Raw genomic sequence first — 132936 nt, 5'->3', positions numbered from 1 at the left:
CTCTTTCAACTGAGTTCCTGTCAGAACATCGCTGAAAACACAGTCATCCTGAGTTTACTGTTCAAGGTCTAGAAAATACTATTTGGTGTCTTCAGAAATACAAATATGCAACAATAAAAACACACTGTGATTTAAAGTGATTATTAAGTGTCTCTGGCTGTTTCTGTAGCTCTGGTACCTTTAATAATCCTGTAGGCATTAAGAAGATGTGTTTAACATCAGAGAATTTCCCTTTTTATGATGAAGTCAGCAACCTTTTTAGTGTGAAGCTAATCATGAAATTCTTTATGTCCAATCCAAAGTGTTTGTGCCTTTTCTATTATTTCAGAAAGCTCTCCCTGAGTCCAGGGCTTCAAAAGGACATGTGGCCCTACCAATGAGACAGCTTTTTACATTAGCACTAGTTCCTGCTGTCAATTGCAGCAGCGTTTTCAACAGATGGCTTTCAGTGCAAAGTGGTTTCAGGTACGGGCCCGAAAATTGTCTCCTAATATCTGAAACCATTAAAGCAGCGCTGAAGCTTGTTTTTCGGTCTTTTTTGGAACTTTTAATTAACAGGGCAGCTGCGAGTTTTTACACTTTTATTGTTACTTTCTCTGAGCACAAAGCTGCGTCTCACTGTTGATTTTTTGGAAAGAATCCTAGAATATTTTACTCTATAAATAATAGTACAACTAGCAGTGTTCAATTGCACTCAGATCAAAGCAAGAACCGTCAAATTGAATTGTACTCTGTGTTATAATTTAAAAGGGAAGAGACAATTTATCATAATCATCTTAGACGATAAAATTAAAGAACACATTCCACTGCAAAAATAAAATCCATGCTCTTATCAATGTACACAAGAATAAAACAACACACCTCAGACCCATGACATCCAAACAACAAAACTAACAGCAATATATTATTTTCTTTAGTCTAACATTTGCACCTGTGCATACAAGTGATTTATTATCTATAAATAAACACATTTTCTCAGTAAAGCCTCAGAACCATGAACCAGAAAAAGAGGCCAAAACTCAGACAATTATACAAAAATATAAGAAGTAAAGTCAAACTTCTGACTACTTTTTATTTAATAGATTACAATTAAAGGGCATTTCATATACTTCTGTGGAAATTCGAGAAAAAAAATGTGTTGAATCTATCACGTAATTTCCATTGTATTTCAAATGCAATTGTGATTAAAATATAATACAATGAAATCCAATGTTGTGCTGCTGTAATAAACTCTGTAAAATGCATTACTTATTTTAAAAACCGTTACAGCTCGAGTACATGAGCCCTTAATTCAAATATTTTGCCCAATGAACCTCTTTTGTTCTCTTTACAATAACTGTGATACTTTAATATAATCTCCCTTCAGTGCATCAGATATGAGGAACTTTGAGTCAAATCACGAGCCAGCTCGTAACTGTATGACAGTTGTGAACGTCAATTTGGGATGACACCTTTGGGTCCCCACCCATTGTCTGTTACCACCAGTCAATCTGGCTACACCCTGTCTTTGTCCTTACAGTTTAACCCTGCGCTCCCCTACACTCCTACACACACACACACACACACACACACGCACAGTAAACACACACTAATATGGCACTCTGGTCCAGTTTATGGGGTCGTGCAGCAGCCTCAGTCAGCCAGGTCTTCTTTCACAGCATCAGTGCATGTCACCCTCACGGTCACACACCCTGAGCCTTTCGCTCGACTGATGAGTGTAAATAGACACAGCCCTTGTTTTGTTTGACATTCTGCAAGTTAAATAAGTCTACAAACACTTGCGCCAACCACAAGGTACAGTGGCAGCCATTGTCATGTGTGTACAGGTGGATACTATGAATATAGGGCGTCTCCTTTTAAAGGCTGTGTATGAAACGATGCCAACTATCTTTTAAGGTCGCTCTGCTGCTGTGTAAACATTTAACTAGAAGTAAAGCGCCCTCTAGTGGTGGAAAATGTCCTGCGCTCAGTGTGTGTGTCGAATATTTACATGCCTTTTTACATTTTGGACCCTTTTTTATAGATATATTCACAATATATGATAGGGAGGAGTAAAAGAAAAAAAAGGGGATAATTGATTCATAACAGTTAGGATTTTGAAAAAGAACGTAATACACTGGACCTTAAATATTTATATGTACAGGCAACTCACTGTTTGAAACATAAAGTCTTTCAGGCCCTCTTCCTCTTGGTTGCAGCAGATCACTGAGCAGGGGCTGTTATTCACTTTAAATACCAATAAAATATAAGGAAACAAAAAATAAAGAACTTAAGTAAGAGGTTATAATGTATTTTTGTGTGTTAAGAAAAAAAAGTTTGTTCAGCAATTTCGAAACTGTTTATTTTTTATATTTTATTTGAGAAGAAAAAAACATGACTCAATTAAAGCATAAAAAAGGTCGAGGGGGGCGGTCACTTCACAAAAAAAAAGAGTTTGCTCGAGTCCAAAAATGAGTCATCACTGCAGTTGTATCAAAAGAAAAACAAGTCTGATTTCAGTCCATCTTGCCTTGTTCCACTGCTAAATATAAAAAATACCCAGATGTGTCCACCCTTTGTGTTTCTTCAGGGTGGCAACATATAGTCCATTATTTGATGAACAGATACTTTCAATCAATATTTTGACAGAAAATGTATCTGCAAGTTGTTGTTTTTTTTAAATTGATGAATCATTTATAAGTTGTTATTAACAATTCCAACATTACAAAATATTTGCTGATTTTCTTCGTCCCATTTGATTGTAAATTAAATACATTTGGAATTCAGACCGTTGACGAGCAATTTCATGACATCGCTTTGCACCCTGGGAAAATTGTGTTGGGCATGTTCCACTATGTTCTAACATTTTATGTCGATCATACTAAAACTCTCGACATAGCTGCAACTAATTGTTAAATATTATTTTCTCGATTAATTGTTTCGTCTATTTTAGTCAGAAAATAACTATGCAATTGTTATTATGCAAACTGCTTGTTTTGTACGACAAAGAGTCATATGCCCAAAGATATGAATGTTACAATCATAAACTATAAAGAAAACCAGCAAATCTTGAATGCAGCAGAACCAGAGATAATGTAGTTTGTCATTGTCCCTTGTTAAAACCTGGCTTCAAGATAAGCCACGATACAGCTTGGCTGCAGACAGTGTGATCAGAGCATCATGTGGTATGCTAGTAGCACCTTATAGACACCACTTGCAGCGCAGAAGCCTTGATACAACTTATCAAAGCATCAAAATTGTTGCAACATCGTTTTCTGTCCATTGACTAATAGTTTCAGGTTTAAAACTGTGAGAAAAAGAAAGCCCTCTTGTGTAGTGTTTCCTCAAACACTGTGTCAGCGAGATGGAAAGAAAAAAAGAACTGAAAACCACAACACTCGTGGTCACAGTGCACGTGGAAAATCCATGTCCAAGCAAACAAAAACACACTGACTCCGTGAACAAACACACACACACACACACCTCTCTCCCAGGTAATGTACGTAATAGTGCATCAGACACAACCACACACACATGCACACACACACACACACACACACACACACACACACAAACACTGTAGATCTGAGGAGAAGGGGGGGCAAGACAAGCAATCCAGTAAAAAGCATTCCTCAGACCCTCTCCTGGTGGGTGGCCTGCTTGGACGCTGCCCCACAGAGAGACAGCAGCTCGTCTTCACAGCCATTGTGTCTGCGCCCTTCATCCAACGTGAGAGCCACTGACTCACTTACGTAGCCGCTGAACATTTCTAACAACAGCCAAATGATCCTTGACCACCACTGAGACAGATATTTTTTTTCAAGACGTGGCGACTGAATGGTTGTTCGTCAGTTGCTTATATGGACTATAAAATAAAGATAATCATAAAGGTGTTTTCAGCTATTTTGATCTATGTTGAAAAAGTCCTTCCTTTCCAAAATGTCTTAAAGCTGGCCCGTCTGCAGGAGTCGGCTTTAACAATTAATTTAGTGTGCGTGTAAAGGGGAGTGACGCGACCCACTCAGTCTGACGCCCAGCTAACCAACCATGGCGAGCTTAAACTGGCAGTGTAGTCAGACACTCCATCATATTTGACACTTGAATCAGCCGCAGCCCTTAATGCTTGAATGGCAGGCTGCATGTGTTTCATGGCCAACCCCAAACCGCAACCGACCGCAAGACTCCCACACCAGTTACAGACATGTTCAACATATTCACGGCGGCAGAGAGAACAATAAGTATCGAACTCAGGTGACTCCCACAACGTGAAAAGTGGTTCTACGAGTTACTCGCAGGTGCAATATGATGTGTGAATTCTTTATAAGTATAAGAAGGAACACAAAACTCTCTCGTCAAACTCTAAAAAATACTCCAAAACTCACATTGGACAAAAATCCATTTCACCGCTGTAAATCTATTGCCGAGCTTTTCATTCTTTTAAAATCTACGCAACATATCAAGATTTCCACATGTACCAAATAGTCTCAGTTGCCAGTTCACCATGTACACAAACAACGTAGACAGTCTAATTAGTTAGTAGAATTAGTTATTGTTTTATAGAGGTATTGATTGATCTTCATAGTAATCTTTGAGGCTGTAGTTTATATTTGAGGCTGTTGAACATCATTGTGTTCTACTTTGTGTTGTTTCCAGTATGTAATTAACCCTTGTTTGATACAGATGGGACCGTTTTCTTTTCCATGGCAGCCTGTGAGCTGTCGTCTCCATTCTCAGCTGCAACGTTTTAAAATAGTGATATATTTTGATACATATGAAAATAAAAAGTTGTTAAAAATGTAGAAAATTGACAAAGTTGTATATTTCTCTCCCTCCGAGGTCATCTATGCTACTAACTGTAATAAAGCAACAATTCACCAGAAATACTTGTTTAAAAAATGTACAGTAAATAAAATTACCATATAACAATATCTTAGTAAAGGCACCAAACTGTGGGTTACACAGTCTTAGACTGTCATCGTTTTGGTTAGGTGTACCTAATAAACTGGCAGCTGAGACTGTAAACCGCACAATTCATTCAGGAAATGTTGACGTGATGATAATCCTCCGATGAAATGGTGTAGCCATAAAAAAAAGATCGTCATAGGTTTGCACATTAAGCAGTATACAGTGGTGGTAGAAAGACATTTAAAGGTACACAAGTATAAATAGCAAAATACACTTACAGTAATAAACTTAGAAGCACTGGAGCTAGCTTTACCTGCTTTGTGGGACAGTTTGATTTAAACATGGCATCATTATTTACAAAATCATTTAAATGTTTTGTATCTAAAAGTAATGGATACAGTCACGTAAAGTACAAGTACCTCAAAATAGTAGTACAGTTCTTGAGTATTTGACCCTTCGCTAACCTCCGTCAACCGCCGTTCATCACGTTACCATGAAGCCACTCTAACCGCCCTCCCTGAATAAATACTGTTTCATTCCCGGAGAACCAAAAAAAGGGATTTCAGAGAGAAGCAGACAGAAGGGTCTGCAATGTGCATTTAAATGGAAATCGGCCTCATGGGATAAACTATCTGGACAATGTGTAATAATAATTGCATATGTTTACTTGTAATGGAGCGTTTCTATGAAGCGTTCATGCTACTTTGACAGAAGTAAAGTATCTGAGTACGTCCTCCTCTTACACACACACCATAGAAGAGTATGCAGAAATTAGTATAAGGAAAATAAATGAAAGAAAATAAACCAAGATTGAAGTTAAGACTGCTGAGACACACACCTCACACACACACACACACACACACTCAGAGCAGCTGTTGGTGGGAGTGTGCCAGTGTGTGTCATTACATGTTTTCCTGTGGCGTTCATACATAGTTTCTCTATTCAGCAGGAAAGCCCAGCTCTCAACACCACACAGAGGCAGCTAATACCCCTGTCTGTCAGGGCCGCTCAAAGAGCAAGTGATTGGCGATGACAAATGAGGCAGTAAGACGGGTCCGGCAGCTACATGGCAGCGGAGACAGGGAGCAAAAAGAGAGGAGGCGGGGACTGGAAGGAGCATGAGTGCCAACAGGAGGAGGTATTTCAGGTGTGTGTGTGTGTTCTTGCATATTTGTTCGTAATACTGCGAGGGTCTCTGGGGGTTTGACGCCACGCTTGTCCGTCTGTCTGAAAGAGGTTGAAGTTTGTTTCCGGCTTGGCATTCACTTCCAACACCAGCTCTGCCCCCATGAGGGCCTCTGTCACTCAAGCTTACACACTGGAATTTAAAAGAGGGCGAAAAAGTGTGGGTGTGGGTGTGGGTCTCTCTACAAACGCATCCATTTGTAATAATGAGAGGAAGATGTGACAAGCTTATGTGCCAGACTTGACCTCTTCGCTTCATCTTGGTAGCGTTCTTTAAAGGTTGGATGCTGAATCAAAAATGGTGAGAGGTTTCTTTAGGACAGGACACGCCCTGATAACGACATCACACAGGTGTGAAAGAACACTTTTACTCACTTTATTCACAGTGTTTCCATCCTCAGATAAGACAAACCAGCACACATTGTAGGCCTCGTTAACACGTCATTCCTTTATCCATTATCAATAAGATAAAATGCAAATTATCTTCATTCCACTGAGGGAGCTTGTATTCTTCTGCTCGGGAGGATCATATTGATGATGTGAACTTGTGACCTAGTTACGTGTGGGTGGTTTGAGGAGGTTAATTGTAAAAAATGTAATTAAAAAACATCAACAATGGTACACGATGCAATGCACCCACATAAATAAGGCTTTTGAAGATCATTAATATACATTTGAACATGTCTAATATTCAATGCATTGTGATTATGATCAATTCCTTCCATTAAAAGCCCAAATGATGTTTTTTAGGCAAGTTAGACATTGTTCAATAATGATGTACTTAATAAATGAGATCAATTTAAAGTCACAACATGTAATGTAGCGTTCTAAACTATTCATCCAAACATAAACTTTCTATGACCTTCTTTTCCTTTTTGAAAGTTTCACTTTTTTCACAGTTGCATTATGATTTTCTGATGACAAAAGTAACACTGATAAAAGCTGATAAAACACCTGCAGACAGGATGCTACTGCTGTTCAGTGATATCTTATGTACACTACACAATTTGTCTACTCCAGCAGGCTAAACAACTGGGGTTTGAATCATTTAGGCATTTGGCAGAACTGACCTAATTAACTTTAGTGTAGCTTATTCCTGGCCATAAAGTGATCACAATGGTTTAGCTTGTATAATATTTTAAAGTGTGAGCCAACAGTGAATCATCGTGACAAATGGAGCCAGGCCGAGGGCCGGCCGCACAGCATGCAAAACAGGACAATGGAACAACATTTGGTGTGCAAATCCACCAGTCCATTCAAATAGTGTCCAAAACATAAAGTTGATACACAAACAAATCAATTAACCTGAGGGAGGTGAAGAGGAGGGGAGGTGGAGGGCCGCACATGACACCTTGCAAAGAATAATTTAACATTTAACGACTCTGACTGAAACAAACGAAACGTAACTCCCGCTGCTGTGGCTACTGTGTCATTGAAGAGTGTCAGGATTTCTGTGAACGGTGTTAAGGAGGAGTCTCAAGGCCGTGGAACCTGTCCGTTTATAGATCTATTCTCCTGCTTTAATCCCGGAGACAGTCACACCCATCACACTGCCATTGTGCAGCTGAAACCGCTCTATGCACGACAGAAAGTGGGTGCTCGAGTTGATCACCCTACAAGCACAGTTCAAATCATACAGATAAATGTGCATGCACATAGGCGTGTAAACTCAACGCCACACACGCAATTATACCGCTTGGCTTTCAGTACTTTGTGCATTAATAATCTGCTTAATCTTAACGGTATTCCTGCAGAAGTCAGAACACACAACATGTTTGTAATATTCTTGTCTTGCATAACACTGTGGATGCAAAACTACAGTAAGCAGAGGAGGTCAAATTTAAACCAAGAGCTCAATCTGTAAACGGTGATGGCTTTTGATCACAGACAGTTTGTGAGATCATTTAATTTAATAAGTGTTCTCCTCTGAATAAATTAGACTAAGATGGAAGTGTATCATCTGTTGGCTTCTTTCCTTCCCAGACGGACTTTAGTAATAAGATCTCAACAAATAACTAAAACTTAAATAGTAAATGGACGTCTTTGTATTTCTATAGCGCCTTTCTTGTATTTCTCATGTAAGCTGTCAATCAACAATTTAGGTTTCAATATCTTGCCCAAGGACATTGTTACATGGCATGGAGGAGCCAGCGATCGATCGTCATACATACGACCTATAGGAGCTTTAAATGTATTTAATTGGGTGATATTTGGATTGATGAGCGATGTTGACTCACAGCAAAAAGGTTGTGGCTTCGAGCCTCCTGCCAGGCAGATGTGGCTTTACTGTTCCCCTGCTGCCTGCGTGGGTGATGTGGTTTCCTCCCACAGTCTAAAGACATCCAGCAGGTTTGGTTAATTGGAGACTCTGTGCTGCCTGTAGGTGTGAATGTGGGCTTGAATATTTTTTCTCTATTGTTTGTGTCAAGCCCTGTGACCCTCAAGGATAAGCGGGTATAGCTAATGGATGGATCTAGGCTCAGGCATTAAATCTTTGTAAAAACAAAGTTTCCCACAGACACACTATTAGTATGAACCTTTCCGATGACCTCCGTACCTCTGCCCTACTTATTCCTTTCACAGCATGGATAATAATAGACAGTTGATTATGTCAGTTAATATAACCCCCCCTGTGACAGCATAGATGATGAACAGACCATGACAACACCTGTGAAAGCTAAACAAAGAAAAGGAAAGTGTCTGCTTTGGGACAGACTTCCCACCTGCAGCTGCACAGAGAGAAATCCAGGTGAGTAGGTTTCTGATGAGGGAGATTATCAGCATTGTTCAACAGTATTTCCTCTCATCTCTCTCTCTGGCTTACTCACTCGTTTGTAATGTTACCTGAACAGTTGACCCACCTTTAACCTGTATTTGCACCTGAATTTGTCTATCTTTGCCAAGCACAATCCCGGGGCAGCTCATGACAAAACCACAAAGACCATTTATTATCCGATGCGTTAAACACAAGGAGAATAAATCCTTATTATGTCACATATGACAACAATCTGAAACTGTTTTAGGACTAAATTGCTTCAGTGTTTGTTTTTTTTGTGGTTTTCTTAATTTGTTAGATTTACAATTAGGAAGAGTTACATGTAAATAACATTCTTTTAAATGTATAATTACAGCAATTATACTGGTAGGAGATCTTTGAAAGACTCTGCCCACAAAGGGAAAGATATGTTGTGCTCGAGTACCTGATTGCTGCACACAAGATGTGGCTTGTATTGGCTTTTACCTCTAAGTACAGATAAGCCACATATGTCAGTGATTGAGGAGGTACAAATCCCACTGTAACAGACACACAGGTGGCACTCGAAAGAAAGAGCATACCAGTCTAGATTTCTCTCTTTCTCTTTGGCCAATTGCCATGCAAGGCTGAGTCAGAGGGACAACCTCCCTCCGCACAACCTAGATACAGGAATGCATGAGATCTACAACACCCAAAACACTGCTACCTCTCTTTTCTCTTGTAGACACACACACGCACACTGATACAAGTGGGCCGCTCTGCACCGCATCCTGTTTGAGTGGTCATGCTCAAGTCTCTCAGTCAACTCATGCACAAAAGTGTGGTGCCACCGATACCATGCATGTGTGTTGTCTTTCGCGGTTGAAAAGAGGTTTAATTATATGGTCATAAATTGTTACAAGACAATTACCAGACAACTAACCCATAATTATTAATAACAACAATGGACTTATTGATCGTACCCGTCAAAGAACCAAAGCAGTCATCCAGCGTATCTTATTAAACATAACTGAGGTCTAAACAAACTCACACAGAAGTGTAAAGTATAGTAGCATACACTTTGCAAGTAACTCTCCATTTTTTTGGGCTGCAAGATAATCAAGAAGTTCGAAAAGAAGAAAGCGTTTCAAGGTGTTATTCAGCTTGCGATACAGAATCGCAAGCTGCCTTTGTTTGGCAGCTACGCTGAACATGACGCACTGAAAGTAACATGTAACACATTGGTGGTCCCCAGAGGATGAATCATTATGACTGGCAATACCCGAACATTGAAAGGCTGCTGCCAGTGTACTGTGACCCACTGGGCCTTAGCATGGAGGATTTTATTTCATGATGTACTTTTGTGTGTGTTTTGAGGATGTTTTTTAAAATGGGTTACAGTCCAGCGGCGGCACAGTTGCAAACGTAGATATAAAGGTTTGGAGAGCCCACCAGCCATCAGTTGGATTAATTGTGAATGCACGATAGGAAACAGCAGGTCTGAGATTTGTGTTCTTTTCCCTCATGCTGTCGTTATCTAGCAACCTTAGCTAGACCTCCGACCTGAATGACGCCTTCAGGCTGACGCTGGCCCCATAATTTTTCTTACAGAGAAAATATTTCTCAAGGGTTCTCCCCCTTGAAGATCTAGCAACACAAGCGATAAGCGCACAAGGCCTTGCAGTGCAGAACTGCTTTAGGAAAGGTTTAGGAAAAGATTTGAGTTCAAATAAGTGTGTTTGCTACGAAACTTAAAGATGTGGTGCTATTTAAGTACCTCAATTAACAAAGCTAAGTCTCCTGGAGGACAGTTTGTATCTCAACCTCCTCTCTATGTGAGAGCACGTCCTGGCTCACCACGACATGCGTTTTATACGAGTGAGTTTTATATGACTAAGTATAATACAAATAGGGAATGAGAACAGCTCACATCATTTGTGGAGGTATCACCAATTCTTTTACAAAATCTACTTACAGTGTATCATTCATTTATATACAAATCCATCATCTCTCCGTATTAAAAAAAATCAACAGGTTTAATATCATACAATAACAAACATGCATTTCCAGAGCCAAGGCCCTTTCTACAAATGCTTCATCTGCCAGGCTTAAGAAGACATGTCAGGAGTTTGACAGCTGAGAAAACACAACACTGTGCTCAAGGACATGGGAGGAAGCTGGATGAATACCTGTATCTTCCTGCTTAGGAATCAGAGGATTTAGGCGGCGGTGAAAGCCTGTCAGCAACGACACACACTAAAACCTTGTTGTGCATCAATGAAAAATTGCAATGCCTGTGACAAAAGCAGCGATCATGATGGAGGTAAGATAAAAGATGTTGAAAAAAAACAAACTGTCCATTATTGCTGCAGGGTGGAGATACATGATATTTGGGCAGGGTGCCCTTCTCACACAGAAAAGACCGACAAGGGAGACGATGTAATGAATCAAGTTTAACCATATTCCTCCTGGTCATGGGTGTTTCCAAGTCGTCACTCTATCTTTTTTTTCTCTCTCCACAGTTTTTAGTTGAGAATTTGATGTGTGACATTTGGGGAAATGCACGTGAGAGTTGCTGTTAGTAGATCAATTACACTATCATGTCTGTGTGGTTAAAAAAAACCTAGCTGAGATAGCTGTTTCCCCCTTTTCCAGTCTTTGTGCTAAGCTACGCTAAGTGTCTGTTGGCAGTAGCTATATTTTAAAGAGAGTGGTATTAATCTCTTATCTAACTGTCAGCACGAGAGGAAATAGGTAGAATAACCTGCTTTTGAAGCTCGGGTAGAAATTAGGACACAACGCATCTAAACTTGAAATCAAACCTTGAAAACAGGACGCTGGATCCTTAATCCCAGACTACTGAAGAAAGCCATCTCGCCCAAAACATCCGTGTGGCAAACAACAGAATTGCATTGGTGTGCTGTCCGAGTCTTTTCTTTTAAATCTTAGGTTGGCAAATTATCTAAGAAGCATGGGAAGTTGTCCACCCCAGCTTTTGCGTGCCATTACGTGCCCACACACAGACGGCGATGCATCGCACGACTCAAGGGAAAAGACAGCAAAAGCTTTACTTCACGGGAAATACTTTGCCAAAAGCCACAAGAGCTCTGTGTGGTAACAACTCATCTTCTCTGACTTTTCCCCTTTCCTTTCTACCTCGCTGTCAGACAACAGATATACACACGCACACGCACACACACACACAGAAATGAATCTGTGTAAATGAAGTAGAACGAAATAAGGAGGATAGTGCTCGACTTCTATGTCCATCCTAATGTGCGATCCTGTTGTGCAACTGAGGTTCCTTTCAGGTGCAGGCACGGGTAGAAATGCCCGTGTGCAGCCGACCTGGACTCTGTGCAGGCTGAGACGTCTGTGAGGCGTTGCCACGCGGATCCTAACAGAGCCCAACTGACATACATGCACTGACATTTGCAACCAGGCATGACTATAATTGTATGCTCTGTTACAGTGCAGGAAAGAGATACTGTCTCTATCGGGTAAGCGGTGAGTCATTCTGTGTGTGAATCATACAACGTAAACCTGATCCACAACTCTTTATGAATCAAGATTTAAACGGTATATCATTTCATCTACTGTTAAATGAACAGACCAAATCTATAAATAAATACATATGATTCATCTGCAAGATATTTTTTTCTCAGCTTTAGAATCGCACCTCTCAACTTCCAGCATGAATATGTGTTGATTTTTTCAGTGATAATTATTTGACAAGTGCTAATTAAAGTATGACTGACTGACTCATGGAGCTGGTCTTGCTCTCATGCAGCAGTACAAATGAATCTAACCATGTTTAAATGTGCTCGTTGCATTGTTTTTTAAGCTGTTTGGTGTTGACATATGTTCGTAGATTTCTTTTCACTTTTTCGGTAACTGATAATCTATACACACATATATATATATATATATATATATATATATATATATATATATATATATATATATATATATATATATATATATATATATATATATATATATATACATACATATAGTTATAAAGGAGCTGTGTTTACAAGCTGCTGTAACTTCACTGCCTCTGAATTTCTCCAGAAAAACCACAGGCTGATCCTTCAAAGAATAACAAACGGTTAGTTCCTCTTCCTCCTCTCAGTTTTGCCATCCGGGATGTTCAGGCAACATGACGCACAAACTATTTCTAAATTGGCATTCAGGCTAAAAGTGCCTGACGACGCTTTTGCCATCCTGACACCTTAACACCTGACACCACCTTAAACCTGCAACTTTTACGCCACTTGGAGGGAATACCTGCTACTCCAGCGGAAACAAATTGAGAACAGATAAAATATATCACTTTTTACGATGCAATGGCAAACTTCCAGGAAAGTCTCATTGAGATTCAAAATATCCTTTTTCAAAAGTGTCCTAGCCAAGACAGCAGCAACACATAGTTTTAATAAAGTTTCAGACATACAGCTAAAACAGATGAAACAGTTACAGAATATTAGGTCACAGCATGACACTCAAGACATCATATAGTTCACACAGGTGCACATTCCTCATTTAAAATCATCTACAACCAGATGAAGCTTTCTCCAACTCTTTGAATCTGTTTTTAAACACACATAAAGAGCAGTATGAGGCAGATTCAAAGCCACGAGAGCAGCAAACCCAAGAAAAGAAAATGACTGTAGAGCCAGTATCCCCTCTTCCGTTTGTTCTGTTTTTGGTCCCTACCAATATATATCAGTCTGTTTAGCTTCTACATTTTCTACAATGTTCACCAGCCAGTTGCTAAATGTCTTCTTTTTTCGTTGAGAGCTTTAAAAGTAAAACATTGAGCCATTAGAGTGAATGAAAACTGTGGTCAGAAAAATAAACAACAAGATGAAACTCTCTATATTCAGGTCATATTTCACACTCTTTACATTTGAATCTGATAGAGTTATTAGAACAGTATTATATTGTGTAGATTAAACGCAAAGACCGAAATACAGTCCTATAAATATTCATTGTATAAGCAGAGGATATCATACTGCAAGACGGAGCTTTTTATATGTTTGAATTTGAGTCTCCTGCTGTCGTGTGCTGCTGTTGCATGTGTGCGTACAGGTGTATGCGTGTGTGTGCATGTGTGTATATGCTGATCGAGTCAGGCCACTGTGAAGCAAGTGAGAGTTTCTTGTTTGCATTAGCAGCTGCAGGGGCTTGGTGAAGATGCAAAATCCTGACGGTTGACTTGATCCAAACCCGGGCCAGTTTACATAACTGAAGCACTGCACTGCCCGGGAGCCTGCCGTTAAATCAGTGTGTGTGTGTGTGTGTGTGTGTGTGTGTGTGTGTGTGTGTGTCTCCAAAGAGCAATGAACATGTGTGTACAGTATGAGAAATAAAATACATCTTTCTCTATGCTCGTAGTGAGAAACCTACAGAGGATAATCCCCTCAATCTCCCCTCAGATTTCAACGATACTCACCATATTAATTTATATGCAATATGTTTCTTAAGACCTTCCACTATCTGCTCTTTTCACCTCCTTGTGCCCCTTTTTTTATCTAGTATCAGCCTTAAAGTCATCCACGGCTTGTATACGTGCAACCATCAAATGGTTAAAGTCAAAAGTGTTCAAATTCAAATGTCTAATTTGTTTGTCTTTGTTTGGAGAGAGCCGTTTCTCTCCGGCACAGCCAGAAGTATATGTGGGACACAAAGTGAAGGGCTCTTCATTTGCCTTGGCTGCAGCCATGCTCTCCTGTGCAGCTGTCCCAGCCTGCAGCAGTCATTTGCGTCTCCACGCCGGGCTGTGATGGACAGGTGGAGGCCTCTCATGGCGGCATCAATGCATGGCTCCAGGGCCCTTAGCTGCGGAGGCCCCAGCGTATACTCAGTGATGCCAAACTCAAAGTATTTTATGCCAAAGTACACTTCAACAGGAAGACTCCGTTTGTGTGCACGCCGAGTCGCAGTGTGAGAGTGGAAAGGGTACACAAAACTTCTGAACATTGTATTAAAAATATTAAGGTCATTAAACATCCATTTCAAGTACGACAACAAAAGTGAGTTATTAATTAATAACCATGCATCCAATTTGTCCACTTTCATACAGACTGACACACTGTAATATTGGTCTCTTATATATGTCTGTTTAGTTGCTAAATGTTCTAGCAGGTTGCTAAAGTTGTCTTTCTGGTGTTTGGTGCAAAGCAAGTCTAGTGTACAGGTGGTTTACCTGAGTTCATGTGTTGAAAACTAAAAAGAGGGTTGAGCGGGAAGAGTAAAGTTCCAAAACAATGTGCTGAAAAAGATCACAAATGCTCCAGAAAGTTGAAGGCAACTTTTGAATGAAATGCCTAATGTCCTGTTGGTTTGACATTAGAAGTGTCACTTCCTTCATTGCAAATATAAAAATAACGATTAGAGCTGTTTAAGAGTAAAAGAAACAAGCAATTAAAAAAATAATTGTAAGATTTGTATTCATTGTTAGCCAGTATAAATATTGGCTTTAAGTGGAAGTTTGTTTTCTTTCTCACTTAGAACTATCCTTCCAAGGTACACAGCACAAACCAGTTGGCAAGAACAGAGACTCATTAAAGTCTCAGAAGCACATCAACTGGTTTTAAAACGTTCTTGATCACAACTGTTGACAGTAGAGTCGCCTCTCTGCAGCATAACTCATATTTTTGATCTACTTGCACGAACACTAAGATAAAAGGCCCCATGAACAAATATTAATAAGTGCGGTGCGAGTGCCAAATTGTGATGTATAATCAAACTATGGCAACTATGAGCCTGAGCTCCCATAACAACGACGGGCTGAGAAATTACTCACCACTAATTGTTCATTGCCATGAAGCATAAGAAGCTGTCTTAAGTAAAGGGTGAGGTCCATCACATCTGTCACAAGTTGAAGTGAAGAAACCGCACAAACACACACATTATTACAGTCATTTGGATTAGAGTGCGTTCCTTTCATATAATATTCCCAGTGTTTTCATTATGTCTTAAACCCACAAATGTACTGTTCAACCTGTGTTTCAACCAGTTTGTCCTTTAAACTTGTTTCTCGTTTGTCTTGTTCTATTTATGTCTTTGCACATGTATCTCTTCTTCATCCGTACTCCTACTCTATATCATACTTTTTGTACTGTGTTTCATATGTTTGCACTTTCTACTGTCTTTTATTATTCATAAACTCTCTAAATTATAAACGTGTATTGTTCTTAAGCTTGGTACATCTAAGAGTGGCTTCATCAACTTGGTCTTTCATCTCTAATACAAGTATTTTATTTATTTTTTTAAAATTAGAATCTAGTCAAATTTGGAAATGAGAACCAAATTGAAACTCACACACCATTTTCTTCTTTCAAGTTTTAAGATTCCAGCCTATAATTGTATTGACATTAGGGTTGTAACTAACCATTATCAAGCAGTAACAAAAGACTCAGAAAATAAGTTGTCTCTGTGTCTATAAAGAAAGGTACATGCTATAAATAAAATAAAGGAATAAATACGCACAAATTTTAAAGACAATTAAGATATAAGATATTCTTAAATACCTGGATATCGCAGTGTTAAGTTACTGTAAATATTATTATATATATATATATATATATATATATATATATATATATATATATATATATATATATATATATATTATAAACTAAATTATATATATATAGGACTTTCTTTATTTGTTTCCCTGTTTTTAGGAACATGCACATCTTGGAATGACAAGACTTAGTTTTGTTGTTGACATGTATAATTACAGTTGAATTCAAACTAACATGTGAGTTTGTGCACTCTCATGTTCACCCATCATACAACCCACGCCGTCTCACCCCAGCGTGCTGCAGGTCCAGCCCCAAAAGGCCCAGCAGAGCCCAGGTCCAGAGCTTTCATCAGGCTGTGTGTCTGAGTGAAACCACGCTCCCGCTCTGACACATGGCCGCTGAGCTAACCCAGCCTGGTGATGAGTGGTGGGAGAGCGCTGCCATGTTTTTGTCTCTGTTTGTTTAAAAGATTAAGGTGGTGAACCCGAGCGTTGTGGAGTCGCCGGACTTCATACCACCTGAGCTGCTCAGAGGGTCAGCATTGTCTTTCCCACTGGGGAAATTGAATAGTGTTTAAAGTCAGCCTAAAAGCAGATCTTTTACAGATTAGACTTTCTAAGAATGGGCTGGGTCATTTAAAATCGCATGAATCAGCACTTAGAAATATGACCAATGTAGAGAAAACAATCCTCTAAAGCATGTGCAGCACTTATTACAACTAATTCCTTGAAGACACTCATGATCAAAATCAATTTCAACGAGGAATGTTTTTGTTGAAGGTTTGTTATTCTTCTCTCTCAGGTTGCGTCCAGGAATTGTGATGATAGGCTATATTTTGCATGCTAAAATCACAGGTCGGCCTTTGTCTGGAAAACATTTACATCTCTTAACACAGCTGGCTCGTCCAACCACTGGCGCAAAACCAACAAGGAAGCAAAGTAGAAAAACAACACGTAGGTTTAGTTACCACTAAAGAGGTCTTTTAGTGTTAAACGTCAAAACAACATGGACCATTTTGGACTTTTTAAAGTAAACTGAGGTTGACTTTAAAGGGACATTTGAATATCAAAAGGAAACAATGTTTGTTTGGACTGTTTTGGTATATGAAACTAAAATAGGACTTGCATAGAGTACATATGAAGTGAATACATACTATGTAATTAAAAGTGAACACCAAATATGTGTTTAGTTTATAATAAACAAGAATTAAAAGCTCATTTAAAAAAAAAAGATCCAGATTTGGATGCAAGGTATTTTTCGCCATTCAAGGACATCAGAAATGTATTTCAGCGATTTAAAATAAAATAAAAATCCTTGAAATAAAAATTTCCACCACAAAGTATGCAGACTTTGTCCAACGTGAACAATAGACCCTTATTGAGCTGAGGTATGTCAAGAGCATGTGATGCCCAGGGAGGTGTGGCCCCTCAGGTGCTCCGTAGAGGTAATACACTCCAACTCTGAGTGACTCATTCTCACACACACCTTAAACATCACGCATGGCACTCTCACACTTTAACTCGTCAACTTCACTTGCCAGCAAACTGTGGAAATACGCTAAAAGAGCACAGCGCTCATTGCAAAAGGATCTCTTTTGAAAAAGCTAATTACTTCAACTGCATTTGAAGAGCTGCTGGATTTTGGACTTTAAAGACAGTGAGTTGTTGTATACAATTGTGTTCTTTCTCCCAGGATTGTGTGCCGGGCTGATCTCTTGTTTTGATTTCCACCACCTGGGATTTAATCAGAGGGAACTTCTTCTAAACTGTGGAAGTACTTACACAGTGCAACAGTCACAGTTCTCTAATATTTTATATTCAGTCTTTTAAGGGACATTTCTGAACCGTTCATGACAATGCCGGTGGTCAAAGTGGAGAAAGACTCTCCAGCAGACAACACCTTCTCTGCCTCCAACCTTCCACTGCAGTCGGAGGAGCAGCCCAGAGGTCGGAGAAGGAAGAGACCTCTGCAGCGAGGGAAACCCCCCTACAGCTACATCGCACTCATTTCCATGGCCATAGCCAACTCCCCGGACCGCAAGCTGACTTTGGGGGGAATCTACAAGTTCATTACAGAGCGTTTCCCCTTCTACAGAGACAATTCCAAGAAATGGCAGAACTCCATCCGTCATAATTTGACTCTCAACGATTGCTTTATCAAGATCCCCAGAGAGCCGGGGCGGCCGGGGAAGGGCAACTACTGGGCCTTGGACCCGAACGCAGAGGACATGTTTGAGAGCGGCAGCTTCCTGAGGCGCAGGAAGAGGTTCAAGCGCTGTGACTTGAGCACTTACACCTCATATGTCCACGAGACACCAGTTTTCTCTCCGGTCCAGATTGCCAGGTCAGCGGCGTACACCAACTCAGTCTACAACAACATGACAGTCAGTCCGGCCTACGGGCAGCAGCTGAGCTCTGCTTACTACCCCTCTTCCTCTCCACCCGGGTTCGGACCTGGTCAGAACCGCATGTTCAGCATCAATAACCTCATAGGACACCAAACTCCAGCCAGCATGCTGGGAGGTCAAGGACCAGAGGTGATGCAGCAGCCCGGCAGGAACTTCAGTACCGAGGGGCTCCCAAACGGATCCAGCGCCTGCAGCCTGGGAGTCCCATCTTTCCAGAGCCAACCATGTGGAGGGTCTGTGTCTTCCCGCTCCTCTACGCACCCCGGGTTCTCCTACTCCGGGCCAAACGGCCACCCGCACCACCACACACACCAGAGCTCGTATGCACAGGGCCACACCCAGGGGTACGCGGCGACGGGCCGCCTCCATTCCTCAGGCCACGGGTCAGTGGAGGCCATGGACCATTACGGCAGGGTGTCCCCAGTCCAGTTGGGCTCTTTCTCCCAGTATAACAGTGCTGCAGGTCCTATCGCCAACACTGGGGGCTATCTGAGACACCCAACGTACCCAGGGAATATGGACAGGTTTGTGTCCGCTATCTGAGCTCCTGAGACTCCAGAGCTGAGCATCTCACGACATCCGAGACTTGAGCAGCACCCAGTGAGCCAGACATTTCTGAACGCAAATGTGATTGTATTTCTTTGTACATGACATTTGTTACAAAGACAAAGCTTTCCACCCTGACACAACTGTGATTCACCACATTAACCCTACAACCCATTTTCTATATTGTTGATGGTAATTTACTTTGAGATACACGCTATGAATTTGGATTTTAAAGTCAAGGCCTCCTCTCAGCATGTGAGTGTAAAGATTGTTGAATATTGTGTGTGTGGTTGCAAGCTTCTTTTTGTGTCATAAATTGAATGTGCAAGTTTAATATTTACATCACAAGTGAGTTTAATGACTTTGAAATATTAGTATAAATTATGCTTCATGGTCGTAGGCTTTGCAATAAGTGGCTTGTATGAAGAACGTCAGATTTAGTACATTTGCATGTAATGTAATGCTTATTCGATTGCCGTTTTTGGAAATAAACAGAATTATTTAGCACTTTGGTTCTTCAAGAATAAAATATTTAAAATATTGATGTATAATTGCTGTTCCAATTTAAGCAAGTGTGCCAAAATATTACACTACAATTGCATTTTTTTATAATGTGGTTTGCCAAAGATTTAATTTATATCAGTTTTATTTGCAATAGTTATAAAAAAAAAACAACACATTTTAAGGGACGAACAGATCAAGACATTTGCCTCCAGGAACCAAAAGAAAGCCCTCACACATCTTTTTCTTTTGTGCCCACGTTGTTTTCTTCAGTGTTTCAGCTCAGCTGGTTTGAAGTGTCGTCTGGAGCCACAGTATTGTCAGTCACCGTGACCGGCCTCAATTATCATGTCCAGACATCAACAACACACTTAGACAGACGCGCAGTTAATCTACCACACAGATCCACTAATCAAGAAAATGAATTGACTTGTAACTCAATATTTCAGCCTATAAAGTGAAGGAGCGGGGGTCCTTCATCTCAACACGAGAGACCACCCTTACAAAAAGTCTGCATATCTGACAAGATGAGACTCGTAAGGAACCGCTTGGTTATCGTGAAAACACTTGATTTTCCTATCAGAAAAGAAGCTTTGCTGATAGATGCGTTGGGGGGTTTCCGAAGTTGAGAGGGTTTTGTCTTGAGTGCCACCAAATCAAATGTGGATCTCTGTGGATTAAATGAGGATTGCAGTAATCAGCAAGTGTCAAATTAAAATTTCAGAAGGACAAGGACATTTGTTAAGACCTGCACTCAAGATAAAAGCGACAAAGCTGATAAGCAACGAAGATTCTTTTGATAAACACCGGCCCGTTATGGTCCAAATGGTAGACTAGAAAGCATTAGGTTGCTATTCACAGCGCCTTTATTAAATACTATTAGCGTTACACGAGCAACATCTAAAACAAAGAGCACAGTCTATTTAGCATACCTGATATATAATAGCAACAGAAAACTACTGTGTATGGTCACATAAAGATATCAACCTATCCACATTGTGAAGATGAACTCATTAGTACATTGAAAACACCTGTGTGAAAAAGCTACTGGTGATTGCTGGACTTTTGTGGGAAAGGTGTTTTTCTTTGCAAATTAAATATAGATACATTTTTGATGACAGACACTGCAGCAACGCAACAGACGGAGGGGACAAATCTTTTGCATTAAGTGGTGGTTTTTTTGCATATTGCTATCACGACCAAGAACCAAGCCCAATCTGAAGGGTGTGTGTGTGTGTGTGTGTGTGGTGTTCCAGGCATTATTACTACTTTAAAACAAACATCTGATGGATCAAATTCAATACTGGGCCAAGGTATTGAACTCAACTGCTTTGGTATACCAATATATTAAATTAAAACCAAACCAGGTGTAGAATGCACAATTTTAACACTCGACAGAAAAAAAGTTATCAGCAAAACTGTGCTTTTTTAAATTATTATTATTTTAATATGTCTTTGAAATAAAAACATAAAAAATAAGGAGCAACAACAATGCATAAGATCATTTTCATTTATTTAATTTATACTAAAAATAGAAACGCATGCAGCGAGGACAAGCTCAAACATTAGACATAAATACAATGAACACAGATGACCATAACAAACAAGTCAGCCTATGTATTCAATAAGCTGTTGGAGTTGGACACTATTCTTCACGACCTCCGGCAAAGACAGCAAAGTCTGCGTGGAGGAAACAAAAACAATCAGTAACTGAAATATTCCTAAATACGTTCAGTATTTATACTATCGTCTGAACAGAAAAAGAAAAGCAAAAGCAATGTATAAAGCATCTCTCACCTCTCGGACTTTGATGAGGATTTTGTTGAGCATCTGAAGCTCATTCTCACTCTTCTGCTGGTTGGTCAGGTGGATCATTTGCTGCGAGACATTACAACATCATGAACACACTGGATTACGTCTCACTTGACACTTCTTCAGCTCTTTAATAACATTAATATATTCCTAATGTATTCTAAGACATTAAACAACGATGCGGGTATGTAGTGAGCAATATCAGTACATCAAGCTGATACTTACGTGTCGTTTTGCTCGGTCAAGGAGTTTAACTCTGGCCTGCTCCGCCTCTTGAAGACTCAGCTTCTGTCGTTCCACCTACAGATGAAACAATCAAAGAAGAGTCCACTCAATCATTTTGAAAAAAAATATTATAACTACACAGCATCTGGCAACTTGCACACTATAAGTGACAGGAACATACCTCTCTCAATAACTGAATCTTCTCTTCCATGAAAAGTGCCGGGTTAGCTGATTGGCTACCAGCTTTTCTCAACTCCTCATGCAGGAATTGAGTCTCCACCTTTGACTCATGGAGAGAACGACGAAGCTCAACCAGCTCCTTTCGCGATGCCTGCGGACATGCAACCAGTAAAAAAACTGTTACATTTGGTCAAGTGGATTGTTTAAAAAAAAAAGGATAGATATGGATTGTGTGGCTTACGTTGCTGTCAATCTTGTGTTTATTTAGAATTTCCTGGGTCTCTTGTATTTCTGCCATCAGCCTTGTCACAGTTTTCTCATCCTATGTAAAGAAACATTTTTAAAAAGGCCCTTATCAGTGCTTCTTCAGCTCAAGATAGTTCCCGTCACTCGGCCCTCTTTTGTAACTCATTTTGAATGTACAGTAGTACCTGAGCTCTCTGCTGCAGCGCCTGATTTCCTTTCTCAAACAGGCTGCTCAGACTGCTGAGTTGGTGCTTCAGCTCAAACACCTCCGCCTCGTGTCTGTTGATTGCGGCCTGCTGCTCCACCTGCAGGCCAGAGCTGGAACAATGCATTAGATCACATTGGATGAGAAGAACTTAGTGTACATGCACCGCCTTATATTTTACATTAAACATTCGCAAAAAAGTTTAAGAAAACCAAAATATTATGAATAATAATATGATAAACTGACAAAAACATGGCAGCGTAATTATTATTATTACATTCATCTCAGAAAGAAACTTTATTAGGAAATAAATCCAGAAATCTTCTTTATATGAACCAACAAGAATTGTATCACTCCATCTGTTACAGATTGTCCATTTCTGTATCAAACCTCTGCCAACGGCACTATAGTATATAGTAAAACAGTCATGTGAAATCAGTTGACGTTGACATGTCATTAATATTTTACATTTCACAAGCAACTAAAAAGATCAATTAATAAATATTAGTCAGAATCTATAAATAGATTCCTGTATATATATAAAAAAAAAGGTTATTCCATTTTACAACACTTACACGGTGTTGCGCAGCTCCTCCACCTGGGCGTCTTTACGCTGCTGCAGCAGCTTAACAGTGCTGGTGAGCTCTGAGACGGTGCTGCCCAAGTCAGCTAACAGCTCCGCCACGCTGCTCTGCTCGTCCTCCCCTGGATTAAACTCCACAGAGTTCAAATTCTTTTTCGGGGTGACGGTTGCAATGCGTGTGAAGGCGCTCGTCGCACTGAACACATTTTCACCCTGTGGCCCCGGTGAGTCTGAGGGGACAGTGAACGACGACTTACATGTTTGATTACCACAGAGTGGACATTTAAGCCACATTTGTAACTTTTAAAGATGTGTATTTAGATGAAGATGCCCAATTTTGGATTTTTCATTAACTAAGATGTTTTCTCTGCAAATCAATAACCATTTCAAAATTACTAAGACATGTTAATTAAAAATACAGCAGGCAATTTTAGCATTATATTATCTGTGGCAATGCTTATTATGCCGGGTAGAAATCTGATCACTTCACCAATAAACAATATAAATAAGTATCATATAATATTGAAGAAAAGGTCATTCACAGCATGAGAATACTGAACACTCTTATCTTTTTTAGGGGGGGGGGGGGCGATCACTTATAATCCTCCGTCACAAAATATTTAAAGCTGTTGAACACACATTCAACCCATGTTCAAGCCATTCAAATCAAACAGCTGCCACAAGAGAATATCTGGGTGTTACTGTCCAAAGACAATTTGCACCATAATAAATACAATATTTATATCAGCTAGACAAACAGAAGTCCACTAAAGACGTACAAGTCGGCGATCAGAGTTTGAACCAGGTTGGGAGGAGGATCATTGAGCATAGTGAGGAGATGCCTATCGAACCTTCAGACTGACCCCCAGTTTACGTTGGCATCAATGTGTCAGAAAGTTGCTAATTGTGTTCAAGGTTAAAAACAAACACAAGCTAATTGACTGGCTGTTTTATAAGCATTAATAAACTGTAAAGTTTCATCCTCGTCTTTGAAAGATCCGAGACAGCCCTTTTCAAAGACATGCTTCTCTTGAAGTCGCATGCAGGGTGAGCTACCGTACCTGATCCAGGAGCTATGTCTGTTGCTGTGTCTGTTACCGCGTCTTCCGCCTTCTCAGCAGTTAATGCAACCATGATACTGTCAACAAAGGAGCTGGAGGGGTGACGACGTTGAGACTCCTTCAGTGGTTCCGACTTCTGAAAACATATAAGCCTCTATGAAAAAAAAAAAAATTCTCCACACTGCATGCTGTATCGATACATGTGTTGAATATCGGCATAGACGCGTATGAAAGGGAGACAAAAGGCAGTGAAATCCGGCAGTCCTTCTGTGTTACCTGGTCATTGAGAGCTTCTTGTAGTCCATTGGTCAGTCCTCGCAGTGTATGATGCAGCAAAGTAATTTCAGTGACCGCCTGCGTCAGTTTCTGGCCGAGCTCAAGCTGGGTTGCATCGGCTCTGGACCTTGTAGTTTCCAACTCCTCCTGCAAACTCCTGTTCTCAAGCCTACATCACACATACGCAGACAGACAAGTTATCATTTAACATACACATAAACACTTTAATTTGTTCAAAACCTAGCACCAGCGTTGTTTAAGTTTAATTATAGATGTATGCACACATAGACACTGAGTGTACCATTTATTTAAATCTATAATTTACTTTTGTTTCATATTTGCTGATACCTACATTATGTATTAAAAAAAAATAAACAAATAAACAAACAATTAAATGAAAAGGTTTTTGACTCAACAGATGCAACCTGCCTCATCTAATCAATATTTATCACTAGCACATTTATATAATAGCAGCATTACATGGGTGTTAACTTAAACCTACTGAAGTTGTCCACATTCTCCTTTTAGGTCCTCACACTGGATGTTCCTCTCCCTGAGGCCCTGCAGGTTGACCCCTACCATACGCTCACTCTCAGCCATCTGCTCCCTCGCTAACTCATTCTCCGCCTGTAAGAACTGACAAACACACACAAAAAAAGAAGTCACATAATAGGATGACAACATCTTAATTGGAAGTCAGTTTCATGTTGGCTCATAGCACAGGTGTAGGAGTAAGAACCACCCCGGGTATATAAACTTGAATCATGTTATGCTTCAGTCTTCTCAGACAATAAAGGTAGTGCGACAGTCCTAATCACAGAAACAGCTCAAGTACTGCGAAGGTAAAAAATATGAATCCCAAAGCTTACCTCGTTCGTCTCTCGCACACCTTTGAGCTGTGTGCAAACGTCCTGCAGCTGCTGGATCTGCGTCTGCTGGAATTGTGAGAGGAGCTGCAGCTGACTGAGCTGCTCCTCCCTTTGAGCCAGGGCCTGACTGACCTCAGACACACACTGCTCCGACTGACCCAGTGACCTCTCCAGGCTGGAAACAAGCAGACAACACATAGGCAGGTGCCACTAGCTGCAGTATGTTATGGATGTGTGGCAGTGAGCAACTTTTCCTCTCTGAGAACAATGTTGGACCATTCTTCTGTCAAAACTAAAGTAATTTTAAATACTATACATGTCTCTTAATATACAGCATACGGACGACCTTTTCACAGCAGGTTTGCTACTTATAAAACTACTTTGACTATTATTTCTATTTAATAGAAAATATTTGAAAAACAGAAGGAAATGTAAATACCCCAAAACATTAATTTGGATGTATTTAGAAACAATTAAGTTAAGAAGAGGTATGGAGACGTCTGTGAAAAGTTTGTTAACAGGAATAAACTGTTCTTAAATTATGTTTGTCATTAATGTGATTTTACTCAATATTTCATATTAAACCATTACAACCTGAAAGTTATTGCATCATCTCTAATGTGTAGATACAAATGAGTCACCACTTACTCATTTGCTCTGTCCTTGGTTATCTGGATGTCCTTCCATGACTGCTGCAACCTGAAATAACATTTTTAAATATTATGATGTATTTCACTGAGTTTTTTTGTATTATTTGTGTATATATAAAAAATGTTCTGTTGCATTTCAGTCGGAGTTTTCTTTTACAGATCATACTTTGTACTCTGATCAGCAAGAGCCTGCTCTAGGAAGGTGGAGGATGCCAAAGTGGAGGAAACTGTGGCAGACAGCTGCGTCACCTTCCTCTCCAGCTGACCCCGCTCTTCCTCTCTTTCTGTTAGCTTCTGACGAAGCACCCCCATTTCTGAAATTCAATGAAAACAAAGATAAGTAAGCAATTGGATAGGCTGATAAAGAAGAAAAGATTGTGTTTTTTTTACAGTTTACCAAGAGGAGAAATTAAACAAAGTAGGTTTTTACCTGATGTCAGAATTGTCACCTGCAGATTTAAATCACTAATCTGTTCTGTGGCAGTTTGCAGATTCATATTAGCTTCTTTAAATTCCTCTTCAATCTGTTGGGTACAAATTCATTTAAAAGCATTAGAAATCATCTAAATGAGCTGCAGAAAATCTTAGTTTAAAGATATAGTGCCTTTGAGACAAGTAGAGTTGCAAGGCAGTGAGTGTCCACGTTAACATGAAGACATTATCGTCATGGACCTGCTCTCTCTCGTCCTCAGCTTGGTCTTTTGCAGCAAGATGTTCGTCCCTCTCCCTCAAAGCAGAAGCTGCCTTTTCATTCAGCTGCAGAAGCATGGGAGCGGTTTTCAGTAGAAGGGCTCTGACTGTGCGGAGCTGTGATAAGAGCACACAAAAGCATCAGACATCGAAAAGAAATGGTGCAAAAATGTAAACGTCACATAAAAGCGCAAAATGATATGAAGGTACAATTGTGTCATTAATACAATTTAGATAAAATTTCAATTCAAACTAAATAGTTCGAAATACTGTTGATGCTGTTATTAATACTTCGTCATATTGTTTGCCCATTTCTGCTCACTTAGAGGAATTGCTACATACTGTGTGTGTGATTGCATTGTTATTTTCCAACAGTATATTATTATCTTAAAAGACATATTAAAACATACTTCTTTCATCAAAGTACTTTGTTCATCCATGGTTGTGGACAGAACATCAGAAGCAGAGTTCAGAATTTCAGTGTAGGCCTGGTTTAATGCAACCTGCACGAGTAAGAGAAAGAATATGAATTAAAAACTCAGATGAATGTTAGGCTGAATGTTTGCCGGTTTTCTGTACCTGTTCCGGATAGGTCTGGTTTAGGGCAGCTGACAGTTCTTGCTGAGACCCCAACATCCTCTCCAGCTCAATGATTTCGGTGGTACAGTGCGTCCTCAGCTGTTCCATCACACTGAAGGCCTGGAAGCAGACAACCAGACAGACAGACAGACAGACATCAAGCCCCTAGAATAACAAATGCTACAAAAGAATTGTAAAAAATCCAACAGCATATTGCTGGAAATAAAGATTTTTAAAAAAAAAGGAAATTAAATGAGTTCAAATAGTCCCTAGAACTATTTCTGTACATGTTTTTAGGTCCACCAGAGACAACCAAGACCTCTGATGCATGAAGTGTTACATTTGAAGAGGCCTGTGATGTATTTTATATTTGTTTATAACCCATTTGTGCTGAAAGACTATATTTAGTACGATATGGAAAATGTTACTTGTTCCAAAGATTTAAAATCTGGTAAAGACATACCGTGGGCATGTAACATTGTGTTTATAAATTATTTTTTTACACTGCATATGTGTGCATATCTTCAATATTTATAGATACCAAATATTTGATCGTGCACCTTGTAGTTCCTGAGATGCAGCAATTTATTCAAAATTTGCTCCAAACGCAACAGAACACCATAATTATTTCAACTTATCTTTTTCACAACAAAAATCATGAGAAAGTATAAACTTTCTTTTATGGCATTATCAAAACAGGAGATATAAATTGCCTAAAATGGAGCCACTTGAACCAGGATTGGAATAATCATGAAGCAAGAGACAAAACACATTAAACTACTTAAGTCACATTGATGAATTATGAATGAAAGGGATTTGGCCCTGTGCTTACCGCCTCCTTGGCTGTGAAGGCGTCCTTCATCTGTATCCTCATGTCATCTCTTTGGTGAAAAGCATCTTTTACCTTCTGCATCAATGTTGTGTGGGTCTCCTTTGTTTTCTCCAATACAGACTTCATCTGACCGTACTAAACAGAAAGAAAATACACTTAAATTATTTTTTTCCCACTGGATATTTACACAGAAGCATGAACGACATGTTTACATACATGTAAAACAAGGCTTTGATGGTCCTCTCTGACAACGGCTCCTACTTGCTTCATGGTAGAGAGAGCAGCATCCGTGTCGTAACTCAAAGAAGTCTATTGGGACAAATGTAAACTGGTATTAAAGTGCAAAACCAGCAGTGTCAATTCCTTATTTTCTTATACAATAATGTAAATTGTTACAAAAGCGTGAGTCATAGCCTGTAATGTAAAACTATTTTGCACATAGATGAACACATGTTTTGCAACATTTTTTAAGTCTCACCATGGTGCCCCTCGTGTCCTGCATACGCTGGATGAGGTTCTGCAGAGAACTTCCATTCAACTCCAAATCACCAATCCTGCTCAGAGCCTCCAAATATAGGTCTCTGTACATTGTGGTCTATGCAAAATAAATAATCAATTAAAAACAAAGATTCTGCATGAACTAAATGATATCAGATATCTTCATAGCAAAATTTAAAAAAACCCTACAAAGTACAAACTTTTAATGGTTTACATCTCCATTGTCAGCCACTTAAAAGATGTATGAATGTTTTCTCACCTGACTGAGTTCAGAGTGGTCTGTCTGCACTAGTTTCTCCCTGAGGTCTGAAGGTGCAGAGCCTGCAGAAGGACATCCTTTAACCCTGGATGCATCTAATTGCTGAACAAGAGCCTCCACCATGATCATGCTAGACCTTAACCTCTGCTCCAGCTCTTGTCTGGGAAGACACTCTAGGCTGCCTGGTGGTAGGCTGAGAGCACATCAACAGAAGGAACCCGTGAGAGGTGGACACAAAAACAGATATCTAATTTAACCATATTCAGAGAACATTTAAAAATAAACTAGTCTCGAGTCAACACTTACTTCCACAGGAGAGGATCCGTTAGAGTGCAGGAATCAACAACAAAGATATTCCTCTTTCTCTCAAATTGGCCAGATGTATTGACGCTGTGGTCTACCCACTTAACAGGAGTGGTGCCCACACAGACACTGTGGGAAGTAGCTTTTGCCGATGGGACAATGACGGCAGCAGAAGGCAGAACGGGAGCGGAGACGGCAGCAGGAGCCATCTTTCCTGATGCCAAAAAAAGAAACTCTGCCATCTGCCGAAGCTGCTGCTGAAGGGGACCATCTGGAATCAAAGGTATATCCAAAACCGGCTTCTCCACTTCAGGATCAGGCACTACACAAGGCTCTGCCACCACATCCCTAACTGGCTCTGACTGAGGCTTGCAACCTAATGCTGTAGAGTTAAACAGAGGTCGTGGCATGGGGCTCTCCAGTTGCTCTGCCCATAACACAGCGGGGTCGACGTTAAACGGAGCCAACAGGCTCTTTTCCCCCTCGAGAGCATAATTGTCCAGAGCAGGAGCCCTAAAAGCCTTTAATAAAGCGAGCGAGGCTCTACGAGCAACAGGACTGAGGAAGCCGAACTGAAAAGCTGACGCTACTGAGGGACACTCTGACAGCACTTTCAAAACACCAGGGAGGTTTTCTGCTTGAGGTGTTTCTGCAGAGTTGCAAAGAACAGGTTGACTTCCAGATAAACCCAGAGCACTGTCCATTTCCTCCTTAGATTCACTGCTGATTTGTACTTGAGATACATGTTCCACATGCACTTCAACAGGTTTAGGGGTCTCTGCTGAAGTCGCAAGATGGCAGCTGTCAGAAGACTCTGTTCTATGAGACATTTCCTGCATTTGACAGATCACAGATTCATCATCCAACGCCTTTAAAGATGTGTTAGGCAGTGAAGATGTACTGATATCTGGTGGATCAGTATCGACGATAACTTCTTTGTTTTCCACATGGCTGTTAAGTTGTGAGTAGTCATCTTCAATGTGTTCCCACGTAACAGAAGTAGGTGCACTGTTGTCATCAAGGGGCTGGCAGATCACAGCCAGTTCGTCAGGCAGGGGTGACGTCTTCTGAGACAAGCCGGCGGCTAGTTCAACATGACTTACGGCACTGCTGAAAGAGCTGCATGTAATGCCCTCTTGTCTGCCAGTCTGGCTATCAGGTCCCAACAAGCACATCGGTTTAACCTTCTCCTCAACATCAAGGCCGACTGATAATGGTTCCCCCAATGGGTCATTTTCCATTTTACAGTAATGGTGATCTAAATGATCATTGCCTTCTTTCCAATCTTGGTCACTCGCAAACATGCTTGGATCAATACCATAATTGTATGACCCACCACAGGTCGCAGTTTGATCAGCTGGTAGAGGAACAGCCTCATCTGCCAATGTGGTGCCGTCTGAAATTTCAATCACACCTCCAGTGCAGTTGAATGATTTGAAGGTTACATCACTTAGTCCATCAGAAGACTTTTCACAGCCTTTTGTGGTCTCAGAGGTGGTGGTGAAGGCACAAACAACATCTTCACTGCTAAAGTAGGGATGATCTGCATGTTCCACTTGACTTAGTTGGCTACAGTCAGAGAGATATGTTAAATTCACACTGTTCTCTTGTAATGGCTCAACCAGCTGTGCCTTAGAAAGAGGAATGGTCTCATCTTGTAGTCCGGTGACATCTAAAACTTCCACTTCACCGCCATCACAAACAAAGGATTTCCAAGTGACATCTTTCTTTCCACAGTAGTCATCAGGAAAATCGCTGAAATCTTGGGTGACTTGTCGATCATCCAAGTCTCCAGAAGACAGTGTAGCGTTTGAGATTTCACAGACACGTGCTGCGTCAATGTCAACCAAGGAGGCCTCTATCCTCTCAGGGTTGTAATAGGGGTGTTCATTGTGGTCACTGCAGGATTGAACTGGTGTACTGTCAGAGATGAGTGTATCTGTTATGTCATGCATGTTGATCACAGCCTGATCCTTAGGTAAAACAATACTCTCTTCTGCCAACACCAAGAAGCCTGGAATCTCAACCTCCCCACCAGGACAGATGATGGATTTAAATGTGACATCTCCAAGTCCACAGGCTTCCACATCATTGATTTGATCCACTTTGGTGGATGAACGAGATTGCAAATTGGCTTCAGGGTTACAGATAGGAACATCAGCCTGTTGATTAAAATAATGTAGGTAAGAGAACGTATTTTTTAAAACATTGAAACCAACAGCAGCCTTTTTAAGTATGATCTTACCTTTGTTGGTTTCACATCATTAGCACAGAGCCTTGATTTAGAGTTGAACCTTGATAATGGAGTTGACAGCATTTCATTCTGCACACTTCTCAGCGGGGTACGCTCCACACGTATGCCTGGAGGCTAACATAAAAATACATAAAAGTATTATTAGCTTGTTCTGTTCTTCAGTATTCAACAAGAAATTGAGCACAAAAACAACAAAAGTCTTACCAAGCCTTCCCCACTAAAACTTGACTTCCTGGAAGACATCACTCTGGAGTGCTGGGACACTTTATACAACTTCAAAGGACGACAAAGACATTGGTGATTGGTAATAAACGTACTTAAAATGTTAATGACACAGCTTTGTGGACACGAACGTTAAGTCCGTTTCTACAGAGAAAACACAATAACCAGCGAGCTAAGAAGCTATAACGTCACGCTACGTGACGTTACAGAGCAACGGAACAGAAATACCTTTAGGCTCACTAACTAGCTCTTTTATGCGCGTTAATAACTTAACAAACGTATCCAGTTGGGCTGTATGATGTAACGTAGCACTTGAGTATCATGTAATGTATTGCTAAGAGTAATCTTAGCAAGGGCGTTGGGCTAGCAAACCTCTTGTTTAAGAAAGCGTTACCGAAGTCGTTAGCTAGTAAAGATAAGTTACGGCATCGGCAGCTAACGGACATTTTAAGACAAACAAATAATGACTTATGAACTGTGAACTCGATTTATACACATTACCTTCCAACGTCTATCAGCTACCAACTTTAAGCAAATCCGGTAAACAAACGCTGAGCGTCGAGATGCTGCAGTCAAACCGCGTTTCATTCAAAACACAAATGTCAGCTCTGGTATTGGTTCATTTCTTCTTCTATTGTTGTGTGACGCTAGTGGGTGACGTACCGCGCCCTGCCGCACAGTGTTGCCCCCAACAGCACGTTATTATCATTACTCCATGGGGATTTCTCCTCATGCCCTAAAATCTATAATTTTAATCTTAAATGTTACCTTTTAATTATAGACAGGCAACGTTTTTCTTCACACTCTTATTTGTCACTGCTATCAACGTCTCTCATCAAAATACTTAAATACATTTGAACTGCTAATCTGCAGTGAAAAAAATATTTTACCAGTTAATTAATTAAACCTCAATTTGTGTAATTATTCCTTAAGTGCTGGGTTTGACATTTGTTTTTTCACCCCATATTTCACAAAGATAAGCAACAATATTGTTGTCTGTTACCTTTAATTCAGCCAAACTGATGCTTTGAAAATGATTTGCCTAGTAATTTCAATATTTGTTTTGAAGATTTAAATGCATGCATCCAACAGCTTAAGCATAAATGTTTCCTTTATCCTTTCGCCACCACTCTCTTCCTCTATCCACCACAGTATAAAAATACACAAAATACACCACAGTAAAGCCATAACTGGAGAGAGATGTAAAGTCACTGTTGTTATGAGCAGTTATATCAGCCATAAACTACTAGAAGAAATTTTAAAAAGTAAATTTGCCCGATCATTCGATTGTGTAGAAAACCAGACATTAAAAAGACATGAAAATGGAAATATGTTTATTGTTAGGAGCTTTTCAAAGATGTTCAACCTACCTGCAATAACCTCTTCTGATTCTGAAATAAACTTTACACCAGTGCAGAGGAAGTCTTAACCGAAGGTAAACGTGCAAACAATATCATGAAGCTCCATGGAAGAAGTGGGCAAACCAGTCAATACTTCATGAGAGGAACTTATATAATTTACTACATTCGTACTATCAAACCTAATTTGACCTGGAGTACATACAATCGTTTCAGCACTATTGTGTACAACAAGCCTAAAAAAAGCATGTGTTATAATATATATATATATATATATATATATATATATATATATATATATATATATATATATATATATATATATATATATATATATATATATATATATGTATATATTTTAAATGCATCTTGGCTTTAATATATTTACATTTTATACAGTTGGAATTATTTTACCACTTAAACATTTGTCAGTATAGAAATTACCTGGAAATGTTGATTTGAGGCACATTTGAGAGGCTCTGTTTTTGTTTCTCAACAAACATGAAAACTGAGTCTTTCCAGCTCTGAAGCTCTCCGTGGAAGGGGTTCTCACAATGAAGCGATGTGTTGCTCAACAGGTCGGACCTGCAGTACCTCAGCAAAGCTTTGTCCAAACCAGCAGGTAATGTCAGCCGTGTCCAGGGTGAAGAAGAAGAGTCTGTCTCTGCAGCGTGTTCTCCTGTAGACTGAACGAGGGTCTGCCGACAGCACCCCTCTGATAGCTGCAGCAGCTTCCTCTGGACTGCGAAGAAACTTGAACCTGGGTCTGTCACTTTCAGAGGGCCCTGTGTGACATGTAGGTTGGTGGTTTTTTGTTTGTTTTTTTCCTCCAATGGCAGCACTTTGTTATCACACGAATCATCATGCATCCATTATTGTTGAATATTAATCCTGCACGCTGTATACTGTATATAGACATATGAGGTTATACCATACAGAACCACACACTTCTAACCTTTTTTTTAATCAACATACTACTTCAATTATTGTTGATAATGTTGATAGTTTTGTTCAGTTTGTTGTCATTGATTTCAGCTGTATGTCTATTTCTATTTTCCTGTAAATTTATGTCTGTAAGGAGATTGAGCGCAACCTAAAAAACGGGCAAAATTCTATATGTGTGAACAAGCTTGGCCAATGAAACTGATTCTGAAGGACTGTTTTCATATTCATCTCTTTCACAACAGCATCCTCTTGTGGATAGAAACACAACGCCACCCTTTTATCTTGTAATGTGGTTTACCTGACAGGTGTGGGGGAAGGAAGTCTGCCAACTCCCTCTCAGCCTGCGGAGTGAAGCGCACCTCCAAGCTGCTAACAGGAGGCTCTCTGATCCAGCCAGCGATGGCGCTGTGGGCCTCCTCGCCATAGCAAGGGTGGTCCACAGTCACATCTGGTGCTTCGGCTTTGGGAGAGTCTGAAACTTGATCCTGTCTTGAACGACTCAGCTGGCAAAGGTCCCGTTGGGTCGCATAGGCCTTGACCTCCTCCAGCACATCACGGAGGTCATTGTGGAGCGAAAACTGAGCACTGACGGATTGAGATGAATCTGTGACTGAAATATCAGCTTCTGATTTGTCTCTTGAGAGGAAACCACAAAAGTCCTCATCGTCATCACTTCTTTCACTTTTAAGGCCTGACTGATCATCAGAGTCTTTTTGGAGTTTTAATATATCTACGGCATCATCTGAGTTCATCCTGGAGTCTGGGTTGTCGTACTCTGGGATGTAGGGTTTGATGTCCAGGACTGGGGTTCCAGCGATCATGTCAATGTTTGAAAGATGTATTGTGTCTCCTAGAAATTAAAAGGTGGGGCAGCATTAGTTTCTATCAAGCAACATGTTTCTGTGGATGAGGATAAATTTGACAGCAGAACATTTAGACTTCTAGTTTATTTAAATAAAGCGCAAGCAGGAACATATATGTTTTGTCCATTGGTAGTCTAGCATTAAGAGTTTCAAAAAAGTGTTTACACAATCTGTACAAAGGTGCTCACAAAGACACAAACAAAGCATTTTGCACACAATCCACAATTGAAGACGTTTTTGTCAATCACACTCACCGTCTATTTTATCAAGTCTAGCTAGAGTCAGGCCCAATGCATTTGGTCGATGGGGACTGCGTGTCGAGTACACACCGACTCTCTGACCGTTGAGCCTCGGAGGCTTCACTTTGGCTTTGTAACTCAAGTGCCCATTTTTGTGAAAGAGAAAGATGATCCTGAAGAGACCACATGGGGAAAACACACATATGACATGAAATAAACAGTAGACGCAAAAGGTCAACAGCATTAGACTCAAATGGCTTCAATAAAATGCATTTTAACAAGTTTGCTTTAGTGCAATCAAATCATAAAATGGAATGCATTGGTAGACTCTTAAAATCAACTGTATCTTTAAGTCCTGAAGGTCAAAATGAAAAAAAGTGTCCAGACACACTTCAAAAACGCACATTCAACTAATTTAATTTACAGCACTTTAATAATGTGATAATCTGAACGTTCCTTTTGAGTCATTGTCAGTGGAATAAAAAACATTGCTATAAATCCAGCAGCAATATTTATTTTCTGTAATAACAACCCCAAACCATGCACTGGACTTTGAAAGATATACTGTATAAAAACGCAGTACACCAACTGACCGAGACCTACCAGACATGGGAGTATTGCTCCAGACCCACCAGAGCATGCTCGGGGTTATTGAAGACACTCTGCTGGATGCGCAGTTCGGCCCTTGAGGGGCCACAAATGGTGGGCTGTCTGGGTGTCCCATTCTTCACAGAGAAACAGGAAGTGATGTAACCAATTGGGACTGTCTGGATATTTCCTGGAGTGTTGCAGAGATAACAACATTGTTCACATTTTTTAAATTGTGTAATACATATGCATCTTTTTCACTGCTTGTTATGTATAAGTAACCATACATTTATTGAATGTGTGTGTTTTTTTCTCCACTTTTAGTATGATTGAACTGCATAAATACATCTCATTCTTTAACTTTAAACAACTCACCAAGAAGCAACCTTATTTTTTTTTTCTTGCAATTTACATATTTAGAATTTTGGATATCTCTTTATTGATGTTTGTATACTTGCATCTTTACTTATACTTCATATTTGCACTCTTTTCTGCTTTGCATTACAACTGCAGCCCCACTTTTCATTCCAATTGTATTTTAATGTTGAAACCGCAAAATCCAATAACTGTCAAAAAATCAATACGATGTGCTGCATTTTCAATCGCTGCAAATGTAATATTTTATTCTAACAAAAAAAGCAAATTCATGTTGCTAGTAACCAAGATCATCATAGTGTATTAATCAATTAATGCCAATAATACCAGACAGATTAATACATAATGACAAAACACATACATGTATACACACATTTCTATTTTACAATCAAAACTACAATGTACCCAAAAAAAAATCCTTTGGGATGAAGCAAGTTGTAATGCTTCTTATCTTACATGATGAGATTCAGTAGTATAAAGTAGATGCGTTAATAAAGTAGAAAATATTGTAAACAAAATAATCTTTCTTTACATTACTATTGTGGCTGACGTCACAGTTAGACTAATAGTAATTACCTTGCTCTAATGCGGCCCGCGGTGATGCTGCTGGTGAAGACGGTGGCGGTGTCTGGTCTTTATCAGGTTCACAGAGGCCAATCTTGGACACAGCAGACTGAATGGATACCAGATGTTTGCGATGACCTCGAACCGCACTGTCCAACATCTGCCTGTCAAAGAAGATGCACGTAAATACCATGTCAAAATAAGTGCAAATATACGATGCAATGAATGGCTCGTGAGTAAAGAAACACAAGGACATGCAATACAACTTCATGTCTGAAGACAAAGTGACGGTGTAAATCAACAACACGTCAAAACGTTTACGTAAAGAGAGGTACAGCTGTTAGAAAGGTGAATGGTTCATTCCTCTCGACACCGACCTCAAGTTCTTCATTTCCTTTCTCATGACAGAAATCTGCTGATTCAGTTTGTTAATATGTTCGCCGCAGCAGTCACACCGAGGACTCATCTTACTGACACAAAGGATGATACAAATAACTGACTCTGCGGAATAAGTTAGCTTTTAGCTAACTGGTTAAACGGCAACAAACCACGGACGAAACACGTGGGAGTCTCTCAATGCGGAAGCACGAGTTTGACTTCCGGTTGGCTAAGCAGGCGTCTGAGCGCCCAGGTGTCAACACAACTAATCTAAGCAGGGGGACTTTATCTTTCGATACCTTATTGTGTATATTGTACATTGTAAGTTGTAACGTTCATGTAGGTAGAAAACTCGACTTGCATCCGATACATATAGATTACGTATGAATGTTGCAGAAGTAATAACATTTGAATCAGTTTTGCAGCCCACGTTACATGTTTGATTATGCTTTATTTATTTTACAGCACAGTATTTTATTTAATGAAATAATACGCAAATATAGCAGTTTCATCAAATATAGCCAACATTGCTAAATAAACATCACATGCTGGAATGACTGCATGTTTTATATCAGCAGAGGGCAACCAAGAGTAATGTCACCCGCCACGTTTTCTTCTCTTTTTTTCATTAAGCTTTATTTATGAATACAGACTGAATAGTTGACAGATAATCGTACAATATACAGTCAATGGTATTTAAATTCTACATTTTGGACAGAACTATTGTCCTGCTCTTATCCGACACCTTTTCGCTCTACAGATAAACTATATATAAAGAATAAGATCATCCGATAATGAAGTGTATTACAATTGTTAAAATTGGCTCGACCTTGCCAGCAAAACATTCCAATTTTGCTTACATAGTAATGCACCTATAATGATAAAATACTAAAATTCATTATTATGTATAATACAATTACGCTGCTGTATAATGAACACTTTTATTTTTAATGCTTTGAATACATTTTTGATCATCATTTTCATTTTTAATGCAGGACTTTCAGTTCTAATGGAGCATTTTTATATTATGGTTTAGTAACTGTGGTTATACCAGCCAAATAATTAATATACTATGTTCACACTGTAAGCAATAAATAAATATACTTTTTAATAGATCAATCAGGGAAAGTATTGGATGTTTGTATTTTATCAGAGTAAAATTTGGACATAATTGAAAAACAAAATACAAAAACTCCAATAAAACCTATTGTATCAATGTATCATTGAACATATATTTCTAATAATAAAGACAAGTATGACCACATTCAGATTACTATAAGCAGGTATTTTATTAGCAACTTTTTACACAATTCTATAATCACATAATTACAAAACACATCATCCCAATAATGTATACAATTCAGTCGTAATTGAAAGCAGGCAAAATTTGCTTTTTACTGAATGCAAAATACAAAATGAAATTCATGAGTTTTGCAGTGAAGAACAAAACAGAATAAATAAGCATACATGTTAGTTTTGAATTGATACATTTGTCAAAAAAGCAAAGCAAATGCTTAGTATGTTTGTTCTCTTTAACCAACAGGATGCACCTGAACCAAATAATACTTTGACACAAACTGTGATCGGAAAAGAAGAAAGTCTGAGCCGAAAAATGTGTTTTAGAAAATTAGAACAAATTATCTGGGAAATATTTTTGTGGAGGAGGCGTTGGGGACAGAGTTGGAATTGAGAACATTTTGTTTTGCTCAGGTACGTTGTTCGACGATGCCCCAATCAAATCTAGAAAAAACAAACAAGAAAAGAATTAATATCAAGACGAATAATGACAAATATTTTCCACACCATTCGTTCTCCTTGCAGTCGAACTCTCCTCTTTAATACCTTCATTGGGTGTTTTGTCTTGAGTTGATGTGACGTCCTCCTCATCAGCACCCAGGTCCCTAATCAGGACCTGGTCAAGGGCCTCCCTGCATTGTGACTCTGTGAAGATGGTCTCCTCCTGCAAAGGAGCTGCAGCAGCAGCAGCAGAAGCTTGAGTCAGGATTGGAACAACATCTGGAGCTGCAGCTGAATCTGGAAAAGGGACTGGAGCCATATCTGGAACTTTGACGGGAGATGGAACAAGAGCTGAGAGTGAAAAAGGGTCTGGAGTCGGCTTAACTGACGCTGGAGAAGTCAGAGTAGGAGCAAAGATGGAGGTTTGGATGGATTGAAACAGTGGCCGAGGTACAGGGGCAGCGGGGACAGATGAAGGTTGTGATTCCACATCAAATAAAGGGGATAGAGAGCTTGGTGTTTGATCTGGGATGATCTCTGCAGGTTCAGGGACCACCAACGCAGGAGCTTCTTGAGGCACTGCTTCCTCCTGAATGGTAGAGATCTCCGGCGTGGGCTCGTTCTTCTTGGGCCTCCCTCTCCTCTTTATGCTACTCTCTGGCCTGGGTTTTTTCCTCTGGCTCTGAACCCTGAATGAGTACAACAAATGCAATCAACCTCATAACAGTGGGCATTGATACAGCTTTTTGCGATACTTTTGCACAGCTAATAGTACAAAGTCCTTGACCTGAATCTGGGGCGTCAATAGAAACACAAGAGTAACCTTTAGTTTACTCTTGCGCCATATTCCATATAAAGCAGAGGAGTGATAAGCAGCTCGAGAGCTGATAACGATTTAACCGTACATTGTGAAGTAGAGTGTTGTATAGAAGCAAGTTTGGTTAATAAAGCCTTATTTGACAATTCTGATGCTAAACTTTCTATTTGTACTCTACATGGTTATGGGGTTACACTGTAGATATTGTCTGCACTGCAAAACCTATGATGGTTACTCCAAATGAAGATAGCTGTAAACATAGGTCACTGCACTAACATTGGCTAATCCTTTCTTCGAATTTACCCAAAAACCCACTGGTTAGTCTCCTTTTCTTCTGCTTCTGCTTTTCTTTTCCTGATAAGATTCCTGTCCCTCAAACGACGATGGATCCCCCCTACGAAACAGAGAAACCAAAGAGCAGTACTTTTTACACACGACCAGCAAATGTGTAAGGTGACTGCTGGTGTAGAAAGCTGTGGTTCTGAAAAAAAAAATCTTCTAGCTTCACTTGGGCAAGTGATTGACTAAAACATTTCCACACTTGGGTTTGAAACACAGAAAGATTGTTAACAGTAACAGTAGCTGAGTTGTTGATTAAAGTATTTCTGTCTGAGTTGACCAAAAGATATCACACCGTATGCAAATGAATACCCGGCTTACTCAACTGTGGAAATACTGAAATAGGCCTACTTCATTTTTTTTTTTTTAAAGAAGAGAAGTAAATCTTAAAAGTTACCTTGGTCCTCATTTGAATGTTGATATTCCAACTCTGGTTTCTCTTGCTGCAACGTCTCCTCCATTCTGCGTCCCGCTATGAATGAATTCAAATCTTTGAAGGCGCCGAAAAGAGGACAGAATAACTTCTGACTGTTTTCTTTTCCCACCCCTAAATGAATTATCTGGTTAACCATTACCATAGTGCTGGAAGAGGTCTTGCCTCTTTGGTCTTATCGTATTTTAAAAGCTGGAGGAGTTGGCACAGCATTGAGAGAGAGAGAGAGAGAGAGAGAGAGAGAGAGAGAGAGAGAGAGAGAGAGAGAGAGAGAGAGAGAGAGAGAGAGAGAGAGAGAGAGAGAGAGAGAGAGAGAGAGAGAGAGAGAGAGAGAGAGAGAGAGAGAGAGAGAGAGAGAGAGAGAGAGAGAGAGAGAGAGAGAAAAGTGACTGGAGCAAGTGAGGGCAGTGTGTGATAGGGATAACTTATGTATGAGATGAAGGGGGAAATAATAAAGTATTTATCTTATTAGACTTAAATGTTGTCTTAATTAAACCAGTAAACTAATAGGAAAATAAAAATATTCTGTTTTACATGCATGTGTATATGCAAGCCAGCAGCTGATAGTGAAGCTGAAATGTCATTGTTGCTTAGCAATGGCAGAAATATGCTTTGACTGAATTTATATGAACAATTATTCATTGTCTAAATTACCAAATATCGTTGGCAGGCACAACACAGTTCTACAGTTAAATTAAGTTCTGAATAAGAAATAAATGAGCCGATATTTCAAATCCCTGTGTTTTTTTTTGCCTGAATAACAATAATTACCAATTAACATACTAAAAACTGTCTTTGTTGAATGAAGCAATATGTAATAAAGTACTCTGGGTAGGTTGCTGTGTTGCAAAGCCATCAGACAGCCTGAGACCCAGCAAGAAATCGTGTCTTCAACCGGAGTGGAGGCATACCCATCTTATCTCACAGATGGAGAGCTGCTCAGTTGGGGCGTGTTCTCAATCTTCTCCGAGCACATTGATGTGTGTGTTTGAGCCACTCAGAAAAAGAAGCTGTCCAGCAGAGTAAATAACACTGAACTGCCAATTGCCTCCAGCACTGTAGGGGAAATGTTGAGGGTCTCTCAGTTAAACTCAAGGAGCTTCTTGCGATGCACACTCAATTCCGAAAATTACAGCAAGAGAACTATGTTTAAATCTTGAACTATACCATCTGTTTTGTGCAGTCTTTATGGATGAACTTATCTGACTGCAGACAAGTTGGAAGACCATACAATGCCAAGTATTATAACCTCCTTCTCTGGGATACACTGACTGAGATGAACAAACTGTCCCATTGTTATAGTCAAACAGACACTGACACAGACACACACAGACATTTAAACTACCTTGAACATTGAGCAGCACCTTCAGTATCAAGGTCAACTGCCAGCTGCATTAAAAAGACCACAAGCTGCAGTTAAGGCTCCAGCTGGTGACAGACACAAGACTGGACTGCTTCCATGCACATATTTACAATTGACAGATTATTATCAGCATTACTGCTACAACCACACGCAGTAAAGGCCGTCACTCACACAGCCCTAATGTTGCACAATGCAATTTATTAGAACAACATCAAAGTAGATAACACAGTGCCATCTTCTGGTGTACATTTTCTACTATACTAAACATTGATTTATATACACATATATTATTAACACATAACTTGAACAAGGCCAAAGGCTATTTGGATAATGTAGACATAGTGAATGTACAGCATTGTAGCCTGGATCCATGTTTATTTGTGTGAAATCTTTACTATTCTAAACAACCTTAAAATAATATTAATAGTTTTACCATAAGGAAGAGTATAATTAGTGATTCATATTTCAATATATAAAGGGCAACACCTCCTACTCAGTAGACTTCTACTTGAGGGCTCTGGTGTCTCAGGAAGTAAAGGGGGGTGAGGTTTGAGGGGGTTGCCCTACTCTCCATGTGCATATACAATGCTCTCTTTACTGCAAACCAAACACACCCCTCCTTTCTCGCAGTGTGTCCAAACGTTAAAGGAATCTGGCATTTATAAACCAAAAGCACCACACCATTTATCCATTCTGTACTTTATTGATCAAAATGGTCACAGGGATCATGAATTCACCATCGTCTGGGCTACATTTACAATTATGCATGTGACAAACAAAGGAAGGCAACAGGTTTCTAATAATACTAATCAAAACGCGATTTGTTTATGTTAATACATTCGCTTCATTTACTCATTCGATGTGAAACCATAACAATATAACGCTTAATACATGAAACGTGGGGATGTTTTCAAGCTACGAACCCATAAGTTAGGCAGATAAACAAAGTTGACCATATGACCTACTTTATCGACGTCTAATTGGTTGAATGGTATTCTCCGTACACTGTACCCATAATGCGGACTGCGTTCATGTAATAAAACCGACTTTACAGACAAAAACGCTCTGGACTTCACTAAACATAGTACAGCACTTTCCTTGCAGAAATAAATTGCACCATAGCACTGTTTCGGGGCAGCGTCATGTTTTGTGACTGCAATGCCTTTATAGGGGCGATGGGCGTTTCTGGACGTAGATGGCGCTGTTGAGCATATATTTTGTTTCAGTCCCGTTTCCCTCCATGGTTTCTCCTCTCTCCGACTAACTTAGCGTTTGGCTCAGTTCATTATACAGTCCTATATTCTCCCTCCATTAGGGCATCTCTGCCTTTGGACTGAAGATCCCACCAAAACCCAAGAGAGAAAAGTTTTACTTTCATAGGGCAAGATGGACATGAAAAAGAGGATCCACTTGGAGCTAAGAAACAGGACACCGTCTGATGTGAGTCGTGCTTTTTAAAAACCAACCCTTAGTTTTCTGGCTAGCCTCGCTAGCCTGCTTGCTACTTTTTTTTTGCTTTGCGAGTGACCTGTGTGGCTAACGTAATGGTGACCACATGGGTTTTTGATGAAATGTTTCTGCTTTATAATGGGGCGGAAAACACTCGCACAACAAGCTTAATCCTTGATACGGCTCTGGATTGGGCGTATAGGGGCAATGAGAGGAGAAAAGCTACAACGTTATTCAATCGTTACTTTGAAACGGCGATTCCTCAGCTCGCTGGCATTATTGCAGTGCTTTAACCGTTTCGCAGCCTCCTTGGCCAGCGGTGCACACACACACGATCCGACTGGACTCGCACAATTAGTAAACTTCTTTTTTACGCTGATATATTAGCAAATGTGCATCCTGCGCCGCGGTCGGCATTCACAGAGCGGTAAATTTTATACCCTGGGAGCCATGTTTGCTGCTAGCATAACTGCTAAAATGGGGCGCTTTTTTGTTACAAATGCTCTTTACAACTCCCAAGACGTCCGTGACTAAAAAAAAACAAAATGAGTTTTTGTTGCATGTGAAGCGGGCCATCGGTGATCACGAGTTATGAAAATGTATGTAGAGTACGTTAATATCAAATGGCCAGATTCAGCAGCGACAACAAAAAAAAACAGTCACTTGATTCACGAGTCATCCATACCTTGACCACTTAACGTTAAGCCCCTGTTACAATCACCAAAGCCAGTTGATATTTACACAATCTAGAAAATAGCCTCCTATGTCGTGTGATCGCTGCTTGTCTAAAGCCACGTTTAAGCTCCTGCGATTCGCAAGTTTTTTTTAAATGGAAAGTGTGCAGCGGTTTATCCCCCCCTAAAAAAAATAGCGTCCACACTTTGTACAGCAAGCTCCGTTGACGTTACCCCAAAATCGCTCGGCTAAATGTTGCCCTTATTTAATGAAGTCTGGTGATCAGATGATCCGGTCACCCAGATCACAGCCATCTAGCTAAACTTTGTGTTTTTGTTCCCGCCACATTACCCCCCACTGTACAAAGACAACAAAATATACCCTGTCGTAAACTTAAAAACGTCAGAAACTCAACTATTCTTTCGTTCAGTTATTGTAAGCAAAGCTAAACTCGTCGTTGTTTGCAACGAAACGTGTCAATATGTTGCCCGGTGGATTCGTTAACCGAGCCTGCTTCAATGACACGGAGATCCGGTGCACCGCGCTTGATGCGTGGGCAGCCAGAAACTCGACGGTCGGCGTGTCCTCTCGACTCATGCATAAAATAAAAACTGATTTAACACCGAAAAATAACTTTGATAACGTGTAAAGTCACGATAATTACTCGTTAAAATTAGCTGCTTCGCCATTGAAGTGTTCAGAGAACTGCATACTGTATCTCAGGAATCGCCATGTTGTCATTCTGTCGTCTTTGAAGCTCTGGGAGAAAGGAACTGTCTCCATCTTTGTTTTTACTAAATTTCCGTTCTCAGTATATTTCCTTCGCCACTTCGACCTGAAAAACGACGTTGTGCCCTGTAACAAATTGGCAATATAGGTCGTTCGCTCGACGACAAGGAATACTCCGCTTCCCAAATGAAAGCTGGTTTTACGGAGAAAGAAAAAAAAGAAACTCTGTACAAAGGGTGTATTCGCAATCCTTTCCGTTGCTGTTGGGTTGGCTAATGGCGGGCAGACAGACCTCTGTAGCTGCTCCTCTGCTGAACGGCAGCGTTTAAAAGGGGCAATGGCTAGCCTGTAGCAAGCTAACCTAGCTCACTAAAAAAATCATTGCATTTGTCATTAGTGGATGCATCACCAGGCCAGGTGAAAGCTACAGTGTTGATTCTTCGTCTTTTCAATTAAATCTGTATATTACCCGACATGCTCGGATACGTTGGGCACACGAGCGATTTTAGACGGAGACACAGTATCCGTTTCTGGGTTTATACTTGAGAAATCCTGATCTTTGACGTTTGCCACCAACTTTTTTTGCAACGTTTTTCTCCAACATTGAATTGCGCAACCGGTGTTAGCTTTAACCGACTCGAACTAACTCCGCCTTCAGGACTTGTTTTGTAACATTTTAGAGCAACTACAAAATACATTTTAGATTACTTTACTCACAGCAAAGGGCCATTTTTCTCAACAACAACATCCCCATTGTTCAGCACGTTATGTTGTCTGGCAGATTGTTTAAGAAAAATATAATTACATTCTCTTGTTTTAGAAAAGAATTTGCAAACCTGCCTTATGGTAGAAATATTTATATTATTTTAAGGTTAGTTAGAATAGTATATATTTAACACAAATAAACAGATGGATCCGAGCTACAATGCTGTATATCCACTATATCTACAGTGCACAGCCATTTATATATGATTTTTGTTGTTTTAGAATAAATGATCATTATTAGTGTTGTTTCACTTAATGTGTAAAACTTGTTTTTATGTGATATGTTATACTTTTCTTTATTTCAGGTACGAGAACTTGTCCTTGACAATTGTCGATCAGTTGAAGGAAAAATCGAAGGCCTCACAGCTGAGTTTGTCAACCTGGAATTCCTCAGTTTGATAAATGTTGGCTTAATGTCAGTCTCCAACTTGCCCAAACTAGGAAAACTCAAAAAGGTAAAACATTACGTTTCACCTTCTTTTTTCCAGGTAAAAGCTGAATTGTGACAAAATGTCAGCTGGAATAATATTTCCTTCTCCCATCTTTCAGCTGGAGTTGAGTGACAACAGAATCAGCGGTGGCCTTGATGTTTTAGCAGAGAAACTACCCAACCTCACACATCTAAACCTGAGTGGCAACAAATTGAAAGACATTAGCACATTGGAACCGTTGGTATGTGTTTTAATATATGTTAGAAACAACATGGACATACAAATCATATCCATCTGCATGCCCACATAATGTGTTAACTCTGTCTTAGTTTTGTGCATACATGGGACCTTTTGTTATCTTGTATCATGTTCATGCCGTATCCATTATTAGACAAAGCACACACATTTATACACATTCTTGTCACGCAAACAATGTATTATTATAGACAGTAATGAACTCTTCTCGACCAACAGCAAATAAAATATGAATTTCTAATTTTAGCAAGGCTTTTTGTATGTTCAGATATAAATATTTAAGCTTTCCGTTATTCGAATCAACATCCACTGCAACTGACCTTCCAAAGGGTTCAGCACAGATCCTCCTTTTACAATTCACACATTTAATAACCACTTACAGAATATGAATTTCAAACATGATTCTTATACACATTTCAATTGAGTTGAGCAAACTGCATACAGCATTCTTCTAGTTAAGGGTGCAAGAAACTGTAAATTTAGTTGAGAAACTCATTCTCTAATCCAGAGAATTAAGTACCTACAAACCAAAGTAATGCATCACATTGATGGAAAATCTTCTAAATCTGGCATTGCATCAAAGTGGTTCTGCTAACGCCATCCAAATACAACCAGATACTAAAAAGATAACTAATTTTGTATAAATGCTATTACAAAATATTCACTGGTTGACACATTTTTACAGTGAATACAGTATCAGCCAACCACACACAACACACACACACAGACACTTGATAAACTAGTTGCTTTAACCCTTAAACTGACATGCAGAATCAGATATGTTTCTCATCACAGTTTTTTGCCAAATTTGATCAACAGAAAAAGCTGGTTAACCTGAAAAGTTTGGACCTGTTCAACTGTGAAGTGACAAACCTGAATGACTACAGAGAGAGTGTGTTCAAGCTGCTGCCTCAGCTCACCTACCTGGATGGCTATGACATGGAGGACCGAGAAGCCTCTGACTCTGACGGAGAGGCGGACGGAGACGGCGTAGATGATGATGAAGACGAAGGTAAGAAATTCATCCAATATCGTAGGTCTTTCCTGCTTTACTGATCTTTAAGTCCACAGTAGCTGGAAAGATAGCAATAGGAGATGAAAATACTGCTCAATAGATGGATGGATATATGCTTTATTCATCCCCAGAGGGAATCTGTTTGTGGCAGCAGCAAGCAAGTTACATAGTAAACATACAAATATTAAGTATGGGAAATACTCAATATATACAATACACTAAAATAGCGGAGTGGAACATATTCATTTAAGAAAATTAAATAATAAAGAAAATGCAAGTGTATATACAGTGAATTAGAAGTATATACAGTGAGTGTGGTCCTATGGCTTATTGATGATTCAATTGAGGGAGGATCTGGCCAGAGGGGATTTATTATAAAGTCTTATTGCAGTTGCCTGGAACGTTCTTCTGTATCTGTGCTTTTATATAAATCTGAAAAGTACACTTCAACCGACTCATGGCTGCCTGTCTGCACTTTGTTTTGATTTTCCTTGCAACACGCTTTAATTATCTGTGTCGCTCACTTTAAAACTGCTGGACGTCGATTACAGCACAATTCCATTTTGTCTACGGTTGACCGATAGTTGTTGCTTTTGTAATTGCAGAGGGAGAGGAGGAGGAAGATGAGGATGGTGAGGAGGAGGACTTTGACGAGGAAGAGGATGACGAGGAAGATGAAGAGGAGGTAGAGGGAGAAGGAGAAGCGGAAGCTGAAGGAGAAGAAGACGATGATGAGGTCAGCGGAGAAGATGAGGTAATTATATAATACATATTTGGCAGAAAATCTTCTCGCAAGGAGTTGGGATTTATTAATTTGTTTGTTAACCGTTTACAACATTTTGTCTACCAAGGAGGAAGACTTTGCTCAGGACGGTGAAGTAGATGAAGAAGATGACTTTGATGATGACGAAGACGGTATGTACCATTTGACATAGTTTAACAACATTCTCTTTACATATCCAAAATGCATCCGAACCCAGAGCACCTCAAACTTATTTTAACTAACTATTAGTATAAGTACAACACTCACCATCTCTCGTCATATCTCAACTCTAAACCCGGCACTCGACCAAGAACTGGTTTATGTTTTTAATGACCTGAGATGTGGGATATTACTTATACTGCCAGATTGGGTTAGACCGATGTTTCTTTATTAAACAGTCAAAGAAGTATGACAATGAATTCTGCAGATTGAGACTGTAATCCACTGATACAAATACATCTGGCTGTATACAAAATGTACTAATGTTAAAAGTGAGTCAAAAGTGTGTTTACTGTTAAGTCCAAAATATTTCACATCTTCTCAAATGTTCATATTTGTGTGTACTTTTACTTTAAAATTAAAGTGCAATATAATTCTGCATATTTTATTATATTTTAAACAGCTGATGTCCAGGTTTGGAAATTAAGCTATTTTGCTATTAATGGGAAGGCAGCATGGCAGAGTAAGGACAGTGTCCTTCAGATTTAAAATTGTATGTTTGTACATAATCTGCAGCTTAAAATAAAAGTAATGTGTGCATAGACTGGTAAGTACATATGTGGGTGCACTTGATAATGACCAAGAAAAACTGGATATCAGGAATAATATGACACCTGCTGGTAGTTCTGTTTACTGACTGTACAGGAGAGTTCACAGGCCATTATCAAGTGGCTTCCACAGGGATTGCCCATCACTGACTATCCATAATATAAGTAAAATAAAATGCTACAGTTAAATCAATAATATAAAATATTTGAGTGTTAATATATCTTAAGGCTTAGAGCTTGTCAGTGTAAAACATCTCGGGACGGTAGGTTGAATCCTGAACAATGTCAATACTGAAGATGCATATCTGACACCATTTATTTCCAGCTCCTTATGTTGTGACATATCATTTAGGGACAGCAACACATGATAAGCACACCCTCTAAGATCCTACGAGAAGATTGATTATGCTGAAAGATGCAAGTTGTTGTAATATAAGTAAAGAACCCTGTGTAAGATATGTAATGCGTAAAGACTATATTACATGTAGAATGCGTAAAAAAAAAAAATAACAACAAATGATTCCTGCTTGATTAAAGGGTTGGACTGAGTTTTGTTGTTGTGCCTGCAATGGATTATGAAATGTTCACTGTTTTGCTGAAATGGAAGTGTGTGGTTTTGGCACATGACAATGACTCAGATTGTCTCTTTGCCCCCAGAAGCAGAAACTGCCAAAGGGGAGAAGAGAAAGCGAGACCCAGAGGATGAGGACGACGATGATGATGATGAAGACGACGATTAAGAGCAAAACTGAAAATGAGAGCCTACCGAGTTACCCTTCCTCTCCCACAAACCCGAACGTCCGCCCTTCTACAACTCACACCCGCCTTTGTAATCCATGTCTACCCCCCCCAGCTCTGAGCTCTTTTTATGGGGCAAGACTGTACCGGATGGGTGGGCCGAGTGGAGCTGCCACACCCTTTTTTTTCCCTCCTCCCCCTCATGGAACTGAGAGCCACCCAGCACCCTCCTCCACCACACCCACCCCACGGCCCAGAGGTTCTCAGGCAGCCCAGCACTCAGCATTCCACAATTTCACTGTCGATCCCTCTTTATGTATTCCCGTGTGAGGACTTTGGGACTGGTATCTAGTTTTGGGTCTGTGCTTTTAATATTTTGTTGGATGAATAATTTTTTGTTGTTGGGTTTATTATTTCTCAATTTATTTTTGTCTTTTATTATTTTTTGTTCTGTTCCTTATTTTTCCCAATAAAATTATTGCTATAGCAGCTGTGCAACCAGCGAGCCATGATTTTTAGTGTGGCCGCCTGTTGCACAAATCAAGGTTGTAGCTACATTTTTACTTTCTGTATGACAAAAAAAAACAACTTTGTAAATAAAATGTTAACATTTTGTGCTTTTCTCTCTTCCTCCCTTTGTTTTCTGGGGTCCCAAAATGAACGAAAAGGGACAATGACATCACCCACCCTTTGCTGTGTATTTTGATTGTGACTTGTAGTCCACAGAAAAGCTTTATGTCTAGTCTTAAAAATAAGCTTTGATTATTTCAATTTTTTTTTACAAGTCTCCCTTGATACAATAACTCTTCTCCAATTTGTAAGCGGAAATAGCCATTAGTCGCTGTAACATTACCCCTCACCATACCCTTTTCTAGTGCATCCAATGTAAGAGATAGGGGACAAATTCTGTGTCCCCCATCTTATTCTGTGTAAAATGCTTTCTGAAATTCACCCATTCCTAATACTGTATAAGGCTTTTGCAGTCTGACCAAGTTAAATTAAGTGTTTGTGTTTTTAGTATGAAAACAAAAGTGATATTTTTTTAAGGACTCGAGAATATTCACTTAATTTGACCAACTCCGACTGCCAAAATCTCATATTAGCTTTGGCTGAATGCCTTTTTGCACAGAATTAGAATGGCTGATTTTGGCCCCCAACTCTAACATTGGACAGCATCATTTCATGGCCATTATGGCCAAGGAAAGTGGCTAAGCCCTTGACAAAGCAACGTCTGCTTGGGGGACTCCTCATCACAGCCTTCATTAGGGCTCTGAGCTGTGAGCTGTCAAATCTTTGCTGGTTGTTTAATTTAAGTATCCTTTCAGAGGCTGAAATGTTGAGGATCTCACAAGAATAAAGATAAGACAAAAAACATTTTGTTATATCAAAATTAAAGTATGTTTTCTTCTTTCGTATCTTGTTAATAAATTAATTACCTTATCTTGTGACTGTTTGGAGAGTAAATTGGAATATTGGGAATGTGAGTATTGCTTTAAGACAGACTTGAGAACTTATGATTAAGGAATTTCCCCATTAAAGTTAATAGAATATATATAACAGAAAATATTCTGAAACAAAATGTAGTTATTATACATTTCAGAAACAATAATGTTACACTGAGACGGAAAACACTGGTCTGCAACTTCTTTATTTTTACCATTTAGCCCAACAATAGCAACTAAATTTCATTACAGTGCTTATGAGGACCAATTTGTTTCTAAAAGAGGTTATGGTTGTGGATCTTCTCCAGGCTCCTGCTTCATTTAGGGCCCTTTTTTATTTTAAACACAACTCAGGCAATCATGTACTGATGAACAATGTTAGATGTTAAACGTTAGATTTTGTTGAGATGTTTTTCTTAATATTGGCCACATTAATAATAAAACCGCAGAATGAGGATGTATATATTACAATTTTTAGTACAGCAAAATAATCATTACTTCAGCAGAACAATGTGATTAAGTCATAAAATAATTTGGAGAAGAAAAAAAAATGTCAAGAAACAACTTTCCTTTTCCACTCCCAATGCTTATTGTTCATAATTAATTATAATGTATCACAATTGGACATCAAAATGATACTCTAGTTGCACAGGCACATGGGTGGTACACCACGAATATCAAAATATACGAGTGATATTTGTTGATCTAGCTGGCAGTGAGTTCATTATTCTGTTGCCTTAGAGTCATACCATATCCTTTAAATAGTGTAATTTACAACTACAAACATCAAATTAAAAATCTATCAAATACATTTAAAGAAGTACTCCTGCAATTTAGTGCTTCACTTAGATGGACGGTCAAAATATCCAGACTTGGAGTCAAGCTTCACAACTGTGCAGCCTCCTTTCACTTGATGCAACCAACAGCATCTTCTTTGTATGCAAGTGCCCATGTCTTTTAAATTAGACGCAACATAAGCTTACTGTTTGAAGAAGACAGATTGAATCATTAAACTTGTATCACAGGCTAAGAAGTAGGCTACTATTAGCATCCTTCCTCTTCCAATTGAAAGTTAAAATAATAACCAATAAAATACACCCTTGCCTGATTAAATACAATCAGAGGTCTTGCTTTTACAACCTGACTTGGTCACAAACGTCAAGGACCAGTTCACTGACTGGGTCTTGGATCTAACTCATAGCAAAGATGTTGACACAAAAATAAAAGATGTCGGTGCTGTCATGTTGTGTGTGCTTATCCCCCCAACTGAAACAATAAAACAAATGAAAAGCATTAATCAGTAACTATTTTGATTAAAAAACACAAAGGCAGAATTGGGACCTTGGTTTATGACTCAAAATCCAAATGAAGAGAAAGTAGTAGTAGCAGCTAGCTAGTTAATAGTTACTGTACCTCTTCTGCTTTTGTAAAAATAAGACCATCAGAGAAAAAAAAAACACTACTCATACAAAAAATAAAAAGTCTGGACAACAGGAACTAGCCAACAATGCTTACACACGTGAGCTAGCTGGGTCTGGGTAGCCTGCACACCAATAGCCACCTTGTGAAGCTAAGACCTAAAAGCTACAGAAGTTCAGGATGGACAACTTGTAGAAAGCACAGGAATTACACTGTCCTCATTTGTGAAGTTAACAATTTTGGTGCATAACTCTGCAGTTTAACGTGGAAGTGAAATGCATTTTGCCTGTCCTCAATCAAATGCGCACTCAAGAAGTATGTTATGCTATGATGGTTACTCTTGCTAACAGGCTAAATTTGGTTGCCGTTGTTGAGCTATCTAGCTTAAAAGATGAGGTAATGCTACATATGTGACATTATGAAATAAAACTCAACATAAACTGTGTTATCAGGATAAATGCCATCATGAAATAACACAACTTTTGTGAATTGAACATTTTAAATAAAAGCTTTAATTAAATAAAGATAGTAACCAAATAAAATTGAGCCATCATGAAAATGAATGATAAAAAACCTTTTCACAATATCAAGTACAATTTTATTAAAGATTAATTATTTTATGAAACAATTTATCAATATGATTATTTCATAGTGTTTTTTGTATTATTAAATATTGAAAAGTGTGAGTGTCAATAGTTTTTGGTCACGCAGGTAGTGCAATGGGCCAGCAGGAAAGACAGTGTAGTGTTAAAAGTTTCGTCCCTAGAAATCAGCGCTGAAGAAATTGACTTAAGAATGGGAGCTGCTTTGTTATTCATTGAGAGATATGCAGTATTTATTTGTGGTATAAACTGCATCGAGCACCAAATTCCCACGATAGCCAATGACTGTTCTTCAAATGCACAATTTTGGCAGACAGTACATCCTTTTTTTTATTTCCAGAGAGACCCTTGAAATATAAAAATACAAATAAAATATTGTTTTGGATGAGAGAAAAATTCATTTGAATAAATTCTGAAGGAAACAGACAGGATTATGCTGGTTGGAATGGCTTTGGAAGTACAATCTACAACAGTTGTGATATGTTCAAACAACCAAATAAGCCCTTGAGCAAGTCCACGTCTACTGCAAGCACAGCAGTGCACTGTGGGAATGTGTTGAGACTCATCCATCAACAGCATTGGTGGTTAGTTTAATACAACCAGGGCATTGCTGCTCCTGGACAAAAGTCAGCCAAAGATGAAGCTGTGCTAGAACGGTCCTGCCAGAGGTCAAAAGGTCCACAATTGTTTTGAGGTCAGTGTGTCTGTGTGTGCGTGGGTTGGTGTGGCAGTTTCCATGCATTACATCTTTCACAAGAGGCCATGAAACGCAAGCCAAATCTAGAATATTGTTAGGGTGCTTGTGCTTCTGACTACATAAATGCAGGCATGTGTGATAATTTGTGTTGTATCCGAGTGGTAATCTTAAAATTAACTGTTATACTGTTTGTGTTGCCGAATATGTGTTAGTGCTTCTGTAGCATCTATGCGTATTTAATACTTAAAATCTGAAGGCAACTAATATGAGAAACTGGTCTGATGTGAGGGCGGCATGAGCTATAAATACAATTCAGAGGTTCCTTGAGGGAAAACATATTTTTTAATTCCATTAAGGGGGATTTTATTAAGTGCTCTGTGCGACTTTGTGTACATTTTGGTCATTGAAGTCTTTGCAGTTAAATTAACAGATCCTCACAGCGAAGCATTTAAAAACAAAACATTGATGTTTTCCTTGTCACATGTAAGTAAAATGTTTATTTTAAGAGATGAAGAGCCGTCTCCCTGTTGAGCTAATTTCCCTTCAACTGGCCTCATCCAGACTTTGTAATTTCACAAAGGTTTTTTTTCTTTTAAAACTGAAACATCAACCTTTTGTCATCTTCCAAAAAAAAACAAAAAAAAAACTCATCCGAGCCACTTACTCACTAAACTTGATTTAATAATGAAGACCATTCAACCGTTTAAAGCTCCAGAATATGAGAGTAAAAGATGAGATGGAGATTGTTTTTCCAGCTAATTAGAGTTAGCATTTAACAACTACAGGTCTTGCATATAAATGGGTTATATAAATAATATCTTAATTTAATTTAAGATTTTACTTGATATATAGCAGATACTATGCGATATCTCTGACAGTAGACACATTTCTATCATCTCCATATATATCCTATCTCCCACCTGAACTCCAGCTATTACTCACCAGCGATGTGATGTGCTCATATTTTACGATCAACTCAAGAAGCAGATACTCTTTCAGTTTAAAATATGAATACAAAATCCCAGTGTCATGTTTCAGATTTTTACAAAGATCAATAAAAGAAACCTTATTGAAGTAAATACAATCAGAACTGAAAACTAGTGGAGCACAAACTGACCCAAAAGTTGTGCAGGACCACGACTCTACAATGGCTTTAAATAGGTTCTTCATAGTGACTCCACCTCAGAAGAAAATTAAAACACGCTTTTTGTCCTGTTTGCGTGCTGTATTTAGCAAAATTACAATCAGAAATGAAGTACTTGAACAAATGGTACTATTTCTTTGCCTGTATTTTAAAATAAATATAAAAAGTAAGAACTGCTACATGGCATCAGTTACAGGATTGGCTTACACAATAGTTGCTGTGAAACATCGATTCATTTTCAATTTTCCAGTCATTAAAAAATAAGAACAAATGCAGCCCAATGGAATGCAGAAACAAAGCTGAGATCATGATATTGTCATTCATTTAGCCTCGCTCTCATTCAAGCACACATTCAAGCACACATTAAAAACACCACAGCCACCTCCACTTACAGTAGTTTAAATATTGGAAATAAAACAATCACCAAGCATAGAATATAAATTCTGCATTATCGCACAATCACACAGGATGTCTGCTCCTGCCCTGCAACAACTTTCAAAGACGCAGTTAGCCACACCATTCAGTCAAGTCAGGCACAGACATCCTGTTTTATCTCCAGCTACAAAGAGCATAAAAAACAAAAAATTACAATTAACTTGCATAGCTTTGAAGCGTACAAAAGAAAGGTCAAGGTCAACAGGTGCAAATAGTTTTAAATCATGTTACACCTGGGTGAGACTCAAGTGTTTGAGTGTATGTACATGAACAAAGAATATGTGCACCGTGTGTGGAACAGACAGAAAACACAAAAGTTCAGGTTTAAATCACCCCTACATGTGCAGTGAGTATGGAGGGCCCACTAAAGGTGAAGAGGTGAGTTGGGACCCTAAGAACAGGTGTTGTGGTTTGAAGATGGGGTTAGTAAGTTTGTACAGTAATGCATGTGTTCCTCAAGGAGGTAGAGGTGACCCTGTGGGTCAGGCAAGTCTTAGAGTGAGCTCTGGTGAGACTGGGAGTTTTTGATGTTCTTAATCTCCAGCTCCAGCTGTTTGACGCGCACGTCCCTCTGGTTAAGGAGCTCTCTCAACCGTCGGATCTCCTCCTGCTGCTTGTGAAACTTCATTCGCAGCTGTGGACAAAACACATGCACAATATGTTGTGTTATACTTTATATCAAGGGTTTGATTTTCACTAGAGACTGGGGAGACATGTATACTTTTTTTTTTGCTTTACATCCGCATTTTCAAAATCAGCTTGTTTACGCAGCCTGACAGAACTAGAAAACTACTCCGCCTTCTCTGAATGTTTTTGGGATATTATGTTTAAATTCATATTTTTATTTTCTACTCACAGTGCATTTGCATTATTTTAACGAAAAGATGCCAAATGAACGTCAAACAAAGTGACGACTAAGTTTTTTAAATTTAAGTTTCAAGTCTCGTCATACATCATTCATTTTATTTAATTTCAGGGTTTGTGAACAATACAAAACTTAAAGCCACATTTACAATTCTTCTGTAGGATGTATGGGAAACACAAAGTTCTATATAATTTCCCCATGAAGTGTTATTACCTCGGTTGTAAATAAATAACATTGACATGGTTAGAACCATGCTTTTGAAAACTAAACTCAAAGAATGACAACAACAAAAAATCATCCTGTACCTCATTCTCTGTCCTAGGCGGAGAGCAAAGACCGATGTCTTCTCCGTTGCTGACGGGTGTTCGACTCCGGTCGTCCTCTGTATTGCCGTTGTCCTCCTTGCCAGCTTTGGTTCCCACTTGGTCCTGAATGTAAGACAGCTGCAGCAGGCCTGGTCGGCTGTGAGACCTGCGAGTGTCCAGCGAGTTTTCCCGCCCCTTGCTCATCTCTGAGTATGATTCTGGGACTTGGCTTCCCGGCTTCAGAGACATTAACACCGGACCTGGACGACAAAGGAAGAGGAGCTGAACTATCCTGAATCTTTAAATGAGATTAAAATGTTATCACAGGCTAACCCTAATGAATTGTTATAAATTAAATCTACCTGCCGTTACATGAAGTACCTTGACCAGCTACGTTTAAAAAACAACCTTTTAAATTAAAGTAGGAACTCAAAATATGGTTTATAGTCTTAGATTTCTATGAATATAGTATTTCATGAACATTTAAACAGTAAGACTTCAGTTTTGCATACAATATGTAAAGAGTTTCTATCAAACAATTAAACATCACGTTGTTTATTTTACATATTTTTATAAATGTTTCATGCATATGTCACCTCAATACCAAATTAAAACTTTTTGTCACTTTCTTTCTTTTTCGGTATATTTGAACCCTGCACATGGTTTAGTTTGGAGCAGTTTGCAAGCAGACCTGGAGACCTCGCCAACATTCATTAATGTGTCACGCATACGTTATTTCTGACCTTTATCAATGCCGCTGAGCCACTCCTCTGCAGACAAAGCCGGCTTGTTACCAGCAGTCATTGGATAGATGTCTTCTTGGTATGACTCTGACTAGAACCACAAGCACAGTACATTTCACGCAGACACCAAATCAAAGGGGATGAATTTCTTTGACGTACTATATCCGGTGGTGTTTGTGGTCTGTGTGAGTGGACGTGCTCTCACCCTGCGGGGTACGATCATGGAAAGAGGCTCGATGAGGTTCTTGATTGTCACCAGTTTGTAGAACCTGAACACCTCACAGGCGTTCACATCCAGCCCTCGCTTTGGCATCACACCTGAAGGAAGACACACAGGCCGAGGCAGTTTAAAAAGAAAGAAAGAAAGTGTTCCGACTGACGGAGATACGGTAGAGATGTAAGAGAACACCGAGACAGAATAGAAATATAATGTAATGTAATCATGTCACGGCTTGAAAAGAAAGAGAATAATGCTTTTAACTTTGTTGAAAAGGCCTTCAACAGGTGCACATGTGTTCATATTGCAAAGGAAAAATCATGCAAGATCATACCCACAGGACCATGTGCAGTAAAGAAAGTAAATAAATGGATTGTTTCTGGTCATTTGAGCTTTAAAATGACGCTGAAATTCATTTTCTTACATTTTTGGACAGCTTTTAAGTTTCACGTTCTTAACTATCATATGCACAATAATTACAGAAAAGTTATCATTGGCCATGAAAATCTTAGATTGCAAGCTGTGAAAAAGCATGCAAGTAAAATACTAAAGAATCTAAGACATATAGTTACAGTGACATATTTGTTGCAGCAGGACTTTAATGTAGAAACTACGGTTGTAAAAAAATGGCAATATTTTCAACTAGGATCTAAACGTCTTTCATTTCACTACATTCTTGTTTTGAGTTTATAGTTTAAAGTGAGTGCACGTCTAACTGCATGTCACTTCATGTGAGCTTCACCTTGATCAGCCGGTTTGGCTATTCAAATATTGCAGCCTTATTTGCACAGCCGCTTTGCTTACAGGTGAAAGAGAGTCAATACGGCTAGAAGGCAGTTTCCACACATTTTAGACACATGTAAGTCAGTAAATTGTTACATCTCAAATAGTCTGAGTGTGTGTGTGTTTGTATTTCTTACCCATTCCTTTCTGAGGTAGGTTTGAGCGGTACTCTGTTAGAAAGTAGATATATGGTTTTTCTGAACTGATCTCATAGTACCTCATATTTCCATCACCCTGACAGAGACAAGAGAAGACTTGGTCACAGTAATATTCAAATTAATTAGAGAATAAAGACTTTCTTGTTGCTTTAAGAGACCCACCTTCCCAGCAAGGTAGAGCATGTGTGTGTCGGGGTCGTAGAAAGGAAAGAGGACTCCTGACGAACCATCCAGGTTCTCTTGTGACAAAGGCACAGACAGATCGTCCTACAAACACACAGCGGGATCAAAAACAAACACTTCAGCACCAGCAGCATGGACAGCGTTGCCTCATATCAAAAACACTCAATTATTTAAATCCACTTCTACATAAAAAGCACTCTCCAGTGCTGAATTAAAAACACTGTGTGCTCAATCCCTAATCCCTGCTTTGGCTATAATCTTCCACCCACGATACACTCTCACACATCAAAACACACTAAAGTCCACCAGTTTGTCCACTAGGTGGCAGAGTTGTGTTTGTGAGAGAGTTTGCTCTTCATATTGAGCACTGTATTATCCTCATTGTATTAGCCTCACTGTGTTTTATCCTGAATCTCTGCTACTCAGAGGTTTTAATGTTGTGGGACAGGAAATCCGTCTAGACTCTGGACCGCTCTACCAAATATTAAATGTTATGAATTCTCTTCTATTGGCATTGTTCTTATTCCTGGGTCTTTGCTCTGATTATTTTGTTGAAATTTTCTTCTTGTGTGGATTGTCTACATGTATTTCTGTAGTTAAGGACCCCATTAGTCACTCGGCAGAAAAACCATCAACTAGTGTGAACATCTAATAATCGGGTGGTATTTTTACTTGAAAAGTGGTAAAGATTTCGCTGATTATCTGCCAGTAAACTAAACATTCTGTATTGTTGATCAAATACAACAAGATATTGAAATACAAACTCAACGGTCCACCTTTAATCTTTTTTCAGAGCTCCAGAGCATCTCATGGTCTTTATCAGTGAGTGCAGCTGGTTCAGGTGACATCACATGACCGAAAGTGTGGAACTCCAGTCACCTGATAACAAACCTTCACATATTGAAACCAGATCCAGCTGACAATCTGATGATTAAGACCGTGGTGATGTACATTAAAGCGCAGAACAAGCGAGTCTGGGGACTTTTGAGGTGACAGGGTTCGGTCACAAAATACTCCCCGAGCGGTCATTTGCTCTCACCTGATCCCACAGAGCAAACTGTCGGTCGTTGTAACGTGAAGTGCCCGATGTGAAGAGCATCTTCAGGTTACCCAGGAACAGCACCTTGCTGGCTTTGTGTGTCTTGCAGTTGGCTTCCTGCAAACACAATAGGCTTAGAACAAAGCAATCAAGCATACTAAACATGTGATGCATACAGTTTTTCAGCAATCTCGAAAGGTAAAGGGTAATAATAATAGTTCAACATCACGGCACTGTGATGTAATTTTCCTTTTTCTTTCACGTAAGTTTGCGGACCGATATATAAAGTGTGTGAGTCAGTGGCGGGTGACCTGCAGGTCTGTGGAGCTATGCCAGGGGCCGGCTCTGGCCAGAGGTGTCAGTTTTGGCTGTGTGGTGCTGGATGAGGGCCCGGGCTGGGGAAAGAAGCAGGAACTCCCACTTATGCAATATTGTCTGGAATGCTATTGTACAAGACATCTAAGGCTTGTGGCTTTTAGGTTTGAGTGATTTTCAATGAAAGAAATATCTGGAATTAACAGATTTTCACTCAGATTTTTCAATAAAAAAAAAAAAAAAGGTTCAGCTCAAAATGGTGTGCGCTATTTTCTTTTTTAAATAAATAAATAATTATAATATCCCCCAAATGCAGGTATTTACAGATATTAGTGCAATTTCAAATTTACCTACAGAATTGTCTAAAAACAAGTAAAGACAACACACACACACACACACACACACACACACACACACACACACACACACACACACACACACACACACACAGACACAGACACACACACCTGCAGCAGGTTTCCTGAGCGCGGCTCTATGAGTCGGAGCTTCCTGTCCTTGCAGGTGGTGGCCAGCAGGCTGCCCTCTGTGTTGAACGACATGGAGAGGACGACGTCTGTGTGGTGGCTGATTGTCCTCACGGGGTTTTTTATCACCTGCTCAGGACAGTCCAGGTTCCAGATCATCACCTGGAGGTTCACATTACACTCACATGTAAACACACGCATACTCAAATTCAACAACAAACAAAAAGTTGGGAGGGGGCTCATGTCTTGTACTTGAGGCTTGGCCTCGACTTTTTGTGGGAAATGTGGGACATTTTGTGAAAAAAATCAGGTTTCTTCCAGCAAAAAAATCATTCCACTAATTTTATTTTATGGAAAAGTGTTTTAAGACTCTTTTTCTGACTTGACTTCACTCAGTTCTCTATATTAATAAAAGCTGGGTACTTGAAGCAAACTTTGGGGCAACTTAGTATTCTTCAATTAGACTGCATGCTTGTGAGAAAGACTGACTTGGTCACATCTCTGCTTGTCTTTCTTCTTAAAACAGTGAAAATGATCTGAATCTTGGAACATGTGACGTGCACAGATAATCCAAAAAGCAGAGGCTTGCATTGTCATAGTGAGCAATCCCTATCATGGTACATGAGCAAGTACTGCTGTGACCTGTTTAGCCGCATTGTAACACATAACACGTCTGGCAGTTGCGTGTGGCTGTGTTGGGGTTAGTGTGTGTGTTTGTGTGTTACCTGGTAGTCATAGGCCGTACTGAAGAGGATGTTGTTGGCGGTCGGGTGCCACTCAATGAGGCCCACTCTGCGGCTGTGACCCTGAAGCTCCTTCCACGCTGATGTGATGTTCTTCAGCACACCATGAGGAGGGATTTCCCACACTTTCACCTGTAAACACACACACAGGAAAGCAGATGAAAAAAAACACACAATCTAACTAAAATAGAAACTAAAGAGTTTGTGCTTGAGTACAAATTTGAGGTAATCAGGGAGGGAAATGTACTTTTTTACTTGAACTATTTGACAGCTTTAGTTACTAGTTACTTTACAGATTTTGACAAAGATTTGTGGATACAAAACAATTAAAGAACTTATAAGATATGTACAGCGGACATATAGACAATAGTCCATTAACCAATTAGTCAATTGACAGAAAACTAAGGAGCAACTATTTTCATAATTAAGTAATTTTTAATGCTAAAACATATCTTTGAAATGTTTAAATATTTATCTCATCATGTTAAGGTTTGGACTGTTGGTTGGATAAAACAAAGCTGGTTCCGGGCTGCATTGCACACCTGTATTGCTTGAAAAATTATCTGCAACAATGTTTACTGAGGTACTAAAATAAGTAAGAAATTGGATACTTTCTCATTGAGTCACGTTCCAGACCCATACTCTTGCTGCCTGCGTTTAACAATGTTTTTACAGTGTGGTATTAGCTCTTTTACTTGAGGGAAGAATTTAAATACTTTCTCCACCTCTGCAAACACACACTTCATAAATAGACATTACAGAAATAATCCAGTCGACTGAATAGAGAAAAGGTATGACACACTTTACAAAAGTAGTCTTAAACCCTGTTGACTCTTCCTTTGTCTTTCTGTGTACAGGGATTTGTTATCTGCCAAGTAAGAGCTGAGGAATGTGTGGAATGACTTCTAGTTCTTCTTAAAGGCTAAACAGCAAGGCAATAAAATGATCTCCCTGCTGCCACATGCTCATAACGCAGTAAAATGATAGCACATCAGTAAACCATTTTGAAAATGTACTTTCTGTGTGTGTGTGTGTGTGTGTGTGTGTGTGTGTGTGTGTGTGTGTGTGTGTGTGTGTGTGTTTACAAACCGTGGCGTCTTCGGAGCAGGAGGCGATGCAGTAGTCGTTGAAGGGATTCCATTTGATGTCTAACACGTTGCCTCTGTGGCCCGATATTCGGGGTTGGTGAGGATCCACTTTACCTGTCTGATATAAAAACACAGAAAAATTGAAAAAAATGAAACCACAGATCATATTAACTAACAAATGTGCATTGATATTTTGGGAAATATGCTAATTTGCTTTACTGCCAGTGCCAAGAAGATTGACTAGACTCTTAACGTTAAATATGTAGCTAGTTAACTTAGCATAAAGACTGGAAGCGGAGGGAAGCAGTAACTCTAGCTCTCTTTAAAGGTCACATAATCTGTTCACAAGCAGCTCTACAGCTCACTAATTAACACGTTAGATCTAATTTGCTGTGGGACCTTCCATCAAAAATGAGATAAAACAGGCTAATGGGCCCTGTGGCGATCAGAGTCTGATGCAAATTATCTGTGGTTTCACTTTGAACGATCCCCTTCACATGGCATGTTGTCATTTCATTCTTTGTTAAACTCCATCAATTCATAATTGCTCTAAGATAACCTGCTGAAAAAGAAGAAAAAAAAGAGATCGCATTCGATGCCTCAAAACTAGATATATTTTCCTTTACAGTTCAGGTCGAGATTCAGATGTACTATGCTCGTAGTGGCTAATGTAGCCTCAAACTGCTAGCCTCAAGCACACATGAAGAGGTCTGGTAAAATGACTTCTCCAAACCAAGAGATTTTCTTTTGCTTTCATTTTCAGATTTGTCGTTTGCAGACTAAACCATGGCATAAGCTAGCTTTGTACAACTGTTTCCACATACACAGTAGTATTTCCAAAGTCCTTTCAACTGCCTAATACAATCAAACTTCCCCTTTAAACTAAAAATATCGGTTGGAGCAGCTTTAAAGATAGCCGGAAAGAAATACAGAACAGGTCCGGTTAATCTCAGCAGGTTGGTGAAAGCATCCTTGCATGCCTTGCACTCTGACTCCTGTGGACATTAACATGTGGACAAACTGTAGCTGGAATTACACAAAACCTTTGTGACACACGCCCTGGTTTTTCATGATCCTTTGGCAAAAGTCTGACTGAAGATTTTCTGCCTCAACAAGCTGCTAATTGTGCTGTTTGTATGAACAGAACATTCCCTCGACTGACACACTCACACCTGCAGGCTAGATTACTGAGCAGGTCAGGTGTGTTTGTGCGTGTGTGTGTGTGTGTATGTGTGTGTGTGGAACATGGGAATGATGTAACAATTATCTGTGCTTTGCTGGAAACCTGACACAGGCACAAGTGAGTACATCGTAGCTTTTTCTGTTCAATGTGTCAACTACTTTCTCCACAGAACAATAGCTTATCTGTGAGTGCACACACATGGACGGGAGGTGAACATAGACTCTATATAATATGAAGTGAAGGGTGTCAGACGCTTCACCACCTTGAAACAATGTAAGGAGAGGAAGAGGGGGGGGGGTGGGGGGGGGGGGGGGTCCCAAAATGAGTTATGTCATTCCTAAGCTCGTATGCAGTTCCTGCCCATGCCAGGAGGATGGTGATAACTCACCGAGACGATTTAAAAGATGGAGACAGACGGAGAAAGGGAAAAAGGAGGGAGAGGTGTTTAGCTTGATGGATGACTCTGGACTGCAGATATTCAGTAGACCATAAATTCAACCAGCACACGAGTGTCGAGGTCTGGCTCAGGCTCACTATTGCTACTGATAACACCAGTGGATGTGATAATGTGCATAATGATCGTCTGGGAGAGTGTGTGATTAATCACATTTAAAAGGTGAAGTTTGGGAGTGAGAAATGAGGAGGAAAAAAGACCACATGCAATGTTTAGGTTACAGTGAAAGCGTTGCCGGGGGTTTCCCGGTATTTAGAGACTGAGTTTTGTCTCCACTAGTGACGACGTATTTATATAATCTGAGAGCAGAGCTGTCTTCTCCAGGTGTGCTGTGTGTGCAGGAGCAAAGAGAGGAACAATGGGAGGTATTGAACCGTCAGCAGATGAACATAATAACATTACTTTTTTTTACCATAATTAAAAGATTTGCTCATCCTAAATCACTTCTAATGTGAACTGACCTTCAGCAGTATGCTAACTGGCAAAAGTATTAACCATCTTTTTATAATAACTATGATAAACTAAGGATCACGAGCAAGCTAAAATATTTTTTTCTTTAGCCGATGTAAAAGTCTATAATGTTATTTAAACAGTGACCAGAGTGCTTTTCTCCAGCCCTTATAATCTGAATTGCCATTTAATTTCACTTAATTGTTAGTCTGGCTGACATTGTGTTCATGTTAGTTGATTATGTTTTAACCAGTTATTAGTGATGCCTCTCCTTGAATTCACAATATTGAAAAAAACCTTTTGAGGGGCATTGTAAGTGGTGAGCTGTGGACAGGATGCAAAGTTATGTGTTTGCAAAGTCATTTTATATGCAAGAAGTGTTTGCCTGACTCGTGTTTCCCCACTGCACCTTTCAAAATAATGTATGTCCAGACCAATACCCCCCCCCCCCCTCCCAACTACACAAAATGCACAAGCTGTGTACACAAGATCAGACCAAATTTAAATGCTGAAATAAATAGAGTGTAAAAGGTCTGTAGCCAGGCCTTTTCCCAGTTGTAGCAAGATAAAGTGTCTCTCTTCAAAGTCCATATCAGCAAAACATATCACAGTATCCATTACCAGCATCCTGAGAGAAATAGTGCGCGTGCCCCTTTAAAAAGCTGACATCGGTCTGTCAAATCTGCCATGAGATGGAGATACTCACATGATGGAGCGACAGCACCAGGAAGGCCCCTCCCCCGGCACACTCCGTGATGACTGCCAGGAAACGTGGGTTAACTGCACAGAAGTTGTTGTCCTGGACGCTGCACGTGATTGGCACGCCATCATAGCAGCACTCCTTGGTGGCGGCCTTACCAAACACGTGGCGAAACTTGGAGCTGCGGTACTGAGGACGCCATGTCATCTGAGGGAAGAGGACAGGAGGGAGGGAGGAGAGGAGAGAAGGTCAGTCAAGGAAAATCATCTCTCACAGTTATGGTGTGAGTGCAGGGTGGATACTCCTATTTCTTTCTAAGTAACTGTAGATGTGATCAATTTTGCCAAACATGAGCAACCTGGACCGGGCAGGGAACTGGTCCCAAGTTGTCAACAAAAAAAAAAAAAGAATAATATAACATTTGAGAGTCTTGGACATTAATAGATCAGCACTAAACAATGACACAAAAGTTTTTTTGTGAAGGCTCTCGGCAAGATTACTAAGGGATTTATGGATCACAAATCATTATTGTCTTGGTTGAGTATATGCCAGCTGTTTATACAGAAGGTTTGGTACAACAGTAATACAAGCATGACACAGTAATTCCTCCATTTAACAATAGTCAGTACAAGTAAACAGAATAGCCACAGTCTAACCTGGTGTTAATACTCTGCGAGTAAAATTAAAATATGAAACATGAATAAGGAGAAGGAAACTTTGGAGACTTCCCAAATCCTGAGTCTCTTTTTAACCACTTTCCTTTAGCTCGCCGATGCATATGTCATTATTGTGAGAGATAAGTGGCTCTGGTCCGCTGGGACGAGGCCTGACCAGCCGGCATGTCTGCTCTGCTACTCGGCCTGCCTGCTGCATGATCATTACTTATGAATTAGAGGTGCAGGAGGTGGATGGACAAGATGTTAATGGAAAACATGGACCCAAACAACAACAAAGAGAGAGCCAGGAAGTACATGGAAATAGGGTAAAGTAAGACAACACGAGGCACAGCACAAACAACATCACAAAACACTTAGAAATCACACCTAAAAACAAGTCCTGTCCTTGAAAACAATGCCATCATTTTCCTGTTGTATGTGGGCTGCCTGCAGGCCTTTCTGGTGATGGCTAAATAAATACAACCAAGATACAAACTGTGTTTGTGTGAGTGTGTGTGTGTGTGTGTGTTTGCAGGATTGCTGCCTGGAAAGCAGCTGAGCAGGGAATAAAACTGCCAGACGGAGAAAAAGGAGTGAAGGAAAATAAATGAAGGAGAATCTCAAAGTAACAGAATTGCACAGGTGGAGAGTGTGACTCTACACGTCTCGGTTTACTCTTCTCACCTTCTACCCCGAGGCCACAGAGAGCCTCATGCTGTCACACTGGAATGCCTCGCTACCTGAAGAGATGCATTATTAAACTCTCAGGTGTTTAAGACCCTGACTGCCTCTAAGAACCATCAGTCACATCCATATGGCCATCCTGCCGTATTCATACACTTAACCTGTTAGGAGGATACAAATATGTTTGTTTACATTGAAAGAAACGCCAGCATGGTGTAAAATGTACTCTGAGTAGTAAACAAAGTACAGCAGGTAATTGATCATAAAGTATTTGACCTGATGGTGGCGCTAGATACAAATTTAGTACATAGACATATTACAATTCATGAACATATGACACCAACTTGAATAGAAAGCCACCAAAACCACAAATATTAACCTTGTGGTGATGCTGGAGGAAAAGATATGAAATATGAAGGATTAATGGTTGTTTTTTTAGCTCCATGGCACAATGAACTACACAGTTTGATTTTGTGTCAATCAACTTATCAAATAATCAATTTTTTTTTTTTCAGGAACACATACTGCTTTACATAAACCCTGGGTATACGGACCTGCCAACTTTAATATGCAAATGAGGCCGAAACCCATAAAGGCATGGCAAACAAAGTGTTTGCTGATTGAGCTCATGCTGTACACATGCTATACACATGCTACCTAGGGGGATCTAATCAGCATTCATGTACTGCTGAGGCTTACAAGACCAGAGGGAGAGGCTTCCAGGCAGAGAGCTGAGACATCTTGTCACATCTAAAGCAGGTTGTAATCAGGCCAGCTTCCTCTCAGCCGTGTCATGCAGCAGGTACACAGCAGGGCTGCCTGGTGGGCGGCCTGTCTCGCAGAACTGATGACGAAAACACTACTCTGAGCTATTTTTACACCAGCTTCTTGCTGATCAAAAGACGGCGAGGCACGTTTCACTGACAGCAGAAAAACGGTTTTATTCACAAGGCTTCTTTGACAGGCTTTATGTCTGGTAAAATAAAAAGAAATGCAGCTCTTTTTGTCAGAGGGAAATCTATTTTAGTCCGCGACCAGTGAGTCACAGCAGCAACCGCAATAAGGGGGCTGTAAAAACCTCGTAAAACTAAACTGAAAACACAGATATGACTTTTAAAAAAAGAGATTTTGTACATCTGGTTTGCTCTGCCTGAGTTCTTGTGTGGGTCTGTACTTGTATATAGACGTGCAAAGCATACGTATGCACCTATAGCTCACCTACAGGCTGTCTTTTAAGGACATCATAACTCAAAAACACATACACTAGCAGCCACTCCTCTCTGTGGCTTGCCAAGGCTTGATGCTGCAGGAGGAGTTCAAAGTTTACTTACTGGTGTCAAGATATCGGTTACTTAAGCATCGTTGGGCCTAAAGCTATGAGCAGGAAGACAATTTGGACACAAAGACAGAGTGATCGCCTAACAAGACGTCCAAATGATTGTCTGCGAGGAGTTTCAGCCCTCTCCTGACCCAACAATGAAGACCACAGAGCCCCGGACCGACTCCCAAACACCAGTACTCATATAACCGAGCACACACCAGCCTCGCCTTCTCAATCTGTAGATGTAATGTTTAGTAAACGCTCCAAGTGAAATTCAAGACAGGGAATGTGCAGGCGCAAACACATCTCGTGCCAGCATGTTAAATGTACGAGTGTGTCCACATGTTCATTGTGTGCGCCTGAGTGAGTGAGACACACTTCCCTCGGTTTAGACGGTCTGCTATCATACACAGGCGACAGCTTTCAACCTCTGTCCTGTAATAGGATAACAGCCACATTGGTAATCCAATAGCTGCTTCATTTCTCCAGAGCACACGTGTGAATGAGTATGAAAGGATAAGACAGGCTGTGTGTGAGCGTGTCACTATGTTGGCCTGGAGAATCTTTTTGCTTTGTGTATGCACGCAGCGTGCACATGAGTTGTAAAACAATGCCGAATAAAAAAAACTTGCAAATTTTTCATGCCGTTTGAATAGATAGTGACTCAGTCACGCACACAAACCCGAGCACACTTCAAAACATCTCGGCTTTCGCTTTGCCAAAAGCATGCCAGTGCATTGGCCCGCATCCTTCCCTTTAGTGTAACAATTGTGTCATGTTTCGAAGCACTTTTGGAAGCCCTGGCATCCACGATTGCAACTTCAGACGCTCAGATTAGCTCACAATAGCCCTTTATTCCAGAATGTGGTTTTACAACTGATTTGTAATGATTAACATGTATAGGAGTCTAGCCAGGGTGGGAATGGAGGAAAAAACAAACCTTGCTGTGGGATCAACATTGTGTATTTCCCAATATTGACAGACATTTGATTGTTTTTGAGAATCAATTGATTACGAATCAGACTCTCTGGAAGCTTCTTTTTTTTCTTTCAGCATATTTCAAGGACAAAATAAGATAAAATGACAACATTAATTGATTGATTAAACTATTTTAACGGGACGTAGAGGCTTGAATACACCTTAACTGTAACAGAATTATAACATATCATAATCATAAAATTAAACCTTTATGAAATAACCTCCAAACTATAGACAATAAGATTCACATCATGGATTCAACTCAAAGTCACTATGAACTGACGCAATACTCGGAAACTAAAACTATCAAAGACCTTGGGCAACAGTAAGGCTGTGTGTTAAAATAACAACACAATAAAGTTGATTTTATAGGACTAATTGAAACCAGCATTACAAAGTGCTTTCACACAAACAATAAAACACACAATAAGGTTTGAACCAGGCACCCATAAGGGAAAAAGAGAAATAACACTGGAGGATTACACTTCATCCTCAACACTGAGAATAAAGTACAATGTTACTCAATAGTTAAAAGTACAAATTCAATTAAAAAGGAGAAATGATCAGAAAGGCATTCTACAGCAAAGAAAACATAAACCAAAACATACTTAGCTTTTTAAATAGCGCATTGATGGGAAAATAAATATGTATAACTCTACTTTTCATGAAACAAAATGTGCTAGCCTGCTCATCGCATCAGTGTGAAATAGAAAACTTTGTCAAAGTTAGAAAAGAGCAAAAATCTGATCAAAGAAAAAGTAAAACCAGCCACAAAATCTGACCGAGCATTCAATGGCAACTTCTGACACCGATGCCACACACATACAATTGGGTCAATACTGCAAAAGTCTTGAGGTTGGAGCTCTGAGCTTCACTTCCACTGCTGTGACGAGCAGCTCTGCATACGCATAGCTTCATAAACCTTGACGTGAGAAACGGGATACAAGGCTTAATGAAAAGACCTCAAACAGACTTGGATTCAAGCCACAAAGCATATTTCAGTGAATGGCAGTGTTTTGAAGGTCGGATGCCACATAAATAGACATCTGTGGTCGTGGTGGAGATGACTGGAGTGGGACGGTGGATGATGATGTCATTTTCACTGTCGTGAAACGGCTTCACTTCCATATTAACGATTTCTTTTGTGTCTGTTTTTTTTTTTTAACCGTCAGCAAAAAATAAAAAACACTTCCACACTCATGGAAGCGAATGAGTGGCTGCACTTGTCCGAGTTTAAGCAATAGGATAATTAAACTAAAAGGCGTGCAGGACAAGCATACCTCAAATAAATCTGTGCAGGCAACGTTTAAAAAAACAAAGTTCTTCCAATGTGCACAGATTCAAAGCTAAGAGATGGTTAGAAGACAGACTTTTGTTTCATCTTGTTCAAGCCTGTCTTCATGCACATGCACACCAAATTGGAATCCCAGGGGAAAAATGTGAACACACACACACACACACGCACACACACACACACGCACACACTAATGTGTAAAGGATCAATAACAGAATTGCAGAGGCAGGTCCAGGAGAGAGCAGGACACATCAAGAGACAGACAACACGGAAGAGAAAGAAAGAGTGTGCAATTAAGCAAGACGTGGTGTGAGAAAGCCAAACTGGGAGTTCAGCAGCACTCACCCTGTCGAGTGGGACAACACTGGCACAAGAAGAAACAGTGGCTCCTTAAGTTAGTGGAAAAAAAAGTCTGCCTCCAAGTTGCTATAGCCACAAAAAAAAAAACCCCAAAAATGACTTGTCTGGTTTTACCTCAAGAACACTTTCCCTCGCACACACGCACACACACACAAACACCCCAACACACACACGTACACACTAAAATCTGTCACTGCACTACTGTCCGAGCAGTCTTCTTTGATGTGCACAGTCCACACCGAGAGTCAGAGGAGACGGTGTGTGTGTGTGTGTGTGTGTGTGCCGCATGAAGCCGAGTTGCGTGTGTGAACAAGCAGGAGGGGAGAGCGCAGGAGTGTGTACACTCCCTGAGAGGGAGGTGACTACAAGGAGGAAGAGAGAGAGAGAGAAAGAGAGTGAGCAGGTAATCACGCTCCCTCTCTCTCTCTCTCCGTGAGCACCACTCCCTCTCCTGACGCCTCCACAGCGTTTGCTCAATCAGGATTTCTCAATTGATATTTAAAAAGAAGACAGGAGAAGGGAAAGAAACATGCTTTTTCTCCACCCTTGTTGCTCAACAATGCCATGTAATTTTACCAGCACGAGGTCGTACAATTACATTTTGTTGTTCAGCAACGAGGGTGAAAGGCTGATGAACATTCATAAATATCTTTAGAAAATCTGATGATCAACTTTTATTTAACGTTTATTCAGCCAAGTAGAAGATAGTTTTTTAGCAAAGAGTAAACTGACATCCCAGCCTTTGATGCTCATCATCCTTACTGTCACCTCCATACGGTCCACCATATAAAAAGGCAAAATGGAGTTTTTAGTTCACATTTTCCTTTGCACTCCTGACTATTAGCTGTTTTAGAGATTTAAACATCCTGATTTACTGTATAATTTACATACGACACTAGTACATACATGAAACTGACATTTACACTTAAAGTCAGGATCCTTGGCGGTCCCCCTCAACCTATCTGTTGACCCAATCTCCGAGTTAAAAACCTCTGGTTAAAAGCAAAAAGGTGCAAACTGCACTCCAAATGAAATTGCCTGGATGGTTCGGCAATATATCCATCTGCTATTAAATTCAGTCAGCCAATGGCTTCAGCTGGACAGCGGTGGTAATCACTCCGAGTCGAGCCGAAGCCTTATATAATGGTACATTAGCACGAGAGGCTAAGAGAAGCTAACGGGTCAATAACAGCTGAAAAAAGCTGGCCTTCACACGGTCAAACGGGGGTGTAGCCAATGGGGTGATCAATCGTTGCTATTGCACAAACGTGCATGTCCACACGCCAGCTCTAAAGTGACAGTTAGGTGTCAGTGAGGTGCTCATATTTAAGCTTAACTAGCTTTTTAAATGACAATTTGTTATGGGTTGAGAAAAAGAAAAACAATTCTGGTTTTATTCTGGATTTTTCTCATTGGTACGCCTTTTAGAAATAAACATTAAATGATCTAAACTGTAAAATACTCCATTCAAAATAGAAAATCATGCATTTAAAATCGTATATCTTTTTAAAATTAAATAGTTGTGACAAACATTTCAACACATTTCTCGTTAACGACATTGACAATGTGGTTTGATTAGACTTATCAGAAATAAAAGGTATTAAAGTACAGAAATATAATCAGCTAGATCAACATCATTATGCAGCATGACCCTTTTAGAGTCTTGTATATATTGTTTAATTATTACTCAAGGTGAATTAATGGTCTCATTTTAACTGCTGTTCAGACTGCAGATGTTCTTGAATCTATGGCATTGCATCATATTTAGTAAGATGATGTTTTATATGTAAAGTCTACATTCATAACATGCACATTGTAGCTTAAACTTGTACTTGGTGCTGGGGGAAATGCACGTATCTCTCTCTCTCTCTCTCTCTCTCACTCTCTCTCTCACACACACACACACACACACACACACACACACACACACACACACACACACACACACACACACACACACACACACACACACACACACACACACACACACACACACACACACACACACACACACACACACACACGTTCACTGCTGATAGAGCTGGCCACAAACACATCATCCCCCAAATACACAAAGTCCAAGGGTCACAAAATGATGATAAGAAAGAGGACACACAAACTGGTAAAGACTTGAGGAGAGTTCGTCTCATCAAAAGCAGGAGTTTGACACAACAATATTTTGGGGAAGAACATTGAATGCATCAAATAGACATCGATAGAAAAATGTGACAACATAGTAGTAGTAATAGTAATAGTAATGTATCACGACATCTCGATACATGATTTAATCACGAAACGACTCCATTAAAAGACGACCCGTTCCCATCAGCCCTGCTGTGCGTTGTGGTCATTATCAATAAGGACAGAGCATGAGTCTCAGAAGCTTGTGACTTTTTCCAAAGAGCTCTAACCACAAAGGCTCGCTCGCTAATGACAGATCACTCCGTGACAAACTAATAGCCGGCTGCTGTGAGAAAAGAGGCCAGAGCCTTTGACACCGCAGACACACAATGTCCTTCGCCTCCTCACTTTGTCGTTCCTGATTAGCAGACTGACTCTGTTGTGACTGTAAAACACCTGGTTCCAGTGCCAAGTGCAATCCCACGTCTCCGTTTGAGCTGCTGGAGTGAGGTTTAGGCGCTCTGCACTTGAGCTAAACGTTGTTCATTGTGGGCTTTAAATGCTCAAGTGTTTGCACCAACTGAGCAAATAGTCCCATTCAAGTACTTAACTGAGCAGGTGCAGTCAATAATTGAATCCAGTGTACACAGGAACCTCCTTTAAAAACAGATTAATTTACACGAGTCACTCAGCAAGCAAATAAATGACGGGTTGGGGCAACACCTTCCTAGAAATAAAACCTTTTTGCATCACTTCATATGGCACTACTACAGTATGTGAGTACTGAGCACATGAGAAGAGCAGCTTCAAGCGTTTTTTTCAATTAATCTTTCATTTGCATGTAGTATGCTCTGGTTTTGTTGCTTTGCAAATGAGGAGCCACACCTTCCCAGAAAGATACGTAGTCGTTAAACGTTTTGATAGATTATAGTATCATTCAAATATTCATTTCCTGGTGTTATTGAAGGTGATTTAGAGATTCCAGTATGGCATCATACAATGGAAGTTCAGGTTTTAAAGAGCGAATGTTGAACTCAATGCATTTTTTTTTACAAATATATTTTCCTACTTTAGAGGTTGCACTGTTAGAAATTGTGAAGTCATCTTCCTGCTCCCACATCTACAGTTATGAATCCTGTACAATAAAGTGTTCAGTGTTGATTGAGACTAAATGACACATTTATTTTTGATTTGGTTGTTCAGATCAATCTTCACATTAAGGTTGACAAAATACATGGATGTACTGTCAGACATTATGTTTGCTCATTGTCACTTGCGTTTCACAGTTTGTGCAAAAGAAACCTAAGAGAAACAAAAAATTCTAAAAAGCAGTCGTTTCAATCAAATTTCTAGAAAGTGTACTCATCCCACCAAAAGATACTGTTGCATACATTTACAGTCCCAATTCTCTAATTACACAACTGCAGTGTAAAAAGAAACAAACCAACTGTGAGAACAAGCTCAGAAAATAAAAAAAAAGGTCACAAAATAAAGAAACAACATGAATGATCAAGTTTGACTTCATAATCTACTGATGTGTCTCAACAGGTAAAGAATGTGATACAATCACAGTCATATCTTTGTTTGTTTCCAGGTAGACGAACAAAAAGATGAGCCTCGTTGAGAAAAAGGAGACGCAATCAGCCAACAGGAAATTAGGTGCCCAACAAAGTATTTGATAAGGCAATCAGTATCGGTCATTTTTAAAAAATGTGCTGTTGATGTCTGTAGTTTCAAAATAAAAGCCCCATTTCATCACATTGACCACTAAAGTACAGGGTGTAATAGTGATCTCACCTCAGGATAACTTGAGCGTAACATGAGTCATATGTTAGCGTGTCCGTGCAGCGCACCTCGTTCTTTCAGATCTGATTCACTCCAAATATCTGCAATAACCCAGCTGTTTCCATTCAGAGATATCACAGCCTCACTACCTGTGAAAGACAGTGTGTACAGCCAGTAATCTCATCGGGAAAACTGCATTTTATTCACTTTTAAAGATCAACACTCACATGGAAGTTTGTATCGGTCATATATTGAATCATTTAGACGTACTTTGCTGATTGTAGGAACATAGACTGGAATCTTGCAGACAAACACACAAACGTCTGGCTTCCTGGAGTACAGCTACAGCAGGCTGGGTTTGACGAGCTGGAAACCAGATCAATTCCTTTATTGGCTTACAGTAAGAGGGTCTGAGAGGGTTGTGTTGCAAAGAACACATACATGATTAAATCACAGTCAGGGAGAGCACCAAACACAGTTAAACCCCAGGCAGCATTTCAAGTACTTTCCTTTTGTTGATTTGTTTTGGAGCAATTGGAGCAAATACATGTTTCCATGTCTGTTCATTCGACAGAACAGAAAACAAACTAAAAAGAAGCCATAACTGAATGTGGCGCTGATTTATTAATAAATTGAAGACTACTTAAATGAAAAAGGAAATCCGCCCCCTCAACACACACACACACATCATATGAGGTCATTATAATCATGGGTCACGTCACATCGTAGCATCGAGGCAAGAGTGTGTCTCACGTCGGAGCCTCCAGAGGGTTTCTGTTATCTAGTATTAATTACAACTAAGCCAAGCTGCTCTGCAGACAGCCAGTGGCCTCCGCAGCCAGAGATCCTGACAATTAAAAATATTCAGCATCAAAGAGAAAAGGGAAGGAGAGGTGGGGGGGGGGGTGCAACAGCACAAAATTAGGTTTGAAGTTCTAAAATTAGCTCAAGATGTGTTGCTCAAGGATTTGATATGTTAAAGAGATGCATTTTATTGCAGAATGTACCATTTCTAATAAATATTAAATGACAAATAGGCTGATGGATGATTAATTATTCAGCAAAGGGATGAGCTTGTTCCTTAGAGCGGACCAAAGAAGTCACAGGAATCCCGATCACTTAAATGAATTCACGTCAGTGAGCCTCACCAGCCAAGGTCATTCATCACTACCATAGTAACTGTAGTCAAGGTGAGTTTCACTTTCTGTGACTCAAGGGGATTAGCTGGCCTTTATATAGGCATGGCCTCCATCTATAAACAATACACAGACGGCGTGCTGCAGCGGTGCACGCCGCGCTACCCGGCTGAGGGAGGCCAACGCTAATAAGATCACAGACGAGCTAACTGCATTAACGCGTTGTGATACTCGGTACACAGAAGGAGCAGCTCGCTGTCGTGCTCATGTTAAGTCTTTTATCTGTGAAATCTCAAACCAAGGAGTATATGACGTCAAAATAAGAATACTTTGAGGAGTGTACAATCACAAAAAACTTCATGAACTTGCACTTTGACATGTAGGAAGATCTGACTGTAGAGAGTTGTTAGCAGTTCGGTCGGACGGGAGCTAAATGCTAACACAAGCTAATGAAAAGTTGGCCAAAAACATAAGGCTTCACCCTCTGGGGATCATGAATGTCTGTGCAACATTTCTTCTCAATATATCTCAATCTGCGCCAGTGGTGGATTCAAAATTCATATCTCTATTTTACAATATGAGCTGCAATAACTTGCACATAATATTAGGGATCTTGTGCATTTAGATTGAGGCCTTCATTTAGCTGCTTCTGTCGAGTCCAATAAACAAATGTACACATTACTTGTCAGGGAGCAAACATACATTTGCGCCGACAGCATTTCTCATGAGGTACAACCATTAGGACTACTTTAGTGCTGCGGAATCAATAACACACACACACACACACACACACACAAACACAAAAGAGGCCATCAACTTCTCTTCATGAATAATGAATCAGACTCTGCTGACCCATCTGCTTCACGATGAAGATCCCCTGACTGAAACAACAGGAGAACAAACACAGAAAGTGCAGCTTAAATAAATACATCCGTTAGCTGCTGATGTGCATCATCACAATTAGAGCAAAAAACGATTTGATCAGAAAAAGGAACCACTCAGAGCTCAACAGAGGTTTGCAATATATATATATATATATATATATATATATATATATATATATATATATATATATATATATATATATAATAATAATCATAAAATCCCCCACTGTTCTAATCTTATAATATTAGTTAACCCTTAGTACGGAACCTGTCGCAGGCGACAGAAAGTAATATACAAACTGGATGCAATTCCAACGGATTCTGAACGCTAAGCGAAGCTTTCTAATGTCATGCGGCACTTTTACAGAGAAGATCGCGTATTGAGAAACGGCCGCTGGAGACATCTTAACGCTGATTGGCCAAGACTCGACGCGTCACATCAAAGATGTCCTCTTGAAGAAGATGACCACATTAACTTTTCTTCGCGGCTCAGAGTCCAATCTCAGAAACGCTGGCGCGGTCGCGCGGCTCCAAAAAGGAGGACAAATACGCGTCCGACTTGAGGCTGCGCCGGACGCTGCACAGGGCGTTGAAGACCCGGACTGTCCTGCCTAAATCCGGACGTCTGGTCACCTTAGTCCCCTCACCTCAAAATCTACCTCCTCATTAACGGAAGCGTTAGCTAATAACTTTCCACCGGAGCGTTAGCTAGCTGGCTAACGTCGCGTTCTCTCCTGGTGTGTTCAATGAGTCAATTCATCAAGCTGTAGCTAACGTTTGCTAAGTCTATGTCAACAGAGCTTCAGGGTAACTTAACTTAGATATACCATGAAATATTATATTACCATGTACTCGCGCTTCCTTCTGGCACGCACATCTGTTTGCACTTCACTGAATATAAATCCCCCCGCCCCCCTCTCCCCTCCTAAAAAAAAAATCATCAAATCTACACGATTCACAAAGGTCACCTATTTTGGTTTCAAAACGGCGAATTTCGCAGAAAGGTGAGGGATTTTCTTGCCTGTATTATCATTCAAAAACAAATAGCTGGTGATTTTTGAAAAACCGAGAAGATCTTTAACGAACACCCACTGCTGTTAAGAACGCATTTCCATAATTGTTAATTGTTGACAAATTGCTGAAATATTTTATACCCATCCCAATCCAATGTAAGACGGTTGCCAGAAATGACATAACTGTTCTCACTTCATCTATACAAAACTGAAATCAAATGTTTTTTCACGTGTAATATATCTCCGTATGGACGTAACTTAGTAATATTTTTAATTTACACAAAAAAATATTTTTTCTATAAAAGACCATTTACAGCCGCATTAATGTAGCAAACAGTTCCCGTTAAATAATTGGGTTAGATATCTTTTTAAAAAAAATGTTTTTAATTATGTTTTTGGAAAACAGACCCTCAGGAAGTTTGGACACAAGTGGCTTCAGAACATTTTTTAACCAGCAGCATCAGATTATTGACAGTTTAATTGTCTCTCTCTCCTAATGAAGCGCTGAGTTTTCCTCTTTCCTTTGGCCTTCACAGTCACAGCAGCCTTAAAAAACTGGTACAAGAGAGCGAGATTTCTTTCTCTCTCTCCCTCTCCAAGTAATCCCCTCCATGTTTGCCCCACGTGGCAGCAGATAATCCTCAAACAGCCGGACAGCTGTCATGTCAGAAACGTGCAGGACAACCTGCCACTACTGATCTGAGTACCGATGTCAAGAGAAGACTGGAAATACAAACTTGTCTTTTTACAAACCGTTTCAAAAGGGATGTAACGTTGCTGTGTAAATGTAAAGACACATAGCAGCAGGAGCTGGTTTAGCGAGGGGTCGGCTGGTGGTCTTTCCGTTTCGTGACAATAGCACTGAGAGGTTCTGTGGTCACGTGCACTATGCGGTTACATAAGAGCATTTTAGGACTTCCTAAACCATTGTCAGGGCGAGTACAGCAATCATCCTCAACATCCACCAGCAGATTGTTTCCTAAAGCCCGAGCACTCAAATATGGCAGTTTTGCTTGAATCAGTGTGATTGCTGCCTTGAGTGCATCAAGTGAATATTAAAATGTATCATCAAAAATCATCCCTGCAGTTTTGAAGATTACAACAAAGATGATGAATCAGCTCCATTTGAATGATGCAGATCAGACTTGTATCTTGGTGCACAATTCAGTTTTTAAAAGAGGGTAAAGACGTGAAACTATGGAAGCCCATTTCCACCAGTAAAAGAAACAAAGTATTAGATAGAAAGTCAAAATTATGAGATAGTAAGAGCCGCTGGCTTATTTATTTTAATAATTTCTACTTTATATCTAAGAATTATAACTTTGTATGTCATAATTGTTTTCTTTTACTGGAGGAAATAGGCTTTCACATGAATAAGAGAAATCAGAGTTTCTTATTGTAGATTTTTTTTATAAATGAATGATCACAACAATACTTGGCAGAATAATCAGCAGTGGAAATAATCTGTATTTGCAGCCATAAAGAAGACTTGATGTTGCCCCTAGTAGTATGACCACAGGCTCACGGGGGGTAAAGTAAACCTGTGTTCGTAGTGTTACCAGTGTTAATCGTCATGGCGTAATTTTGCTAAAGCGGTCATTGTTCAGCAAAGTTGAATTACTCAACTGCAATTCAAAGAACGCAATAAAAACATTCATATTCTAATGGTTTGTGAAGACAAAATCATAAATGTTACGTATTGTTCAACATGTTTCCCTGACAGCTTGGGCACAAACAACATGAAGTCACCTCGGCCTGCAGGGCAGAGAGGCAGGCCCTCACTTGGTTCGGAGTGCAGAGAACCACAAGGGGAGTGGTGGTGCTGGTGGTGCTGGTGGTGGAGGAGTCGGAGACAGGCGGCTCCTGGGGGCTTTGTCCTGGATGTATAGTCATGTATGAGGCATTTAGTGGCAACGTCAGGTTCTCCACCACCTCAGGGCACAACGTGTGGTTTGACTCTTGGTAGTGAAGTAACAGAGGACAAGTGAGGTGATCTCATGCACCTTAAGGCTGCTTAGAACTAGTTACCAAAGCAGTGATATAATCCAGTAGGAAGGCAAATGGGAACACATTGCACGCACACACACACACACACACACACACACACACACACACACACACACACACACACAGATTTAGTTGCTGCAAGGAGACACAAGTCCACACTTTTGTTTTGCGATTACAGTTAAATAATCAATTAGTTTGTTCCAGCTGCTCAAATCTTCTTTCTATTGTTGTCATTTAATCTATGTGGGTTAGCTGGACAAAACAAGTCATTTAAATCTGCTTTATACGGATAGTCATGTTCTGTGAGGCCGGGGGCTTTGAGCCAATGCTAATGTCAGCATGTTAACACACTCACAACTACAATGCTATCCTGATTGATTTACAATGGTTGCCATTTTAGCTCAGCATGCTAACAATTGCTAATTAGCAAACACAAAAGTACAGCCGAGGAGATCACCTGATTCAGTCGGCGTCATCCTCCTGGAATCTTTGCAAATAATATTACAAAATAAATCAGATAGTTGTTGAGATATTTTAGGCTCGACTTAAGTGGTGAACCGCCCAACATTTGCGTTGATCCGTTTGGATCAAGACAGCTAGGCCTAAAAATGTCAAATATTCTCTTGTTGCAGCATCTCAAAAGATGGATATACTTTTGATTTATCTAAAGACTAATGATCATACTGAAACAATGATGAGTCGCTGACTTCCTGTATATTGATTATAAAGCTCCAGGTTATTACCATTTGGTTTTGTATTTATGCTACTGTGTGCGTACACACACACACACACACACACGCGCACACACATTACATAAAGACTTAAAGTACCACCCTTTTATTGGTTTCTTTACCTCAGTGTAGAGGAACACAACCGATGACCCATCAAATGCCACAAACTCAACACATTCTGCACGCCAAACACTGCTGAACCGCATCTCTCATCAGCCAATGCCTTTGACTCTTAACTATTTTCTACATTAATTGTTTGTTTATAAAAATTGGCAATATCCAAGGCCATGCAGTATAATGATGTGCTTTTTCTGACCAACAGATTTAAAGTTAATTCCTGGACCTTGACAAAACAATCTCACCTAAAGCGACTCCAAAGCTTTCTACCATTTCACATGATCATCATCAGTAGGCGGTCTGTGCCCAGAAGTCAAGGAAATGTGGATTGAAAAAATTACCATATCAATGAGGACTTAAAGAGCGTCTCATTCATCTTGGCCTATTAACCTCAAATCCCATTTATCAATAGAAAATAAACAGACGCTATACAGAGCTACAAGTCCAGCTCATTTTGTCTAATTTCCCCATAAGAGTAAAAACTCTACACTTGCGTGCAATTTTAAGAGTAAATATCAACCGGCATTGGAGGTAATAAAAGGCACAACGAATACAGCTTATACCTTCTGTTATTTGCCAATAACTATATTACACAACAGCCAAAGAGGCCAATAAGGCCCTCAGACTTAAGGGCATGTTTGTTTAAAAGCACGCCTTCGATTCACAGCAGCAATTACAGCAGGTAGGACTTTGACACATGTAACTATTTGTGAACCACCTCAGAAACCTGAACTCAACTCTAGTTGCTGTCCGCAACGTGGGTGAGATAGAGTACACGGTGATCAGTAAATAACTTAGTAGAAATGCAATGGAGCCTCTGCTTCTGAGCGAATAGCAAACGGCACAAGTCACATGTTGGGCAAAAGAGGGAGAATCTCAGGTATGTGTTCACAGCCTCTGTGATATATGCCAGAGATAAAAAGCCGTTTTATGGCACAAAATGAAAGCGCACAACAGATCTCCTGAGAGACAAAGAATAAAATAGAAAAGGAGTATAGTGTCTTTAAATGCCACAAACTCCTCATTAAACATCTGTTCAAGGCCGTGAAGATGTGTTGTTCTGCTGGTGAGGTTTATTTTCGATTGCTGGAGTTTTCTGTTTCCCACAAGTGAAGATGTGATGCAAACTCATTAGTCTGAAGCTAATTTTGGCAGCAGTTTGCAGTTATGGCAGACCTACTTACACAGTAGAGCTGGCATGACAACTCAACTCATGACTCACAGAGTGTCACACTAAAAGTCAGCACATTTCTGCCTGAAAATGTCACTCGGGTTTTGTGAATAAAGAGCTGGTGATGTCACATCACCACACGCAGGTCGCTTTGTTATACCGCTGCGTTGTCTTGTTGAGAGTCTACATGCTCGCATCACACCGCAGGAAAACAACCTCACAGGTCTTTGCATAAATCATCTTCCAAAACATGTCCGCACAAGCCAACGTGTAACTGACCCAACTGTTAATGAGCTGGGGCAGAGAAGTGAGCGGCACATTATACATTATTATAATAGTTTCCAATATCAACATATAGCAAGATATGGGACATATGAAATAACATTCATATTGAATTATTGGCCTGACCCATGTTAAAGCGACTCGAGGCCAAACAAGCGGCACTTGTCCCGCCCCTGTGGGAAGTGACGCCACCCGAGAAGAGCCAGTTGGGACTAAATCCTAAATTTCTCCCACTGTTTCAACGTGTGGTGACCATTACACCCGGGTCATTAAACACAGAGCTCTCAAACTGTTTTTTCCTTTGTCTCAAGTTTGTTTACGTTCATCCAGACAAAAATGAGCAAAAACAATGGCTCCAAACCATCTGTTTGGCCTGGTGGCCGGACCGAGTACAACCACCCACAGAGCCAGAATAATAGATTTCACTTGTTGTGATGATGAGCTGCAGAAATGGAAATGACCTTCACTGGATGTGGACGAAACAGTGTCATTTCGATATATTTGAAGAAGCTGTTGCTGATGGCACATTTGAATCAGGATGCTGCAACTAACAACTTTAACTGTGTTAGGTCATTTAGATCATTTGTTTTATTAAAACACCTGAATGTGGAATGAAACATTCATCAACTATGGAGTATTCTTGGGATTAACTTTTCTCTCAGTCGAATAATCAATAATCTTTACATAGTTCGTTGTACCCCTGAAAACAAATACAATATTCTGGTTACTGAATTTGAGAAGTGGGGAAACTTCAAGGACCCTTTAAATAAAAATGTTTTAAAAAGTTTTTTAGTTGAAATGATTATTAAATTAATCTGTCAATTAATAAAGTAATTTAAAAGTAATCATTAATCAACACTTCTCAAGGCTATTAGTTTGTACAATGCTGTACATATTGACATATTTTATATATACATATATATATACACATATATATATATATATATATACATATATATATACATATATACATATATATATACATATATATATATATACATATATACATATATATATACATATATATATATACATATATATATATATATACATATATATATACATATATATATACATATATATATGTATATATATGTATATATATATATATATATATATATAGATTAAACACAATATTATACTTCCTCCAAAAAAAATAAGGAATAAGATGATTGTATTTAGAGCTGAAACAATGAATTGATACATTTGTAAAATAAACATGAAAATAAACAGCAAGTGACAGTTTTAAGTGTCACGACTATGTGAGTATTTGGTACTCATCAGTGTCTAGAAGATATTAAACTGGACATATTTCGGTGATGGATTGTTGTTATTATATAATAAGACAGTTGCAGATTAAACTCTGAGGCTGTGAGCTTTTTTCCTCCAGTTTTCTGGCGTTTTGTAGGCGCGACCAAATAATCTTTAGCTCCATTCAACATTGACCAAATTCATCTGAAGATCATTTGGAAACGTGAACCAGTGTAAAACTTCTCTTCAGAGTCTGAAAGGTTTTAACCCACTGAAGACGCAACACAATCAGCTCAAACACCTTGAACGCACGCGCGCATGCAATGGGAGTCGTGTTGTGTGTGCGTGTGTGTGTGTGTGTCCCGGTCCCTCGCAGGAGGCTGTGGAGCCGCGTGGCAGAGCTGCACGGAAGAAAACCCGAAATAAAACTGCCGGACTCTCGGCAGCTCAGTCCCTTTCACACAGCGGCGCTGCAGAAGCGAAACGTCTGCAACGTGACAAGCGACCGCCGACACGCGGCAGGAGTTCCGCCTGAAGTAAACTCACCTTTAAGACGGTCATGTGGCGCGAGAGGCGTCGGCAGGTGCTGGGAGTTTCCCCTGGAGAGGACTGGAAGAAGTGGTGGTGGTGGTGGTGGTGGAGCAGCCGGGCGGAGACGAGTCGGGTTAAAACACCGCTGGTTGCTGCGTGGTGGTCAGTGAAAAGTCATGATGCCTGGCTCGACCTTGAGAGTGTCGTCGTCTCCCTCTCCTCCTCCCTCTCCTCCTCTTCCCCCCCACATACAAATAAAAGACGACAGAAAAATAGCTGACTGAATTGGCTCAAAGCCAGAGCATGTGCCTCCGGAACACACCGCACAGTCACCATGAGGGGGGAGGAGGGTGTGTGTGTGTGGGGGGGGGGGGGGGGGCAAGAGCCGGAGGAGGGCGGAGGATGAGGAGAGATGAGAGCACAGGATGCGACGAGAGAGGAGGAAGAAGAGGGAGGAGGAAGCGCAGGGAGGGGCGAGGCCATCCAGGTTGATTACAAAATACATTGTCTGTTTATTATATTTTGTGTATACATGGTTCCATAGTTGTGTGTAAACTAAACGCAGCTTGTTCATTCACAAAACTAGTTGAGATGCACACTAGTGTATTATAAAGCAAGACTATTGTGAACCATGAGCAGTTTCAGTATTGATATATTTTTTGTCAAACTATTCTGAACTACTAATAATGTAATTTTAGAGTTTCTACAATGTGACTCGTGAGGATTTAAAGGTGTCCTGATGTGTGAGCTGTTTAAGGCACAACAGGGTTCAGTTTGGTCTCAGGGCTTTGGTGCAGGTGTAACAGGTGAGGGGTTAACTCATGGCAGAAATACACAACATTCAGTCTGAACATGATGGCTAGAGAGGGATATTTATGTGATGATCGAATGTGGATTCTCAGCCTTCTGGAGTGAAAAAGTAGACGTTAAGCACCTGTCTTTAGCTAAAATACTGAATATTGGAGCCCTAATTAAAACAAAAATAAATGTCAAATTAATGTTTTACATAAAAAATAAACACAAATCTGTTTTAATCCATCATGCATTCCTGATACAATAGTTTAAAGAACACACATTGTTTCCTGTTTGGTGCACATCTGTATTTGAGGGTGTTCATCGCCCCCTAGTGTGGAAACACCGCCATCTCCAGAGGATCCACAACAGCAGGAAGACTACTGGCACGGCCAATCATTTGACTTATTATATCACAAAGATAATATCTAACAATATAAATACAGTTTGTATGTAGCAAACAAGAGTATTTCAAATTTGGGAGAGGAAATGGGTGCGCTTCACTGAATTCAAGTTGAAAAATACATTTTAAATGATCCTTTTGATGAATTTTATTTACACCTAAATAGCTAACACTAATAAATATAATCAAGTATAACTTAATAATCGATAATAAACGATGACTTGTCTTCATCAGGCGTGATGTGTTCACATCAACAGTAATGAACAACGAGAATGTACATTTAGCAAGTTAAACATATTAATGATCTTTGGGATGTGTTTGACGTCATTCACGAGACTCATTACTAAAATTGGACTGTATGACAAAACACAAACTGTTGTTCACTGTAAATGCATTAATTGTGAATACGCTATATTAATAATTTCTGTAATATTCATTGAATGCGCTGTAACTCTGTTACATCTGTGTGCATTCTGTACACATGACATCTATTGCTTTGGTCCATCCGGGGAGAGGGATCCTACTCTGTTGCTCTAACGAAGGTTTCACCCCTTTTTTTTTCCCTGTGATCATATTTTCCTCAGGGAGTTTTCTCTGATCATTGGATCAGGGAAAACTCCCCCCAAAAACATGTCGTACATGTATAGATTGTAAAGCCCTCAAGAGGCAAATTTGTAATTTGTGAATATGGGCAATACAAAATAAACTGATTAGAATTTCATTATTCACTCGGTAGTAAGTTAAAATCTAACGAGGAATTTGACAAAGAGCATTCTGTGACCACAAACATGACGTGGAGTTGGTGCCAAACCAGAAACGAGGACACCTTCGACATGCAACATACATTCATTGCCATGAGCACAACACCTGAGGCTCATTAATTAAGTCTCGACAAACTGGTCGCACCGGTAAGACAGACGGAGGTAAACTCCGGGTGTTTTCTATGCGTTCCCCTCCAGGCCCTTTGTTTGATGTGTAATTTAAGATGTAATTTATTCATTTCAAAACTTGTTATTCGGGACATTGAACAGTATTTATCGAAGTTAGTGATGACGATTGCGACGTCAGCATTTGACAGTCACTGTGACTTAATGGAGAAGCAGCAGTGTGCCTCCTGGTCTGGGCAGACCTGTGTGGAAACACGCCAGACAAGATGGTTTTTCTTCTGCATGAGAAGTTTTCAGGTACACTTGATTAATGCAATGCTGGTGGCCAGTAAAAAGTCAAAAGACTCTTACCAGAGTGTCCTGCAACGACATCATGAAGAGACATTGTAACAGAAATCTACAGAATACAGCAGATTACAGCAGATTACAGCTCACGTTAACCAGAGAATGGAAAAATGTCTTAAGCACTGTCAAAAATGGTACAACTGTCACAGATAAACGGCCTGCTTTATTTCTAGTTTTGTTACTATGGTGTTGTTTTTTGTTTCTTTATTGATAAGTTTGTTTTTCTTTTACTTCTATATATATTCTATACTTCTTCTATATCTCATTTCTATACTTGAATAGTAAGAAAATAAGTATACTATTTGACACATGCATAGAATCTGAAAAATGTAAATATTTGTATGTGAGATTTTGAAAACTAATAAAATATATATTACTTTTTTTTTTTTTTAAAAAAGAGAAGTCTTCAGGCTGCTTTCTCGGCTCGTGGGCGTGGTTTGGGTGGTTTACCCGGAACAAGTGCGGCGTTCATGATCAGTGTCCTCGTCCCCCAGTTGAACTGGTCTGACAAGAGTTCTGACAGATAAAGACAAACATCTTCATAAACACAGTTCAGGGTTTGTGTCTGCAGCATCCACGTGAGCTGAAACCATATTAGCTTTTTATGACAAACTATTATTATATGTTGTGTTAACTTCAAACCAAGTTAATGTTTAATTAACTTGGTTTGAAGGAGTGTGTGGCCTTTTGGAAATTAGAGGGTTAAATTCCAACAACTCCAGTTAAAGATTTACTGTTAGGTCTTTTAGTTTGTCTAAAACTTCATATTTTAGGAGCAATCTCTTTTACAGCAATTAAAGCAACGTGTTCTGGGGAAAAAAAGTCTGCATATTAAAGTGTCATATTGTAACTAAACAGCTGAAAGTGCAAGTTTATTCCATGTATTCTTTTTCTCAGCACTATCTTTTGCGTTCAGGAGGCGTGGAAACAAGAAATTTGTGAGAATTTCCTCTGGTTTAAGTGTTGTTGTCCAGTGAAGTCGTTAAGAGAGACAATCTAATTGCAGGTTTCTGTGTCTTTTTGTCAGCCTATAATTATCATGTATATTATCTGCTCATTAGTCACAAAAGGGCCATATATCATATCACAGATCTTGTACAGAACAAAGCTGAATGTGGCAGAAAGCATCAGAAGCTATCGGTGTGAAGGCGACCACACTGTCTCTGGTTCAAGTACGAGACCACCGTTGCATTTCTCTGCTTTGTTTCCTGTCGTCTCTTGTGTATCGCCGCCTAATAAAAGCAAACAAAAAATCCCTTAAGGTGGCGCTCAATGCTTTATACTTCACTTATATTCTGGTAAGATATTTCCTCTTTCCTGAAACCCGTGTTCCGTGTACTTGGTGTTTGTCTGGTTTTGTTATATAAGGAGACGACAGTATATGTTGATAAATAATATGTAGCACTATTTGTCAGGGTGAGATGCTGATCACTGGAATCCAACTTCGAAGCAAGAAAAAAAGGTGTGGCACACTGACTATATGCAAATTTTTTACAGATGCGTTTTAAAATGTTTATGACTCAGATTTTTCAGTGTTGTTTCTGGCGTGAACACATCTCAGAAATGTGTTTGGTAAAGCGAGGACATGACAACAGCAGATTGAAACATAGGCAAACATATGCGATAGATATTGACATACACATTATTGAGCCCTATATTCAGACATTAATGATCCTAAAAAACAAATACAAAAGTCTTATTGTGGATTTAGTAAAATTTAATTTATCTACAACTATCCCTCCGTTCAGGCATACAGACTGATAGATTATTTTTTTTTCATTTCAATGTGGCTCATAAACTGATAAGTTACACAATATCATACAGAAGCTTGGTTGCCAGTATTGGACAAAAAGTTGCAAAAATATCTTTTTTGTCTTTACATGTTTTCTGTCAGTGTTTTGCAGCATATTGAAGAGCGGTTAGATTGTGAAGTGAACGTGAAAGGGAACAACCGAGGGTTGAAAAGTGCAATACTCGAAACTGGAACCGATTCGGGCGAGAAGATGAGTTCTCTGTGCCGCACACAGTGACACGTTGCTGGAGAAGCATCATACGTCGTCTTTATGATATAATATCAAATCCGTTTACAGTTGCCTATTTGCTCATTCTTTTCCAGATGTCTTGTGTGTCAATATTAACCTAGTGTTTATTCTTACAAACTATATGACAATACATAACAATAAACACAAGACTGATAAAATCCATCACAAACTGACGGTAAAAAGTAGCAGAGATGAATGTACTGGCAATGATCAAATCTTTTTTGCTGTCACTGAAAACTAAACGGTTGGCAAGAAAGTCCAAATAATTAACATGTACACGTGATGTGACAAGAGGGTAAAGAAAAATGAACATAGCGTGGCAGCCAGAGAGAGAAACTGCATCAATATATTAGTCCTATTCTTCAGTTTCTCAGGTGTGTTTCTGCACAGTTTTTCTTGCCTGTCGTCAGACAAATATTCCCATTTTCTCTGGTTCTTTTCTTTCAGTCTTTCGTCCCTTAATCCTCGTCTTCATCCTCGTCGTAATCTTCGTCCGTCTGGTCCCGGCCGTCGAGATCGTCTTCATCGTCCACCTGCAAGGAAAGTGTCACAGTCTAACTAAAGCAAACACACACAACACACAGCTGAGTGGTCTTTGATGTTGTAAAGCTTACTACTCGAGTCATCTCTACGGCCCAAAACTACCACCACAGGTGCCTGGTTAAATTGGGAGCAGATTTAAGATTACTAAGCACTTCACAGTCTAGTCTGAATGAGTGAATATGGTGGATTGAGTGGCTTTTAAACTCAAGCTGCTTGGTTAAAATAAACTAAGTTTTATCAGTTAGAGTGTTTCTTTTGTGAAACCAGCCACAATAATTTGTGAAGGGACATCTATCAAAAAACAGCTGGACTTGCTAATATTTGATTTTGGTGGCAAAGGCAACTAAACCTCATCAAAGTGGAGGTGAGTGTGTGAGGTAAGCTGCCTCTGAACTGTAACTATTACAATTGTAAATGATTGTCTTCTTGTGGCTAATAGCAGCTCTTTTTGTTTTGCACATTAATCATTTAGCTTGTTACATTTGAAATACCATCTATGAAACCTCCATGCTCCACAAGTTTGGAGCACTTGAAACACGAGTACCACCAGAGTTAAGAGCCCTGATGATAAATGATAACCATGATTGTCTACCGTCTCTCCCAGGTCTTTGAGTTTCTTTTTGAGGTTGTGGATCTTCTGGTCCTGGTCTGCAAGCAGCATCAGCAGGTCGTCCTGCTCCTTCTTGGAGTCTTGCACCTCCGTTTGCAGCTTCGCTTTCTCCGTCTGCAGGATGGCCACCGTGCTGGTGGCTGCAGCCAGCTGCTGTTCCATCTCTGCCCGGCTCTCTGACAAACTCTTTGCCTCCTCCTGGAAACCAAAGTAGAAGACGGAGAGGACGGAGGAGGAAGAGACAGAATAATCCATTAACACAAATACCCGGGGGAAAAAAATAATGTATAAATACATAATTCAAAGAAGTCACAGACAAGTAGTGTGTAAATATTGGCGGTAAATCAGGGGGATGTGATGCTTTACAGATATTCTACACACCTTGAGTCTCTCCGCCTCAGTCGTCTGTGCTGCCAGTCTGCTCTCTACTTCAGCCATTTTGGCAGCGTCTACTGAGCCGTCGCCGCTAGAGAGTGCCTCTGAGGACTGAGACAAACCAGTGGGAGGTTGATTTATTTAGTATCCATCAAGAACAATGCGATATATTTGGCACAAAAATATATTTGCATAATAATTACCCCAGCTTCAGCTCTTCTGAGCAGTTCCTGTCTCTCTGCCTTCATCTGGTTGATTTCTGCCGACTGGTACTGGACCTGACTCCTCAGACCCTCCAGCTCCTGCAACAAGCAAAACAACACTTTAAATGCAGGTAAAATGTAGAACAATTACCTGAAAATATGAACAAAAATCTGAAAGTCTTCAATAAATAAATGGGCTTTTGGGACAGAAGGTGGGGAAGTCTAAAAGTATTAACAGGCCGACCAATTATGTCGACTTGTCTTGTCATGGGATTTGTTGACGAGAAAAGAAATAAAGAATAATGCCAGCCTCAACCTTTACACATATATTCCTTGTTCATTAAAGATGAAAGGAGAAATGTATTTATCCTACCTTGAGCAATTCTGTGTCGGCTGATCCTCCTTCTGAACTTTCTGCTGTGTCTGACTTCTACATACAGAGAAAATAAAACGCATTAGTAATGCACCATAATGTCATTTTCACTGTGACAAGACTCAAGTAAAACTCTACATCCAGTTTAAATCGGAGGATTATATTCAGATTAACCCCGCAACGAACGACTATTTCCACTGACCATAGTTCAGATGTCAAAGTGTTCCTGAGCAAGACACTTAACCTCTAGCTGCTCCCCGGGCGCCTCTCAAGGCTGCCCGTTGCTCCTTAACCAAGAATGCAGAGACGAATTTCCCCAAAGGGATTAATAAAGCATGTTTCTTTTTCCTTTCTTTTCCGTTCGGGAAGCGCTCCCAAGGGAGTCACGTGTTGCGTCTGGAGGAGTATGTGTCATTCATCCTTCAAAGCTCCACTTGAAGCTTACAACAAACAAACAAACACTGTGCACAGATGTCCACTAACCAGGGCGTCGATGAGTGCATCTTTGTCACTGAGTTGTGTCTGGAGGAGAGCCTGCTGCTTGCGGAGCTCCTCCAGCTCCTCTCGGAGCTGCGTGAGCTCCTCCGTCTGCAGCCCGTTCACCTGAGAGCCTTCTCCTTGGCTGCTGGAATGGCTCTCCTTACCTGAAGTCATTCATTATTGTTAAGATGAGGTAATGTCATAGAAATGATGATGTTTCCCCTCTATTGACAAATGCACACGTATTAACTAAACAAATAATTCAAAAACAGTTACTGTGAATGATAAAAGTTTGAATAAATCTGATAATCGATCAGCCTGGACGATTGATCAGTGTGGCTTAGTGAGTTATAACATTAAGGGGAGAGTTTAGCTTGTTTTAACTCTCTCATTGTTTTTACAGTAAAGTATGTTGAAAGCTTTTTGGTAATACAAACAGTCAGCCATTAAGATAACACTTCCCTCACTATCTTAAACGCTTTAGGCGAGGTGTTGAACGAAGACAGGGAAGTGAGCCACATGAGCATTTAAATAAATCCAGCTTAACCACATAACCTTAATATAGATTTGGAGGAAAATTACTTTTGAAACGGTTTATCTTCTGCATCCAAATGATTGCACTGATTCCTGGTTTGAGTTTTTGTATTAGTTATACATACACATTCTCTTGAGTTAGATAAAAAAACAGAAAAGGGGAAAATAGCTATTGAGACCAAAACTGCTTTAAAGTTGGGCATTTTAACAAGGAGGTCTTACGATTGAGCCTCAAGTGGCTATTCGATGAAATGCTACTTTTGGCTAAATTTTTCAGAGGTTGTCGCTGTCAACTTCTTTAAAACCTGCTCGAGTTGCCTCTGTTCTAAAACTATCATCAACAGGCAACGTGGCCAAAATTATGAAAACATGACCAGAGTTGTTGAAAATAAATACATAAATCACACAAATATAAATATACTATATACTTTGCCAAATTCACTATTGTTCATTCATAATCTTTTACACCCAATGAGGCGAACCCACCTAATTTCAGCTTGAGGATGTTGTACTGATCCTTGTGCTGCTGGATCTGGGACAGCTGCTGGGTGACTGTCGTCTGCATCTGCTCATTTTGAGACAACGAGGACGCCACCTGCTCCTTCAGCTCCTGGATCTGAGCATCCTGAAGATCGCATAAGCAAAATTTGAAAGAAGTCAAAGGAAGAGAACATTGAATATATAAATAACATGAAATACACAGAAATGAAAAATAAAGCACATGCACAACAAGTTTGTTGTTGTTTACCTGTTCTCGGATCAGCTCTTTGTACTGAGTTACAATGTTGTCATGTTGTTCTAATGTCTTCTTCACCTCCTCTTCCTTCTTCTCCTCCTCATTGGATTTGTGAACGGCTTTAGTGATCACACCTGTTTAGAGTAGCCAGTAAAATAATGAATGAAAAACAACATTTATTTTGCAACGGCCATGAAAAATGTACAATTAAATGATGTGGCAGATTTTTCTCCGACTGACCCTCCAGTTCTTTGACCAGCTTGGTGAACTCGTGGTCGAACAGCATCTGCTCCGGAGACGGGAAGACCGGCTGCGGCTTCTGAGCCGCCCGCGAGTACAGCTCATGTTTGGTGATGAAGCCCAGCTTCTCTACAAAGTTTTCCTTTCCAATCCGCTTCTCAATTAGCTGCTTTAGTTTGTCTCTAAGGAGAACAGAGAGAACAAGTTTTTTTAAATATTTCAGTCGCCTGATCTTTTATTTGCTTTATCAAGTTAGGGGAAGAAAATAATAACATTAAGTAAAAGAGCAACATGCAGTAATAGTGGGAATTAAAAGAGGAAAAGGTGTTAACGTGTGTGCTTTCAGTGAAGTTGTCCCAGAGTGTGGTTGAATCCAAATTGACTTAAGTTATTTGTAACCATCTTCTTGTTATAAAACCAAGTCCTACACACTCAAAAGCCGGTTTCCACAACAGAACTGCATGTAATTTGTGAGATTCTCATAGTGCTTCTGTTTATATCGTACATATCAAACCGTGTTCCCACTCTAAAGCTTCAGTCATTCCACATTCAGCAACTAAAAACAGCCGTACGTGATACGCGGTACAACTGCAAGTGAACTGGGGCGTGAGAATAATAAAACGACAGTTTCACAGTTCTCGTGGATGTGTTTGAGGTATTTTCAAGATTTGTGTGAACCGCACTTACTTGGTGTAGTTTTCCAGCGAGTTGTCATTGTAATAGATGCAGATGCCGAGTAGCAGCGCACACAGGCCCTGCACCAGCCGTTCATCCTCTCCCAAGTTCTCTGAGATCTGAGCGGTCAGCTGCAGGAGTCACAGCGAGTTAAGGAGCCAGTTTCACACTTAGAAACATGAAAGTGACGCACGTTGGTATATAGCACACAGCCGTCTATCTGAAAGAGGATTTAACTGAATTGCTCAAAAGTTACTCATTGAAAATGAAAATATAGGATTCGTCCAAGAGCAGTAAGAAGAATATTGAGAACCAGTTTGTTTACTAATCACAGACATTTATTGTCATGAAGTTGGTGGATGGCTTGTAGGCTGCTTCAAGGATACAAAGGGAACGTTTTCCTGATTGTGTAGAAAGTGAGTGACAGCGATCGGACAGTTGTTGATCCACGTACATAGCAGCATGAGGAGGCCAACCCTGGTCTGCACTTTACTGCCCTGGAGAGGAACAAGGAAGAAAACAAAACAAATGTCAACGTGTGCTTTTTGAGCCGCAGTAGAAGCTGCTGACAGGAGTCCAAATGAAATATTCTAGATATACCAAAATATTTCACTTTGGGCAATTAGAGAATTAAGATATGTATATAAAAAGGCACATGATCCGAACCACGGTCAGAAAGGCTCATCATATTTTAATTAAGTCCAGATTGGGTCATTAGTTAAGCAACATTTCTAATTTTCACAAGAAATTCAACATTATGTCTAACAATGTATGAAATTCAAGTCTAAAGTATGCAGATAAAATAAGTCAAATATTCTCCTTATCGTGACATGGATGATTTACCAATCAACAAAAATGAGAAAGTGGTTAAATAAACTCAACGCTTAATTGGGAGCACTTCAATCAGATCAACCATTAGTAGTTAATAAGGTTATCACAAACAAAAAACACAGACAGTCAAAATTAACACAACTCGTAAAAAAAAGGGTTTGGTATGCTGTATAAAGAAATCAAAGTCTGTAAGAAATCTTTATCTATACCCTCATCCTTCAAGTTCTCCACAATTTTCAATTATTTTGTTGTTTGCAATTTCAATTCTGCAAATGGTTAATGACTTCAAGAAAAGTATCATTAAAATGTAATTGAAAATGTTACTGTATATTTTAGCTATCAGCACATGCAAAACCCACTCAATGTTCTTTTCACGAATGAAAAAGTAACTGCAATAATTATAAAGAGGAATTTAAAAAAAATACTCATGCATTGCCACGAAAAACAGCTTTGAGAAACAGATAAGAGGTTTCGGATTTGCAGCAGACCTCATCGTTGATTTGATTACGTTCTTTAAAAAAAAGTCTACTTCCCATTTATAGGAAACGTATGCCAGTAAGTATGTTTCAAATAATTTATCTCAATCAGTTGTAGAAAAAACTAAAGCTGATTTTCATGAAGTTGGAATGCAAAATAATCAAAATGAATACCGATTAAAACCCAGTGCAGAGGCAAATGTAATCTGTTAACTCTGCACTTTTGGTTAAAAGGTGCTCAATGCGAAATTCAGAGCATATCTATTCCCTCCAAACAAGCTGCCGGCCGAGCCGCCATGAGCTCGATTGTGGGGCACCTTCATATGCACTAAAAGGTGCTTTCTTCACATATCAAATAGTTGTTTGCTGCTCTCTAAATACTCTGAATATCGTGTAGAGAACCTTTGAATAAGCTGGTGCATTAACACTTAATGCACACCATGCTTTAGGAAGAGCAGACCTCTGTCCTGTAGTGATTTATTGAAAACTGACATGACGACAGTGTGGGGAAAAACTTATCAGCATTACAAACTACAAAAACGTACAAAAATCACCTTTTCAGATTTAGTCTCCAAATGTGACGTAATGCAAAAAATGAAGAGGAAAAAAAATGTATTAATTGAACACGCAGGTGGGTGATTGTAGTAAAACTACAGTGTTTAAATCAAATCAACAGTTTAAATCAAAAGACTCAAGCAATAAAAACTCATGGATCGTTCCAACTAGTCTTCTCCCAGTTGGATTGACTGGAAATCCCTTAAAATGACAAAGTCCGAAAGGTAACCTTTGAAATGTCTGAACCCCCTTCAGTCTCTTCTTTCAACATAAAAGGAGCAATAGTTATATTCCGGGCTCCTTCTGGATGTCTGTGCTCCTCACCAAGCCTACAGTCTCATTATTAGTGAAGCTTCACCTTTGGGGTCAGCGTCTTCCTTATAGTCCAGTAAAAACCTGCACTTCTCCTCCCAACATCTCTTGATGTCCTGTTTTCACTCAGACTCTGTCACTTTCCCAAATTACATTTCATTATCAGGAGTGAGTTGCAATGATCTCCGCTTTTACCGAGTGCCAACGACTCTTTCTTCAAGCTTTTTCCCCATCAGTACTTTTCCTGGCTGAACTTGACAAAGTAACGTAGGTGCACAGGACCGTGATCCAGTTTCCCTGATCCAGACTTGCTCTCCTCACTTGAGATCAAGCTAGCCGAAAGCAAGAAGTTTGTCAACAGAGCGTAGGAAGTTTCACCGAGAAGGGTCACAGTTGTTCATACATTTTAGCTGACTGACAAAGACTTCCATTGAAGAATCTATGTGTAAAAAACAAAATTAAAAAAGGGACACATGGTGGGAGTAATGCAAACTGAGTAACTCCCAGGAAAAATCTGAAATATATTTTATAACCACCAGTGAAAATTAAATAACCCACGTACAGTATAAACTATAAAAACTTCTTGCACCTGCACTGTGCATTCGTAAGTGCATGTAAAAAAGACAACCACACAAACAAGAGTGGAGCTCTCTCACTCAGACAGGAAAAGGCTCAAAAGCTGCTGCTAAGGCACACTTCCTGAAGTCACAGAGAAGCGCTTGCACCGCACACAGCTCAAAGCATGTGTTAGGGTGACAAAAAAATGCTACTACGTCCTTTTTCTCTGCACCTCTCTTGTGCAATTTCACACGATGAGAGCCACTAGAGCCTCCAAACCTGTGGGGAAGAGTGCACCCGTGTGTGTCACCCTAATGAGGAAGAATCTGGTCATAGCTATTAATTAGGACGAAAGAGGAGGTCAGTAAAGAGTTAAAAGGGAAGCAAGATCCCCAAACATGTGCGCTAACGAGACGTCCACTACAGATGCCAAGCAAACATAACCAGCAGAGGTGCCGCCCAAACACTCACAGCACACATTACTCACCCGCCGGACGATCTTATCTCCCTGCAAAACCACAATAACTTCTGTATTCAATTTGCCAAAAACATCCTTCCTACCAAGGCACACAAGACCTGTGAACATCTTAATTCTTTCATTCTAGCAGCTACGTCGCACTGTATTATCCTACCTGGGAAAGGATGTTGGTGCACTGCTGCAGCAGGGAGACGGGGGGCTTTCCCAGGCTGGTGGCCAGTTGGACCCTCAGCAGCTGTTCCTTCTGAGTGAGGTTGTCTTGCAGGGAGTGAGCCAAGGCCACAGCGGCACACCAGTTGGACAGAGAGTCTACTGAGAAAAGGCCTCCGCACAGCAGCTGGCCCGCTGAGATGGAATTGGCTAACGGGGAAAAAAATGTGAATGAGTCAGTGAGTGAATGAATAGTTGTAAATATATAAAAGCTGATTCTTCAGTTTCATGACAATTTATTTTTCACCTTTACCTGTGAGCAAGATGCTTCTCCGACATTCAAAAGTGGTGCCATTTTCTAAATTGTTTTTTTTTTTTTCGTGCGTTACATATCTGCCCATCAGTGTTTTTAAATGTGTTGAACCCAAGACAAATTCTCTAATAACATAAAATGTAGTTACTCTAAAATCGTGCTGTATAGAAAGCTGTTTGAAAACGGCTTTTAGATCTGTTTGTACAAGAGAAACTTTTGTAGAAACATTATTCCTGATGATGCCACTTATAAGTTCTCCATTTGGTGTAACTGACCATCAATGGTGGAGGGCAGCAGCGTAGCCACAATCTCCCCCTGTCCCTTCTGGTTTTTGTACAGGAAACACTGGAAACAGTAGAGGACAGCACAGCGAAGGACAAACGGTTGTCTCTCGTTCACCATGGACATGAGAAGCACCACAATGGCCGGTCTATGGACAAAAGAAGGAGAGAGACCAGAAAGAAAGGCCGATCAGTTTCCTATCAGATAGATATAGGCGGTGTCATGTCTTGGTTCACTGGTCTCACCTCGGTGGGTTTGACGGAGCATTAACAGATGCAAAGTAGTCCTGGTTGACCTGTGAGCCTCTGATGACCTCCGATACAGTGTTGATGGTCTGAAGAAAAAAAAAGATCCAGAAAACAGCTTGAATGCAATAGGTTTCAAAAGGAGCAAAGCCGTTCTCGTCGGGTAGTATTTTCTGTCATTACCTCAGTGAGGATATCAGCAGGCACACCGGTGGCCATGAGGATGGTGCACAGCTGCTGCAGCAGGCCACACTGGTACATGGACTTCTGACAGCTGGCTGTTGCTCCAGGAGAGTTCACAGGTGACACCATGACTCGCACCAACTGGGAACAGAAGATTGTGCAAGATTACAGCAAAAACAGCTTTTTGATCCGCTTGTTCAATTAGTAAATACTTGAAAGCGACGCTTCAGCGTGACTGTTCTGCGTCACCTGCAGCATGAGGTGGAGGTTGGTGACCTTCTGTGCAGACCAGCCAGAGTTATCATCACCAATTTCAAACCAGGGCTTCATTCTCTGAATGTAGGAGCCCTCTTTGAAGAAGTTCTGATTGGAGCTGTTGTTCTTAAGCAGGTTGAGCAGCAGCAACAAACAGTCCTCCACCACAATACCTGCAAAAGGGGAAAAAGGATCCGCATTAAAGCACGTCCCACATAAAAACATAATAATCTGATCATTTTAAGGAAGTAAAGAAAAATGATTGTATTCACATCTTTAGCGACAATTCTGTACTTAAGATAAGAGCATTTTCTTTTACCTCCATCGCTGCTACCCTCTTCTGTGATGATATCGAGAAGACGCTCAAATGCGTTTTCAAATGCTACAATTTTCTGAATGGCAGCATTGCTTTTGGTCAGCTGTTGAAGCAACAGCAAGCCCTGTTGGAAGCGATGAATAAAAAACAGGTTGTCATGCATCTGACTAGAGCTGTCCAACAAAATCAGCCCTTATTTATGCGACCAGTGAAATTAAATACGATCTAGAAAGTCAGTTTGAGTAACAAATCTGTACGTTTTAAGGCGTCTCAAACGCTAAAACGAGTCAGTCTTCCATAACACTACGTACATAAGACATTTACAATTGTGGAAATTGTAATTATTTAATCTTTTGTTGCAAGGTACGTGAGGTAAACAGTACACATGTAATAATTCCATTACAGCTAAATTCACCGTGAATATGTGGTGCATCTACATGAGCGGTCAACACAGCGCCTTGCTGGATGAAGTCACATACCGCTGCACAGAAAACTGAGCTGTAACAACTTTTTTAATAACCAACTGACTAACATCATCAAAATTATTGAGAGCTATGCCTTTTTTTACACTGTGCTAAAGTTGGTCTGAACTTGACAGCAGAGACAAGTACTCACATCGTTGCGAATTACTTCTCTAGAGTCTGCCAATAGGTCCATCAATCTGGAAACACCTGAGAATGAAAATAAAAACAGCTGTTAAAAACTGGTGGAGAACCCCTTAATGACAAACCAACTCAACTTTTTGTGTGAATTGTTCAGCTGATGCGGACATAAAACTGAGGGCGAGTAAACCACAGACACTACAAGACAAGTTTGATCAGATGTGGAGAGGAGAAGCTCACCCATGGGGCTGACCAGAATGATACCCTGGACTGGGACACCCTGGTTTTTAAGGAGAACAGTCAACAGCTTCACCCCAGGCCAACGAACATGGAAGTCAAACTCCTAAAAGACAATTAATGTATAAATAAATCAGGCAGTTGTTTTGACAAACATATTAATATAGAAGTCTTCCCACTGGAGCAGAAACAGTTCACTACCTCCAACAGAGTGAGAAGGAGAGTCACATGTTCAGGATCCTGAACAAACTGGTCTGTGAACTGGGCACCCAGGTCATCCGACTGCTTTTGAGCGGTCTCATCTGTGAAGGAGATTGAAAACTGAAAGTAAATATTACAGCACGAGTCTGTTGCAGGAACCAGTTGGTTTGTTTCATAGCAATCAGCCTGAGTTGGGGAGCAGTACAAATTGGATCTGAAACTTCTCAAAAAAGTTCCCAGAGTCTTTATCCCTGGTGGGTTTTTTGTTATTGAATCATGACTTTATATTTGAAGCCATTCAAAAAATGTGCACATGCTCAGGGTGATACTTAGGAACATGCCTTCTGGGAACAGAAAAGGGTGACACAGATGAAGGGACAGCTGCAAGGATGGGTGAACAGGGTGAGCTCAGTAGTGTGGAATACACAGTGAATATGGGATGAGCTGGGTTTCAAAAGTGACAAACACCTCCACGCTGAGACCAAGAGCATACCTACCTAGTAATCTGATCATAACTTGAAGGGGTTAACTTTAAAGAAAAACACCTGCACAGTTTGAGATGTATTTCTTTGTGTTTTGATGTATACATAAGATTTGCCAACTTTGCTCCCGTTTGTGATCACGACTTTATAAAATCAATGCAGGTTGAAATGTGACTTTGAAGAAAAGCTTTTGTGGCGTCATTAACAATTCACAGAGCTTAAGACAATAAAAAAAGATACTAGATACTATTACAGGAGAGGAGTTATGATTTTTTTTCTTTGTAATTTGGGTGAACGGTTACCAGGCAAAACAACAGAAGAAAAACTAAACTACAACATATGATTTCACCACAAGAGTGCAAAGACAATCAGGTATTAAAATGTGAGGGAAACAAAGGAGGAATGAGACAAACCGACAGAAGTTAAGGGATGTGACAGTATTAGTAAAGCATTCACCACCCAAACAGCTTCCAGTCACTTCTCCAGTGCCAACTGCTTTTAGTGAAGTTAGTTCAATAGCAGTACTAGAACTAGGGCAGGGATAGCTTGGTTTCAGTACTGACCAGGCATGGAAATATTCTTATGCTTCGCTGAAGCAGAGATAGGTGTTACTGCGTCTGCAAGGGCAGGAGGGAGATGGAGTTTAAAGCCTCGCCCAAAAGCTGCCATTTCAACCACTGAAGAAGTGTAGAATCAGCTGACTGATTCTTGTGAAGATATGCCATGACAACAACCAAAACAGCCTAGAATATGATCAGCTATTTACAATACGTGTACTGCATGAGGTGTAAACAAATCAAGTATGGTGCTCTTTTTCCACAACCCAACCAAAAACAACGTATGATTTGAAAGTGCTGATTGTAGTTAGTGGGGTGGCATCATGCAGTCAAAGAGTTTTACCTTCTGATTCATCTGTAGCATTAAAACATGGAAGACAAAAAAAAGAGACGAGAACCTTTATAACACGCAGTCATTGTCAGTGCATTGGAGGGGAATGCAAAATCACTGACGTCCACTTGACATGAATTTACCTCAATTAAACATGCAAAACAAAACCATCGCTCATCCACTGTTCAAAGTAGCCATATAATGAAGATAAATTATCTTGAAACATCTAATTGAAGGTGAATTTCAGATGTTCTAGTAATTGTGGGAGCGTCTAATACCTTGCTCTTCCTCCTCATCGTTGCAGAGGATGTTGTATAGTGTGTCCAAAGCATAGCCAAGGATTTCAGAGTCAGACCTGTTTGGGTAGCAGGAAGAAGGGTGTTAACAAAATACAGGTTTTATTTTTACTTGAGACAAACTAAAACACAAAGCTCTTTTTGAGACAACATGAACAAACAAAAACACAAATACAACATCAACATACCTGTCAGTTTGCAGTATGTTAATCAAGTGATCCATCGCCTGTGTGCCAACTTCCAAGCGATATTTCTACAAAAGATAAGACGTAGGGAAGGCAAGTTTATTTGAAAAGCACCACTAAACAACAACGCAAGTAGAAGTGTTGCATATAAGAGATATTAAAAATAGAAGCAAGGCAGTACAAATATAAAAACATTAACATATATTCTTCTGTTTCATAGTTGTTGTTTTTTAAAGGCGGGCTATTGAACAGTCCAGAGGCAAGTAAAGTGACTTAAAAGAATGTTTTTCTGGTGGTAAAATATGCTGTATGAACCAAAAACAATACGATAAATGATCCACTGTTGACAGGACAAGAAATAAAAAAGGAATTTTTAATCCGTGTTGCCAAGGTAGCATTTTGTACTGTTTATCAAATACAGGAAGTTAACACATCCGTGTCTGTGTTTTTGACCAGCACATCACCAGTGCATGTTAATGTGCAACCCTGTGTCACTTAAACCCCTTATTCATGCCTGATAAACTCATTACTCATGGTTGACGTGGCAGACTGAAACAAACCTGGCCATAAACTAAACTGAGAGGTGGCTTTTCAGAGGTTTATGTGAATGCTGAGTTTATTTTAATCAGCAGAGTTTGACAAATAGGAGCTTTATCCATGACAGTGTAACCGAGGAGAAGTCGTTCACAAATGTCCCAATTCACAAAGTGATGTTAATACAGAGCAAGAGGAATATTAAACATCCTATTAAAATAGTTTCAGCGAAAAACTGAACATTGTAAGCTTCATGAAGTTATGATTATTTAGATTGCATTTAATAAGCCAAGTATACCTAATAAACTGGCAAATACATAGATTTTTACTGCAACTGTTTCCAATAACTGCACATTTATACTTTACTGTACCTTAGAGAGAGACTTAAGAGCCCGGACTGCATCTCTGCGGTCTTCTAGGAGAGTCGATGAGGCGACTCGGTCACACAACTTGTGGATCTGTCAAAATAAGAATCATTATTTCTTTGTTATGCCTCATATACGGTAAATTCAAGAGAAGATATCTGTATTTACATGTCCTAATAGTTGGGGTATTTTTAACATGGTCACTACGGATATTCAACCAGTAACATTGTTTTAATTTAAGAAGTCTATGTTCCGACTTTCTCTCTGGAAAAGAGCAGGAAACTTCAAATCACAGTCAACACTATACCGCGGAATGGGACAAGCATCAAGTGAGAATACAGTAAACTGACTGCAAAAAAAACAAATAAAGAATCAAAAAGAAGAAAAGAAACACGCTGCCTCTCTGAACAGCCATTACAGAAATGTCTACAGAAAAAGATCTGCAGCTATTGCACTCCTGCAATGCTATGCATGCATCACATATGCTGCTGCGCATTAAAAATGGTTATTGTTCTATACTGGGATTACAGTATACCCTATGAAGATTCAGGATAGGACCCTTGCATGTATTTAATATCTCTGGGTGTTGAACAACACAGGCCCATTGAAGAAGTCACCTTGGACTTTGGATGATGATGGTCCATTTTCACAATTTTATAGACTAACCATTTAATTGAGATGACAATTAGCAACAAACGTAACCATGAGCTGTCAGACTACATTACAGTGCACAGCAAGAACAAGGCCTATTTTGTATGTGATACCAATGTCCTTTAGTTTAAGGGGCCTATCCTATTTATGTTCCCATGGCCCTGTATATTAATGTCACCTTAATATGACACATTTAGGAAACATTTCAAAAAGGTGTTGTGTTCTTAGCAATGTATGTTTTTCTATGTCAAATGTTGAAACCACCCACCTACTGCTTGTAGCCTACTGACAGTCCTTGAAACCTGCGACCTCAATTATGTGGAAAAGATGGGTTTGCTTGTTGTTTCATTAAACGTTGATGTCGCTCAGTAACGTCACGGATTTTGTACCATTCGAAGTGCATCTGAAACGTCCACCTTCCTTCATTCGTCTGCCATTAGACCAGAGGAGAAAACTCTCACGATGTTTAGCTATATCAATAACAATAGGGAACATATGGATGACCGCTCATCCCAAATACTGGATGTAAATATATGTAGCTACTCCATTGCTATTTGAAAATACATTTATTATGGACAGTTAATCCTCCTAAAAGTCATTATAGTCTGTCTTTCATTCATTCATTCCATCTCAGCAAGTCGCAGATAAAGCAGCTGGTATGTCAGCCAAGTGACAGATGAGCTACATTAGCTAACTAATGAGCTTCCTGACGAGCTCGTTGCTCTTATTTAGGGAGGCCCGAGCCTCATTCTGGTTGTTTTATAGAGATACAAACAACCGTCAGTGTGTGAATACACGTGTATATGTTATTTTTATTGGTGTGTGGTCTCAGTTTGGCAGGTACACCTTGTGGTGGCAGTGCTAGCTAGCCTCAGCTAGCCGGAGTAGCTTCCTACCGTCTCCGCTCCGGAGGGCTGCGGCCCGGCTGCCTGTCCGCCCATCACCCCTCTGAAGAAGTTCATCTCGCCGCCGTAAACAACGCGTCTCTCCTCCCGAAAGAAGCCTCGGACTCCCCCCTCAGTGTTCCGTGTGTAAACTAAGCGAATAGAAAACGAGAAAAACTACACAATGATGATTTTTTTTTCACTGTGTACACTGGCTGGTCGACCCCGGAACACAAATGTAAGGGCACTGCGCATGCGCGCAGACGTGGCGCTACGTGGCTGATCAGGACACGATTCAGTTCACTTATTTAAAGGGCAAGAAAAGTCATTGATTACGGCGTGTGTGAAATATGCGCAAAAAAATGAATACTAGTTCGTACACTTGTCGATTAGATTAGTGGTATCGTAATCCATCATCATAGCAAGCACAAGAAAGGTGTTGTGCTTACTATGATAATAGATTACGATACTGAGAAAAACATAGAAAATATTGGAAACATGACCACAGTGTCCTCAACTTTATCAACAGCCCCGATGGCATCTGCCATATCTACTCGAAGGACCGGTTACTTATTGTTCAGCTTTACCTGTTTTTTCACTCACAGGGCCAACGCTCTGGGCTGGGCTATGACGGTTTCTCTGCGAACTTTGTTTCTCCACACTCAATTCACCACAAGACAAGCTGATTCATGCACACTCAGTAATTAAAGTAATTGAGATCATGTTGATAAAATGATACAATCCTGTGTGATTATATACATGCATACATTAACTGCATTGAATACAGTGTTATACAACACCTGACACAAATTAACACTCCACTAGGTTAAGAGAGGTCACGAGAAACAAGCTACGCAATAACCAGATCAGCCCGCTAAACACCCCTATATTTCAAAGTTTGTAACACAGAACTTGAATGATTAATTTGTAGTCTCCAAATTCCAAAAACTAGGATTGTATCAGGACTTGACAAAGCTTGTCCAAAGTTTACAGACGGAGTAGAACTACTCCTGACAATTGAACTGTTCTTGGTCTGTGTCTGTTTGTGGAGTGCCCCTTAAATTATAAATAACATGAGTGTAACACTTCAAAACAAAAATCAGGTTATAAACAAAACTTCAGCTTTCAAAGCTGCGCCACAACACAACTCTTATACTACAGAACTTGCCGGAAACAAGTGCGGAGTTGTTCATTTTGGCAACCTCAACGTCTACCAATAGCTTGTCATTTCAATTATCATTTAAGAAGGAACCTGTAAACATGACAAACGGTATGAGTGGTGCTGATATCAGTAGTTTATTGTATGTTAAGTCCAACACATTCAAAATAGAGAGGAAAAAAGAACAAAACTAAAAAAGATTCTCCACCTGCAACACTTTTTTTTACTAGCAACAAGTAAAGGGTAAACACCGTAAAATTAAGATGGCAGCCAACTGTTTACCACACCTGCTAAAGCCAAGAAGGAACTTCTATTTCCATTCAAACGGGACTGGAATGATTCACAATGAGGATCCACTCAAATTAACTTTCCGGGAAAAGTCATTTTCAGCTTCTTTTTTTCTTCTTCTCCTATTGAAGATCTTAAAAGGTTTGGTTTGGAAAAAGGATGGGAGGGTTGAAAACCTCGGTGAAAAAGAAGAACTATCAAACTCTAAATTTATATACTCAAAACATCTTGCCACCATTACAATGTGAAAAACACAAATTGGTCTGAAAGCATGATGGCTCTTCTTCGTCACCCTCTTCATTGACCATTGCTGTAAAAAGTATGATTGCAGTCAAGTGCTTTAGGTAAGCAATTACCGGACAAATAAACATTCGGGGTAGAGGTACCAATCAGAAACTGTCTGTTAAAAACACTCAAGGATCAAAGAGCTGTATTTTTTTTCTGTAATATTAGGTCAAAGACTGATGGTAACAAATTAAGGTCTCTATTGAAAACTAATCTGAAAATATTTAATCTCTACAAAGAGCGACAGCTGAGCATTACTGTGGAAAACTACATTAAAATACCATGTCTGTACATCAAATTGTTTAAACGGCAAGAGAGCAAATATTTCATGCGGAAACAAGATGAGCACTTAATTTGTCTTTTTACTGCCAGATGAGGAATTTGGTGAGTCTGTGTTCAAAATTACAGATCGTCCCAGAAATGTTGTAAATAGTGCAATACCACCAGCCAAGGAAGACCTCATTAGTAGATTTATCCGGAAAAATGCTACATTGATTTCACTTCCCATTTCAGTGCAAGATAAAAAAAATTAAAAAAAATTAAAAAAAATAGATCTCACAATTTCCTTTTCAGCTGAAACCAAACAGTCTTCCCTCCCTACCAAGTAGTGAAAGAAAATGCATTTAGAGGACAAAAGAGACGACTAGTATGGCATTCAAATTCATTCAAATCAGACTTGCCTTGAATGAAGAAGGAAAAAAATGAACACAAGTAAGCACAATGAATAATCAGCATATGAAAATACAAATGCATAAACGGCTAGAAAAGTGAGCACAATTGTTTGCTAGTCGGTAGACTGGAACTATGGCCAGCCCACCCACACAGATCTTTACAAAAAATTGTTTGCTGAGAAAAGAACAGTCTGACAACTTTTGAGTCCAGGGATTAACCAAAGTGCTACCATGAGTCTCAAAAACGATATGGTCCGACTGACAAGTATCAACGGAATCTGAATCACATAGAGACATTTTCCGTTTTCCAAACTGCAAACCTTCGTCCAGTGAAATCGTTGTGTGGAGCCGTGACTTGTTAAACCAAAAGGAGCAAGCATTTTCCCCCAATAGCTTTAATGTACCTTTTTTTTAAGGAAGGAGGAGGCGGGTGGGGAGGGGGGGGGGGTGTTCTTCAAATATACCTCTTAACCATTTAACAACAGAACTGGAGGCACCTATTGTCTCTACAAAACCCAGAACAGACACAATACAAAACAAATGTACAAAACTCACAGCAGCTCATCTTAGGTAGTAAAACTGTATGGAAAAATGAAATATGCAACTGAAGAAAATAAAAGTTACCTAAAACGTGTGAATACTGCAATTTACTTTTCTATCTGATCCCAAAAACAATAGTTCAAAATGAGCAGCTCCATAACAGAACTGCTTTACTCTAGTAAGACTGGAAAAGGTGAAATAGAAGGCACCACTCATGCTTTTATCAAGTTGAGAAAATAAAAATATACACAGAAAACAAAACATACAGTAAACTATGATTTCTGCTGTACATTTATTCTGTTACTCTGCACTTAAGAGAGGAAGGGAGGGAAGAGGGAGAGGTGTCGTCCATCCCAGTTTTGTGGTCTAGCTGGCAGGAAAAAACAAAAAGAAAAACAAGCTTTGAATCAAAAGAATAAAAACTGAGCGAGCCGCCATCATTACCACCACTCTTCTATTGTTCGACTTTGTTACTTGTGTATCCTTTGTCCCGCCACTCATTTGGTGAAAGTCCAGGATTTTTTTTATTTGATTTATAAATGAGGAAAAATATAATGTAGATTTGCTCGTCATCTTGTCCATCCAGCAGTAATTGAAGCTTCTTTTGGGTCAAAAGTGTGAAAAGTACATTGGTCACAGCAGACAGGCTGTGAGCGAGGCCTGCCCCGGAAAGTCGTATCGCTTGAGACAAAACAGGTCTCTCCAGCTGCGGTCCAAGCATGGATGTCAATGTAATACGACAAAAGTACCCATTAGTGCATATTGATGAGTGCATTATGCAATTTTGAAGCAGTGGTCTCTCAAAAAGGAAAAAGTAAAAAGGCAAGCTTTTCCCCTGGAACTGCACAAATTTTGCATCTCACTCTTTCCAACAGTAACGGGCAGAAAACTACCATATAAAATGTGCAATAGAGGGATTTCGTGAAGCAGCGCCCCAGTTAAGTCAAGGCATATAATCTCTTTTCCAAATGATGGGCTGTATTATCGTAGTTAAAAGTCTTATCAGTCCCTCCTAATGTGGCAGATTACTCCTGGTTGGTTTGCCTTTTTTTCCACAAATTTACAAATTAAAGTTTGTGAATTCTTGAGATACCCGAAAAGGATGCTCAGCTCACAACTAATAAGCGCATTTTTTTGTTTGCTTATTTTGTTTTGTCTATTTCACAAACAAAGGTTGACAGGCTGTGTCACATTCCAAAGCAAAGAGGGAACAAAAAAATAAAAAAATAAAACAAAAACCAATATATACGTTCATACATGAAGATTTCTTTTCGTTAACGAGAACGGTTGAAGATGAAGAACCCGGTACTACTTCCACACTGCAGGTGGTGCTCTTCTCAGCGGCGCTGGGTTGTGAAGCGACCCTCTCCTTGGCCACCAGAGCCTCTTCCGGCACCCATGCCAGGTTTAGGGGCCATGCCGCCTCGAGGTGGTGGTCCCCTCCCGTCACGTTCTCGCATCATTCCACTTCCCACGATGCCTCTGGAACCTCCGGGGCCTCGGTCGTTGCGCCTCATGTCCCGGCGCTCATCTCCACCACGGGTTTCTCGTTCACGCACCGCCCTCGTCTTCTTCTCCTCTACATTCAGACGCACCTCGCCTCGAAACATGATCGGCTGCAGAGAGAAAAGCCCCATCAATTTGGGAGAAACGAGAACAAAATAGTACCCCAACCACCCAAATACATTTCACAGCCCACATCACTCAATGGTTTGCACATCCAAGTTTGTCAATCTGTCCCAGAGACCATTTAAGCACTGCTGTGTCACACTGGTCCGGTCTGATCTGACCCGACAAGTTCTCTGTTGATCCGGGTCAAACTACTTTATTTCAAGGCCGTTGTCAGATTGACTTTAGCCCAGCATGAAAAAAGCAGCCCCTCATTCATTTAAATTAGGCCAGTTTGGTGTCGCAGTGGGGGTAAAAACACAAAGACCTTACACAGAAGTTAATCTTGGCTAAAGTTTTCTTTTGCTGCAATTAAAATGTCATATATCAACACTGTGTTGATAAATCAAATACATGCAAGCACACACACACACACCGGTGGTGATTTTGTAAAACTCGATTGTCACAACAAACAAGACAAAGTCTAGTTATTCACATATCAAAACACCCAGATTATTTTCGAGCAGTTACTTTGAATAGTGGCTTTAAATTTTTTTTTAAAAATCTTAAGAATGGATCACTTTGCGAGGTAGATTACCATTTTTGCAGAACATTTTAAATTACTTGGACAAAACACAGCCACCTCATTCATATCAATGAGACCAGTTTTTACCACAGGTTAAGACGAAAGTGTTGAGTTGATTTTACAAAAGCTTAACTGTTGCCACAGCAGGCATTGATGAATGCACCGTGATAGCCAATTAAACAAGTTCAATCAAATGTTATATTTTGAATACTTTGACAGGTGTACAGAAGCATTGTGCCAATTTACTCTTTTGGAGAAACTTGCTAGTAATAGTTTTCCAGGCTTGGAATATAACTTAAGTCAGTGGAGCAAGACAGCGCCTTGCGTTTATTTTTAAACTCAATGCTATAGTTGGTCTGACCATAGCCTCAGATAACCTTCACTTACAGGACAATGTGAAATTACATATACATTATAACAGACAAAGGCTTTTGGTATTTCCTGTGTGTTTTTCCTCCCTACTGGGTCACATTGTAGGAATGTGTATCACCAAACCACCACCAATGGAAAGTGGGTAAATAAATGTCAATACATGCCCCTTCTACCTTGGCTCCCAGGATTCTTTGCACCGGCTCAGCCTCGTCAAAGACCACAAATCCAAAGTTGGGCAGCTTTCCACCAACTCCCTTGGTGTTGATCCGCAGCTCCACAACAGTTCCATATGCTACAAGAAAAAACAAAAAGTATAATTAAACTAATATTTATTTACACTGAATTTACACAGCATAGAAAATGTATTAACAAAGTGTTCCTTTTTTTTTGCAGAAACATACTCATGAAGAAGTCTTTGAGCTCGCTCTCATCAATGTCATGTGGGAGGTTGCCAACAAAAAGCTGGTGACTATCTGGGAATCGGACAATCCGCCTGTTGTCAATGTCTCCAGCGTCACCCTCTCCCCGGCCACCTGGACGTCAGAACACCACATCAGATCAGTTTATATGCATAATCTGCATCAAAATCCAAGAAAGCTAAATCCACTGCGTCGAGAAAGTAAAACTCATACCACCAGTAGGATGACAATGACTAGATTAATGTTCTCACCAAGTGGTAAAAGAAAATGAAAAAAAAATATAGATTAATTTAAATGTGACTGAAATGATCCCATTTACCTTTGTTAACAAAACTCAAGTGTGGTTTCCCCGTTTGTGACTCCGAAGGTGCAACACCATCTAATAGTGACAGAGGTCAAATTTAACAAGTGGAAAAAGGAAAGACAAAAGAACTAAACCCTTAATATGAGGAACGAGTATTCGTATTACCAGGCCTGGGACCTCGCTGAGTAAAGGCTGGTCTGTCGCGTGTGCGCTGGTCTCTGGACCGAAGAGGTGTCTGTGTCTCCGTCTTTGCTTCAACTCTGGACTGTGGGGAGGAGAGCCCACAAAAAAGACCATATCAACCATACATCCTGTGCATCAATGCTTTTATATAGTGTGCCAATAATCTGTTATTGTCACCCCACTTGAGCAAGCCATGTGTTTTAGTTTTAAGTATCTCAAAGCACTTAGCTGCCGTTAAAATTGCTTTGAGAAATCAAAACAACTTTTTGAATACATTTTTTTCCCTGCCCCTTTACCCATATTTTATGAGGGAAATCATACATTTGCATAACATATAGCGCCATAAACTGAAATTCTGCTGTAGGTTGAGGGTTTAATTAAAATGCATGACTACTCTCCTCAGCCACTCCATATTTCACTCGTCTATACGTCAATTTGTGCCAACAACTTAAAACACTTAAGGGTGCCTCTGCTTAGTCCAACATTTGTTGTCGTAATACACCACAGTCTGTAAATGCCCATCCTTACTAAAGTTAGGTTTTAGCAAAAGTCAATTAAAATGTATTTTGTTTCTCAAGTCGGCCATCTCTTGAACAAGATCCCATGTTTAAAGAGGTAGGGTTGAGCAATATGACCATATAGTATACAACAACCGTACTAGTTGTTGGCCCAAAACCTCTGCACAACAGAAGCGTTGCAAAAATGAACCAGCACACAGTTCTGTCAAAAGGGGCTCCAAGGACAAACTTTATCTACTGCTGCCGTTGACCACCACCATCATCTTTAATGCATTGCATGATGGAAAAAAGTACTGTGATAGTTTCTTATATTTTGAACCATTTCTCACGTGCTCTTAGACTTTTTTCTTTTTTTTTTTTAAATTCTCAATGGTACGTTACCTGTGAGCTTGGAGCTTTAACAACATGGGGTGAGATTCCAGAGGAGGCGACTGGAGGAAGGTTTTTACTGGTCACCGAGGCCCACGAGAAAGTCTGAAAAAAAAAACAAAAAAAACACGGTTAACAGCAATATATACTCAACACCTTACTCTAACATTAATAGGTGCATCTTCAGGGATGTTAACCACTGACAAGTAAACCTCAGCGGTACATTGGGCTTACCTTGGGAGGCTCCTGGGTGTTTGGTGGGGACTCCACAGGGGCCGGTGACGGTGCCTTCTCCTCCATTTCTTCTAGAACCTTCTCATCTACATCCGGCTTTATCTCCTCTACTTTGGGCTCGGGTTCAGGCTCCGGCTCGGGTTCTGGAGCCGGCTCCTCCATAGGCTCCTCAACTCCATTACTACAGATTACAAATCAGGATGTGGTCACTTGCATAGATAAAAGGGTAAATTGGCAAAATTGCACAAATCTATATATATTTTTTTTTAGATATGATGATGTTTTAGCATACGCGACAGGGTGAGGTTCATAATAAGTGGTGCTGTTGGGGCTTTCTTGAAGTGGCTCAGGGGATGCCTGCCTCTCCTCTTGCTCCTCTTCAACTTCCTCCTCAGATTCTAAATTTGAGAAAGAAAAACAATTTGTCAATTATTTGAATTATCACCCTCACATTTAACCACAGAAACATGAAAAAAAAAAATCTTTAAAAAAAAAAAAAAGAGGTCTGTTTGGTGTATTTGTTGATATCTTACCTTCATCAAGCTCAGCTTCAGAGTCTCCAAAAACCTCATCCTCGTAACGGAAAATGTCATTGTGGACGTAGAACTTGTTTGCCACAGAACCCTAAGTAAATGAGTCATGCAAACAGTGTCCCATTAAAGAAATTAAAGCCATCTACTTTGAAATTGAAGGACCATAAAATGTATTTTGCGACTCAATTATTGATGTGGAAATAATTTCACTATATCAAGAGTAACCGATACTATTTTTGTTCAAAATTTAAATTTCTCGTCATTAAGCCAGAAAACTATTTGCCATTGTAATATCATCACTCAACCTTAAGAGTACGAGGTAGAGCGGTACTCACTTCGGGAGCAAGCACGAACGTTTGCATAAACTTCCTCATTGGCTGACCATTGTTTGACAGTTCTCCCAGGACTTGCACCACCACTCCATCACTCAGTGTGGCATGGGCATCCACATGCCTGATCTTTGTGTGGCACTCACTGAACTGCAGGGACATGACCTTCTTGTGGATTTCCTAAGAGATGCAGAGACAAGTGGAGAACCAGAAAAATTAATTTAAAAAAATTAAAGTCAAAAAATAAATAAAATGTAATCAAAAGATATTTTCATGCTAAAAAATCTGAATCCTATTCATGTCAAGAATTTGGCAGTTAGCAACAATCTGAGGTCAGCCATCGTGTTTACTTTCACATTCGTTACTCGACTCAACCACTTAAGCAAGGCGACGACTCCATTTTGGTCAGAGTCAAATCAACATACACCGTATATGAAAGAAAAAAATGTCAACATTTCATACGATTTGATATTCCTGTCAACATTGTTTCTTCCTTTCTAAAATGGTGCCAATTATTAATTTATTTCCCAAGAAACAAGATAAGCCATGTTATTCCTTTGCCACAATTAATAATATTGTACCATACACTTATTACAGTGTAAATCACCTATTATTATTAGGCCATTGAACCTACCGCTTGCCCATACACCGCCTCCACCAGTTTCCCATTCGGGTCAAGTCCACCATGAACATAGGAAGAGTTCCTCCCATAAAACCTAATGGCATAAAAAAGGAAGGTTAAACAGCATAAGCAAAATCTATAAACTTTGCCTCTTCCACATCCAATTTTGATAGTTACCTGTGCAGAAAATCTGGTGCCTTGTTTAAGAGTGTGTAATACTGCCTCACAAACTCCCGCCCTACAAGCAGGGGACTTGGCTTCTCCATCACCATTTCTTTGGTAAACAATATTAAGTGCTGAAACAGAAAAAAAACAGGTCATTAATTGCCATAATGACAAGTAAAAATGACACACATGCACACACACTTAAAAACAAAAAAAACAATGCAGTCTAGCAATCTTTGCTGCAGTCTTTGCTTTCAACAAACACTATTTTCACAAAAGGTTAAAGAGTCTTTAATAAAATGATTTTGTTTTTTCATTAGACGTTGATTGGACTTGTTGGTCATTTTGGAGGCTAAAGTGTATGGTGCTGATGAATTGCATTGCATTATATTGAGGAGGTTTCCAAGATTGAATCTTAATACATTTTAAACTGGTGTAACAATACAACTCAAGTGCACCATATTAACTACATAAAAATACTACATGAAGAAGAAACACTTTCCTAACCAATTTGAACAAAACATTTGAACTTTCGTAAAGGTTAACTTTGCTGCAAAGCTTTTGTCTAAGACTGTAGTAATTGGCTATGCATCCATAACGAATTGGTCACAGAGTGTAAGACATGACTTGAAAAATAAGCTTAGTGTCAGTTAGACCGCCAACGTTGTCTGAAATATTTGACGTCAAGCAATTTCAAGGAAGACCATTTTAGTAGTAGTGAACGTTTGTTGTAGCTCAGGTAAACAGATTGAGTAGCAAGTAACGTTACAGGAAGTACAAAGGTCAATCACATCTCCTTTTAGGAACAACATTTCACTTTGTGGTCTCATTAAGGCCATGTTTTATCAGATCCACATCAATTATATAGCAGAAGAAAGGCAGCAGACTGTTAAGCTAGCTGGCTAACACACTAGCTATCGCGAACACACAACTGCGCCATCACGTTCATCCAATGAGACAAAGAGGGAAACCGGCTGTAGATTAAAAAAAGGGAAGCGATCGATGCAGGTGTACAAGTTTGGCATCTAGTAGAACAAACTTCACTACAATTAGATCCCACCTTTAAACAGTATATCGTACATCACATATGAGTTACACACATGCGTCCCTTTGTAGATAGGTGGCCTACTGTACGAGTTAGGCCTTTCATGTCAATGCTAACAACATTTGGGCAATTCTCACATTTGTCGCAAATGACAGATTCACATTTTGTAGTTTAGCTTACTGTCCTATCAATTGCGCACCTCCACCGTAAGCTAGGTCAACGTTTTATAGACTACAAAAACAAGGGAAGGAGTGCACACTCTGAACTACTGGCCTCTTTGCTGTCAACCAAAATGCTAACGTTAGCCCGGCAAACTGAAAAGCAATGCAAAGCTTGCGACATGCTAGTTGGTTAGCTATCATTAGCGTGAGCTAACTTGTGGCGTCGTCGCTTTTCTTCAGTTTAGGTTTAAATTAGCAGAATAAACATATTTAAAAAAAATACAGTTATTGTCGATAAGCACAGAAAATTGACACCTGACAAAATTTAATTTGCTGTGCTATCACACAGTCACAACTTGCACGCTGATTGCAAGCGGGGTAAAACCACCAAGGCGACATAACGTTGAGCCCGGCGATAGCCATTGTAACTGCACCAATAAACTATATCCATGGCACGCCAGGGAGGCTCCACAATTGACAGACTACCATTTTCCAGATCAACTGAATCACATTCGATACAACTCGTAAGGGGTACGAAGTTGCCTGAAACTTTAAAATAAATTACCCCGAACTTATATCGACTGTCAAACCATTATCAATGAAACAATTTCATTGCTATGCTAGCTCAAAGAAAACAAAGGAAGGCAGATTTGACTCATTTAATTGACATTCGTGGTCTCTAACTAAATATCTAACGTGGGCCGCTTGTACAATAGCGGGATGCCGGAATAGATGGCAACGTTGTCCGATCACCTCCAGTCTAGCGAACGGTCGTGGTTTCGACTAACGTCAGACAATGCAGCGAGCTAACGTTGGCTCGTACAGTTAACGTTAGCTTGTCAACTGCCGTGTAGCTTAGCTTTAGAGGAGGCTCACTTACCGTATGAAAGACCTATCTATGTAGACAGAATTATGTTTAATAAATATCTACCAGTAACCGACTGTAAACTGTTGTGAAAAGTCCCAGGGGTAATAGTGATATTTTCCTCGCTTCACTAACTAACAGTGTATGATCTCTGCTGTCCCAGAGATTGCAGATTTAAAGTGATAGGTTCTATTTATTGTTTTACCCCTGCAATCTGGGGCAGGGAACCCCCCTCACAGAGAGTCAGCCAATGGACTGTTTACACTAGGCAACATAAATTATGACGACAGACAAATAATCCCGCCTCCCAAACTTTCTACTAATGCTGTCCCAAAAATATTTGACTTCACTGTAGTATATTGAACAACACACTGTTTTTTCTTCTGTTTTTCCCCTGTTATTTATGACTTCGCTACTATTCTCCATCATTTTCTCCATCATACTTTCATGTAATCTGCAATTTGTTAACTGTCGGTTTATGTTTTATGAATTGACTGTTGTGAGAGTATGCATGCTCAGGCAACCTACATAAACAAAATATACAAAAGGTATATATATATATATATATATATATATATATATATATATATATATATATATATATATATATATTCCTTTTATTTCAGACTCATGGGTACATATAACACATGTAAATCAACAAGAGAAAAGACACAAAACCCACTAAGACCACACAAGGAAGTATACATATACATACATTGGCCAATATACTTTGCATTTTCTTTGTTGTTTAATGTTCTTAAATGTAATATGTTCTGCTCTGCTATTTTATTGTATTGTATATATTTAGCATTTTTCATACTTCATATGTGTATGTTTGTTTACTCTGTAACTTTGCTTGCTGTTTCTACATAGAAATTTCCCCCTGGGGATGAATAAAGTATCTATCTATCGATCTATCTATCTATCTATCTATCTATCTATCTATCTATCTATCTATCTATCTATCTATCTATCTATCTATCTATCTATCTATCTATCTATCTATCTATCTATCTATCTATCTATCTGTCTGTCTATGTATCTGTCTGTCTGTCTGTCTGTCTGTCTATTTATCTGTCTGTCTGTCTGTCATCTTGTTTGCTATGCAAACAACTGCTTTAGTGCAAATTGGCATACATGCAACAATGGGATTATTCCTGATGTTTTCAATAGTTTGTCACTAGTGTGGGCCCAGTTGTTGCAAGTCTGGATATTGAGCACCACCTAGTGGTCAAAGCTTTGCGTTTTAAACTTTTGTTAATGTTATAATCTAAAGCAGAGGGAACTAACTATTTATTCGACATCATTTTAGAAACAAAGTTAAAGCAAAAGTATTCCTAGAATATTAATTGAAATAAAGATATAGCATATGTAAAATATACCACACTGACACAGTTTCTGTATTTTACTGCTCTGATGAAACGGAAATATGGTGGGGTGGGGATAGAGGTATGAGTATGTATAACTCAGCAAGTAATTGTGTTTTTAATGCAAACAATTAAACAAGGCGTGGATGCTGTATTAGAAAATAAAACAATCTTAACAATCCCACACATTGTTGTGTGATTATTGGATAAATAAAGTAGATTTCGTTCCATCTATCTAATTGGAAAAATTTGACATTTGTTGTGAGGAAAAATACACAACTTCAAGCTATCCTCGTGAAGTTTTATTCTCACAATAGCTGTAACAACATTACAATCATTTGCAAAACCTTCATTGCGTGTAGTGTCCTAAGACCCCTTTTGGGTTTTGTTTTAGATGGAGTCAGGCTCCTATGCGTTGTTGTCATGGCAACCGCAGAGGCAAAACACATAGGTTACGTAACGTCTATATTCATCTAACTACGACTGTTTTTAACTTCTTCTCTTTTTAAAAAAAAAAAGTAAATGCAAGACTTATTGGTCGTGACAAAGTGTTCAGGAGGCGTTAAAAAAAGTTTTTCAAAGAAAGAAAAAAAAACTTTGGGGGAACAGAATTACTGATTAATAAGATTCAACAAAAACAAGCAAAACTAAAAAGAACAAGTAAAGATGTGAATTCAAACCCGTTAATCTAAATGCACTTCATATAAATTAGCCCAAAGCATGTATGCGAAAAGAAAACTGTTTCCCATCCTTTACTGCGACGCCATGACTTCTGATCTGAGTCCCGGACAAACGAGAAAGAAAGATACAGTTTGAGAACAAGATGGCTGTCCCTGGGCAGGAAAAGTGCCTTTCTTCTTCCACATGAAAACGGCATTTTAATGCGACCATCGGCGTCATGTAAATAACTCATTAGGCCATATCGTGGAATAGCTCAGGAGGGAACAACTTTAACCGCTTTAAAGGCATCGCTGTCTAACGGATGACATCGTTTTTTGAGACGGAATTGAACATCGGAAAGTTTTCTTTCGGGTTGTCGAGAGTGGACATTATTATCTTACTACACGTTGGCTGTTAGCAGCATATTTAGCTAAATGTCTCGGTTGGGACTTTTACAAACTTTTTTGGGAGTTATTTGTCTAAACTTTCTCAATCTGTCTGCTTGTGTTTTTTTATTAGACGTTTAACGTTGAGTACCTCTGAAGCGACTGCCCGACAATGTCCCAGCCGTAAAAAAAATTATCTGAAGTTTTTCCAGTTTTTGCATAACGGTTAACTCTTTTTTTTTATTATTATAACTGGACCATGAGTTCATCCCGAGTCAGACCGCAGCTGCCGCCGCAGAGCCAGACTTCCCGGTCGCCGCCCAGACTCGACTCGGGCGAGGGGATAGAGATGGAGAACATCCAGCACCAGGACCTGGGTCTCGGAGGAGTCGCGGGCACCCCGTCCCCTCCGTCCAGACAAGCGTGGAGCCGGGACAACCCGGGCTTTGAGGCCGAGGAGGAGATTATGGAAGCCGACTGGCCTCCGGCGAGCCCCGGGAGGAGGTCGGTGTCCACGGCGTCCAGCAGCAGCTGCAGCAGCGGCCTGGGCAGCTACACCGGCGCGGGCAGCAGCCCCCAGATCCCCCGAGGAGGACTCTACCCGACCCCGACTGTGGACGCCCGGCATCAGGACAGGCACGACCACCGCAGCTGTATGAAGCAGATACTCCAAAGGATCAGAAGTTAGTCACTCATACTTTATGCTTTGTAAAGGGAATAGTGTTTATCATGATTGATAAAAACCAATAATCCAATGCAGCCGTCAAACCAAAGGAGTTGATGTGAAACACACAGTATCGTGACCAGAATAACTTAGGTCAAGCGAAATTCCAGTAATGTAAGATAACAAAAAAAAGTATAAATATACAATGTAAGTACAATCAAGTGAGAACAAACATATGATATGTCATCAAAGTGTCCCTCAAGAAGATCCTTTTTTCTTTTGAATTCTGAGTGTAGCATGCACTTCTGCTCTCTCAAGCTCCATAGCTAAGTCTATAGCAGAAAATACTGTCCGTTTTACATCAATATGTATGTAATCATGACACCCGATACACACACAGTACAATTCATGCTAATATCTTGTTGAATCTGTTTTTTTTTCCCCTTTGCAGTTCTGTGGGGCACAGAGCTGATGGAGGACAGTGACAGCAGTCGAGAGAGGTACCTCAGGAACGTGCTGAGGGAGATGATTACATATATCACGTTCCTCATCACTATTTGTATCTGTGAGTAACCACTTAAAAAGCCTGTCAAATGATGTGAGGTTTATGAACACGATTGGTCAGCATGTCCTTTCGAACAGTCGTTGGTAAAATACACCTGACAGGAATATAGTTTCTGCCAGACATTTTAATACTTAACTGATGTTTAGGGGTTCTTGACTAGTGAGTAACCAAAATAGGGGAGACTTTTTTGCACCGTTTTATTATACACATAGCCCACCTTTCAGTCTGAAACTGTGTACCAATTCCCGTCTCCATACTTGTTTTTATGTGTACTTGGTAGTGTGTTCACGCTGGTAATATTGCAAAAGTGGTCATTCTCAAAGAATTTGTAAAATGCATATTAAAGCAACTTGAATTTTGAAGTGGCAAAACAGTTTAGTAAATTGTTCATGGTGACGCAACAGCTCCGGGAAGATCTCATGTAACAAAAAACAAAATTGTAACCAGTATTTCACTTTGCACCCATTACATACTTTCCTGTTTGAGACAGCATAATGTATTGTATGCTAACTGAAAAAATATGGTAAAACAATTAATAACATACAGTATACACACACTGGGCATTAGGTCATGTGATGTAAACATTGCTTCAGATGGTCACATTGTTCAAGGATCATGCCCCAAATATGTGGAACATTTTGGTGATATATATATATATATATATATATATATATATATATATATATATATATATATATATATATATATATACATACACACAGTAAATTATAAAGTAGTGCTCTAAAAGTTAGTCCAGGACTGACAGTTGATCCAAGTGAGTCGGAGTAAGCACTTTAAAATAAGCCGACATAGGCACCTTTCCTGGAGCCGAAAAGTTATTTTCCATGCTCCCAGTGTCTGCTTAATGGTTTTGGCAGCTGAAAAACAGAACCCCGACACTCGTCAGGAAGCTTGGATTTCAACAACAGCATAAATTTGATGGGCGCATTTTGGGATGGTAAAAAAGTTAATGGAAATCCCAAAACGTGTGGTAACGTTGCTCTACCTTTTTTTTTTTTTTTTTTGCGATGAAAAATGCCAAACCATGGTTAGGGTGGATCAGGAAATGATTTTCTGGCAGACTAAATTAAGGCACATGCTGCCAAGCAGACCTTGACTATTAAACATAGTTTCCAGAGCTGCTCCCTGACGTCTACTGAATGCTACAAGGAATAGCAATGCATAGGTGAAACAAAATGAAGCCTGACCTCATGTTCTTTAATACTTTGCATTGTCATACCAGATGTAAATTGCACATTGATATACACAGAAAGCATTCCCTCTCTCTTAAGTCTTCTCTTTGTCATTCTGCAATGTGACAAGGGCTTGTCATGTAGCTTGTGCTAATAGGAATATTACTTTTACTAATGGTTATGTTATATTGTGATTCGCTCTGCAGTGACCTATGGGATGGTGAGTGCCAATATGTACTACTATACCAAAGTCATGTCTCAGCTGTTTTTGGATACACCACTGTCTGCCGGAGACCCTTCCTCTTTCAGAAGCCTCTCAACCATGGAGGATTTCTGGAAGGTAAAATGCAAAATTCATCACTGTTTTGGAACTGAAATTACTTCTATTTCAGATTTCCTTTTTGTCATTGTGTTACATCTTGAGAATAGAAACCTCTGCACATCGAGGTCGGAAGGTCGGATGCAATTATTTAAAACAGCAATTAGACGTTTTAGAAAATACACATAGTTGCTTTCTTGCTGCGAGTTGGATGAGAATTTGGACGAGCTGAAAAAGCTGAAATTAACATAGAGATTGGAAACGACAAGCTGTTTCCCCTGATTTCAGTTCATGTTAAGAAAGTGAATCAGTGAATTTCCCAAAAATTCTAAATACTTCTTCAATTTAAAAAAAGTTGTATTCTTCAGAACTTTATCAGAGCATAATGTAAAATAACCCCATCAAATAGAGCAAATTTGTGCTTTTTAATGTGAGCAGACATGTAGGTCAGACAGAAAAATCATATCAGAAGTAAAACAAGTGAAGGAAATATTGCTCAAACTTTGGAAACAAGTGCAACATTTAACCCTCAAACACATTAGTAAAGTCTGTCTGTAGTCATATTATAGCAAAATCATTGTGCATATTGTGTATACATGAAAAATCAACAACTGTAAACTGTCAGAAGCTGAGATATGTACAATAGACATTTGTTTCTGTATTTTTGAATAATAAACTTCACAATGTGTACTGTAGAAAGGTTGATGGTGCCATACATCTGTGTTTTGATTCTGACTGTTCCACTTACAGTTCACAGAGGGACCTTTCCTCAACGGCATGTACTGGGAGGTGTGGTACAACAACAAGAGCCTACCAGAGAATCAGAGTCTCATCTACTATGAGAACCTTCTCCTCGGGGTGCCGCGGCTCCGGCAGGTCAAAGTCCGAAACGAGTCCTGCTCCGTCCACGAAGATCTGCGAGACGAGGTTATGGACTGCTACAACATGTACACCCCAACCAACGAGGACACGACCTCCTTTGGCCCCAAGAATGGAAGCGCGTAAGTCCATGTATTTGATTTGATATCGTTTAATTATATTATATTATGAGTTTTAAAAGGAGGCTGGATCTATATCAAATGTATTACATTAACAAATCATCCTACACCCTTTTCTTCGGTTGTTTCTCAGATGGGTGTATATGGCAGAGAGGGACATGAACGGAAGTGGTTATGTGGGCCAGATATCTAAATATGGAGGTGGAGGATACTACCAAGACCTGTCTCGAACTAAAGAGGAGTCAGCAACCCAATTGCAGTTTCTCAAAGATCATCTGTGGTTGGACAGAGGCACCAGAGCGGTGTTCCTCGACTTCTCTGTCTACAATGGGAACATCAACCTTTTCTGTATTGCTAGGTAAGGCTCTTTAATACCATATCTATTTACAATGTTATCTCTAGGTTTGAGATGCATTGCTCTAATATGGAATACAAAGAACACACAGTACAATAATGAAAGAACAACAGCAACTGGTAGTTATGAAATTGTTTCATCAGATGCAAAACATTCTTCAAAAAGTCTTAATTTTACATCTAACATTTGGTTTATCCAATGTTGAAACAGAAAAAAAGATAAAAGGTTACGTCTTGTGGGGAAAAAAAGTGTGCTTGATGCAGAAGATTGACAATTAAAACATTTGAAATAATTGAACAACTCATCGTGAGTATCTTCCTAGCTCTTTGTTACACATAAATCGGTTGTTATATTTTGATTTCTTCTACGATTAATTTTAGGGAAAAAGTCAAAATCAAAAAATGCACATGACAATTTCCCGGAGTTGTTGTCCTCACATTGTTTCTCCTGTCCGAAAAACCTTTCCAAATCCAAAGATAATTAATTTAAGAGAATATGAAACACAGAAAATGAATCAAGCATTTGTGAATGTTTGCTATTTCTATCAGTAGACAATTATTCAATCAACGTCTATTTCATTTTATTGACAATATTGATTTAGATACCTGTGATTCATTTTTTAATTCATGCATTTGTCAGGTTGTTGGTGGAGTTTCCTGCTACTGGCGGGGTGGTGACCTCCTGGCAGTTCCAAACAGTGCGTCTGATACGATATGTTTCCAGCTGGGACTACTTTGTGGGTCTGTGTGAGGTGGCATTCTGTCTCTTCATCCTCTACTACATGGTGGAGGAAGTGCTGGAGATCCGCATCCACCGCTTGCATTATTTCAAGAGCCTGTGGAACTGCCTGGATGTTCTCATTGTCGTGGTGCGTATCATCGTTATTCAAGTCATTTGATAATCATTTTAACAAGACTGACTGAGTTTATTCTGTTCTCTGTCTGCTCCTTCTTCAGTTGAGTGTCGTCGCCATCATTATGAACATAACCAGAACCGCCATGGTTGGCAACTGTCTGAAAGGCCTGTTGGAGAACCACACTGCTCACCCGAGTTTTGAGCCTTTGGCCAACTTGCAGATCCAGTTCAACAACATGGCTGCAGTCATTGTCTTTTTTTCTTGGATCAAGGTACAAATCTTTCCCTTTTGGTTCATAATCAGTCCTAAACCAGCAGTGTGGAAGAACCTAAATAGTGTCCCAGTGGTTCATCATTTCTCACATTCTTGCAGCTTTTTAAGTTCATCAACTTCAATAAGACCATGAGCCAGCTGTCCGGCACCATGTCTCGCTGTGCTAAGGACCTCGTGGGTTTTGCCATCATGTTCTTCATCATCTTCCTTGCGTATGCTCAACTAGCCTACCTGGTGTTTGGGACCCAAGTCAACGATTTCAGCACTTTCCAAGCCAGCATGTATGTAGTTCATTGTTAACGCCACACATGTCCAAAACCATCTCAAACCACTGTCGTTTTCCTAAAAAGTTGTTTCTGGTTGTGTAGATTTACCCAGTTCCGTATCATTCTGGGAGACTTTGAGTTCTCAGAAATAGAGGAAGCAAATCCTGTGCTTGGACCCATCTACTATACAACCTTTGTCTTCTTCATTTTCTTTATTCTCATGGTGAGTAGCGTGTAGATACCTGCTGTGTTGGAGTATGTTCATGTTGTTTACATGCACGCCCCCCCTCCCTAACACAAGAGCACATGTTCTCATCCTTTCTGTATAGAACATGTTCCTGGCCATCATTAATGACACATACTCTGAGGTGAAGGCCGACATGTCCCAGCAGAGGTCTGAGATGGAAATGACTGATCTCCTTAAAAAGGTATTGAACTTAATGCCTCATTCTTTTTGGGGAGGCAGATTAAGTCTGTTAAATCAACAGTAGCAGGAATGAAATAACTGTTCTCGAGGGAAGTAAGTTTCAGCATTCTTCTCTCTCAGGGCTGTAACAAAGCTTTGATGAAGTTGAGACTCAAGAAGACGGCAGTAGACGACATCTCAGACAGTTTGCGACAGGCCGGGGGAAAACTAAACATTAATGAACTCCGCCAGGATCTTAAAGGGTGAAGAAAACTTCAAATAACACTAAAAGCTATGGACTATTATGATCTGATTTCAATTCTACATGTCCTGAGATTGTTTTGATTGTTTTCTTTCCTCAGAAAGGGCCACACGGACGCAGAGATTCAGGCAATCTTTGCCAAGTATGATCACGATGGCGACCAGGAGCTGACAGAGCATGAACACCAGCAGATGAGAGACGACCTGGAGAAAGAGAGAGTGAGTGGTGACGCCGGCAGCAACGCGTGGAGAAAACGCAACACACCTGCATGTATGTGGTATTTTACGCTGAGCTAAAACAACACTGCAGATGTTCAGTGTGTCTCTGCTCGCTTGCCAGGAGGACTTGGATCTGGAACGCAATTCGCTGACTCGACCCAGCAGCGGGCGGAGCTTTCCTCGTACACAGGAGGACTCGGAGGAAGACGATGATGAGGACAGCGGCCACAGCTCTCGCCGCCGCGGCAGCAGCTCAGGGGGTGTCTCCTATGAAGAGTTTCAAGTGTATGGAGCTTTTATTATTATATTATTATAACTTACATGCATAGTGTCAGTTTGAAAACACATGGGTTTATCTTCAAGGCCCTAATGATAATAGGTTTATTTTGAACCAATATTCATATTCAAGTTTAAAAAGTCTGATAATAATATACCAGTCAATAATCTTTTGTTTCATTTTTAAACATGAACACATTTTAAGGACTCCTACTGAGCAGGAAATGTTACAGACGCTACTTTACAAATATAAACTTGTCAAACTATGCAATGATACATGATTATGACTGTAGTACGACACATTTAATGAGTAATGAAAATAAAGGGAACCTACATCTCTCTGTTTCTCAGGCTAGTGAGACGTGTGGACAGAATGGAGCACTCAATCGGCAGCATAGTGTCCAAAATAGATGCTGTGATCGTGAAGTTGGAAACTATGGAGAGAGCTGTACTCAAAAGGAGAGACGTGCTGGGCAGACTGCTGGACGGAGTCATGGAGGTGAGATGCTGTGGAGACACAGTCAGAGTGAATTTTTGATTCGTACACATAAGGTGGCCAGAAATAGGACTCTAAATACATGCATTTTGTTACTCCATACCTGCTGGATCTATTAATGGGCAACTGATTACTAGTTTGCAATATCAACTTAAAAGGTGATGTCTACGGTTTGTTTACAGCTTGTTTCTGCTTCCCCCTAGTGGCCAAATAAATATGTTAAGTAACTGGGTCACAGAAGCCTTTTTGCAATGACCTGACTTCTTAAATGCATTATAGTTTCTGCAATTGAAGAAAATGCAAACCTGATTTCCTAACCTAGATTACTTCTGGAAGAAGCAGATTTCGTCGTAAATCTGACATCATTCATGCAATTAACATAAATAAGCCCTGTTCCATAATGAATTATGCGGATCTTCAGTAATCAGGTCACAACAATGCACCGTGTCAGATAAGTTCCGTGACCTGGTTTCTTATGTGCATGTCAACAAGCCGTGCAACTTAATCTGTTGTTGCCTGTCAGGATGAGCGTCTGGGACGGGACACGGACGTCCACAGTGAGCTGATGGAGCGGCTTGTGAGGGAGGAACTGGAGCGCTGCGAGTCTGACGACGTGGTGTCACAGGTCAGCCACCCACAGCCGGCCACCCCTGTCGGCCCCCGGCCCCGTCCGTCCTCTTCCCTGTCCACCGACGGCCCCGACATGAGCACGAACGGGAGCAGTCATGTGTGACGACTGTGCCCGGTGAGGAAAACTCTGTACTGGAAATATCCCTGCAGCAGTACAAGTAACCAAGATAATATTTTATAAGGGAATTACAAAGGAGGTGGCAAAATCAAACGCACTTCACCTCCAATACATAATTGCACTGAAAGTGAGTGAGGTTCTCCTGTGATACATCTAAATGTATTCACTAAAGCTATTATCAAGTATTACTTTAACAGGATGATGAAAGGAAACGTTAAAATGTGGAAAGAGGTTGAAGAATAACAACGGATTTATGTGTGACATCACAGTATACAGTATTGAATATAATACACCAGCCTGCAACCATACTTGTGTGAATACACAGCATAGGATTTTAGTATTCAATGAGAAATATGCTCACCTGCTTTTGATTACTGTATCCACACATTTACACAAATACCAAAAATGCGTTTCTGTTAACTTTGCTGATTATTTTTTTTCATAATTTTAATACACAGTAGGTTCAAGTGTGGCACATTTTGTCATATTTACTTATCCTCTGTACATCAATTAAGCTTCAAATTAAATAGCTTATCATTTTATGATACATATTGTAACTTAAAACAAACTTCGATTTGGAGTGCATCTAGTGTTCATGGGAAACCCATGCATTTTACTATTTTTTTTGTCTGTGCCTTACATTTTTTACAATCTATTTCTTTTTAATCTGTTATGCCAAATAAAGTGTTAGTAAAATATATATGTTTGTTTTATTTGTTGCGCTTTCTCTGGCTTAGATTATGATAAATGTTAAGTGACAAAAAAACAAACATAATTGTGACTCCTTAACCAACTTTTATAAAACATGATCTTCCCTTTTAAACATTATTTATACCACTTGCATTACATATTAGGGATCAGGTACTTATAAAAGATAACATTACATTATAGTAATGCCAAATCAGTATTGTTCTTTGATTTTCTTCAGGGTACATCTGCTGTTAATTAAATGGAAAAGCTTATGCCCCAAAATACCGAGAACTAAGTAATGCAACAATTAAAATATGACTGCAAATGTACACCAGATAATTCTATTAAAAATGTCACCTGGTGATGTACAAATAATGTACTTGAAGTATTCAGTATAATTTTTGTCATGGATAATTCCCAAATAATCTGAAACTAATTATAAAAGAAATGCAGACCCCATTTTTGCTGCATTGAGTTCACATTTGTGCACTCACTTAAATACTTCAGGTTACAGTCACAGTTAATTGGAGTCAACTGATATGAATTGTACGAATAAACACTGTAACAATACTAAAACATATAAAACTCTCTGTAAAACCTCCTTGGAAATTATTAGAAAATTCATTTTCAAAAAGCCGTATCATAATATAAATGGGTGGTATTTTGTATCATAGCTGATTATTTAAAAAAAACAAAACAAAGCTCAGATCTGTTTTACCTAAATCTCACCAGCATTTCCACATCCCCCCCAACAGAGGAAACAACCACCTCGGCCATGCTGACACAAATATTCCTGGCAGCTACAAAGTACTCCCCTGCTCCGACTTTGGATACTCAGACCATATTTCCCTGCTTCTCCTGCCCACCTACTCCCCAGCTGATTAAACAAACCAAACCATCCGGAAAAAAAACAGTTTAATTGTTGACAGAAGCTACAGAATGTACAGACTGGCACATGTCCAGGGAACCTTCAGGAGAGCAACATCAATCTTAAGGAATATACGTCCACACTGACATCATATATCAGCAAGTGTGTTGATGACTTGGCGATTACAAAAACACAAAGACAATAAAATCAGTCCCCAACCAGAAAGGAAACACTACCCAGATGACAGGTGACAATGAAACATGAAAGTAGTGCAAAAGCACAAAAGCAGTAGCACCCTGTGTGTGAGGTCACACAGATAACTCAACACCTTTAAAGCTCGCTTTGATCTCCTCAACAGAGAGTCAAGGACCGGCCTCTGTGGACAGTGGATGTGAGGAAAAACCCTGATGGGAGTCACTCTAAGTAAAACAGTTTGGCCTGATAACATCCTTGGTTGTGTACTAAAAGGCAACCAGCTGAGACCATCACTGACACATCCAGCTTATCACTGTCACAGGAGAGTGTTCCCACTTGCTTCAAGAGACCCACCATCGTCACAGCCAGCCAGGACGCTCACCGGTTTTGCATACAGAACCAGCAGATCCACAGAGGATACCGTGTCCACTGCATCTTGAAAATAATGACGTCTACATCAGGAAGATGTTTGTTGATTTCAGCTCAGCATTCAAGACAATCTGATGTGAAAGTGATTGGTGAGTTAGTCAAAAGGCTTTCTGCCAGAAAGCCTTTTTTCATATCCACGTAGCCGTCAATGAGTGAATATCTCTTATGCATCAAAAAACGTACATACATTGAACCTAAGAATATACACAAGACATAATAATACATGAAATGTTGAGACACATTGTTTTAACTAAAGAAGACAACGCTGATGTTTGCATTCAGGTTGGTCCTTTAGCCGTACTGAATATCACGTTACATCAATGAAAACCATAAAGTTTCTGGGGAAACTTGCTTATTCACGTTGAGTTAGACGAGAGGACCAATACTCTGATGTCTATATACGAGAGCAAAAAAGCAAATAATGGTGTTCTAATCATTTCACAGGTTAAGTTATTGCAGCTATTGGCTTGGTTCATTGAAGACAAAAGGTAAAAAATTCATAGTCAAACATTTAAGTAAATTTCCTGATGTAGCGGAGTTTTATATAGCCGATGATGAGGAATATGAACATCATAACGATCAGAGCCACTGTATTCTCCCACATTGCCCAGGTGGTGTGGTCTTTTCCCATGTGGTCCAGATACTCCTCTCCTGTACATCTGTAAAAATAATACCAACTTATCACTTGCACGTAGAAATGTATAACGTATGCAAAATATAAATGTTTAAGCAGATTTCAGAAATATTTCTTAACTGGAATAATGGGCATGATTGTAAAAATGTCCACTTTTAACATGAAACATTGTGGATGAGCTAGCTTCTAATTTGCCCCTTTGTAGTATAAACCAGTAAAATAAAACCAGATCATTTACAAAGCATGCAGGTCTACTCACATCCGGCTGATGCTGTTTGTCCCCACATGGGACCTGTTGGTGTTTCGGATCACAGCCTCGTCACAAAACTTCAAATCCGACAACTCATTAATCTCCAAAGCCTAAACATAGGGAACGTGATCAATACAATGATCAGCAGGTCATAGTCAATATATCAGATTAGACGCTTCACTGAGACGGCATGCTGATCTGTGTTGATCAATGGAGGAATGAGGTCAGAAAACTATAAACATTTAGTTCTCACTATAGTTTTATCGCAGACTTTTAATTGTGACTTACTGAAAAGCCGTAGCGAGGAATGCTCAAGTATCCCAACCAAGACAGCCAGTTAGGCATGTTAGGTAAGTTCACCAGCAGACCTGAGAAGATCTAAAAACACAACACAAACTCAAGCTTTTTTTTTTTCTCAGCTGACATTTCAACCTCACAAATGGAAAAGCTAAAAACAGTAATTGTAAATGAGGCCCAATTTTGTGTGCATATCTGAGTTTTTCTGTGCGGCTGCGTCTTTCACCATCATGAAGATAAAGATGATGGTGAGGAAGAGGTTGGCGATACCCGTGCTCGTCTGGTCAGCTGAGATGGCCACGACCAGGGCCAAGGCTGTGTTGTTCACCAGGGTCACGGTCAGCACGAAAAAGAAAAAGGCTTCAGCTGTGGATTTGAGGCCTGAGTGGACAGGGACACACACACACGGACACACGCACACGCACACACGCACACGCATACACACACACACACACACACACACACACACACACACACACACACACACACACGCAGAGTTAATGGTGTCTTTTTGCTAGACTTTCCTGGAAAAAGTTTATGCTCGTTTATGACGATGCTCAAGGACCTCACATTTTTTATTGAATATTTTTTCCCCTTTCTGGCTGCTGTCTTTTATGGAGCCGGGAGTGGCCGCAAATGATCAACAACTGCCTCAGTTGCAAAAGGCATTTCCTGCAATTGGCTGCGCAACAAACCAACCCTTACCGGCCTTATTACATTTTAGCTTTTGTCGAGGCTCAAAAATGTACATCCATATTAAAATCAAATTTTGAACTGCAGCATCTGCAGCTTAATTTCTTGCCTTATATGTTACAATCCACAAACGTGAGGCATGATACGAAATGAATAAATCTCTGTTTTTGTTACCTTTGTCGCAATCTTGGCTGAAAAGGAGCCGGGAGTGACAACTGAGTGAAATTCAACTGATCTTTGTTTGGGAGATGTGCACTCTGCTGAGAGCACTTCTCTTAATTATAGACAGAAATTCTGAGCCATCTGCATTCAAATTCATGGTCAATCTGCTTCCACACATTAATTAGTTAATGCACCTGTCAATCTTACCAATCATGAAGTAGGCAATACAGCAGAAGATAACAGAGGTGATGATGCGCAGCATTATGCTAGACAGGATCTGAGAGAGGAAGTAGACAGACACTCTGTAGTAGCCACTGATGTACTCATGCCTGTCACAAGAAAACAGAAATCAAATTATAGCTCTATCCACTTATTCTAAATGTATTTTGAATTATCCACATAGATGACTTCCTGGCAGATTACATAGTAGTGGATTTTGAAAGGCTGATGTTATATCTATACTTTGGAGCTAACAGACGATCAATCTGTCCGATACCCCGGCCGTGGATTACACCGTTGGAATATGTTCTATTTATTTACAATTACAGATGTTCTGGTATGTGGTTTATGACTGGCCAGGGTTACTTCTGTTGCACGTCCCGCAGCATTTTAAAATGCCACTTTAATATTTGCATATTTTCCTGGGGAAAGGAGGATCATAAAGGGTGCAATTTAATTTCATGAATGGGTAAATGGCTGTTCCCGTGGATGGCAAAGGTTTAGCCCACATGTCCTAACCCTAACGCCAGAATAATACTTTGAAGGTTTATTCATGGAGTGGAAAACAAATATATCTCAAACTATCGAAATAATAAATATCTAATACATAATCTAAGGTCTGCCTGAGTGACCCCGCTCCCTCGACCTGTATTACATGAACAGCTTCCTATCGACGATGAAGAGGTCAGCTGCAGATATGGTGCTGAAACACATGTTGACTGTGATGAAGAAGAGGACGCCCAACCTGTTAGAACAGAAAAACAAATCAGAATCAGAACCATTTATTGCCTTGTATTTTTTCACATACAAGGAATTTGTCATGGCGGGTGGTGCATAATATTAAACACAATGCAAACCTGATCATTGAGTCTCGGAGGCATTATTGCAACATTTCCATATCATAGTCCACAAATATTAAAGGTACTGGTTCCAGATGTTCACAGTGAGAAAGAACCCACACATTATACATACATACATGTTAGAAATAATACAAAGCAAATAAAGGAAAGCAAAGAAGGGGATTAAGTTTTGTAAATAAGGACTGGTGTGTGCAGCCGAAGAACAGGGAACGGGGCCTATTTGAAGCTCCAGACCGGTTAACAAGCGATTCTGCTCCTTCAGTTGGGTGCAGTAACTTCCTGCTTGTAGTCCTAAATAAGTAAGTAAAATGAAAATAGTTTCTCTTGAGTTTAACTCTAATGAAACATGCTCTGTAAATTGAATAACTTTGCCTATTACACCGAGAAGAGTTGACTATAAAGGGAGAGTTGGCTCGAGATTATGGTATGAATGTGAATGTGCTCCACATATACATGCAGGGACTTAAAAGGGGACTGACTCCACTTTGGCCCAGCACCCAGAGAAAAGGAGGGAGGGCTGAATAACTTGAGACATTTAAGCCGTGTACACTGGTGTCTGCTATACTGCCTATGCATTGACCATGAAATATAATGACATTAGGTCCTTATATTTCACTGAACCATACACAGAAAAAAGAAAGAAAGCGGGAGACCATTGAGATTTCTAATGTGCTTTACGGAGTTTTTGAGTACCAGGTTGTGCCCAATAAAACATGGTAAGAGGATTATCTATACTGGAACTGCTCTACTTTTCACACTTCTTTATCAAAAGCAAGTGACTGACTTTAAAACAAATTAGACCAGTTGCAGTGAAGAAATACAGTTTTAAAATAATATAATTTTCCTGGGAGAGATGTATGCCAATGTGGGGGGATTGTGAGACCTTGTACTTGTGGAAAGTTTCTCTAAATTGTCTTCCATCAACCTTCAACAGTCTTGATCAACACATTGTGTTTGCTAGCTGACAGTTAAGTAAGTGATGTTTGGGCATATATGTATTATTTTATATTATAGAATGACTGAAGTCATGATTTCCAAGTTCCTCCTTGTAAAACACTAAAAGAAGTCTCTTAAAATGTTTTTATGCCTCAGAGAAGCCAATTTTAAGTGTGTTGGGTCGTAAAAGATACAGAATAAGGATGAAAACAAGAGGATTTCTGAGCACACGTGCAGTATTTCAGCTGGTTTCTCACCTGTTCTGTAGACCACTCTGATCGTCTTTGACCCCAAAGAAAATTATTCCAACAAAGAGGGCAAGGATAATGTTGACCACAATCTGCACAAAAACACCCCATAATTTTAATAGAATCATTGACAACAATCTCAAAAGTCCTGCTTTTAAATTACCAAACAGGGTCAAAACCCAAACAATGCAGAACACATTTACTGTTAGAAAAACGGTCTTGGCTTGTGGCCGTCATTCAGGGCTCCATAAAAGACTTTGCAAAGAAAAAGATCAATATGAAACAAAAGGATATATATATATATATATATATATATATATATATATATATATATATATATATATATATATATATATATATATATATATATATATATGTTCTTTAATACTAATGCTGTTTTATTGCTTTTTGTTAAGTGCTGTACGATGACTCGTATGAAGGTGTCATAGTAATGGAACAACAAAGCACTTGGAGATTGAGGCCATTGACTCGAAAGTTCCTTCTCATATCTTTCTTTGTAATCAGTGAAGGAATTCAGTCCTAAATTTGAATTGTGGACTGTCATTAATAAGATTTAAGCAGTATCTTCTTTGACAGAAAAGCCAATGATTCTGGGGCTTTGGGGTCAAGTGGACACCCTGCTCCTCCACACCGCTCTCTCCAGAACTGCTGGTGGGGGAGGATGATGTAAAGGAGTGAGAAAAGTGAAAGCGACACAAGTTTTAATCCTAACAATTTACAGATTATAATGGGACTAAGTGGTTCCCAGGGTGAAGGGATAAACTAATAAGGTTGAGCCTTTTTCACCTCATTCCCCGCAGCCCCTCATGTGAAAGCGGGGCAGTGAAGTGATAGCTCATGAAGGCATCATGTGATGGGTGCCCGACCAGAGCCAAGGGTCTTTGTCCAGATATGATATCAGTTCAGATCCTGACCCAAAGAGGCCAGAGTCGGGTCGCAACAGTCAGCAAAGCCGATTATTGCGCCCACGCCACCTAGAGCCTCTCTTGTAGGATTATTTTTGACTTATTTAGGGCCAATTAGCTGTTAATAATTCTTAAAGTGAGGAGACTTCTGACGGCATTTTGCCGCCATGGGGTGACTAATGAGAGCATTAAGTCTCAACCCCTCCAAAGGGCTGTCTATGATCTGTTGAAGATGATAACAGCACTGAGATTAGTTTTCTTCTTTGGAGTGTTTAAACAAAGTAAAAGGTATGGTGACACAACATCATGTTTAAACCTTTAACTGAAAACCAAAAACTGAGATGTTAATAAAAATATTCCTCCATCAAAGCTTATTTGATTCACTTGAGACATGATAGCAAAACGCAGGGGAGAGCTTTAGATAAATAAAAACAAGAAAATGAAGGGCTCTGTATAGTTTTTCTACTTCTTTTGGCGCATACATTATTAAACTCGTCATGTCATTGTTCAAACATTTTTCAGATGGAGGGTGTCCCACCAGAACAAATAAAGAGTAGAACAAACTTCACTTTTTAAGTCTTTTCTGTGAGAAAAATCATTTTCTACTAACGTTTTCCCAAAACGCTTTTTTGTGAAGAATGGTAAATGTAAAACTACAGCTAGCAGCCAGTGAGCTTAGCTGGAAAAAGGGTGAAACAGGCGAAACAGGCGACACAGGGTGAAACAGGGTGCAAGGGCTGAAACAGGGTGAAACAGGAAGAAACGGTGAAACAGGTGAAATGGGTGAAACAGGAAGAAACAGGGAGAAACAGTGAGAAACGGGAAAAAGCGAGCGTCGAAAAAAATCTTCCAACAGGAGTTGGGGCAAAAATAGAAAACTGCAAGCTGGAACTAATGCACGACAATTCATCCAGTTTGAGAGATGGTGTTATTTATTTAATATTTTTTAGGAAAATGTGTCTTTTTCAATATGAGTAAAACAACAGATGGCTCCAACTTCATGACTGATATTCTTATAATTGATGATGAGCTGAGTAATAGAGATGTATACCTGGGCCACAGACACCTCTGGGTTCAGAAAGTAGTTCTGGAAGGTTCTCCTAAGAACCCAACGTAGCTGGTGGAAGAAGGAGCTGTTGTAGGTCATGGTTTCGGATGTTGAATATGAAATGCACTTCTTCTCCTGGATGATGCGGTCCAGCTCAGCTGTCATGTCTCTGTAGTAGCTGCTGTTCTTGTACTCCTCCACCAGGTTCTCCCGGATGCCCTGCCTGGAACCAATGAGCTCCTCAAAGTCCAAATCTGGCCACACACAGGAGGAAAATGACAGATTTATGAACTGAAAACACACTTTTCTAGACACTAAAGATCCTATGAAGCATTGGCTGAAAAATTAATTAAAAAATCATGCCGTGGACCTTCATCGTAATGAATATTTACCGTATAAAAGGGTCTAATGATGTATGAGTGAAACATGTTGCTCTTCCACTTGCAAATAAACCAAAAATTAAAACACAGAGGTTTTTATTATCAGCAAAGTTTTACCATTCAAAC

The 132936-nt window shown here is 39.8% G+C and overlaps 10 protein-coding genes across 24 annotated transcripts in view; 3 read left to right on the top strand and 7 right to left on the bottom strand.

The window, feature by feature from the left end:
* Positions 1-18060: 18060 nt before the first annotated feature.
* On the top strand, positions 18061-19288 carry foxe1 (forkhead box E1). Its single transcript, XM_068589270.1, has one exon. The coding sequence runs from the start codon at positions 18188-18190 to the stop codon at positions 19286-19288; it is 1101 nt and encodes a 366-aa protein (XP_068445371.1). The 5' UTR covers positions 18061-18187.
* Positions 19289-21288: 2000 nt separating this feature from the next.
* spag5 (sperm associated antigen 5) lies at positions 21289-32165 on the bottom strand. The gene is made up of 25 exons (XM_068589456.1): positions 32038-32165; positions 31519-31587; positions 31306-31428; positions 29064-31222; positions 28758-28950; positions 28479-28595; positions 28217-28309; positions 28001-28135; positions 27169-27288; positions 27000-27092; positions 26572-26706; positions 26330-26423; positions 26066-26213; positions 25898-25948; positions 25250-25424; positions 24883-25016; positions 24381-24549; positions 24105-24258; positions 23036-23273; positions 22441-22573; positions 22251-22331; positions 22011-22160; positions 21830-21904; positions 21590-21670; positions 21289-21472 (listed from the first exon to the last, which is right to left on the bottom strand). The coding sequence occupies exons 1-25, from the start codon at positions 32122-32124 to the stop codon at positions 21401-21403; spliced, it is 5079 nt and encodes a 1692-aa protein (XP_068445557.1). The 5' UTR covers positions 32125-32165; the 3' UTR covers positions 21289-21400.
* A 1103-nt stretch (positions 32166-33268) lies between these two features.
* trmo (tRNA methyltransferase O) lies at positions 33269-37027 on the bottom strand. Of its 2 annotated transcripts, none has more exons than XM_068589131.1 (6): positions 36846-37027; positions 36481-36632; positions 35545-35719; positions 34957-35114; positions 34138-34689; positions 33269-33679 (listed from the first exon to the last, which is right to left on the bottom strand). In XM_068589131.1, the coding sequence occupies exons 1-6, from the start codon at positions 36932-36934 to the stop codon at positions 33444-33446; spliced, it is 1362 nt and encodes a 453-aa protein (XP_068445232.1). In that variant the 5' UTR covers positions 36935-37027; the 3' UTR covers positions 33269-33443. The 2 variants fall into 2 exon arrangements, with proteins under 2 accessions (XP_068445232.1, XP_068445233.1); XM_068589132.1 differs by having other exon boundaries at positions 36481-36628; positions 36846-36957.
* Positions 37028-38146: 1119 nt separating this feature from the next.
* On the bottom strand, positions 38147-40271 carry hemgn (hemogen). Of its 2 annotated transcripts, none has more exons than XM_068589259.1 (4): positions 40137-40271; positions 39704-39794; positions 38689-39272; positions 38147-38586 (listed from the first exon to the last, which is right to left on the bottom strand). In XM_068589259.1, the coding sequence occupies exons 1-4, from the start codon at positions 40198-40200 to the stop codon at positions 38474-38476; spliced, it is 852 nt and encodes a 283-aa protein (XP_068445360.1). In that variant the 5' UTR covers positions 40201-40271; the 3' UTR covers positions 38147-38473. The 2 variants fall into 2 exon arrangements, with proteins under 2 accessions (XP_068445360.1, XP_068445362.1); XM_068589261.1 differs by having other exon boundaries at positions 39716-39794.
* Positions 40272-42755: 2484 nt separating this feature from the next.
* Positions 42756-49735, top strand: anp32b (acidic (leucine-rich) nuclear phosphoprotein 32 family, member B). 2 transcript variants are annotated; one of them, XM_068588880.1, is made up of 7 exons: positions 42756-42975; positions 45459-45608; positions 45703-45825; positions 46659-46851; positions 47460-47608; positions 47706-47769; positions 49045-49735. In XM_068588880.1, exons 1-7 carry the CDS (start codon positions 42922-42924, stop codon positions 49122-49124), a joined length of 813 nt encoding a protein of 270 aa, XP_068444981.1. In that variant the 5' UTR covers positions 42756-42921; the 3' UTR covers positions 49125-49735. The 2 variants fall into 2 exon arrangements, with proteins under 2 accessions (XP_068444981.1, XP_068444980.1); XM_068588879.1 differs by having other exon boundaries at positions 42758-42975; positions 49042-49735.
* Positions 49736-52679: 2944 nt separating this feature from the next.
* coro2aa (coronin 2Aa) lies at positions 52680-83132 on the bottom strand. 9 transcript variants are annotated; one of them, XM_068589033.1, is made up of 15 exons: positions 76637-76662; positions 75760-75788; positions 73999-74137; positions 73784-73920; positions 64579-64779; positions 61787-61903; positions 60680-60829; positions 59937-60116; positions 59155-59271; positions 58095-58199; positions 57912-58008; positions 56980-57092; positions 56775-56865; positions 56032-56291; positions 52680-55495 (listed from the first exon to the last, which is right to left on the bottom strand). In XM_068589033.1, exons 4-15 carry the CDS (start codon positions 73805-73807, stop codon positions 55355-55357), a joined length of 1596 nt encoding a protein of 531 aa, XP_068445134.1. In that variant the 5' UTR covers positions 73808-73920; positions 73999-74137; positions 75760-75788; positions 76637-76662; the 3' UTR covers positions 52680-55354. The 9 variants fall into 9 exon arrangements, with proteins under 9 accessions (XP_068445134.1, XP_068445136.1, XP_068445135.1 ...); XM_068589035.1 differs by having other exon boundaries at positions 73784-73916; XM_068589034.1 differs by lacking the exon at positions 75760-75788 and having other exon boundaries at positions 76637-76706.
* Positions 83133-87442: 4310 nt separating this feature from the next.
* Positions 87443-102643, bottom strand: uso1 (USO1 vesicle transport factor). Of its 3 annotated transcripts, XM_068589207.1 has the most exons (26): positions 102424-102643; positions 100883-100969; positions 99981-100045; positions 99775-99851; positions 99172-99225; positions 98127-98227; positions 97929-98031; positions 97702-97757; positions 97090-97210; positions 96765-96943; positions 96516-96656; positions 96333-96421; positions 96081-96235; positions 95497-95702; positions 93994-94008; positions 92519-92629; positions 92145-92263; positions 91458-91639; positions 91230-91351; positions 90968-91106; positions 89951-90111; positions 89468-89524; positions 89095-89193; positions 88898-89002; positions 88499-88714; positions 87443-87896 (listed from the first exon to the last, which is right to left on the bottom strand). In XM_068589207.1, exons 1-26 carry the CDS (start codon positions 102487-102489, stop codon positions 87822-87824), a joined length of 2901 nt encoding a protein of 966 aa, XP_068445308.1. In that variant the 5' UTR covers positions 102490-102643; the 3' UTR covers positions 87443-87821. The 3 variants fall into 3 exon arrangements, with proteins under 3 accessions (XP_068445308.1, XP_068445309.1, XP_068445310.1); XM_068589208.1 differs by lacking the exon at positions 93994-94008; XM_068589209.1 differs by lacking the exons at positions 93994-94008; positions 99172-99225.
* A 1041-nt stretch (positions 102644-103684) lies between these two features.
* Positions 103685-113849, bottom strand: g3bp2a (G3BP stress granule assembly factor 2a). Its single transcript, XM_068588800.1, has 13 exons — positions 113683-113849; positions 111609-111727; positions 111444-111525; positions 110816-110989; positions 110481-110571; positions 110240-110345; positions 109948-110128; positions 109726-109818; positions 108809-108908; positions 108659-108718; positions 108322-108453; positions 108094-108212; positions 103685-106970 (listed from the first exon to the last, which is right to left on the bottom strand). The coding sequence occupies exons 2-13, from the start codon at positions 111701-111703 to the stop codon at positions 106692-106694; spliced, it is 1512 nt and encodes a 503-aa protein (XP_068444901.1). The 5' UTR covers positions 111704-111727; positions 113683-113849; the 3' UTR covers positions 103685-106691.
* A 1977-nt stretch (positions 113850-115826) lies between these two features.
* Positions 115827-124650, top strand: pkd2 (polycystic kidney disease 2). Of its 2 annotated transcripts, none has more exons than XM_068589272.1 (15): positions 115827-116763; positions 117196-117309; positions 118709-118842; positions 119572-119822; positions 119953-120177; positions 120814-121042; positions 121131-121301; positions 121403-121584; positions 121672-121792; positions 121899-121997; positions 122117-122238; positions 122338-122455; positions 122580-122740; positions 123083-123230; positions 123751-124650. In XM_068589272.1, exons 1-15 carry the CDS (start codon positions 116340-116342, stop codon positions 123958-123960), a joined length of 2709 nt encoding a protein of 902 aa, XP_068445373.1. In that variant the 5' UTR covers positions 115827-116339; the 3' UTR covers positions 123961-124650. The 2 variants fall into 2 exon arrangements, with proteins under 2 accessions (XP_068445373.1, XP_068445372.1); XM_068589271.1 differs by having other exon boundaries at positions 122577-122740.
* Positions 124651-126668: 2018 nt separating this feature from the next.
* Positions 126669-132936, bottom strand: part of abcg2d (ATP binding cassette subfamily G member 2 (JR blood group)) — a 10119-nt gene continuing 3851 nt past the window's right edge. Inside the window, exons 8-15 of the mRNA XM_068589065.1 lie at positions 132434-132684; positions 130466-130548; positions 129068-129157; positions 128401-128522; positions 127565-127719; positions 127330-127419; positions 127051-127151; positions 126669-126816 (exon numbers count right to left, since the gene is read on the bottom strand). Coding sequence (XP_068445166.1) covers positions 126669-126816; positions 127051-127151; positions 127330-127419; positions 127565-127719; positions 128401-128522; positions 129068-129157; positions 130466-130548; positions 132434-132684 — 1040 coding nt within the window. The remainder of the gene's footprint in view (positions 126817-127050; positions 127152-127329; positions 127420-127564; positions 127720-128400; positions 128523-129067; positions 129158-130465; positions 130549-132433; positions 132685-132936) is intronic.

The sequence above is a fragment of the Clinocottus analis genome, unplaced genomic scaffold (assembly GCF_023055335.1).
Source record: "Clinocottus analis isolate CAN_PGR_092001 unplaced genomic scaffold, fCliAna1.0.p SCAF_22, whole genome shotgun sequence".
Lineage (NCBI taxonomy): Eukaryota > Metazoa > Chordata > Actinopteri > Perciformes > Cottidae > Clinocottus > Clinocottus analis.
This window is presented reverse-complemented; position numbering and strand designations above follow the sequence as displayed.

Bases quoted from the DNA above. Each gene is read 5' to 3' on its own strand.
- foxe1 (XM_068589270.1), top strand. From the start codon at position 18,188: ATGACAATGCCGGTGGTCAAAGTGGAGAAAGACTCTCCAGCAGACAAC.
- spag5 (XM_068589456.1), bottom strand. From the start codon at position 32,124: ATGAAACGCGGTTTGACTGCAGCATCTCGACGCTCAGCGTTTGTTTAC. The intron at 26,214-26,329 runs GTAAAAACCTAC...ATTGAATTTCAG, and splicing joins GGTGACAATTCTGACATCAG to AAATGGGGGTGCTTCGTCAG. The intron at 22,574-23,035 runs GTAAGTGTTGTA...GCATTGTTCCAG, and splicing joins GAGGAGCTGCGCAACACCGT to CTCTGGCCTGCAGGTGGAGC.
- trmo (XM_068589131.1), bottom strand. From the start codon at position 36,934: ATGAGTCCTCGGTGTGACTGCTGCGGCGAACATATTAACAAACTGAAT. The intron at 35,720-36,480 runs GTAATTACTATT...GCAACACTCCAG, and splicing joins GCGGGCCGCATTAGAGCAAG to GAAATATCCAGACAGTCCCA. The intron at 34,690-34,956 runs GTGAGTGTGATT...TTTAATTTCTAG, and splicing joins TAGACTTGATAAAATAGACG to GAGACACAATACATCTTTCA.
- hemgn (XM_068589259.1), bottom strand. From the start codon at position 40,200: ATGGAGGAGACGTTGCAGCAAGAGAAACCAGAGTTGGAATATCAACAT. The intron at 39,795-40,136 runs GTAACTTTTAAG...TCTGTTTCGTAG, and splicing joins ACATTCAAATGAGGACCAAG to GGGGGATCCATCGTCGTTTG. The intron at 39,273-39,703 runs GTAAATTCGAAG...GTACTCATTCAG, and splicing joins ACTAACCAGTGGGTTTTTGG to GGTTCAGAGCCAGAGGAAAA.
- anp32b (XM_068588879.1), top strand. From the start codon at position 42,922: ATGGACATGAAAAAGAGGATCCACTTGGAGCTAAGAAACAGGACACCG. The intron at 45,826-46,658 runs GTATGTGTTTTA...TTTGATCAACAG, and splicing joins TTAGCACATTGGAACCGTTG to AAAAAGCTGGTTAACCTGAA. The intron at 47,609-47,705 runs GTAATTATATAA...TTGTCTACCAAG, and splicing joins AGGTCAGCGGAGAAGATGAG to GAGGAAGACTTTGCTCAGGA.
- coro2aa (XM_068589034.1), bottom strand. From the start codon at position 73,807: ATGTTACGCTCAAGTTATCCTGAG. The intron at 64,780-73,783 runs GTGAGATCACTA...CTCTTCCCTCAG, and splicing joins TACGCTCAAGTTATCCTGAG to ATGACATGGCGTCCTCAGTA. The intron at 60,117-60,679 runs GTAACACACAAA...GTGAACCTCCAG, and splicing joins GTACGGCCTATGACTACCAG to GTGATGATCTGGAACCTGGA.
- uso1 (XM_068589207.1), bottom strand. From the start codon at position 102,489: ATGAACTTCTTCAGAGGGGTGATGGGCGGACAGGCAGCCGGGCCGCAG. The intron at 96,944-97,089 runs GTAAAAGAAAAT...CCCCTTTTGCAG, and splicing joins AGAGGGTAGCAGCGATGGAG to GTATTGTGGTGGAGGACTGT. The intron at 92,264-92,518 runs GTATCCTTGAAG...TGACTCCTGCAG, and splicing joins ATCAGGAAAACGTTCCCTTT to CTGACCGCTCAGATCTCAGA.
- g3bp2a (XM_068588800.1), bottom strand. From the start codon at position 111,703: ATGGTGATGGAGAAGCCAAGTCCCCTGCTTGTAGGGCGGGAGTTTGTG. The intron at 108,719-108,808 runs GTAATACGAATA...TGTCACTATTAG, and splicing joins TCAGCGAGGTCCCAGGCCTG to ATGGTGTTGCACCTTCGGAG. The intron at 108,213-108,321 runs GTATGTTTCTGC...TTTTTCTTGTAG, and splicing joins GCTCAAAGACTTCTTCATGA to CATATGGAACTGTTGTGGAG.
- pkd2 (XM_068589271.1), top strand. From the start codon at position 116,340: ATGAGTTCATCCCGAGTCAGACCGCAGCTGCCGCCGCAGAGCCAGACT. The intron at 121,043-121,130 runs GTGCGTATCATC...CTCCTTCTTCAG, and splicing joins TGGATGTTCTCATTGTCGTG to TTGAGTGTCGTCGCCATCAT. The intron at 121,585-121,671 runs GTATGTAGTTCA...CTGGTTGTGTAG, and splicing joins AGCACTTTCCAAGCCAGCAT to ATTTACCCAGTTCCGTATCA.